This window comes from Stomoxys calcitrans, chromosome 5 (genome assembly GCF_963082655.1).
Source record: "Stomoxys calcitrans chromosome 5, idStoCalc2.1, whole genome shotgun sequence".
Taxonomy (NCBI): domain Eukaryota; kingdom Metazoa; phylum Arthropoda; class Insecta; order Diptera; family Muscidae; genus Stomoxys; species Stomoxys calcitrans.
In genome coordinates this window covers 58,387,012-58,517,039 of record NC_081556.1, presented here as the reverse complement: position 1 = coordinate 58,517,039, position 130,028 = coordinate 58,387,012, and the positions used below count along the sequence as shown (strand labels likewise).

Sequence of the window (130,028 nt, the reverse complement as noted above, 5' to 3'; positions counted from 1 at the left end):
AGCTAAATTTGCATTGGCGCAGCGACATGTCGCTACTACTTTGCTTAAAGAACTCAGTACCACTTCTACGGTGGTACTATTTTTTATGATGCGTTTTTGGGTCGTTCGGGAGAAAAGACGAAGTCAGTACTAGGCATGACATAATTAGAGTAGAGTACCGTAAACAGCTGAGTACAATTTTCAACGTGTTTTGGTTGTGTGTGTATTATAATTAAGAACTATAACACACACAAACAACGAAAATGAAATGAATATATCTTGGTACTAGGCTTAAGCAATCAGATGCGACCTCATACGATCTTTGGGTTGAGTTACATACCAAACGCCTTTTGCTGCGGACGAATTTTTAAAAATCAGCTTATTTATTTAATTTCCAAAGTTAATTTATGTAATTTCCAAAGATAATTTGGAAATTGGCTTTGATGTGGTTTAATATTATTTTAATAAAATAATTTCTCTAATTTACGGACTGCAAAACAGTTGTTGAACGGTAACCAACTTTAAATCATAAGATTTGCGCCATGAAACGCGTTCGAAGTTGAGAGTTGGTTAACTTATTCCGACAGATGCGTGCATGCATTTGTTGTGAAACTCACATACAAACCAACCTATTTTAATTTTTTCTGACATGCACGCATAAGTGCTGCGCGAGGTACTTTACTTTTGTTGTAAAGGGGAGGTTATGCGAACAGCTGAGTAAAATTTTTTATTTATGTTTTGATTTTGCAGTAAATCTAAATGTCAATGACTTCATAACACAGCTGCGATTTTTTTCTAAAATCTGAAAAAGACGTTCTATCTGATCCAATATTCCACACATAAGCAACAAAATAGTGTTATAATGATCAAAATACAACTTTAAAACACATTTGAAGAAAATATATTGTTAAACTACGTTAATTTCTAAAAACCACTTTGACATTTCATTTAACGGCATTTTCCACTCAAGATAGTTTCTTTGGGGGTAGATTTTTGTTGTTGTGCTAATGACGCTTCCTTTTAATAGTATCATGTGTTGCGAAGGCACCGAATGATATGGATTATCGAATGCTTTTATTCGACTTATTGGCTCAAGATTGAAATGGAAGATCATGGATATATAGCATGGATATTTTTTGTCGTATTATTGGCGGTACCCAAACGGATGGACAGGACGGGGCTAAGACGGCTATGCCAGGGACATATTGGGATAGTACCAGTATACCTGTGGGGTCAAAAGGCATACGGACCCCAGTATATATGATTCCAGCCATGGTATATGCCATCTGCCTGGCGATGCCCCATTATGATAAGTGCCCCTGGTTGACATCACCAATGGCCGACCATACACCGAAGAGACCAGACGTATTGACATATGGCTCATCTTTTCGGCAGGCGTTGGAAAGTGCTTTGTGTTGTTGCTTTGGCGATTATTGGGTGGATGAGCTATAGCGATAGCTTTGTGCTGGAATTATAGTTATGAAGACAGCACAGTATATTTTGTTGGAATTCATTTCGATTCGTTGTTGCTTAATGCCCATATTCATAAAACTTAAAAGAAGCGTTAGAGTTGGCTTATTTGACAGATTCCAGCAAAACTGTCTAATAAGCCTACTATGAAGCTGTTTTGGGTTCTGTGAATACGGGTGTGAGTCTATATGTTTTGCTTTATTCATATGTATGTAGGCCGGCATGACAGAGATGTCACCTCGAAGTATTGCTATTGGGCCGGTTGGAAGACAATACATCATTGGGCAGGTGCGTTTTGCCCACCCCATTTCATGAATCTGGCAGGGAATTGTTTCCCGTGCTTTGCCATGTCTGGTCCAGAAGACAATTATTTTGCTTGTAGATTTATATTTTTTTTCTGCCATAAACATGCATTTCGCTGCATAGCCACATTTACGATACGAAGTGGTTTTTGGTGGCGAGTATGTATGTATGTGTGTGCGTGCTCTATAAGCAAATGACTTGATTTTCTTTTGTACAATTTCTGGCCGGTATTTTTTTATTTGCCATGGGCCAGAAGGTGACCAGTAGGCTGATGTATGTTTTTTATTGTCAGTGGAATGGAATGTGCCTCAGTTTTTATGCGGTGAAAGAAATTAATTTTAATTTCTTTTTATCTTTTTTTTGATATTTGTGTGTCTGCTCTGTTGCTTGCTTTGTGTGGAATGGCGTGGTTTGTCTGACAGCAACATGTTAGGAAGTGGTCGGAGGCATCGAAGTTTTTACGATAAGCGGAGTTGCATAAAATAGTAGTCGTCCATTCATAAATCCCGGAGGACATGGGGAATGACGACAATGGGATGTAGGACTGGGGAAAAGCAACGGGTGAAAACTTTAAAACAAAAGAAAATCAAAACCTGGTTTCGAAGATAAAATGCAGATTAAAGAAATGGCGTATTGCGGCTTGGGTAGATTGAGTATAAATAGGGTAGAAGCGTCAAAGATTGCCATTTTTAAAAAAGTCAAATATTGCGACGGACGGATCTCTGGTGTTTAAATAAAAAAAAAAAGAAATAAAAAGTAAAGTAAATACGTGCAAATAGTGGAATGGTTAACATTTGGTAATATATTGTTGTTTTAGTCACAGATTTTTTTTTCATTGGGTCCAAGGAATTTAATTGAAGAATTCCAATTTTTGAAATAATTTTTCGCGCGCAATATTGAAATAAGAATTCGTGTGAGTATAGACAACGAAGTGAAAAACTTCACGTGAATTACCATGTTTTTAATTTGATAGGAAGCTATTGGCCTCCTGATCTATCAGGAGGCGGCAGTCCCTTTTTGGAATTTTGGTGCCCTATTTGGAGGTACATGGTCTTTGACACACGTTGCGCCCAGAATTGTGTTTTGACAACATCCATTCGTGCCAGAGTAAACACCCTCATATACCCAACCAACAGTAATATTCCCCCCAAATCCGTGGACATAAAGGTAGGAATCAAAAGTTGTAATCCCTGATAGCAATCTGTGGGTGTAAAGCACCAGCAACCTTTAGTCCGTCCGACCGTGTGGCCACTCTTGCCTTTTGTTGTCCAATTGGAACAGCGCTAATAACATCTCGTAATTGGAAGAATAACATAACCCCCAGTACTGGCTGTTAGATATGTTCGTGTGTGTGTGCCTGTAACTCATAGCAGAGCATTGTACTCGGTGAGACGTGTGTTTAACAGCCAAGTAAGAAGAAAGCCCGATTTTTAATTTAATGAATTTTGTGCTGATAACGTCATAATTGTCATTAAAGACATTATGAGATAAAAAGATTTTTATATTCCCAAAGAGAAAGAATTATTATGAACCTAAATAATCATTCATTTTTATATACATATTGACCCTATTTATGCAAATTTTTTTTTATAATATATTTATTTTTATGATTTATGTAGTGTCGTAGTTATAAGTTTAACCATCTTTTTATCCTTTCCTTACCTTTTTTTTTGTGTTTTTTTTATTAAATATTATTTGTTAGGGATACTACAAAGTGAATCGGAAGCCATGTGTTGTTGATAGGGGCATATTTACTAATGTTTAACCCCAGATTAGAATCTACTTAATAGAGCTCTTTTAGGTAGGAAAAGTAACGTAAATTTTTAAAACCAGTATTTGGGATGGTCCCAGGAACTTTGTAGGTCTCATGTTTTCTTCTGATTCGTTTTTTTTTATTTTTTTTATCATATTGACCAATTTTGACAATATTGATTATTTTTACCAAATTTTATTATAAAAGAAAGGAAAATATGAATAAATATGTGTTTTGATTTAAGGGTATTAATAACCTATATGTTTTGAGTTCTTGATTCATTGAGAGGCAATATGTGAAGGCATAATGGAGTGACTTGAGGCTTAGGAAAAGGGGTTCACGGAAAATCAGGATTTGGTATGAGTGAACCATGGTAGGGAGGGCTGAGTGGGAGGTCTGGTCATCAAGGACCTCATAATAATGCAGATATCCCTTTACGTAGCGTGTTTTTGTTTTGTCAGATGTGTTCATTTTTTTTTGTAAGCATACTTTTTTTTCTTTGTTATGCCTCAGGCTGGGTTTCGGCGGGTTAAGAACCTCCTGAGTATGGTTGAGCTGCCGGTTTGCCGGACCTAGTGCTATAAAGGGGACATAACAGTAATGGCGCCCAATCGAAAATTTGATACTTTTGTATTACAGATGATAGTGATAGGGACCGGAAGTAGAGTGGGTGTTGTCCTGAGGAACTTTCACTTTGTGATATTGGAAGTAGTGTATAATAAGGGTACGCAACATCGAAGTACCACGCAATAGCATACTAGTTGATTATAATAGCCCGGATCGAATCGAGTCGATACTAGATATGTCTAATAAGTGTTGCAGCCGGACTTTCCTATAAAGTCATTTGTTGTGCAATATTATGATTAGATTTATTTTAGTGGATAGACTGGATTTTAGGATATCTTAATGGGTCAAGTGCAATATCTTGTTCGTCTACGTGTAACAATGATTGTTTGTAAGGACCTGTGTTATATGTCGTAATTATACTTTTTATTTATACATATTGTTTGTGTTTGATTCTTTCCGAGGAAAGGAGGAATGTATTAGCCGTTGTAGAGACATGTTTTTTGCAAGTCAGATGTAATACGATACTCCACAATTCTTGTTTTGATTCGAATGGATACGAAACTGCCAGAATTTCGGAAGATCAATGCATGTTTGTTTTAGAATGTTAATTTAGATTTGTCTTGGATATCTGCATCAGAATTCCCCATAGGGGAACACTCTAATATATTTCTAGGTTGATTTGCCTCAGACTTTGGCACCTTGGTATATATTCCAAGCAGTCGACTTTTGACCGTCATGAATACAGGATTGGTCTACGAATCATAGCCTGGATCGGATTGTCAAGTTTAGGAGAGAAAGGGCAAATCGAACGATCTCGTCACTCCCATGTTTATATGCACCACATATTCCTCTCAAGATTTTTGTTTGTGTTATCAGAAATCGTGAAAAAGCTTCCAGGTGAAGTGGGTTGTCTTTAATTATCTTATTCAATAATTTTTTTTGTTTTCATGAATAATTAATATACGTATAGAACTTTGATTAAAGCAATTATATTTTTTTTGTATACTACTGTAGAAATATTTTTTTTTGTGATTAAATTATTTATAAATAAACAAATACTTTAATATATACCTAAAATAATCACTCAAAGAAGAAGTTATATAATAACATAAATAAATAGATTAACAATAAATAAATCAAATAGAATATTGGGGAACTTGTGGCAAAGGGAGATTTATACAGTAGATTGTAGGTTATGAATACACGGTCTCGAAGCCGGAGTAAGAGAAATCGCGGTCAGGCTTTTGACCCAAATACGTCAGTGGCTGAGATAGAATTGAAAAGGCAAAGAATGGCCGAACAGGGCACATCAGGCAACGCGAATGAGGGCCAAATACGGGATCTCTCGAATACCATAATTAATCAGCCAGTTACGGCACCTGCTGGAACATCGGAAAATAGGTTAAACGATAATAATCAGGGTATTGAGGGTACCGTAAAGGCTATAGTTAGCAATGAATTGATTGATATACGCAGGACAATGGAGACGTTGGCCAGGTCGATTAAGGATTTGTCTATGGTAGTAGGGCAACGACAAGCTCCACCTAGTGAGCGTGCCATTTCTGGCGTAGGTGACGGTGGATTTGTTAACGAGGCTTTAGTACAGAGGCCAATGGCAGATACGCATGATTCTGCGGTGGCCACGGATAGGCCCGGATCCGCCATGCACTCCACAAACAGCAGTAGCCACTATCCAAACTCCGCGATAAATGATCAAATAAGGATTAGAATTGACAAGTTTGGAATAAATTTTGACGGTAACGTACAAAGATTGACCGTAGAGGAATTTATTTTCCGTCTCGAGTGTCTGCAGGCCCAGTACGCGATTCCATGGGAAGAGGTTTTGAGAGATTTCCGCTTGTTAGTTTCTGGCCCTGCTCTGGAATGGTTTTGGCACTCGCAGAAGACCAAATATTTCCGAGATTGGTTCCAATTGAGAGAGGCATTATTGTGCCAGTATCGAACCACGAAATCAGCGTTTGAGGCCATGAGGGATTTGGTAGATCGGAAGCAGGCAGGAAACGAGACAGTAGACGGGTACTTTCACAGCATGGCCCAGCTACGCGCCAGATTGGTGCAGCCTATAGGCGACCTAGACATGGTGAACATTTTGAAGGTGAATGTCAGGGATAATATAAAGATGATTGTTTACCCAATGTCCATTTCCACTGTGGAGATGTTACGAACTGAATGTAAGGAGGCGGAAAGAAATTTCCCCCGTAGAGAGCACAGATCCATGCCAGTATCCCGCCCCGTTAGGCAGGTCAGTGAAGTTTTTGTAGACGGTTATGAGGGTTTTGAACCAGATTATCAGCAGGATACTTCCGAGGAAGTGGCAGCTATTCGAATTCAAAACCAAAGGCAACCGAAGCAACTAATTTGCTGGAATTGTAACGAGGCCGGACATGTTTTTATGGAGTGTACTTCATCGGTAAGGTCCCTATTTTGTTATAGGTGCGGGAAACCGAACACCATAACTCCAAAATGTCCGAATTGCCAGCAGGGAAACCACCGGAGGGGCGTGGAGAAGTCAGGGGAACCGCGTCCGTCGGAAAACCCTGCGAACTAGCTCCAGTCGAGATTATATCCCGCAAGGAACAGAGTGTGAAGGAGAGAAATCGAGATGATATGATAGTGGAGCAGGAGGTGAAATTGACAGCTGGAAATAGACATTACATACCTGTTGAGATTCGGCAACAAAATTATAATGAGGCTCGAGATCGGATAATGGGCCCGGATTACAGTCCAAAAGAATTATCTAACCGAATCATTAAGATACGTCAGAGGACGGCAGAACAACGAAGATGCAAGCGTCTTGTAGTAGAGTCGATTGAGCGAGCCACTCGAGAAGACGGTGATCCTAGAGCATATGCTATTATTGAAGTGAGGAACAGTTTGATAAAAGGATTATTAGATACTGGGGCTTCCGTCAGTATATTGGGACGAGGTTGCAGAGAAAGAGTTGAGGAATTGCAACTTGACATAAAACCTATGTTCAACAATGTTGCAACGGCGAGTGGCCACAATTATAGGATTCTAGGCAAGATTGTTTGCGACATCAGATACAAGGATGTCTCAAAGGAGATGAATTTATATCTTTGCCCAGATCTGGAGCAAGAACTGTACCTAGGTATTGACTTTTGGCGAGAGTTTAATCTTGCTCCAGAAATATTAGGGTGTGCCGAATTGGATGTCCATCGCATGGCTATGGATTTCGTTGAAGCGCGACAAGAGTGCAAATTGAGACCTCACGACCTGACAGAGGACCAGAAACGAAGATTAGATGAGGCTATAGACCAATTTGATACTTTTGAGCAGAAGGGCTTGGGGCGTACCCAGCTCGAGAAACATACCATAAAATTGATTGAAGGGGCGGAGCCCGTGAAAGACCGATATTATCCGATATCTCCGGCCGTGCAGAAGATAACGTACGAAGAAATCGATAACATGCTGCGCTTGAATGTTATCGAACCTAGCGAAAGTCCTTGGAGCAATCGGACTACCATAGTAAGAAAACCCGGAAAGAACCGTTTTTGCCTTGATGCGAGAAAATTGAATAAGTTGACGGAAAAGGACGCCTACCCGCTTCAAAATATCGACGGTATTTTGAGTAGGATAGATGAGACGTATTTTATCAGTAGCGTCGATTTAAAGTTCGCATTTTGGCAGATAGAATTGGATGAGGAGAGTAGAAAATACACGGCCTTTACAGTTGCTGGTCGACCTTTATACCAGTTCCGCGTCATGCCCTTTGGGCTATGTAATGCGGCGCAGAGACTATGCCGTTTAATGGACAAGGTCGTACCAAGCAAGCTGAAGGAGAACGTATTTGTATACTTAGATGATTTACTGGTAATATCGAGCGGTTTTGAGGAGCATATTCGCCTTTTGAAGGAGGTGGCTCAATGTTTGAGAAACGCTGGTTTGACAATAGGCCTAAAGAAGTCTCAGTTTTGCTTCAGGGAGTTAAAGTACCTTGGATTTATTATTGGTGATGGTATGCTCCGAACGGACCCCGATAAACTCGAGGCTATACGCAAGATTCCGATCCCGAAAAATCCAAGGGAGGTGCGTAGCTTTCTGGGTACTGCGGGCTGGTACCGCAGATTTATAAGGGATTTCGCGACTATATCAGCCCCTTTGACGGATACCCTTAAGAAAGCGAGGAGATTTACGATGACTGAGGAGGCGAGGTGTGCTTTTGAAGAATCGAAGAAGGCTCTAACGTCAGCGCCGGTTTTGCGGCATGCTGATTTTACACGAAGATTCTTCGTACAATGTGACGCCTCAGACTACGGTATAGGGGCTGTTCTGTTTCAGTTGAATGACCAAGGGGAGGAGCACCCGATTGCGTTTTACTCGCAGAAATTGAACCAATGCCAGCGCAATTACAGTGTGACGGAGAAGGAGTGCCTTGCTGCCGTTATGGCAATAAGGAAATTTAGACCATATGTGGAGTTGATGGACTTCACCGTCATAACTGATCACGCGAGTTTGCAATGGTTAATGGGTCTCAAGGATTTGAGCGGAAGACTCGCCCGTTGGTCATTACAGCTGCAAGCGTACCGTTTCGACATAGAACATCGCAGAGGAAAGGATAACGTCGTTGCCGATATGCTGTCGCGGGTACCCTGTATTGAGGAACTGGATCTCAACCAGGTCCTGGATTTTGAGACTACAGAATTTGAGAGCGAGGCCTATCAAGACCTGATTAGAACGGTGGAAACCAATGGCGATAGACTCCCGGATTTGAAGGTGAAGAACGGTATGGTCTTTAAGAGGGTTCGAGGAGAGTGCGACGAGGAACTCCAGGAATACGTTTGGAGACTGTGGATACCCGACGCCTTGACTCATGTACTCATTCAGAAAGCCCATGACGGACCTACGGCTGCTCATGGTGGAATGGCTAAGACCCTATACCGACTTCGACAGACTTTCTACTGGCCTAATATGTGCACTCAGGTGAGGCAGTACGTTAACAATTGTGCTACGTGTAAGGAGACCAAGTCGGTGAATCGTAGCACTCAACCTACGATTGGCAATGAGGTGAGAACGGAGAGGCCGTTTCAAAAATTGTATATGGACTTTTTGGGTAAATATCCCCGGTCCAGAAGCGGTAACGCCTATATTTTTATTGTGGTAGACCACTTTTCGAAATTTACCTTCCTGAAGGCGATGAGAGAGGCGACTGCTACGAACGTGGTTAAATTTCTGGTCGAGGAAATTTTTAGGAAATTCGGTGTCCCAGAAACCATACATAGTGACAACGGGGCCCAATTTGTGTCAAAACATTTCAGAGAAATGGTGAATTCGTATCAAATCAGACACATGCAGACAGCGCCGTACTCTCCTCAATCTAACGCCTCAGAACGGGTAAACCAATCCGTTCTGAATGCGATTAGGGCTTACTTGGAGAAGGATCATCGAGACTGGGACCTCTACTTGTCGGAGATAGAGTGTGCACTGAGGACCTCGGTACATACAGCGACGGGCGTGACCCCGTTCTTTTCGCTTTTCGGATACCATATGTATTCAAGCGGGTCCGATTATAATCTGGCCAGGAGATTAGGTTCACTGACGGAGCATGAACTGGTACATATGGATAAAGCGGACCGCATGGCCCTTATTCGCGGAAAAATCAAGGATAATATGCATAGGGCATTTGAAGCTAGCTCCAGGCGATACAATCGCAGAGCGCGAACGGTCAAATTTGTCCCCGGTCAGGAGATATATCGCCGCAATTATGCCTTGAGTGATTTTGGCAAAAATTTCAATGCTAAATTTGCAAGGAAATTTTCGAAGTGCAGAATAAGCGGTATGGTGGGCAATAATATGTACCAGTTGGAGGATCTCAAGGGCAAACCTCTCGGTGTCGCCCATGCCAAGGACCTTAAGGCCTAACTTTACTGTGATAACATCTTTACCGTACTAAGTGCAATATTATCTGTGATCTAGATTAAACCGCGTGCAATATGGGATCAAGTATATGTTCGAGTATTTGTCCTAATTGTCTGTGGTTGTCTCTAGGTTATAGGATATTGGGGTAGAGGTGCAATAAGGGTGTCGTTTACCTTGGTATATGACGGAGTCGATCCCAACTGTTTGTTGGAGGCGGTATTGTGATAAGCGAGATGTCTTTGGGTTTGAATCTGAAATGGGAAAAAAATGAAGGGACCACAAAGTAAACTCATTATCAGTGAAATTGTGGAGATACTTCCCTAATTCTGATCTAGGTGATAGTTGCCCGGCTAATGAGACGTCAGGGTGTGGGAGTTCCCCACGTTGAACGCCCGATAATTGCCGTTCGCACACCGTTCATTCCGGCGTCAACTTGAAATCCTCGGTGTTTTGTTGCGAAGGCACCGAATGATATGGATTATCGAATGCTTTTATTCGACTTATTGGCTCAAGATTGAAATGGAAGATCATGGATATATAGCATGGATATTTTTTGTCGTATTATTGGCGGTACCCAAACGGATGGACAGGACGGGGCTAAGACGGCTATGCCAGGGACATATTGGGATAGTACCAGTATACCTGTGGGGTCAAAAGGCATACGGACCCCAGTATATATGATTCCAGCCATGGTATATGCCATCTGCCTGGCGATGCCCCATTATGATAAGTGCCCCTGGTTGACATCACCAATGGCCGACCATACACCGAAGAGACCAGACGTATTGACATATGGCTCATCTTTTCGGCAGGCGTTGGAAAGTGCTTTGTGTTGTTGCTTTGGCGATTATTGGGTGGATGAGCTATAGCGATAGCTTTGTGCTGGAATTATAGTTATGAAGACAGCACAGTATATTTTGTTGGAATTCATTTCGATTCGTTGTTGCTTAATGCCCATATTCATAAAACTTAAAAGAAGCGTTAGAGTTGGCTTATTTGACAGATTCCAGCAAAACTGTCTAATAAGCCTACTATGAAGCTGTTTTGGGTTCTGTGAATACGGGTGTGAGTCTATATGTTTTGCTTTATTCATATGTATGTAGGCCGGCATGACAGAGATGTCACCTCGAAGTATTGCTATTGGGCCGGTTGGAAGACAATACATCATTGGGCAGGTGCGTTTTGCCCACCCCATTTCATGAATCTGGCAGGGAATTGTTTCCCGTGCTTTGCCATGTCTGGTCCAGAAGACAATTATTTTGCTTGTAGATTTATATTTTTTTTCTGCCATAAACATGCATTTCGCTGCATAGCCACATTTACGATACGAAGTGGTTTTTGGTGGCGAGTATGTATGTATGTGTGTGCGTGCTCTATAAGCAAATGACTTGATTTTCTTTTGTACAATTTCTGGCCGGTATTTTTTTATTTGCCATGGGCCAGAAGGTGACCAGTAGGCTGATGTATGTTTTTTATTGTCAGTGGAATGGAATGTGCCTCAGTTTTTATGCGGTGAAAGAAATTAATTTTAATTTCTTTTTATCTTTTTTTTGATATTTGTGTGTCTGCTCTGTTGCTTGCTTTGTGTGGAATGGCGTGGTTTGTCTGACAGCAACATGTTAGGAAGTGGTCGGAGGCATCGAAGTTTTTACGATAAGCGGAGTTGCATAAAATAGTAGTCGTCCATTCATAAATCCCGGAGGACATGGGGAATGACGACAATGGGATGTAGGACTGGGGAAAAGCAACGGGTGAAAACTTTAAAACAAAAGAAAATCAAAACCTGGTTTCGAAGATAAAATGCAGATTAAAGAAATGGCGTATTGCGGCTTGGGTAGATTGAGTATAAATAGGGTAGAAGCGTCAAAGATTGCCATTTTTAAAAAAGTCAAATATTGCGACGGACGGATCTCTGGTGTTTAAATAAAAAAAAAAAGAAATAAAAAGTAAAGTAAATACGTGCAAATAGTGGAATGGTTAACATTTGGTAATATATTGTTGTTTTAGTCACAGATTTTTTTTTCATTGGGTCCAAGGAATTTAATTGAAGAATTCCAATTTTTGAAATAATTTTTCGCGCGCAATATTGAAATAAGAATTCGTGTGAGTATAGACAACGAAGTGAAAAACTTCACGTGAATTACCATGTTTTTAATTTGATAGGAAGCTATTGGCCTCCTGATCTATCAGGAGGCGGCAGTCCCTTTTTGGAATTTTGGTGCCCTATTTGGAGGTACATGGTCTTTGACACACGTTGCGCCCAGAATTGTGTTTTGACAACATCCATTCGTGCCAGAGTAAACACCCTCATATACCCAACCAACAGTAATATTCCCCCCAAATCCGTGGACATAAAGGTAGGAATCAAAAGTTGTAATCCCTGATAGCAATCTGTGGGTGTAAAGCACCAGCAACCTTTAGTCCGTCCGACCGTGTGGCCACTCTTGCCTTTTGTTGTCCAATTGGAACAGCGCTAATAACATCTCGTAATTGGAAGAATAACATAACCCCCAGTACTGGCTGTTAGATATGTTCGTGTGTGTGTGCCTGTAACTCATAGCAGAGCATTGTACTCGGTGAGACGTGTGTTTAACAGCCAAGTAAGAAGAAAGCCCGATTTTTAATTTAATGAATTTTGTGCTGATAACGTCATAATTGTCATTAAAGACATTATGAGATAAAAAGATTTTTATATTCCCAAAGAGAAAGAATTATTATGAACCTAAATAATCATTCATTTTTATATACATATTGACCCTATTTATGCAAATTTTTTTTTATAATATATTTATTTTTATGATTTATGTAGTGTCGTAGTTATAAGTTTAACCATCTTTTTATCCTTTCCTTACCTTTTTTTTTGTGTTTTTTTTATTAAATATTATTTGTTAGGGATACTACAAAGTGAATCGGAAGCCATGTGTTGTTGATAGGGGCATATTTACTAATGTTTAACCCCAGATTAGAATCTACTTAATAGAGCTCTTTTAGGTAGGAAAAGTAACGTAAATTTTTAAAACCAGTATTTGGGATGGTCCCAGGAACTTTGTAGGTCTCATGTTTTCTTCTGATTCGTTTTTTTTTATTTTTTTTATCATATTGACCAATTTTGACAATATTGATTATTTTTACCAAATTTTATTATAAAAGAAAGGAAAATATGAATAAATATGTGTTTTGATTTAAGGGTATTAATAACCTATATGTTTTGAGTTCTTGATTCATTGAGAGGCAATATGTGAAGGCATAATGGAGTGACTTGAGGCTTAGGAAAAGGGGTTCACGGAAAATCAGGATTTGGTATGAGTGAACCATGGTAGGGAGGGCTGAGTGGGAGGTCTGGTCATCAAGGACCTCATAATAATGCAGATATCCCTTTACGTAGCGTGTTTTTGTTTTGTCAGATGTGTTCATTTTTTTTTGTAAGCATACTTTTTTTTCTTTGTTATGCCTCAGGCTGGGTTTCGGCGGGTTAAGAACCTCCTGAGTATGGTTGAGCTGCCGGTTTGCCGGACCTAGTGCTATAAAGGGGACATAACACATGCTTCACTTAATGTAATTTGTGCATTCTCTTGCAAAATAATAATACTATCTAATAAAATATTTCTGTTGAAAAAAAAAACAAAGAGAAATACGAAACTTTGGAAAATGTTCTCCTAACGATATGCAGATAAATATATTTTGTACAACTTTATTAGTTAACACAAATTTTATTAAAAAAATTTAAAAAATTTGGTAATCACTAATATACAAAAGGAAAAATAGACATATTTTAATTGGTGTATCCTTTTTTTGTACGGTGTAAATCAGCTGATTGCAAATATATTGGAATACATTGAATTCATTAAAAATTTATTTTATAAGTTAAAGGGGTTACATAAGCCTTTAGAAGTTATTCAACAGTTACGATGGTTATAATTCATTGGAGTTTGGAACGCTGTACCGGTTTATAAAAATAAAAAATATTTTTATGTTTAAAATTGGATGCTTGTGACAAGTAAAAATGTATATGTTCATTGTGATGCAGTTTTTTTAATTGATAAACAAATAAGTATGATAATATCTGGAACCGATTGTCAGAAAACCGATGAAATGACAATTTTCTTCTGCACCAGCACTTAAATAGCATAGGGTTGCCAAAGATTAATAAATAATCGCACTTTAGTTATTGACGGTTTTTGAATATGAAATCCTTAAGTGGGTTTAATGTACAATAACCACTCAATAACTATTGCTCACTTTAACTCTTCATTAGTAAATTTTTGTGAATACGGCTGTAAAAACGTTACAACGAAAACGAAAATCTTAGTTAGGAATTCTGTGCTACTTACAAAACCCTTAATTGTTTTCTATGCCACGCCCCTAAGTTGGTTTATGTCTGGTATTGTGTCCCCAGCTAAGTGCCGGTATCTTTTAGACACGAAAACTGGGCAATGACATAGGAAATGCTCCAACGTCTTATCATATTCCCCGCATGCCCTACTTGCCGCATCGATTTTGCATAAGTGATTATACGCCGAAAGCTTTACTGACCTCCTTCTTACTCTCTTTCAGAAATAGCCTCGTCTTCTCACGATCTGGGTCTTCCCATAGGATTTTTGCCGTCTTACCGACCGTTGCTCACGCCCTTAACTTGGATAGCGTCGACCCGAAAGGCTTCGGGTTAACCAAGTTTATTGACGGCAGTCCTCTGGCCTTCACTGCCACATCGTCTGCCCTTTTATTCCCCCTTACCCCGTTAGGGGTTAATCTCCTTCTTACATTGGTTGTTATTGCCCTTATTACGGTCCTGGTTGTTATTGCCCTTATGGCTATTTTACTGTCCGTAAAGATGTTCACATGTGACGTTCTCGCGTTAGCACCACACCACCTCACGCATTCCGTGATCGCTCGGATCTCCGCCTGTAGGACCGTATTATGGTCAGACAGTTTAAAACAGATCTCATTCCTTGGGTTCCCAAAGTAGACCCCCAGAGTCCACTCTGTCCTCTAGCTTTAATCCTTGATCTTCCAGATGGCAATACTAAGGTTCCATCAGTTCAAGACTGTGCAGCATCTCGCACTCGACTCAAGTGTCGTCTCAGGTATCCGATCGGAAACCTCTTCCCTTCCTTCCAGGTTTCCTATCGTCGCCTCGATTATATCGCTATAGTGGGCGTGGTCCTCATCGCTCCGCCTATGCCAAGACAACATGTTCTCCGAACTTGTTGTATGGTCCTTATGTTGCACTTTTTCTTCATAGCAGTCCACCAAACTACTGAAGCGTAAGTAAGTATTGGTCTAATCACGCTCCTGTAGAGCCTACATAGTGCCCAACATCTGAGAGCCTTTTCAGTACGCTCCTGAATGTGACACTTCCAATTAAGTTTCCTATCTAGGATAATTTCTAAGTATTTGACCTTGTTAGATATCGAAATCGTTTTAGTGAGCCGATTGCAACTGCGATATCCCTAGAAGCAGAAGTTACACAAACTTGACGACCAGGTGAGGTTCAACGGTAGCAACTAGAAGGCATCTTCTTCTTCTGTTCCCGTGGCATCACAATGGACGAAAACGTTTAAGCGAGTCTGATGGCAGACTGCCACTTAAAACTAACCTAACCTTACCCAACCTAACCTAACCTTGTCCTTTGGAACAAATTTAAAAAAAAATTGCCACGAAAAGAAGATTTTGGCTTAAATGATTGTTTTAAACGAAAAGTTATTAAACTTTTCGTTTAAAACAATCACAGAAATATTATCTTTTGAAAATATTACATTGCGATTCGGTATTAAAAAAAATTGCATTAACCCATTAAGGACGAAAAATATCCAAGAATAGAGCTGCCTTAGAAAAGTTCTAGCTCGAGTTAGGAAAGAGGTGTCGTAATGAAATTTTGATTGGCGTAAAGTAGACGACTGAAACCAGTTACAACAATTTTTCCCGTCTTGTTTTAGGAGAAATTGGCTTGTCGAAAGTCGGCAGGTGCTATATTATGCCAAAATCATTAAATCCATCATTTTTCGCTAAATGGTCATAATATATTAATAAAATGATTTTGTTGTAGGCGCTTAGGAAATAAAAAGATTTTTTATTTGTCAAACATTTTTAAAATTCAAAATATTTAAAAAAATTGCTACGACAATATAAATTCTCTAAATTATGAATATACAAAATTTCATCAAAATCTGACAACGGAATCGAGGGTCAGGCGTAATGGGTTAAAATTTTTTTATTTAAAAATATTTCTTAAAATTTGTCTATAGAAAAAATGTTACCTGAGGATACGCAATATTTCGTTAGAATTCAATAATCTAACGACACATCTTTAAATTTTTTGGAGCATCCCGAACTGACTATCGCCTGTACGGGGAATTGAAGCGTAAGAACTTAGTACATAATTTGCAAAGTGAAGCCATTGAGAGACCATTAAAATTTAACTTAAAAGGTAGCCGTGAAGCAATATTTTTTCAACTGTGGAACACTTGCGTCCATGTACAGCGTCGGTTTTATGTATCGGAACCGACCAGCCTTCCCAAAGGCTGGTCAAGAATCGCTACCCCCCTTCTACATGAAAGTGTGACTAAAACAACAAGAACACAATACCTAGATTTATGTAAAAATTTTATATCAATAAATGTAACTATATATCCAAGCTTTTGGTTTTATTTGCTTTTTTATAAATGTAATGAAAAAATTTTATAAACAGTAGAACAGGGTTCCATGGATGTAATTAATATTATTATTGAGATTCCATTACAGGATATTGTCGGGCTTTAAACCATTGTTTAATGCTATCTCTCTAAAGAATAGCATAGCAAAAATCATTCAAAAGTCAGCAAAAGTGTGTTGGTGCTAGAAGCATTTGTCTGGCTGTCCGTATCGCGATTTCAATTTCGACCGAGCGGACGATGTCAAATGGATCATCATCAGCGGACGATGTCAAATGGATCATGGTGCTTTACATACTATCCTTAGTAGGTTGTAAAGCATACATCTGAATTTGAACAGAGCTCTTAAAGACAACTTCATCCACAAGCGCAATAGGAAATAAATAAAATCTTACTTCTCTTATTCAAATTTAACTTATCCAACAATGCTAATAGCAACAAACACCAACATTTTTTGCAAAACTCTTTTGCTCTTCGCACTGCGATCACCCAACGGTTGTTGCTGCCAGTGCTGTTTTGTATCAGTATCGGAAAACTCTACGGACAATATCCGATTGTGGGACAAAATTTCAATAAAATGTTTTCTAAAGACAACATTTTAATATTTTTTTTTAATATAAAATTTCAATGATATTTTCTCCAAACATAAAATTTTTGGGAACTTTTCCCTAACAAATAATTTCAACGAGTTTTTTCTTAAGACACAATTTTAATGTTATTTTTTTAAAGAAATTTTCAATTCAGTAGTTATGGCGCCAAAACTTTGCAGCTATTTATCATAGCGGTATAAAACTTCGATACATTTGTAAAGAAGGACACGGGCTTGCAGTATATGTTATGTATGAAAGTGACTCGCTGCACTAACACAGATTGCTACATAGGGTGTCACATTTGACCACCTTTCAATTCTCCAACATTCTGAGGACTATAACTTTTAAACTAATGAATCGACTTACGTGATTTCTTTACAAAAGGGAAGATCAGCAAATGTTTAAGAAATTGTCCTTGTCATCTCAGCGATTTGTGTTTTTACCAAGCAAATATTATATTAAAGCAAAATACTTATTTCTAAAAATAATATATTAAAATTCCATATTATCAAAATACCTTCTCTTCAAATACCATTTATTTTAATTCCATATTGCCATTGGTTAGAGGGGAGTTTATCGGATGAGGCGTACCCCAAACACTTGGGCCCAAAATTGGTCATCATATTCGTTTTCTAATCCCAACTACCTTTCATTTGGTCGGTACATTTGTACTCCTTGGGAAGGGGCGGTACCCCAAATACATGGTCCCACATTTAGATATCAGATTCGTATTCTACTTGAAAATACCTTTCAGTTGAGTCCCATGTTGCCATGGTCGGTAAATATGTCCGATTTAGGAGTGTTTTGGAGTTGGGGTGGTCCCCAAACACTTGGTCCCACATTTGGTTATCAGATTCGTATTCTACTCTTAAATACCTTTCATTTGAGTCCCATATTGTTGTGATTGGTGTATATATATATATATATATATATATGTGGTAGGTTTTGGGGCGAGGCGTCCTCCCTAGATACCCCATCCGAAATTTGGATACCAAATTATTGTTTTTAGGTTACTATAAGAGAGCATACAAAATTTCGAGCACACTCATCTCCGAGATCTGGAGTTTCTGAAAATAAAGTTAAGGAGGAGGGTCCGCCACCCCTTCTGATATCAAAAAATGTAGTACCCTATTTTTACCACGGGATCATTATGCAGGTGAGAAAATTTCAAGCTTGTCAATAATTCAATAATTATTTATATTTTTATATTGTACTGGAGTATTTTGCAACATTTTTTTAAAAAAAATGTTATCAGCTGTTTATTTTCCTTTGTTTTGCCACGAATTCGCAAAATATACCATGGGACTGTGGTGAATTAGTAGTGTTGTTAAATGTATCTAAATAAATGAAAAAAAAAAAACATAGAAATGGATTATAAGTTTAGGTTGGGTTGAAAAGGGAGTGCAGACATTAATCCGCCCATGCCACTATGTGCATACACCTATGCCAGTAATCGGCTTGTTGTGCGCTCTAAAAACTATAATGTAAAGGAAATGCTCCAACGCCTCATCATCTTCCCCGCATGGCCTACAAATGCTATCACTTGCAGCACCGATTTTACATAAGTGAGCTCGTAGTCCTATGTGTCCCGTTATGATTCCAATAGCTATACTGACCTCTTTCTTGCTTCCTTTCAGTAATAGCCACGTCTTCTTACGATCTGGATCCCACCATAGGATTTTAGCCGTCCTACCGACCGTTTCGCTGTTTCACAATGTTGCATGCGCATTCGTCACCCACTCCTTTAATTCGAACTGCGTTGACCCGAAAGGGTTTATTGACGGCAGTCCTCTGGCCTTCGCCGCCAAATCGTTTGCCCTTTCATTTCCCCTTACTCCGTTATGGCCCGGCAAGCAAACGATGCGGATTTTGCCATCCTCAGAGAAGGCGTTAATCTCCTTCTTACACTGCAAGACTGCTCGAAACCTTACCGTCCTGGTTGTTATTGCCCTTATGGCAAATTTACTGTCGGTAAAGATGTTCACAATCGACGTCCTCGCGCTAGCGCAACACCACTTTACGCATTCCGTGATCGCCCGGATTTCCGCCTGCAGGACCGTATTATGGTCATGCAGTCTAAAACAGATCTCAGTCCCTGGGTTCTCAATGGAAACCCCCAGGCCCACTCTGTTCTCTAGCTTTGATCCATCCGTGTAACATGAACTTCCAGATGGCAACACTAGGGTTCCGTCAATCCAAGTCTGTGCTTCTGCCAGCAGTGCCTCGCACTCGACTTCAAGGTTCATCTGATCGGATACCTGAGATGAACCTTGTGATTTAATTCTTTAGATATTCAGCAGTGCTTACGTACAATGCATTGCTGAATCTTTAATATAAAAATCAATTTGTGTTTGTTTGTAGATTTGTTTGATTGTTTGTATGTTTGTGTGTTCCTTATAGACTCAGAAACGGCTGAACCGATTTTCTTGAAATTTTCACAGATGGCGCATAATAACCCCGAGGTGAATATAGGGTACTACATTTTTTGATATATGAAGGGGGGCCGACCCTCCCCCTTAACCTAATTTTCAGAAACGCCAGATCTCGGAGATGGGTGGTGCGATTAAAGTGAAATTTTGTGTGCTCTCATATAGTACCCTAAAAATAAAAATTTGGTATCCAAATTTCGGATGGGGTACATAGGGGGGCTGCCCCACCCTAAAACCTACCAAACACATATTAGGACCAATCACGACAATATGGGACTCAAATGAAAGGTATTTAGGATAAGAAAACGTATCTGATATCCAATTATCGGACCAAGTGCTAGGGGGAGCACCCCAACCCCCAAAACGCCCCCAAATCGGACATATTTACCAACCATGGCAATATGGGACTCAAATGAAAGGAATTTTCGAGTAGAATACGAATCTGATATCTAAATGTGGGACCACGTTTCTGAGGGTCCACCCCTTTCCCAAAACACCCCCAAACAGGACTTATTTACTGACCATGGGAATATGGGGCTTAAATAAAAGGTATTTGCATGTAGAATTGCCGATATCCAAATATGGGACCAAGTGTTTGGGGGCCGCCTTTCCCCAAAAACATCCCCCAAAGGGGACAAATTTACGACCATAGCAATATGGGGCTCAAATGAAAGGTCTTTGGGAGTATAGCACGAATTTGATATCAATATTCATAAGAGGGTTTTTAAAGTGGAACGCGAATCCGATATATATTTTCAATGCCAACCCACTGAGTGGCCGCCCATCCCCCAAAACACCCCCCAAGCCGGTCATGCTTGCCGACTATGGAAATATGGGGCTCAAATTAAAAGTATGTGGGAGTAGACTACGTTTCTGATATCAACATTAGGGGCCATCTGTCTAGCGGACGTCCCACCACCAACCCCCAAATAGGACGTATTTGACAATTTGGGTCTTAAAGAGAGTGGAACTAAATATTCATAGTTTTTAGGGCCAATACCTCAAACCGGACATATTTGCCGACTTTTGCAATAAGGAGTTTTAATGAGATTAGAAAACGTATTTGATATCCAATATTGAGGGCAATGGCAATATGGGGTTCAAATAAATGATATAAAGATAAATGAGAATAGAGTACGTTGCTGATATATTTTCCGGGCTTTATGTTTGGGGGACCACCTTCTAAAAAGGGCATATTTACCCACCATGTCAATGTGGAGCTTAAAAGAAAAGTGTTGGGGGGTAGAGCAAGAATTGATACCCAAAATACCCCACAAACAGCAATTTTTTAGTGACCATCGCAATATGGGGCTCAAATAAAGGTTTTTGGGAGTAGAATACAAATTTGACCATGTATTTAGGGCATCACCCCTTTCCCAACACACCCCCAAAGGAAAAAAAATTTCAACCATGCCAATATGTGGCTCAAATTAAAGGTATTTGAGATTAGAAAACGAATTTGATAACCAATTTTGGGGCCATGTGTTTGGGGGATGCCTCATCCTGTAAACTCCTCTTAAGCCAATGGCAATATTGGGTTTAAGTAAATGGTATTTGTGAGAAAAGCACGATGCTGGTCCCCTGGGGGACCGCCTCTCCCCTAAAACACCACTAAATCATCATGAGAATATCGGGCTGAAATAAAGTATTTTAAGAAAGGAGTTCACCTTACAATCAAACTTAAATTCGTAGACCAATAAAGATCATATGGGATTCAGATAAAGACACTTATATTGTTAAACTGTTTGTCAAGCGATATACAATTTTCGTAGCACGGTATTTCACTAAAAGATCTTTAATTGTCGAAAATAAATATTCCAAGGAAACTTTTGTTCCATATAAAGTAAAAGAAGGCGCAGCGGAGCGGGCCCGGGTCAGCTAGTATTATATAATTAAAAAAAAAAGTATTTCATATTTATAATGAAATCAGTGCAAAAACTATGCAGTTGGGACGCTGGGCCAGTAATCCGCCCCCGGAAAACTATAAGAAACAAAGCAATAGTAAAAACGGACACCCCCAACGTTAAAAACCCACGAGATGATTTGCGGATCCGCATCTGGAATGTCCGCACTCTTTGTAGATAAGGTGCAGTATACGCGCAGGCGGATGTATTAGAGAAGTACAAGGCAGATATTACCGCCTGGCAAGAAGTACGATGGACTGGGAATGGCGTCACTACAACGCCAAACGGTGACAAACTATACTATAGCTGCCATAACACGAGGCATGAATTTGACTGTGTATTTGTGGTTAGTCGGAGACTGAAACACCTTGTCTCCAGCTTTACTCGGGTGGATGAGAGGTATAAAATCCAAATTCTTCAACATCAGCCTTATTTGTGCCCATGCCCCGACGGAAGACAAAGACGAGCACACCAAGGATATTTTCTACGAGCGCCTAGACCGCTGCTCCGCCCATGATATTAAAATCTTTCTGGGAGATTTTAATGCGAAGATAGGGAAGGAAGACATTTTTGGTCCAACAGTCGGAAAGTTTAGCCTCCACGAGATAACGTCCAGTAATGGGTTGAGGCTGATAGATTTCGCCGCGGCAACAAACATGGTAGTAGGTAGCACCAGATTTTAACATAAAAATATTCACAAAGCCACATGGCTGTCACCCGATCAAAACACGAGAAACCAAATTGATTACGTTGTGATAGATGGAAGGCATACATCCAGCATGTTAGATGTACGATCGATCCGTGGAGGGAATATAGAGACGGATCATTACCTTGTTGCAGCAAAGGTTCGCATCTGTTTGAACATGGCGAGGAAAGTACGATCTGACACTGCACGGAAGCTGGACATTGAAAAGCTGCAAACATAACATATGGCAGCGGCATACTCCACTCGACTGACCCAACTGCTTGTTGAAAGCACTCCTTGTTCCGATGACATAATGGCGCAGTGGCAAACTATTGCCCACTCCATGGAAAATGCCGCTGAACTATTTAAGACCGGAGGCGACACGCTGATAAGGCGTATGCATCAGCTTATCTGCGCAATCTGGCTAGAAGAACGCATACCCGATGATTGGAACCTCAGCATACTATGTCCCGTACACAAGAAAGGAGACAAGGCGGAATGTGCCAACTAAAGAGGAATAAGTCTCCTGCCCATCGCATACAAGAAACTCTCGAGCGTACTGTGTGAAAGATTAGAACCTACAGTCAATGAGATAATTGGACCATATCAATGCGGCTTTAACCTGGTAAATTCACCCTGGACCAGATATTCACACTGAGCCAAATCCTGGTAAAGACCCGAGAAAACAGATCAACACCTACCACCTCTTTGTTGACTATAAAGCCGCTTTCGATACTCCTTTACATTCAAAGGTATTTCAAGCCATGTCAGAGTTTGGTATCCTGCAAAATTAATAAGACTCTGCAGGATGACACTTGCTGGTAGGCGTTACTCAGTAAGAATAGATAAGAATATCTCTGAACCATTTAATACCAAACGAGGTTTCAGACAAGGAGACATCCTATTGTGTTATCTCTTTAATATCCTGCTGGAGAAGATTATACGAAATGCAGATGTGAATAGATATGTCACACTAATCACAAGAGAACCAAGCTACTCGCCTATGCTGACGACATCGATATCTAGGTCGGTGACCGGTAGTAGTAACTGCTGCCTTTGAGAGAATCGAATGAGAGTCAGTGAAAATGGGTCTGGCAGTAAATGGAGATAAGACGAAATGGATAGTTACAGCTCCCAAAACACCTTGAACAACCGAGCAGATAAAGAAAATGAAGAAAGTTGGGAACAACAACTTTGAGATAGTCGGTAACTTGTTCTACCTCGGCACCGCCGTAACCGAAACGAATGACACCAGTTTTGAGATAAAGCTAAGAATAATACTGGCAAACAAATGCTAGTTTGGACTAAGTAAGCAGTTTAGAATCAAGGCCACCTCTCGACGGACGAAGATTACACTATACAAAACACTGATACTACCCGTGCTGTTATATGGTTCCGAAGCATGGGTACTTGTGAAAGCAGATGAGGCAGTGCTTGGAGTTTTTGAGAGAAAGATTCTTCGTAAAATATATGGACCAGTTTGCGTTAATGGAGAATATAGGCGATGTGTGAACCACGAGCTGTATGAGCTGTATGACGACGATAGCATAGTTACACGCATCAAAATACAACGGCTGCGTTGGCTAGGTCATGTTATCAGAATAGATGAAGAAGCTCCAGCAAAAAAGTCTGTTGAAGGCAAACATGGTGGTACACGCAAACCGGGAAGACCAAAAGCATGATGGAAAGATCAAGTGGTGGGGGACACCTCGAAACTTGGTGTCAGAGATTTTAGAAAGAGCGCAGAAGATCGAGGCGCTTGGAACGCTATTCTACGTTCGGCTAGTGGAACAAATATTCTGTCATAGCCAATTAAATTAAAGTAAGTAAGAAAATGTTATCAGCTGTTTATTTTCCTGAGTTTTGCCATGAATTCTCAAAATATACCACGGGAATGGGGTGAATGGGAGTGTTGTTAAATGTATCTAACTTAAATGTAAAAAAAAAAAAAACAGTAGAAATGGGTTATTAAGTTGTGATTTAATGCATTGTATGTAATATTTTTAAATAAATATTTAATATTTTTAATGAAATCAGCGCTATTATTCTCAATTCGCAGAGTCAAGTAAGACCGATTTATTATTAGTTATTTATAGTAAAAATTGAATCTGAATACTCTTCAGTAAAACCCAAACAAGCACTATTTCCGCGAGGCAGCGTACTCGGACCACTGTTATTTCTTATTTAAACATGTGACATGCCATTAACTCCAAAATCTTCTATATATAAGCATGTAGAAAACTGAAGAAATTGCCACAGTTAACTGGAAAAAAGCACTAGCAAATGTTGTAACTTGGTCACAATCCATATGCTTTTCACTAATAAAAACAATTTATATCCATCACCATTGTTCTTTAATGGGATCCAAATCCCATTTGCCAATATAGCAAAATATTTGGGCATAACTCTAGATACAAAAATTAGATGGAAAGAGCATGTTAAGAAAAATGTTCAAGAAATTAAACAAAAGATGAAACAACTAAACTGCATTTTATCTACAAAATCGAATGTCTCTATAAAAAATAAATTGTTAATGTAGAGCCAAATTATAAAATCTATATGGATATATGGTATTCAACTTTGGGGCTGTGCTAAACAAAATGAAATACGCAAGCTCCAAAAACTACAAAATAAAATCTTACGATCTATAGTTAAAGCACCATGGTACATCCGCAATTCCGATCTGCATCGAGATTTTGGTATTAATTTGGCCACTGAAGAGATACAAAAGCAAGTAATGACGTACGCTATTAACAAAAACATTGATATGAGCAACATATTCAATGAATACATCAGCTGTAATGGCAGGAGACTTCGAAGGACATGTCCTATGGATTTAGTCATTTAAGTCGTAAGAACAAAATTCTTTAGAGTGTAATTAATGAATTCTTACTCAGCAAAACCTTAATTATTATAATGTTTAAATGTAAATAGTAATATAATTGCTTGATGAGATTTTATCTCAGTCGTAATAAATAAAGTATAAAAAATTAATGACATTTTTTCTTAAGACATATTTTAATAAAATTTTTTTTCTAAAACTTTCAATGAAATTTTTTTGAAGACATAATTTAAATGATTTTTTTTTAAAGCTGGTTATGCATCTCAATCGAAATTTTTGGTTGCTGCCAAAACATTATTGTCACCACTGTGTAGAATACATGATGGCGACAAACATTGAATTTAAGCCGAATTTTAATCATCGTTTTTATTTGGAAATAACTTAATTTCATGTTGCGTGAACCTATCAAAACATAAATTTTCATTCGTAATTGCAAGAAAAAATTCTCCAATGCCTATTATGTCACCCTGTTGCAAATACAAATTTTGCCCATGAACATTCCACTAAGGAACAGGGGCAAACTTCTCACGTATCTATGAGTGCAAGTTTCGATTCAAGTTTAAGCCCAATGATAAGGGGCCTCCTTTTTGTAGCCCAGTCCGAACGGCGCGTCTCAGTGCAACACCTCTATGGGGAGAAGTTTTACATGGCATAGTACCTCACAAATGTCGCCAGCATTAGGAGGCGAAACCCACCGCTGAAAATTCTTTCTGATAGTCTCGCCAGGATTCGAACCCAGTTGTTCAGCATCATAGGCAAACATGCTAACCTCTGCTCTACATCGATTTATAATTTTGGCCGAATTTAAATCATTCTTGGCTAATAAAGTACATATGTGCTGTGATTAATAATTTTTATTTGCAAATACCTTTACCATGTTGCATGGATCTATTAAAACACACATTTTCATTCGTAGTTGCAAGAAAAAATCACCAATGCCTATTATGTCATCTGCGTACCTGCAAGCACAATTTTCGGTAACGAAAATTTCGTTTAGGATATGTCGATCCATTTCTTATGGCATCGAAAATTTGGCCAGAGGTGCATACTGGGCTTAAAAATAAAATTTTAATGAATTTTTTTCTTAAGACAAAATTTTAATGAAATTTTTTGTATTAACAAAAAAAATATCAATAGAACTTTTCTTAAGAGAAAATTTTAATGAAACTTTTCTAAAGGTAATACTTTAACGAAATTTTTTCTGAAGACAAAAATTTTTAAATTTTTTCATACAATATTTCAATGGCATTTTTCTAAATTTCAAAAAAATTTTAACTTAAAGCCAATAAGCAACTCTGTCGAAATTTTTGTTACCATAACAAATGCATTGAAAATTTCGCAGATCAAATAAATTTTTTTTTTGTGTAATTTCAGTACACAAGTAAAATTATAAAAAATTGGACCAAATGGTAAATTGGTGTTTCTCTCCATCTTTTAGTCTACACAACAATATTCCATTGGAGACATTAATGTCTTGGCTGTAACCGAAAATTGCATTTGAGTTGCGTTCTCCACTTTAAGCCGTTTTTTCAAAAACATTAAAAAAAATTTTACATTACCAACAAAAAAATTGCGCTTTTTTTTTTAATTTTTTGAAAATAGCGCCATAATCGAATTAGTTGGGAAAAAAAAATTCAAGAAACTCTCGATTTAATTCCTGAGTAATTTTTATTTTTTCATAATTTTTCAAAGGAAATTCAAAATTCTCAAGGCCTTGCAGCCTCGGGATTGACTTTTATGACGTTTTTTTCATCAAATTCGTATTCTACGCATTTCCTTTCATTTGAATACCATATTACTTATATTCGGCGACATTTCACTTAAGCCGAGCCCCAAAAACGGACTTTATGTTCCTAGGTCCAATTAAGTGGGGTGTGCAAAAAAAAATAATTTTTTGCCAATTTCCCCATAAACTGCACTTTTGCCGTACATATGTGCTTTGTTAGCCAAAAATGATTAAAATTCGGCCAAAATTAAAAATCGATGTTTGTCGCCATCTTGTATTCTGCACAACTATTTTTCAGTGGCGACATAAATGTGTTGGCTGCAACCGAAAATTTCACAAGACGTGCATACCCAGCTTTAAGACGAAATGTTTAATAAAAACAATGCTACAACAAAATTAGTACTAAAAATACATTTTCAATATAATTTTTAATAAAGAAATAAAGAAAATCTGATCTGAAATATTTTCTGAAGACAAAATTTTAATGAGATTTTTCTGAAGACAAAATTTTGATGAAATTTTTTCTAAAGACAAAATTTGAATGAAATTTTTCTAACATACAAAATTTTGCAAAACTTTTTATATGACATATCTATATGAGGAACAAAACACTATTTCCATATACGAAATATCGATTGAATAAAAAACAAAAAGGCCTCGATGTTGAATTAAAAATCAGCAAAATTAAATACTATTTTTTTTTTAATTTAGATTTTGTTTTGAAACATTGTCTTTTTTTTCTTTTGTCCAGAGTGGTATTCGAGACAATTTTCTTGACTCCGGCAAAATTTGCTCGACTCCAACTCTGCTACCCTGGTTTCCCCTCTGTACTAACACGAATTTATCTGAGCCACAAAAAGAATGGACTTCTTATCAAAATTATTCACTTCAATAAATGCAACAATAGTCACTCGTATGCGTCGATTCGATATTTCTTTGCTGCTGTCAACCTCTCTCCGCCATAAAAAATATACTGACTAGCAGTAGATATGACGGAATATCGATTTGTCTTACTCTCTTTGTGGAGGGAGCGTTAGTGAAAGGTTCTCAAAATTCTTTTCCTAAGCACTCTATTTTAGTTAGCGAACATTTTTCAACCGATGCGGTTGGTACATTGCCCGGAAGAATTATTGCAGTTGCTCCGTTACCTCAAACACCAAACGAGGGATATATTTGAATTCTCCACGGATCAGAATAAAACCAAACGAATAGCAACAGTCAAAGTTGCAAAACAAAGCGAGCAAAGTAATCAGTTCGCATTAAAATTAAATGTAAGTGCGAGTGATAAAGGGCGAAAATGAATTGAATTGGCGGATAAATACTGAAGTAGTTATATTTTACCGGTTATCAGTCGACATGTGCGTAGTGAGATCACGGTAAATGAGCAAATACTATCGATTAATAGTGATTTCATGAACCACTTCGTGTGCAAAATTGTAGTGTCTGATAGAGTTAAAAAAAATAATAATAAAAAAAGTGAAAGAAGAAATACCAAGAAATGTCAAGATCGTTTGCGATCCATTATCGATAACGGAAAACCTTGATGGCAATTTTTAATATGTTTTTGATTTTTAATCAATTGATGTGAGTGATAGGAGTGTGCAAACTGATTGCAGTGAAACGGAATGATATTATCAGTGTTGTTTAGAATTGTAAACAGCCAATCAAAAGTGAATAAGTGAATTATAACAACTATTTAATATGCATGTAAATACCAAAAAAATAACAAAAGGATTGTGTTTAGTAACTTTGGGCTAAATCTTTTAAACCCTCCACCAACCATCGCGGATCCTTCACCAAAACAATAATTCTTTTTGCATTTTTAAAAGAATTAAATATAGTTATAAACCATCTCTCTAGATATATAAAAGAGACACGTGACTGACTGATTGCTGACTGATCAACGGCCAGACGGCCTAACGCAGAACCATGAAATTTGGCACGTATGTTGGTTTTTGGTCAGAGGCACGGTTTAAGACAGGATTGGGCGAAATTCTTACATTTAGCTAATAAATCGAACAAAAAAGAACGACCATGGTGAATGTTTGCCCAGGGCGAAAGGAAGGGCCGAGATTTATGAGGAATTATTTGAGACCAAATCAAAGAACGAAAAAATAAGGGTTGGAGAAAAAACAAGTAAGAGCGTGCTAAGTTTGGCCGGGACGAATCTTATATACCCTCCACCAAGGATCGCAACTGTCGAGTTCTATGCGCGGTATCTCGTTTTAGGTAAACAAAGAATATTGAATAAGAACTGTTATGCTATTGGAGCTATATCAAGTCATAGTCCGATTCGGACCATAAATGAATGCTGAACATTATAGAAGTCATTGTGCGATATTGCGCCTTGTAGGGGCTCAAGAAGTTAAATAGGGAGATAGGTTTATATGGGAGCTGTATCAAGCTACTGATCGTTTCAGACCATATTAGCCACATATGTTGAAGGTCATGAGAGAAGCCGTTGTACAAAATTTCAGCCAAATCGGATGAGAATTGCTGAAGAAGTCAAGATCAAAGAATCGATTTGAATCAAGCACAGTTTTTGAAAGTGATATTAAAACACTACGTGCTAATTTACAGCCAAATCGGATAGGAATTGCGCACTCTAGACGCTCAAGAAATCAAGACCCCAGATAAGTTTGTATATTAGGTTATGGACCAATTTGAACCATCCACAGCACAGTTGTTGGAAGTCATAATAAAACACCTCATGCAAAATTTCATTTCAAATCATGCTTAGCACAGTTGTTGGAAGTGATATCAAAACACTTCGTGCAAAATTTCAGTTAAATCGGACGAGAATTGCGCCATCTAGAGGCTCAAGAAGTCAATACCCAAGATCGGTTTATATGGCAACTATATCAAAACATGGACCGATTTGAACCTTACTTAGCGCAGTTGTTGGAAGTGATACCAAAACACCACGTGCAAAATTTCAGTGAAATCAGACTAGAATTGGGCCTTCTAGAGGCTCAGGAAGTCAAGATCCAAGATCCGTTTATATGGCAGCTATATCAAAACATGGACCGATTTGGCCCATTTACAATCCCAACCGAACTACACTAATAAAAAGTATTTGTGGAAAATTTTAAGCAGCTAGCTTTACTCCTTCGAAAGTTAGCGTGTTTTCTACAAACAGACGGACTGACGGACGGACATGGCTAGATCGACTTAAAATGACATGACCATGAAGAATATATGGTGTCTCAGACGCATATTTCGAGGTTTTACAAACAGAATGACGAAATTCCTAAGGTGGAGGGTATAAAAAGTACCAAAAAGGTACGAAAACTGTGAACTTCACAGTTGGGTTAGATTGAAAATAGGGTGCGGATGCCGGTGCCAGTGTCTGTTAGCCGCTTCGTGTTAACCAAGTTTGTTGACGGCAGTCCTCTGGCCTTCACTGCCAAATCGTCTGCTTTTTCATTCTCCCTAACTCCGCTATGGCCCGGCACCCAAACGATGTGGATCGTACCATTCTCAGAGAAGGCGTAATCTCATTCTTACACTCCAAGACTGTTCGTCTACTGTCTACTGTCCGTAAGGATGTTCTCAATGTAGACCCCCAGGTCCAGGGTTCTGTCAATCCAAGACTGTGCCGCTGGCAGCAGTGCCTCGCACTCGACCTCAAGTGTCATCTGCGGTATCCGATTGGAAACCTTTTTCACTCCTTCCTGGTTTCCTGTCGTCGCCTCGATTATGCCCTAGTGTCCTCATCACTCCACCTATGCCATGACAACATGTTCTCTGAACCTGTTGTATCATCCAAATTTTACACTTTTTCTCCAGCGCAGTCCACCAAACAACTGAGGCGTAACTAAGTATTAGTCTAATCGCGCGCTCTTGTAGAGCCAGTGGACTATCCTCAAATAGATAGATAGGATAGAGCTAGAACTGCGAAATTTGGTTTAAAGACCTCTATAGCGAAATAATGAGTGTGGAAATAAAAAATAGTAAAGTAAACGGGAGAAAACGTACATTTAGTATAGCAATTGGTACCATTTGGCACTTGTAAAAACTTCTCCCCAAAAAGGTGTCGCACTGCGGCAACCCCCTCGGACATCGGCTATAGAAAGGAGGCCCCTTATTATTGAGCTTAAACTTGAATCGGACAGCACTCATTGATATATGATAAGTTTGCCCTGTTTCTTAATGGAATGTTTATGAGCAAATTTGCATTTTGATGACTGTTGCGAAGTAAAGTTACCAGAGGGAACAAATATGAAAAATCTTTCTCGAAATGGAAGTAAACGTGCGTTTAGTGCGCAATAGGTACCATTTGAAACTTTCTTTGCGGATACAGCTAAAGCTCTAAAATTTGGCACGTAGGTACAACTGGAGGCCACCGTAGCGCAAATGTTAGAATGTCCACCTATGACGCTGAACACCTGGTTCGAACCCTGGCGAGAACATCAGAACAAAATTTCAGAGGTGTTTGTTGTGTTGAGGTTTGTCTCTGTTCCTTAATGGAAAGTTCGAGTTTTTTTTCAATTCTATGATTCGTACAACCTTGGGAACCACATACTTCTTTATGGCTTTTGATGTTTATTTGAGGAAAGCAAACTCTTTTAACATATACACTCAGGTGGCTCTAAGTTTTCAATATTTTGAGTGTTTGTAAAATTATGTGGATCAAATTTATGTTTACAAGGATTGTGAAGTACTTTTGCAGAAAAATTAGAACCATTTTTGCCAGTCCTTTTTAATAGAAACATATTTTCTCAATTTAAATTAAATATTTCTTTTAGCGGAAAAAACCTCTTTCTACGTAAACATTATTGTTTTCGACATCATAACATAAGCTTAAGTTATTTTTTCCATACGCTATTTTGATACACGCTCCACCATAGGATTGTGGTATACTAATTTCGTCATTCCGTTCACAAAAAAGAAAGACCTAAATTAGACCGATTAACATGGTAATGACTAAAAAAAATCTTTTCAAACAAGGAGTTTATTGCTTTAATTATTTTTGAAAAAGAAATTCGGAATTTGTTGTATCAGGGCAAATGATTGGTAAAAAAGGCATGAGTTGAACATTCTTTTACTTGCACGAATTAAATTGTTATTTTATAGTAAAAATTGTGTATTGACCAAGATTATTTAGTGTTCCCTTTCTCATATATGTAATGCGAAAAGAAGTGCTTCTATCACATACAGACGCACAGTGGGCCAAATGGCAAAAAAATTGGAAATAAGTCTACAACTTTTTATCTGTTGATTTTAGCCATACAAAATGTTCTAGACATTTGTAGAGGAGGACATAGGCTTTCAGAAAAGTGCTGTTGTTGGTCCATATCTTTAATACAGGGTGAGCTACAGGGTGTCAAAGTTGACCACTTTTGACTTCTCCAAGCTTCTGGGGGCCATAACTTTTGATCTACTCAACCGATTTACATGATTTAGGACTCTAGAGAAAGAGCTTGACAAGATCTAAAAAACTTATGCATAAAGTACCATGCCATCGTGTACTGTTAAGGAGTTATGAATTGTTTAATTTTAAAATATGAAAATTTGGCCTTGGTTTTTTTCAGTGTTTTTTAAATAACTCCGTCAATTTTAAAGCTATAAACTTCATACTTCACACAAATTATGCCAGCATATGTGTGCATAAAATACAAAAGGAATCACGTGAATATCTTTGGCGGTTTAAAAATGGCATCGTTTTCAATATGAAAAATATTTTTTTTGTCAAAAAATTGCAAAATTTTTCAAAAAAGATACTCCCATTTCCTTTAAGTTTTCGCAAACTTTGGCCGTCAAAGCATTATCATTTCTTTCCATTTTCACAAAGTCGAGGTATTAAGAAAAGTTTTAAGTGCTAATTTGGCTAATTTCGATATCAAACAACACCGTTATCTTAAGACCAAAATGGCCAATTTTTTTACTAAACTTCAAAAGTTTCTCACTGGAAAAAAAGTTCCACGGGGATTTTTTCGCTTTTTTTGAACTTAAATGAAAGCTTAAAATGTTCCCAACATTTTAAGGTATGTCTCGCCATATCCTAGCCATAAATGAGATCGTAGCGATCAAAATACTGAAAAAAGTCAATTTTCAAGTAGTGCTATATTCATTGCTAAAAAACAAGTATTACGTCACATTTTATTGCAAAGATGTTAAATAAACTTTTATTTGGTAACACTTCTTCTACAAAACACAAAAAGAATCATGGAAATATCTCTATTCTATTCCATTTTATGGAACCGGCAATAAAAAAGTCAATTTTTCAAAAAAGTCGAATTTCCCAAATTTTGTTTTTGTTGTCCTAATTGCACATGACACACTATAGCCATATTTACGCAACATACCTTATCGTAAAGGAAATTTTCATACCTTTCCAACGATGTATAAAACATTTCTCAACTCGGATTCTATCTACTCTAAAATTCATTTACACTTCATTAAACTCTATATAAAAATGTCTATTTGTGAAATGGAACCTTATATGGGGCCTACACTAAAACATTGATAGATTTGCCCAGGGTTTACAATACAAATGTGTTAGAATAAAAAAAGGTCTCCTGCCAAAGTTTAAAAAAATTGGAATAAAAATATGTGTTTTAGAGCGAAAACACTTCGCATCGGCGTGCGTTTGTATAGTACCTACATCTATTTTTAATGTAAGCTGATGATTTTTGAATAAAAAGTAACCTAGAAATATACCTGCATATATATATATATTTGTGTTAAGATTTGATGCAGACAAATGTTACCTGTTTCGCTATGTCGAATTCCCAGGAAATCCACCGTATCAATGAATGTGAAAAAACCTACCCATAAAAAATTCATTGTCATTTTTTTTAACCAAATTCGAGTCCAGGTAAATAATTATAGAAGAGTAAGTAAAAAGAGGCACTTTGGACCCCTTTTTACGATTGCGTCTGATACCTGAAATGGGTCATTAATTGTGAATATATTGCATAAATATTTGAACAAAATCCAAATTTTCTTCATTATATTTTGTAGAGGCGTAAAGGACATTTATAAGTTATGGAAGTCATACTGAAGTATTCCACTCTTTCGAAAATTGTATGGGACATCAAAAATGATTCCAAATCATACACGGAGTCATTTAAGGAACTTGTTTACACTTTGGACCACATATATGGAATAAGGCTAAATAAAGACGCTTTAGACAAACTTGAAAAATTCTACAAATCATTTGAGAGAAGGTTGCCAGAATGTTCATTCGCAAAAATCAAGTTTTTCAAAATGTATGAGAAGTGGCTGAAATCGGATCTACTTATTGAAATTAAACCGCTGATTCCCGGCCGGCCTAGCAAAGCATACGACGAAGTTACGGAGAAAACCAAAAAGAAAAAACAAGAGGAACTATTGGCGGCACATCCGCCAAATTTAATAAAAGATACGTTCAAAACAGCATTGTTAAAAACACAACCAAAAAATGTTGGACGAATTGTCGATGTTTTACCATTAGCATCTCCGAAAAGGGTAAAGAGAATGGTAGAAAGTATTCCAACTCCAAAATCGACTACAGAATTCACGGAGGAAGATGCACTGGCCCTGATTTTGAACCTAGGCCTCTCAAGAAACAAATACTCAACAATGAGGAAGGCTCTTCGTGAAAAAGGATGGGGTTGTTTACCCTCAAAACATAAATTGTACAACACCAGGACGAAAATGGTGCCATCAAATATATACGTGGACGAATTAAAAGCAAGAGTGAAACTTGCTGATCTTGTTGAAAATACAGCTGTTAGAATTATTTCTAATTTTACTGAAGAACAGTTGAACACATGTAATAATTCCGAAGTGGTTTTGATCAGCAAATGGGGTTGTGATGGATCATCTGGATTTTCCGAATATAAGCAACAAACAGAAATAGATACCAACTTCGCATCAATTTTCATGGCATCATTAGTACCATTGAGAATGAGATTGTACAAGGACCAATCTTCATCATCGAAAGAAAATGCATTTCAAGATATATGGATAAATAGAACACCTGGGTCAAAATATTTATGTCGCCCAATTCGGTTTGAGTATACAAAGGAAGACCGGAACACAACACGATCTTTGGTGAACGAAATAAAGGAAGAAATTGCTGCATTACCCATGATTGTTATAAACCAATTGGGAAGAAATATAAAAGTTTCGTTTCAACTACAACTCACTATGATCGATGGAAAGGTGGCAAACGCATTAACTGGCGTTATGTCCAATTGGAGATGCAATATTTGTGGCAAGAAGAATGGGCAATTCGAGGACAAGTCTGATGAAAATTTAGTAAACGAAAATGCGCTCAATTTCGGTATTTCGCCCCTGCACTGTAGAATTCGATTCATGGAGTATTGTTTGCATTTATCGTATGACCTTAAATATCGGACTAGCCCTGGAAACCGCGATGTCTCTGCTAGAAACAACCAAGATCTTCACAAAATGAGGCAGGAAGAGAAGAATCGAATCCAGTTGGAGTTTAAACAAAAGGGACTTATAATAGATAAACCTCTTTACGGATACGGAAGCACAAATGATGGCAACTCGGCAAGGCGGTTTTTTGAGGACCCCGTATCGACATCTAAAATAACCGGTCTTGATGAACACTTGCTAAGACGATTCAAAGTGATTTTGGCTGTAATCAATAGCAAAAAGATGATAAATTCAACCAAATTTGAAGCTTATAGTAATGACACAAAAAACATTTTATCTGATTTATATTCGTGGAAAGCTTTAACACCGACAGTACATAAAGTCTTACATCATGGCAAGGAAATTGTGGAATACAACATACTTCCGTTAGGAGAACTTACAGAAGAAGCTCAGGAATCCCGTAATAGAGATGTTAAACAGTTCCGGCTTTTCAATACCCGAAAGAGCACCAAATTTAACCAAAATTATGATTTACTTCAATATTTATTGTTATCGTCTGATCCGGTACTATACAGCATCAGAACTAAATGGCTACCAAAAATATGTGACGATATAGATAAGGACGATCCCGATGCCATTCAAATTAAAGAGCTTTTAAATTTTGATACCTTAGATTATTTGGTAGAGAATAAAATCAAATAATACAAAACTAAAATGCTTTTTTATTTTGGGAGTAGCTAATATACATATAAACGCACGCCGATGCGAAGTGTTTTCGCTCTAAAACACATATTTTTATTCCAATTTTTTTAAACTTTGGCAGGAGACCTTTTTTTATTCTAACACATTTGTATTGTAAACCCTGGGCAAATCTATCAATGTTTTAGTGTAGGCCCCATATAAGGTTCCATTTCACAAATAGACATTTTTATATAGAGTTTAATGAAGTGTAAATGAATTTTAGAGTAGATAGAATCCGAGTTGAGAAATGTTTTATACATCGTTGGAAAGGTATGAAAATTTCCTTTACGATAAGGTATGTTGCGTAAATATGGCTATAGTGTGTCATGTGCAATTAGGACAACAAAAACAAAATTTGGGAAATTCGACTTTTTTGAAAAATTGACTTTTTTATTGCCGGTTCCATAAAATGGAATAGAATAGAGATATTTCCATGATTCTTTTTGTGTTTTGTAGAAGAAGTGTTACCAAATAAAAGTTTATTTAACATCTTTGCAATAAAATGTGACGTAATACTTGTTTTTTAGCAATGAATATAGCACTAATTGAAAATTGACTTTTTTCAGTATTTTGATCGCTACGATCTCATTTATGGCTAGGATATGGCGAGACATACCTTAAAATGTTGGGAACATTTTAAGCTTTCATTTAAGTTCAAAAAAAGCGAAAAAATCCCCGTGGAACTTTTTTTCCAGTGAGAAACTTTTGAAGTTTAGTAAAAAAATTGGCCATTTTGGTCTTAAGATAACGGTGTTGTTTGATATCGAAATTAGCCAAATTAGCACTTAAAACTTTTCTTAATACCTCGACTTTGTGAAAATGGAAAGAAATGATAATGCTTTGACGGCCAAAGTTTGCGAAAACTTAAAGGAAATGGGAGTATCTTTTTTGAAAAATTTTGCAATTTTTTGACAAAAAAAATATTTTTCATATTGAAAACGATGCCATTTTTAAACCGCCAAAGATATTCACGTGATTCCTTTTGTATTTTATGCACACATATGCTGGCATAATTTGTGTGAAGTATGAAGTTTATAGCTTTAAAATTGACGGAGTTATTTAAAAAACACTGAAAAAAACCAAGGCCAAATTTTCATATTTTAAAATTAAACAATTCATAACTCCTTAACAGTACACGATGGCATGGTACTTTATGCATAAGTTTTTTAGATCTTGTCAAGCTCTTTCTCTAGAGTCCTAAATCATGTAAATCGGTTGAGTAGATCAAAAGTTATGGCCCCCAGAAGCTTGGAGAAGTCAAAAGTGGTCAACTTTGACACCCTGTAGCTCACCCTGTATTAAAGATATGGACCAACAACAGCACTTTTCTGAAAGCCTATGTCCTCCTCTACAAATGTCTAGAACATTTTGTATGGCTAAAATCAACAGATAAAAAGTTGTAGACTTATTTCCAATTTTTTTGCCATTTGGCCCACTGTGAGACGCAAAGAAGCGTGGCTAGACAAAAAAATATCAAGAAAATTAGAAGTGTGTTTTTATCTCTACATAAAGAGTTATTTTTATACCCTCCACCATAGGATGGGGGTATACTAATTTCCTCATTCTGTTTGTAACACCTCGAAATATGCGTCTGAGACCCAAAAAGTATATATATTCTTGATCGTCATGTCATTTTAAGTCGATCTAGCCATGTCCGTCCATCCGTCTTGACTTCTTGAGCCAATAGAGCGCGTAATTCTCAACCGAGTTGGCTGAAATTTTGCATGACATTTTTTGGTATGACTTCCAATGACTAAGTATGATTCAAATAAAATGATTCAAAGTGGTTATCCCTTTACTAATGCTGGCTCCATTTGTGAGGTATCCTGCCATGTTAAAATTTATCTACCAACTGGTGTCGCTATACGGCACGCAGTTCGGACTCGGCATAAAAAAGGAGGCCCTTTATCATTGATCTTAAATTTTAATCGGGCCGCACTTTAATGGAATGTCCTTAATGGAATAAATGCAAAATTTTGCTCATGAACTCTAAGGAACTGGGGCAAATTTCTCACATATCACTGAGTGCTGTACGAATCAAATTTTTTCTGATGTTCTCGTAAGGATTCGAACCCAGACGTTCAGCGTCATAGGCGGACTTGTTAATCTCTGCGCTACGGTGGCCTCGCGAAAATAAATCCAATAGTATGTAAAACGCAAATAAAATTTACGAAAAAAGAAAAAAGGGTTTACAACAGTAAGAACGTAAATATCTCTTCGTACAAATAAATTTTAGTTTTTCGGTTCTAACACCTTTTATTTGAGGACTTACAAGAACACAATATGGGCATAATCAGCAATAGTTGGATTCAATATATATCAAGTTTCAATTCCAACAAAAAAGGAAGGATTTTAGATGGATTTTAATGAAGTTCGAAAGAGAATTGAAAGAAGTCGTTTAGGCAAAATAAAGATTGCATTTCGTAAAAAATTTCAAAAATGATTTATTCAAACATCTAAAAATTATATTTGCTTAATGTTTTGAGTTTGTTTGCGTAGAAATTTATGAAAATAAAAGCCATTTAAATTTCCAAAATTTGACAGTATCCAGATATCCAATAAAATAATAAAAACAATTTGAGATTAAATTAAAAATTTCAGAATATTTAAATCAAAGTACCAATGTTTTTAGCCGAAATGTTTAACAAGTAATTCAAAAGCCTATATCTTAGTACTATTAAACTAAGACATCCGCTTAAACAAGCACATTTTGAAGTTCTTCGGAGGATCTAATTCGCCTACTAATAGTTTTTTGGCAATCAATATAAAGTTAGGCTTCACAGATGGGTCAGTTTCTGGAAGCAGGCGTAATTGCTGTGGTGAAAGGTTCAAAAACACAGATTCTTTTAAAGGTACGTTTTTAGCTTGCACTGGATTATTTTCTTTTATATTTGCAAATTGGCCTATGAACATTCCATTAGGGAACACCCTGCAAATATTTTTCATAATTTTGGAAGAGCGTTCGTGCGTAGAGTAAAACAATCTTCTAGAAGATTCGCCTTCCGTATGAGTTGTGAAACACTCTTCTATAATATCATTGGGCAATCCATTGCGTGTGCGCAAGTTTGCGTTACAATCGTCCCTATGATTAATAGTCGTCTCAATATGGAACTCCTTACGTTATAATCGTCCAGAAGATTTGTTTATTAATCGCCAGAGTTAACTTTTCGCGACTGCTTTTATGTTATTACCTGTGTAGAACTTGTATTGAATTGTGTTATTCGATGTTCTGTTTCAAGCGAGCAACTTCACAACACCAAACAGAATTTATACTAGTGGCTTATGACGATTTGTACTAAGTATGATTAGTAATACGATCAGTTTTTATTAAGTTACTAGCTGGCCCGGTGTGCTTTGCTGCACCATTAAGCCGCTATTACACGGCATGTATATGTCTTTTTGTATTCACATGTAATTTAAAATATTTGTCAAAATTGTCGATTTACATGTATTCTATTTTCGTATGACATAACCAAAAAATGTAAGGAAATCTAATTTTTTATGCGTAAAAATTTGTTGTGAGAAAGGTGGTTAAACCATAAAACTATTTAATTTTGTCCTTCGATTGACAACAGGACAGAAATCTGTACGAAAGTTGGAAAATTTATCCGAATTCTGTCTGTATTCTTAACGAAAATTATATTTAGTGGTTGACACGACTTTGGAACGAAATATCGAATGGAAATCTGGTGTTTCTGCCGATGTTTGGAATTTCGGAAGGGAAATTCGAGTTGCTGTCAAAAGTTCCGACCGAATATGTTGAGTCTTAACGAATACGGAGGTGTTTTTCGAATTCGGAACGATTTCGGTAAGATCTTGTCGGAAGAGTTCAAAATTTGTACCGAAATGTCTGACATCCGAAATTTGGTTCACTGGAACTGTGCATGTACATGTGCTAAGTTTGGCATGTCACCGTGTAATAGAGCCTTTAAGAGGTTGCGCCCCCTTTTGACATAGTCGAAATTTTTTTACATTTCGTTGGAGTCCCATATTGTCTCGTTCGGTGTACATGTCGATTAAGAGCATCATTTTCGGGTACGGCAACCCGCCTGGGAAAAGACCACAAATTTGTGAATAAGTTTCGCATTCTACTCTCAAAGGCTTGCATAAAACCATTCATTGGTGACAGTTTTTGCTGAACTCGTGAACGCTGAACTAACATGATGTTGTATTTGAAGACTACTGAAGATAGAGTAATACGAACAAGTTGCTGGCGAGTTAATACCCAGCAAACCAAATGTAGGATGTCCGACACGTCTGAAATATTATCACTCATTTCGCTACATTTGAAGATATATTTTGGTTATGATTTTATTTTGTTTGCCTATTCATGATTCTCTCCTGCAAAAAAAATTCCCTTTTCGAATTGCAAATTTTGCCCATGAACATTCCACTTAGAAGTTGGGGCAAACTTCTCACCTACCAATTAGTGCAGTCCCATTCAAGTTTTAAGCTCAATGATAAGTGCCTCCTTTTTATAGTCGAGTCCGCACGGCGTGCCGCAATGCGACACCTCTTTGGAGGAAAGTTTTACATGGCATAGTACCTCACAAATGTTGACAGTATTAGGAGGGGAAAACCACCGATGAAAATTTTTTCTGACGTTCTCGCCAGGAATCGAACCCATATGGCGGGCATGCTAACCTCTGCTCTACGGTGGCCTCCCTTTCCGAATTAACCAAAGTTATTCTTCAGATTTCGTTCCGATTTCTCTCCGAAACTCGGACATTTCGTTCCGAAACCATGTCAACCACTTCATATGACTTTCGTAACGATTTCGGATCCGAAGTCGGATGTAGCATCCGAAGTTCGTACAGATTTCGTACTGATTGGTTTGCCGGGTAATTAAAAAAAAAAAACACGAGTAAGTGCTTGGAAGTATTTTTATCTCAAATTCATCGCCGTTACAGTGAGATATGGGAAATTACTCGGTGTACACTGAGTCATATGAAAGCAATGTTAAAAGATGAACTGATCACATAAATCGTTTGCAAACTGTTTGTTTTCTAATATAAAAATACTAGTCGTGTGTGTGTGTGTTTCCCCATGCTTTTGCCAAATTAAACACGTTGCTTTCGTACGAATTTCGTACTACGAAAGTAGACGTTAAGAAAAATAATTTATCTGAAGCAAAATGTACCCGACTACATGCATTGTACAACGTGCACTCAGTGAAATCCTTAGCAATATTTCTTTTTACTGAAGTACTCTTTTTTGCATTCACTAATCTCGCTGTCTTGGTATCTTGTTACGAGTTTATGTTTTACTCAGTTCCCAATTGTTTCATACAATGTTTAAATTTTAAACGAAGAGTTCATTTCTTAGGTGGGTTTTGGGGTAGGGCGTCCCCCACGGTTACTTAACCCCAAAGTTTTAAAAAAATGTTGTGTTCTGTTTTACTGTACGGTGGCTTATAAAATTTAGCTTAAATCGATGCAACCATCTCCAAGATATAGCGTTTTTGAAAATTGTGGCTAGGGAGAGGGTCTACGCCCCTCACGGATATCACAAAATGATGTACCCTATTTTCACCTGGCATGCCATACTCTACCATCTGTGAAAACATAATGAAAATCGGTTTTGCCCCAGTTCCTTAATGGAATGTTCATGGGCAAATTTGCATTTGTATATGTAATAGTGTCTGTCCTTTTGCCTTTTCGTTGCTGCATAAAAAAGTAAAACGCATAAAGTTCGGCGGGACGAATCTTATGTACCCTCCACCATGGACCGCTTGGGACTAGTTCTTTTGAAGACTTTTTTCAAATATACGGGAGCCATATTAAGTTTTAGACCGATATGGACCGTACTGTCATGGCATTATGAAGTCATACAATCATACTCGTACCACATTCATAATTTCAGCGAAATCGTAAAGTAATTGGGCCCTCTAGAAACCATATGGGGGGATCGGTTTATATAGGAGCTATATCAGGTTATAGACTGATTTGGACTATGCTTGGCATGGTTATTCAAAGTCATAGCAAAACGTAAAGTGCAAAATTTCCGCCAAATCGGGTAAAAATAATGCCCTCTAGAAACTCAAGAAATCAAATCGGGGAGATCGGTTTATATGGGAGCTATTTTAGGTTATCAACCGGTTTCGACCATACTTGGCACGGCTGAAAGAAGTTAATGCAAAACGTAACGTGCAAAATTTCAGCCAAATCTAGTTATAGTTAAATCGGGAGATTGGTTTACATGGCAGCAATATCGGGTCATCATCTGATTTCGACCAAACCAAACTTGCACTAATAACAAGTAATTGTGCTTAATTTCAAACACCTAGCTTTACTCCTTCGAAAGTGAGCGTACTTTCGACAGGCAGGCAGTCAGACAGAGGATGGACATAGCTAAATAGCCTTAGAATAGCAATGGCTAAATAGACTTAGAATGGGTCTAAGATCATTACTTCGATGAATTACAAACGGAATGACGGTGTTAGTAAACCTGATTAATTTTTGGAAGTTGTATATGGTGAATAACAACATTCCTATTTTTTCAATATTCCCATTCATCAAGATAGTCAGTCATAAGTTTTTTACAAAATTAAACTTGTGTGATACATTCACATGCACAAATGCATATGAATTCTAAGTACTTGGTTTGTTCTCAAAAAAGAATGGTAAAATGATAAGATTTGAATGGGTGTATTGCACACATTTATTAATAATCATATAAACAATGGACAAAAACAAGTTTTAAGTTTTTAAGTCTATTCATTGATGCCAAGTTTCCAGGAAAAACAGAATACAGTATCACAAATTAAAAGGTTTCCACAAATTTATTTACATTTTTTCCCAATAATAAGGACATGAAATGAATCGGATGCAAAACAGAAGTGTATGTTTATGTTTATAAACATTTTAGGGTTAGGATAACCAAAAATTACACGATTTATTATATTTCACAAATGATATATAACTTTGTACGAGTAAAATAAAAATATATAAAACCAATTCATGATTCTTTTTTTGTTTAAATGTTCCGTATAATTCTGAAACCGGCAGAATCAATAGCTGAGATAGAATCATGCTTGGATAACCATTGCGGAGTAGTGGGTTCAATTCCCAACAGAGGCCTGGTCTGTCGCTACTCTAGATCTTACTCACTACTTAAATTGGCTGTGACAGAACATTTGTCCCATTAGCCGAACGTATAATAACGTTCAAGCGCCTCGATCATCTGCTCTCCTCTAAAATCTCTGAGATCAATTTCGAGGTGTCTCCCACCATTTGATCTTTCCATCGGGCTCTTGGTCGTCCCGGTTTGCGTCTACCACCGTGATTGCCTTCAAAAGGCTTCTTTGCTGGGGATTCTTCATCCAATCTGACAACATGACCTAGCCAACGGAACCGTTGTATTTTGATGCGCTTAACTACGTCGAGAACTACATTTTTCTCTCAAACACTCCAAGTGCTACCTCATCTACTTTTGTAAGTACCCATGCTTCGGAGCCATACAACAGCACGGGTAGAATCTCTTGTATAGTGTTATTTTCATCTTTCTCTTGTATAGTGTAATTTTTATCTGTCGAGAGGTGGCTTTGGTCCTCATATGCTTGCTTAATACAATGTAGGATCTTTTAGCCAATATTAACCTTCTTTTTATTAGAACTTATTTGTTTCGGTTACGGTGGTTCCTAGGTAGATAAAGTTTATGACTATCTCAAAGTTGTAGTTCCCAATATTCTCATTTTCTTAATACAGGGTTTACAGAGCTTTAAGGGAGTTGATATCATCCACAATATTTTCTCCATTTACTGCCAAACCCACATTCGTCGATTCTCTTTCGATAATTTCAAAGGCTGCAATTGCTACTTCCGGTGACCTATTCATGATATCGATGTCGTTGGCATAGGCGAGTAGCATATGTTCCCTCTTGAGTAGTGTGTCATGCCTATTCACACCTGCTTCTCGTATAATCTCAGTCATAGATAATGATGCTACGAAGTGCATTTTGGAAATAAATTTAGAATATTTGAAGCAGTTGAGTTTTATCCATTTATCCATCGGTGTGTTCATTTTGCCTCGTTTGTTAGAAATGCTCCAACATTTTGGAAACAGCGAGAAAAGCAACTCTTGCCCTACACACCTGCAAAGAAGTCTTTTCTAATTACAGTTTTTATGGACGAATATATTCCAACCTCTTGAATGCACAGAGGAAAATTAAAATTTTTCTCGGCACATTTATTGAACTTCACTTTTATAAAACAATTTGTAAGATTTGTTAGGATCGGTTAAAATTTCTGAGCCTAATGTGTTCCGGGATACCATATGACATACAAGTCCGTACGTATTAATTTGAGACCTTATTGAAATCCTATCAAGTGCCACGAAGCTTCAGACAAGCACCATTGGGGTTGACGAGTATTTTCAGTATTATCACCCACTTGCAATTTTTTCATTGTTGACGTTCTTTTTCGTCGTTTAGATAAGACCAAATCAAGTGGCATGAAATCAGGTGTAAAGCTGATAATTATTTGTCAACAAACGAATGTCGATTACGGGGTTCCAATGCTGATAGCCATATAAAAACAGCAACAATATTTATGAAATTAGGGTTTTTCAGCGAATAGTGGTTCAAACTGTATAAACCGAATGTGTACTACGTCCACCATTTAATAATTGATATTCTGGAAAACTGTTTGTAAATTAAGATATCAGATGTATCCCACACTTCCAACTACCTCTTATTTGAGTCCAATACTATATTGATCGGTAGGACAGACCCACGTGAGTCCATTGTGTTCCCTCGGTTCAGCCGGTTTAGCGATTTTAACGACTTTGATATAAAATTTAAAACCTGTTGTCGAAAATAGTAGTAAAAATATACCCTCCACTATGGATCGCATTTGTCAAGTTCTTTAAATGACGTTTTCAAATATATATGAGCTATATAAAGTTATTGACCGATATGGACCCCATTTGTCATGGCTGTTAGAAGTCATAGAAAAACGACATCTCCAAAATTCAAGGCAAATCGATTAATAATTGCACCCTCCAGAGGCTCAGGAAGTCAAATTGGGAGATTGGTTTAGATGACTGCTATATCAGGTTATCAATCGATTAAGATCATACTAAAAACAGTTATTGCAAGTCATACCAAAACGATATATGCAACCAAATTGGAAAGGAATTGCGCCCTCCCTCTAGAAGCCCAAGAAGTCTAATCGGGATAGCGGTTTATATGGCGGCTATATCCTACTTGGCACAGTTGTAGGAAGTCATACCAAAACGATGCATAGAAAAAATATAGACCTAAATTTGACCGATTAAACATGGTATTGACTTATAAAAACCTTTCCAAACAATGTGTTAATTGCTTTAATTATTTTTGATATTAAAGCAATTAACTCCCACCATAGGATGGGGGTATACTAATCTAGTCATTTTGTTTGTAACACCTTGAAATAATCGTTTAAGACCCTATAAAGTATATATATTATAGATCGTCTCGACATTCTGAGTCGATCTAGCCATGTCCGTCCGTGTGCTATTATGACTTCTAACAACTATGCTAAGTAAGGTCTTAATCGCTCAATAACCTGATGTAGCTCCCATATAAACCGATCTCCCGATTTGACTTCTAGAGCCCTTGGAAGCCACAATTTTTGTCCGATTTGGCTGAAATTTTTTCTTTTATGACTTCCACTAACTGTGACAGAAGTTTGCTATGTAGAATAAAATTATGCCCTACAACATAATTTATTTTGTATAAACACTATGAGGCAGCGCAATAACACTGCTAAAACGATGAAAAAAAGAGTTACCCACTTTCAACTTCTCTGGGAAGACCAAGCCCGACCTCCCGCAATGGAGACTCCAGACAGTGTCCTGCGGAGGGAGACAAAGGCGAAACAGGAACAAAGGAAGCGCGACGGGCCTCTGAGACTTCATGGAGGACTGTGATTTCTACAGCCATCACGGAAGGGGAAGGTGGTCGCTCAGAAAGGTAAGGAGGCGCCCTCTTACGCCAGAGTGGCATGGAAGCACAACAGAGATGAGATGACTTATGCAGTCATCTATATCGGCAGTGCATCCGGTAGGAATCAGCAGATCACCAGTCCAAAGTGGAGGATCCGGTAAACGAACGGGTTTTCGAACATGTGTTGAACTCTGAACTACCAAATTATGAGCTGCGAGTATAGAGGGGATATCTTAATGCTGCGCTTTGCGCCAGTAGAATGTATTGATACCCTCAAAAATCTTGTTGGAAGTATCCTCAACCCCTGGGGCTCAAAGCTTGAATAGATGGGAAAGATAAACATCCCCCAGCTAACAAAGGCGACGGTCTTCATCAAGGGTGGGGGTAGCATTTTCGCGACAGAACGCATGATGGAAGTCTTAAACAAGCAACACCAAGGTTTTATCGCGGAGAAATATAAGATTTTCCACAGGGAGCAGAAGGAGAAGGAACTCTCCTCGTTGTGGGCTTTGATGAAGTCTCTGTGGCAGAAAACTCAATGCAGCCTAACGAACAGGGAGCCGACCATCACCAACTCCCAAGAAGCCCATTTACATTTACAAGATTTGGAAGACTAGGATAGCAAAGATCCTAATATTGTAAAGCCAGGCAGTGCAGGGACGTGGAATGCAAAATTTGTATATTGGTAACACCGCAACCTTTGTTAATAGGATTATGTGACAATGTGTTCGGAAAATCTAAACGATGAGGTTCAGGATTGGGAGGTCTTCATGGCCATCGCTACATTAGGTTTAGAATAGCACGGCCAGCTCCGAATATGTTGAAAACCAACTGGACAAAGTTCTGAAGACCACTCCTATGGATGACCACCATAAATAACCTATTTTTGATGCTGACTGAGATGGCAGATTGCATACTACTGGCCTATACCTTGGGGTCTCAATGTGAACAGAGAAGACTGAATTTTGCCTGTTCACCAGGGTCTTCCTCTGTGGTGGGATTTCGATATCTGACAAGGTCAAATACTTCATAGTTATCTTGAACTGGAACAGTCAAATTCAGGAGCGTAGTGAAAAGGCTCACAAATGTTGGGCACTATGTAGACAGACCGTAGGCTCTAGTCCGAGGATAGTCCACTGGCTCTACAGGAGCGTGATAAGACCAATACTTTCTTTCTCCGGGTCGCCCCGGTAGTTGAATTGGTAGCGTGGTCGGATAACCAATGCGTGGTCGTGGGGTCGATTCCCTCCAGGGCTTGTCGCTGTTGTGGTATCAAATAACCTAAAACTATCTAAGTGAGTCTGTTTGGAAATAGTTTGATACTCTTACCAAACCTTACTGACTTACGCCTTAGTAGTTTGGTGGAGTGCGTTGATGAAAAACTGCAACGCATGGATAATACAACAGGTTCAGAGAACTTGTTGTCTTGACATAGATCCTAGCGGATACTGAAGTCTATGGTAGATATCTGGCCCATAGACATACAGATTAAGTGAGGCAGCCATTGCGGCTATGAGACTTAAGGCCCCCATCGCCTTGGTTAGAGAATAGGAGCAAATCACACCATCGCTGTATAATCGAGGCGACGATAGGAGACATGAAAGAGGTTTCCAATCGGATACAATAACAACCAGGACGGTAAGATCACGAACAGTCTTGGAGTCAGAGAAGGAGATTAACGCCTTCTCTGTGTATGGCAAAATCTGTATCGTTGGGGTGCCGGGCTGAGTAAGGGGAAATGAAAGAGCGGGCGATTTGTCAGTGAGGGCCAGAGGACTCCCGTCAATCAAAGCCTTTCGGGTGGTCGCAGTCCGAGTCTAGGTCGTGGGCGTCGAACGTAAAAATCCTATGGGGAGATCCGGTTGATGAGAAGACGAGGCTATTACTGAAAGGAAGTAATAAGGAGGTCATTATAGCTTTCGATATCATAACGGGCCACATAGGACTACGACCTCACTTATGCAAAATCGGTGCGGCAAGTAATATCATGTGAAGGGCATATGGGAAGATGATGAGACGTTGGTTAATTTTTTAAGTCATTGCCCCGCTTTCGCGGCTAACAGACACCGTCACTTAGGTGGGGCACAATACCAGACATGAACCAACTTAAGGGCGCGGTATGGAAACAATAAGGGATTTTGTAAGTACCTCGGAATTCCTGACTTCGATTTTCTTTTGTGAGGTTACTTTTTATTATTTAGAACTTATAACAAGGCTTATGTGTATATCCATAGCGGCATGGGGCGGATTAATATCGGCACCCTCTTTTCAACCTAACCTAACCTATGCTACAGATGAAATTACTTTTGTGGCAGGGGAGTCACTATTATTGCGAATACAAATACGTATGTATTATTTTTATACCCTCCACCATAGGATTCGGGTATACTAATTTCGTCATTCTGTTTGTAACACCTCAAAATATGCATCTAAGACCCCATAAAGTATGTATATTCTTGATCGTCATGTCATTTTAAGTCGATCTAGCCATATCTGTCCCTCTGTCTGTCGAAAACACGCTAACTTTCGAAGGAGTAAAGCTACCCGCTTGACAATTTGCACAAATACTTTTTATTAGTGTAGGTCGGTTGACATTGTAAATGGGCCAAATCGGTCCATGTTTTGATATAGCTGCCATATAAACAGATCTTGGGTCTTGACTTCTTGGGCCTCTAAAGGGCGCAATTCTCATCCGATTTGGCTGAAATTTTGCTCGAGATGTTTTGTTATGACTTGCAAAAACTGTGCTTAGTATGGCGCAAATCGGTACATAACCTGATATAGCTGCCATACAAACGGATCTGGATTTTGATTTTCTAAGCCTTTAGAGGGCGCAATACTCATCCGATTTGGCTGAAATTTTGTACAACGGCTTCTCATATTACGTTCAACATACGTATTTAATATGGTCTGAATTGATCTATAGCTTCATACAGCTCCCATATAAACCGATATCCCGACTTTGCTCCTTGAGCACCTACAAGGCGCAATTCTTATCCGAATGGACTGAAATATTACACAATGACTTCTATAATGTTCAGCATTCAATTTGTTTATGGTCCGAATCTGACTATAACTTAATATATTGTAGCTCCAATAGCATAACAGTTCTTATTCATTATTCTTTGTTTGCCTAAAAGGAGATACTGCGCAAGAACTCGACAAATGCGATCCATGGTGGAGGGTATATAAGATTCGGCAATGCCGAACTTAGCACGCTCTTACTTGTTTTATATTTTTAATATTAATTATGTCACTAACAATTCAATGTTATTATTTTGTTTGTATCTTTTTCTTTCAACTGCTGTAATTGAATTTTGTAATATACAATAGTTTAATCGGTCTGGAATTTGTAGAAATTTGATCTATAACTGTGACGACGTTTGTAGGCATAATGGGCTCACTCGCCTACAGATGTGATTAATCAAAAAGAATTATTTTTAATTTTGTGTAGTACCCAATTGACTTATAATAGAGTTTGGTTATTATCATTTCACCGAGCGTTAGCTGCTTAAAATCAACAACAACGATCCTCACGTTAAAAGCGGTCACAATGTCCCGTAATCGTGCAAAATAAATTAAAAATGCGAATGGCTATGCGATAAGATTTCAGTTTGCAAAAAAATTATTCATGCCAATAGAGAAATGACTGGCCCTGTTAATGGCAAAGAGGCCGTCGATAATGATCGAATTTTATGACGATTTATGTATAGCCAACGTTCCTACTAGCACTGCGTGGATGATGGCTGCCAATGTTTGGGTAATGACAGAAGAAAATGTTAGCTGGATTTCTATTAATTACTGTTAGGTTAGGTTTACGATAAGGGGCAGTCTGCCATCAGACGTTATCGTCCATTGTGATAAGTAATTAATGTTAGGATTGATAAATTTAATGTATCGAAGTTTGAGAGACTACCTTTACTATCGTTTAGATGTTCAACAATTTGAAACTGTTTCCTTCAAAGTTTAACAATTTTGAATATAAAATCCGCAAACAGTGTTTGCTGATATCAGCAAACTTGTTTTTCTGGGTGCAATGAATTTTATATATAAAAATCAATTTGTGTTTGTCTGTTTGTGTCTTTCTTATAGACTCAGAAATGACTGAACTGATTTTCTTGAAATTTTCACAGATGGTGATCCCGTGGTGAAAATAGGGTACTAAATTTTTTGATACCTGAAGGGGGGCGGACCCTCCCCCTTACCCTAATTTTCATAAACGCCAGATCTCGGAGATGGTTGGTGCGATTTAAACGAAATTTTGTGTGCTCTCATATAGTGCTCTAAAAATAAAAAATTTGTATCCAAACTTTGGATGGGGTACCTAAGGGGGCGCCCCACCCTAAAACCTACTAAACATATATTTAGACCAATCACGACAAAATGGGACTCAAATGAATGGTATTTAGGATAGAAACCGTATCTGATATCCAATTGTCGTATCAAGTGCTGGGGGACCACCCCAACCCCCAAAACACCCCTAAATCGGACATATTTACCGACCATGGCAATATGGGAACCAAATGAAAGGTATTTGCGAGTAGAATACAAATCTTATATCCAAATGTGGGACCACGTTTCTGGGGGTCCACCCCTTCCCCAAAGCACCACCCAAACAGGACTTATTTACTGACCATGGGAATATGGGGGTTTAATAAAAGGTATTTGAATGTAGAATACGAATCTGATATCCAAATATGGGACCAAGTGTTTGGGGGGCCGCCTCTCACCAAAACCATCCGCCAAAGTGGACAAATTTACGACCATAGCAATATGGGGCTCAAATGAAAGGTCTTTATGAGTAAAGCACGAATCTGATATCAATATTAGGGAAAAGTGTCTATGGGGCCACCCCACCCCCACAACACCACCCAAATAAGAAGTTATTGCTGACTATTGCAATATGGGGCTCGAGTAAGAGGGGTTTTCGAGTAGAACACGAATCCGATATATACTTTCAAGGCCAACTCACTGAGTGGCCGCCCATCCCCCAAAACACCCCCCCAAGCCGGTCATGTTTGCCGACTATGGAAATATGGGGCTCAAATTAAAGGTATTTGGGAGTAGATCACGTATCTGATATCAACATTAGGGACCCACTGTCTAGGGAACGTCGCCCCACCATAACAATCCCCAAATAGGACGTATTTGCACACCAATAAGCATTTTAAATGAGATTAGAAAACGAATTTGATATCCAATTTTGAGGCCAATGGCAATATGGGATTCAAATAAATGATATATAGATATATCAGAATAAAGCACGTTGCTGTTTGGGGGACCACCCCAAAATACCCCTTAATCGGGCATATTTACCGACCAAGTCAATGTGGAGCTTAAATGAAAGGTATTGGGGGGTAGAGCAAGAATTGATACCCTTTCGGGACCAATTTTTTGGTCTTGCTGTTTTTGGGGTATTACCAAAATACCCCATAAACAGCAATTTTTTACTGACCATCGCAATATGGGGCTCAAATAAAGGTATTTTGGAGTAGAATACGAATTTGATATCCAAATGTAGGACCATGTATAGAGGGCATCACCCATTCCCCAAAACAACGCCCAAAGCGTCGACCATGCCAATATGTGGCTCAAATGAAAGGTATTTGAGATTAGAAAATGAATTTGATAACCTATTTTGGAGCAATGTGTTTGGGGGACGCCTCATCGTGTAAACTCCCCTAAACCGATGGCAATATGGGGTTTCAATAAATGGTATTTGAAAGAAGAGCACGATGCTGATAATTTTCAGTGCCAAGTGTCTGGTGGACCACCTCACCCCTAAAACACCCCTAAATTAGATATCATGAGAATATCGGGCTGAAATGAAGGATTTTAAGAATGGAGTACACCTTACATCCAAACTTAAATTCGTAGATCAATAACGATCATATGGGATTCAGATAAAGGCATTTATATTGTTAAACTGTTAGTCAAGCGATATACTATTTTCGTAGCATGGTATTTCACTAGAAGCTCTTTAATTGTCGAAATAAATATTCCAAGGAAATTTTCGTTCCCTATAAAATAAAAAAAGAGCGCAGTGGAGCGGGCCCGGGTCAGCTAGTTTTCTAAATAGTTGGATAAGAAATACTTCCCGTAGGTGCTTAAGAAGTAAAATCGAGCTATAGATGTTTAGATGTTGGAGTTCGTAGTAGCAATCATAGCACAAAATTTCAGCCAACACGGATAATAATTGCGCGCACTAAAGGCTCAAGAATGGCGGTCGGGAAAATGGTTTATATAGGAGCTTTATTTAAGGATTTTCTTTTCCGGGAAATATTTTTCAATCTCGGCATTTCCCGGGGATTCCCATTCCTTACAAATTTTTATTATTTCCTTGTTCCGGGCAACGAATTCACAACACGAAACATCTTCAGTTTGGTCTATAATTTATCCATAAATTCAAATTATTGAATTGTATATTCTGATAATACAATTCAATAAGTTAAGAAAGTTCATCGTGTTCAGCGAGGAAGCTCATTTTTGGCTCAATGAGTAAGTAAATAAGCAGAATTTTCGATTTTGGAGTGAAGATCAGCCAGAAGCATTGCAAGAGCTACCAATGCATCCAGAAAAAGTCACAGTATGGTGCGGTTTATGGGCTGGTGGCATCGTTGGATAGTACTTCTTCAAAGATGATGCTAATCGTAACGTAACAGTGTATGGTGAGCGCTATCGCGCTATATTTACCCAAAATGCACGAGATTGACTTGCATGACATGAGATTTTAACAAGACTTATGAGACTTATTGAGAGGCGAGTTCGGTGAACATTTTATTTCACTTTCGGGTCGGGACAATTGGCCGCCTAGATCGTGCGCTTTAACGCCTTTAGACTATTTTTTGTGCGGCTATATTAAAGATCATGCCTATACTGACAAGCCCGATTTAATTGACGCATTGGGAGACAACATCGAAGCATTTATTCGAGAGATACTGGCCGAAATGTTCGAAGGAGTATGCCAAAATTGGACTAAGCGGACGGATCATTTGGAGCGCAGTCTCGGTTAACATTTGTATGAAGTAATCTTCAAATATTAAATTATATGGACTGTACTATCGATTCAAATAAAGATTTTATGCATTTTTCTGAATTTCATACAAATTAACACCGTTATTCACAAAACTTAATGCAGCTTTAAAGAATGTTTATTGGCAATTCTATAAAGAAAATAAAAAGTTGAAACAAATTCAATGAATTTGCTTTTCAAGTTCCGCATATGAACATGTTCGATTAAAATGAAAAAAAAAAACTACAAAGGATTAGGGCGACTCTTGTTGTACCGTATAATTGTAACAATTTTTTCTAGAATCGAAACCACAATTAGAAAATTTTTGTCGATTGTGATACCAAAATTACGGTAGAGGAATTTAACTCACGACTCCCGTGAGTTTTTGGTGCCTTAACGCTTAAGTTTTCATTAGATATGGTAAAAATATGGTAAATGTGTTTTTCAATAACAATGCACAGTGGCAAATCGAAAAATCTTGGAAATATTTCTGCTACTTTTGAACGGATATAGATACGGATACTGTTGAGGTTTTTTTCCAAAAAGTATGCAAAATTTGGGGACCTTAGTGGGTCCAGAGGCGGGTTTGAAAGTTTGCCACCTCGAGTATGTTAAATTTTTTATTGCTAGCCAAACAGTCATTTATCATTTACAGATCGGCTTAATTTTGTATACCCTCCACCATAGAATGGGAGTATACTAATTTCGTCATTCTGTTTGTAACACCTCGAAATATGCGTCTGAGTCCCCATAAAGAATATATATTCTTGATCGTCTTGTCATTTTAAGTCTTTCTAGCCATGTCCGTTCGTCTGTCCGCGCGTCCACTGTCGAAAGCACGCTAACTTTCGAAGGAGTTAAGCTAGCCGCTTGAAATTTTGCACAAACACTTTTTATTAGTGTAGGTCGGTTGGTCCATGTTTTGATATAGCTGCAATATAAACCGATCTTGGATGTTGACTTCTTGAGCCTCTAGATGGCGCAATTTTTGTCCGATTTGAAATTTGAAATTTTGTACGTAGTGTTTTGGTATAACTTCCAATAACTACGTTAAATATGATTCAAATCGGTTCATAAATTGGTGTAGCTGTCATATAAACCGATCTTGGATCTTGATTTCTTGAGCTAATAGAACGCGCAATTCTCATCCGATTTGGCTGAAATTTTGCATGAGGTGTTTTGTTATGGCTTCCAATAACTGTCCTAAGTAGGGCGCAAATCGGTACATAACCTGATATAGCTGCCATATAAACCGATCTGGGATCTTGACGATTGGAAAAAATGTTGTACAACGGCTTCTCTCATACGTGTCTTATATGGTCTGAATCGATCAATAGCTTGATACAGCTCCCATAAAAACGGATCTCCCGATTTTGCTTTCTGAGCTCTTATCCGAATGAACTGAAATATTACACAATAGCATATTCTTATTCAATATTCTTTTTTTGCTAAAAAAAAAACTGCGCATAAAATTCAACAAATGCGATCCATGGTGGAGGGTATATAAGATTCGGCCCGCCGAGCTTAGCACGCTCTTACTTGTTTTAAGAATATAGCTCGTAAAACTCTGCAAAAAACATGCGTAAATGCCTAGTATATCTCTAACGGTTAATGAGTTATCGGACTTAAAACTATTTTTTTCTGAAAAATTTTGTCATGGTATCTTTGATATTTTTGAAATTGTGAGAGTGTTTGTTCACCGATTGGAAATTTTTTGACATCGCTAGAAAGGTTACAAGATTTAAAAAAAAAATATTTAAAAAATTGCAAATTGTTCCTTTATATTAGAAGTTAGTCGCTTCAGAATCTAAAATTTCCGAAAAAAATTAATTTCGCATTTTTTTGCAAAAAAATACATCATTATTTCCTAATATCTATTCTTCCAGAATTGATGCAGAAGTCCCGATTTGACGAACATATATATATGTTAAGTCCCACAATTGACAATTTTTAGACAAAAACATTTTTTCGCCACATATTTCTCAAATGACACAGCACCGATTTCAAAGTTCTTAACACTTTCAGGTAGCTCCTCATGTCTACAAACCAACTGCGAAAGATGTCTATATCCATTTTATAAAGGTACGAGAAACAGCAAGTTCACTAAAATGGCTCATTTTGGCGAGGTTTGTACCTTATTTTGGCCATTTGGGACTCTTTTTATAACATATTGGTACATTTATTATTATACCCTCCACCATAGGATGGGGGGGGGGGGGGGGGGTATACTAATTTCGTCATTCCGTTTGTAATACCTCGAAATATGCATCTAAGACCCCATAATAAATTATATATATTCTTGATCGCCATGATATTTTAAGTCGATTTAACCATGTCCGCCCGTCCGTCTGTCGACAGCACGCTAACTTTCGATGGAGTTAAGCTTGGCGCTTGAAATTTTGCACAAATATTTCCCATAAGTGTAGGTCGGTTGGGATTGTAAATGGGCCATATAGGTCCATATTTTGAGATAGCTGCCATATAAACCGATCTTGGTTCTTGACTTGAGCTTCTGGAGGGTGCAATTTTTGTCCGATTTGGCAAAAACGCAGTGTTTTGGTATTACTTCCAACAACTATGCCAAGTATGACCTAAATCGGATGATAACCTGATATAGCTGCCACATACACCTACCTTGGGACTTGACATCTAAAGCTTCTAGAGGGAGCAATTTTTATCCGATTTGGCAGAAATTTTGCATGAAGTGTTCTGGTATGACTCCCAACAACTGTGCCAAGTACAGTGTAAATCAGTCCGAAATCCCGCTTAGACTTCTTGAGCCTCTAGAGGGCTTAATTCCTATCGAATTTGGATGAAATTTTGCATGACGTTTTTCGTTATGACTTTCTACAACTGTGCTAAGTAAGGTTGAAACCGGTGGATAACCTGAAATAGGTGTCATATAAACCGATCTTGACTTCTTGAACTTCTAGATGGCGCAATTCTTATCAGATTCAGCCGAAATTTTGCATGAAGTGTTTTATTTTGATTTCCAACAACTTTGCTAAGTATGGTCTAAACCAATTCATATCCTGATATAGCCGCCATATAAACCAATCTTTTAGAGCGCGCAATTCTTATTCAATATGGTTGAAATTTTGCATATGTCGTTTTGGTATGACTTTCAACAACTGTTCAAAGTATGGTCTAAATCGGTATATAGCCTGATATAGCCAATGGTCATAAATAAACCCTGTTTGGGGGTGCTTTGGGGAAGGGATGGACCACCAGAAACTTGGTCCCACATTTGGATATCAGATTCGTATTGCATTTGCAAATACCTTTCACTTAAGTCCCATATTGCCATGGCTATTATGATGCCGATAGCTTTACTTCATCCTTCTTACTTCTTTTCAGTAATAGTTTCTTCTTCTAACGATCCGGATATCCCTATAGGATTTCAGTCGTCCTACCGACCGTTTCGCTGTTTCGTCGCCCATGGCCTTAACTCGCATGGTTCCGACCCGAGAGGATTCGGGTTAACAAAGTTAATTGACGGCAGTACTCTTTCATTTTCTCTTACTCTACTGTGGCTCGGCACCCAAACGATGCGGATTATGGCATCCTCAGCGAAGGTGTTAATTTCCTTCTTAAGCTCCAAAGCTGTTCGTTTCCTTACCATCCTGGTTGCTATTGCCCTGATTGCCAGTTTTCTGTCCGTAATGATTTTCACACTCGACGTCCTAGCGTGAACACCACATCACCTCACACATTCCGTGATCGCCCGGATCTTCAAGTGTCAAAGTGTCATCTCAGGTATTCGATCGGGTTCACTTAAGAAATTTGTACATTCACTTGAAAAATTTGCTGAAATCGTTCCTATAAAGGAATTTGTACTATTTATTTACAATTTTGCAATTTGGATTTGTGATTAGGTCAAAGATCCAACTAAAGTAGTTATAAACTTTATAAAGCAATTATTTGGGAATTTATTTTTAAATCCCAAATAAACCCGATTTCGTGGCTGAATAATCGATAAAAGTACCAAAATATGCAACTGTTTTCAAAAATTGTATATGGATGTGTGTAATATTCACATCCATGTATACGCATATACGCTTCAAACTTGGGTTTGCAAACTTTCGTTTAGTAAATGTAATGCAAATTTCGTTAACTAAATGAAACGTTTCATTAATTTCATAAAACTAATTTCATTAACTTGTGCCGCAAATATTAAATTTGTTGCTTAAAGATTTTAAATGCCTGGTATTATTTACAATTACTTTAATTTTCTCATTTTTAACGACTTTTTTAATAAATAAATGAAATCCGTTTCATACATTTAATGAAGCCAAAAATCTTTAACTTTTAAATAACATAAGTTTTCATTGCATGTATGCAACATTTCATTATGTTAATGCAACTTTTCATTGCATCAATGAAAAAAAATCAATGAAACAAACCCGTTCATTGATGCAATGAAACTTTTTTCTTCAATGTATAAATACCACGTTTGCATTCTACAATGTCCTCCAATTTGTTGCGTTTGGAATTCACCCTTTCTATTTGTTCACATCCTAGTTTTTCTGCCTTTCACTATTTCAAATGCAATGCAAATTTTGCCCATGGACATTCCACTGAGGAACAGGGGCAAATTTCTCACATATTAATGAGTGCAGATAAGGGGCCTCCTTTTTATAGCCGAGTCCAAACGGCGTGCCGCTATGCGACACCTCTTTGGAGAGAAGTTTTACATGGCATAGTACCTCACAAATGTTGCCAGCATTAGGAGGGGAAAATCACCGCTGACTAGGTTATTAAGTTTTTTCAAAAAAAAAAAAAAACTGTGTTGTATAGTAAGCAACTAAACCGTGTTTTTCACTCAGCAATTTTTTTTTAAATCGGAATAAAATTTTGGATTTTGTGCCCATATCGGACAAAAATATAAATATGTGCTATACCGATATGGACCGATGTAGTATAAATGAGCACAGTTAAAGAAATTGTTTTAAATCGGAATACAATTGTAGATACTGTGCTCATATCGGACAAAACTATATATGGACTTATATCTAAATCAGACCCGATTTGCTCCAAATCAAACGCGTTTGAAGAGGATACTGACAGTATAGTATGTGCAAAATTTCTTTCAAGTCAAAGCAAAACTGTGGGTTTTGATGTCGCATAGACGAAAATTGGACAAAAACTGATATATATATAGCTTCGATTTTCATGGGTTATAGTAAGAGGGTCAACAACATTTTCTATATTTTTATTAAATTCTGTTCTTGGCAAGAACTCTTACTAAAAATTTTACACCGAAATATCAATGTTCACTATTCTTCACCTTTTCCCATACAAGTTGTTGTTGTAGCAGTGTGTTGTACACTGAGGCGGCAGCCCTTGCCGATGAAAGACTTCATCGGGTCAATCCGGTACGTACAACCGGCCTTGGGATTGTTTTCTTAAAAGTGCCACCACTGTGTGATGGACTCATCATTGGGTCTCTATGACACTGAACGCATGGGTTTGAATCTTGGCAAAAGGTTCCTTATCATTGATCTTAAACTCGACCAGCACTCAGTGTTATGTGAGAAGTTTGCACCTGTCACTGCACTGCCTAATGGTTTAAATGTTGAGAAAGTCAGTCAGTCGACTCCCTGTTCGTTAGACTGCATTGAATCTCCTGTCGCTGTACTGCGTGATGTTTTAGTATTAGGAGAAAGTCGGTGATGTTCTCGCTATCGGCCCCGCGCTCGGTAAGCAGTATTGAGTCTCTTGTCACTGCACTGCCTGATGTCTATATGAGGATCGTCGCCTAACCCAGTCTTACTCATAATGAAAAAGACTGTCGTGGTCCCGTATAACTCCATACCCTAAGTCTTAGCCAAACTTGGTAATGGTGGGTTGACCAAGGCCACCACAAGGAAAGTTCCTTCCTCCTTATCATTACTGTGGAAGACCTACCATTTCTCCGCAACCAAACCTTGGTTTTGTCTGGTTAAGAATTTCACCATGCTTTCGGTCGTAAATTTGCTGTCCCATTCCTTGATGAAGACCGTCGCCTTTGTGAGCTATTCCTATTGAGTGTGGATACTTCTAACGAGCTTTTTGACGGTATCATTACATTCTGCTGACGCAAAGCGCAGCGTTAAAATGATACGGTGCTGATTGCATACGCCAGCTCATATTTGATGTGGGTCTTGCAAGGGCGGCTCCTTACCTTTTTCTGCGACCTTATTCCCCTTCCTTGGTGGCTGTGGCGTCCTTTTGGAAGTCGCAGTCCTCCTGGATACTCAGGGGCTTTGACCGCTTCCTCCGTTCCTGTTCCGACTTTATTTCCCTCCATAGGATACTGTCTGGAGTCTCCATTGAGGGAGGTCTTCCCTTATATATTTCAGGAAGCCCCACGTTCGACAGCGAAGGGAACTAAGCAAATTGGTTTAGGCGTCTAATATGGGCATTTTTCTTAACATCAGAAGGTACAAGTTAGCCATTGTTCAAAACTGAGCCGGATCCAAGGGATGGCTTGTTTGTGCATCACAGCCGCATAAATGATGCACTGAAATTCATGCAATACCTTTTACCTCTGGACATTCTGAGAAGTTTTCCCCATTCCCTCAATGGAATGTTCATGGACAAATTTGCATTTACATTGTGACTAGACAAGTTACTGTGATCACTGCTGTGAGGCTAAGGGAGCAATTTTATCCTTGATTCAATGCCCGATGTTCTATGTATTAAACATTGCCTGAGCCGCTATTCGATAAAATTCCTGATAGAACCGATAGAAACTACAATACACCTGGTAATAGAAGGTTCGTGAACACGGATCATTTGAGCTGTACTCTGAAGAACTGGGACTGCTCATGTCGATAACTATACCAGATTTTTGTTTTAATTTTGCTTACATGTTGATGGCTCTGCATATGTATAACACTCTCCCTTGAACCGGTCGCTGTTATGGATAAAGCACCTTTGTTTTTACATTAAATAGCGAATTTTTGTCTTATCAAGAAGTATTAAACGAATGAACGACAATTAAATATCTAATAAAATTATCATTGGTTCATTATGCGATAACTAAATATCCACACATATAAACCCATAACCGGAAGATTTATTCATAAATTTATTTTAGGATATTTTGTTATTTATTATATTTATTAGCTCTTATCGATGAATTTCGCCATAATTAACATTTATAGGCTTGTGTTGAACAAACGTATGTTGATTTGTGCGACCGTTATCGAATTAAACACTGATTACACAATCACTTTTCCTTAAATGTTTTGTTCCCACTACTTTGGAATAAAGACGTAAACAATATGTTATTGTCTCTGAAGGAGTGGTCGCGTATGCTTACGGAGGCTGACCTTGTATTTTGTGATTTGCGAAGGCATTCGGCTGATCGGCTCATAAATGACTATTCAGCAAGCATTTCAAAATTAGAATGCTCGAGCTGAACAAATTTCAAGCCCCATGAATCAGCCCCTGGAACTTCTAGGGTCGCCAAATTTTGCATACTTATTGGAAAACACCTCAAAATTGAATATGTGAAGTTTGATGTACATATCTCTAGGAGAATCCCTCAATGCCAAGACGTACACATTGGCAGCATGCATTTACATCGAGGGGACGTTAAACAATGTGCAGACCGACACACTGATCCAATCCTTAGACCAGTAATGGGTTGAGCGGGTCCTTAGAGACTGGATAAACCATATGTTATGGAACATGTGGGTAAATGATGGGTGCATTGACATACATATAAGAGTGAAAGTGGAACAGGGCACGCCACAGGGGGATAATTTGTCGCCACTCCTTTGGGTGACCACCATAAATAACCTATTACGGATGCTGACTGAAGAGGGGTTTGAACCCATCTGCTACGCAGACCATGTTCATTTACTTCTAAAGGATAAAGATCCGAATCAGCATTTGCAGAAGTGCCGAAAGGGTCTGGTAGATGGCATATGATTGCCCAGACCTAGGAGTCTCAATGTTAGCCCAAAGAAGACTGAAATCTGCCTGTTAATGAGGAAGACGAAGGTAGACCAATTTGACGGACCACTTTTCCCTAATAGAACGATTTTCATATCTGATAATGTCAAATACTTAGCAGTGATCTTGGGGAGGATCGGAGAATATGTTGTCTTAGCATAGGCGGGAAGATGAGGACCATTCCCATAAGGGCACTGAAGACTTTTCTCGAAATCTAACCTGCAATTAAGGCAGCCACTGCGGCTAAAAGACTTAAGGCGATGGGAAAATGGATAGAGAATAGGAGCAAGTCAAACCATCGTGGTATAGTCGAGGAGTCGTTAGGAAACCTGGAAGGAAGAGGTTTCCGATCAGACATCTGAGACGAGACTTGAGACAATACGTGAGGTCGAGTGCGAGGAATTGAATATGTGAAGTTTGGTGTACATATATCTATAGGAGAATACCTCATTGCCAAGACGTACACATTGGCAGCATGCATTTACATCGAGGGGACGTTAAACAATGTGCAGACCGACACACTGATCCAATCCTTAGACCAGTAATGGGTTGAGCGGGTCCTTAGAGACTGTATAAACCATATGCTATGGAACATGTGGGTAAATGATGGGTGCATTGACATACATATAAGAGTGAAAGTGGAACAGGGCACGCCACAGGGGGATAATTTGTCGCCACTCCTTTGGGTGACCACCATAAATAACCTATTACGGATGCTGACTGAAGAGGGGTTTGAACCCATCTGCTACGCAGACCATGTTCATTTACTTCTAAAGGATAAAGATCCGAATCAGCATTTGCAGAAGTGCCGAAAGGGTCTGGTAGATGGCATATGATTGCCCAGACCTAGGAGTCTCAATGTTAGCCCAAAGAAGACTGAAATCTGCCTGTTAATAAGGAAGACGAAGGTAGACCAATTTGACGGACCACTTTTCCCTAATAGAACGATTTTCATATCTGATAATGTCAAATACTTAGCAGTGATCTTGGGGAGGATCGGAGAATATGTTGTCTTAGCATAGGCGGGAAGATGAGGACCATTCCCATAAGGGCACTGAAGACTTTTCTCGAAATCTAACCTGCAATTAAGGCAGCCACTGCGGCTAAAAGACTTAAGGCGATGGGAAAATGGATAGAGAATAGGAGCAAGTCAAACCATCGTGGTATAGTCGAGGAGTCGTTAGGAAACCTGGAAGGAAGAGGTTTCCGATCAGACATCTGAGACGAGACTTGAGACAATACGTGAGGTCGAGTGCGAGGAACTGAATATGTGAAGTTTGGTGTACATATATCTATAGGAGAATACCTCATTGCCAAGACGTACACATTGGCAGCATGCATTTACATCGAGGGGACGTTAAACAATGTGCAGACCGACACACTGATCCAATCCTTAGACCAGTAATGGGTTGAGCGGGTCCTTAGAGACTGTATAAACCATATGCTATGGAACATGTGGGTAAATGATGGGTGCATTGACATACATATAAGAGTGAAAGTGGAACAGGGCACGCCACAGGGGGATAATTTGTCGCCACTCCTTTGGGTGACCACCATAAATAACCTATTACGGATGCTGACTGAAGAGGGGTTTGAACCCATCTGCTACGCAGACCATGTTCATTTACTTCTAAAGGATAAAGATCCGAATCAGCATTTGCAGAAGTGCCGAAAGGGTCTGGTAGATGGCATATGATTGCCCAGACCTAGGAGTCTCAATGTTAGCCCAAAGAAGACTGAAATCTGCCTGTTAATAAGGAAGACGAAGGTAGACCAATTTGACGGACCACTTTTCCCTAATAGAACGATTTTCATATCTGATAATGTCAAATACTTAGCAGTGATCTTGGGGAGGATCGGAGAATATGTTGTCTTAGCATAGGCGGGAAGATGAGGACCATTCCCATAAGGGCACTGAAGACTTTTCTCGAAATCTAACCTGCAATTAAGGCAGCCACTGCGGCTAAAAGACTTAAGGCGATGGGAAAATGGATAGAGAATAGGAGCAAGTCAAACCATAGTATAGTCGAGGAGTCGTTAGGAAACCTGGAAGGAAGAGGTTTCCGATCAGACATCTGAGACGAGACTTGAGACAATACGTGAGGTCGAGTGCGAGGAACTGCTGCCAGCGGCGCAGCCTTGGATTAAGGGATCCTTGGTGTTCCCATCTGCAAATTTATCCTACACTAATGGATTAAAGATAGAGCACAGAATGGGCCTGGTGGGCCACAGTCCACCCAGGGACTGAGATTTGTTTTCGACGGCCTGACCTTATGGTCATGGTACAGTCCTGCAGGCGGAGATACGGACGATCATTGAATGCGTGTGGTGTTAACGCGTGGACATCATGTGTGAACATCTTTACGGACAGTAAACTGGCCATCAAGGCAATAACAATCAGGACGGTTAAGACACGAACGGTTTTGCAGTATAAGAAAGTGATTAGAGCCTTCTCAGAGGCTGGCACGATCCGCTTTGTATGGGTTGCGGGCCACAGCGGAGTAAGGGGGAATGAAATAACAGACTATTTGACAGTTAAGCCCATATAACTGCCGCATAAACTTGGTTTTCCCGAAGACGATGAACGTGCATGTACCACCATGGAACAACAAAACGGTCGATAGGATGACGACTTTCCATTGCTATATGCATGCTGTTGCCGAGACAATTCATCTCCTGGAATCTTTACTTGTTTTTGGAATGAAAATGACCTCTGTGTCTCTCCATACCACAGGTATATACGACATGCTGATCTAAGCCAGGGAGTCAGTCTGTCGGACACAGGTTGTCATTCCACCGGTGATACATCATCAGGGCCGGGCGACTTAAAGGATTCGAAATTTGTTTATCGCCCAAAGGATTTTCGACTCAGACACGGTTTACCCAACAATCTTCAATGAATTGCAATTCAGTTACAACCTCTTCTGGGGTTACGTTGTCCATCCGAGAGTCTCCCGGGAAATGTGTATCAACAAGTAGTTTTAATGTTTCTTAACTAGGCATTGTCGGTACATTCTCAGACTTATGAATTTATTGTAGTAATAATAATAGGTTTGAAGGCTAGTAGCTTCTGTAGCTAAATGCCTCGGATGTACCCTCCACGAAGCTGCAGGATTCCACTTAGGAAATGTTCTGAGCCTTTCTCACCTCACTTTTAGCTCAGCCGAATTACACGTTGGAGTAATTCGGTGGGATGCGATCTTACCCAAACCTCATCGTATCTTTATGACAACTATTTCATGTGCGTACACTTATTATAGAGAAAAAAAAAGTTAAGCAAAATATGAGGGAGAGCGAAAAACAATAGAGAGGGGATATCTTTAGCCCAAGTCATGCGAAGATGTAACTGCATGGTTCGCCTTCCCACCCTGTCTACCATAATTATCCGGAACAGGAATAAAAATTCCACGTTTGATTGGTAAACCCGTAATCGCTACCCTACTTCACAAATCAGTAACAGATACGGGCACTTAGGTGGGGACACAATACCAGACATGAACAAACTTTGGGGCGTGGCATGGAAAAGAAAAAAAAGGATTTTGTAAGTAGCATTGAATTTTTAACTTAGATTTTCTTTTTCGAGGTTGCTTTTTTAGTATTTAGAGCGCATAGGTGGATTAAATCCGCACCCTCTCTTCAACCTAATCCAACCTAACTATAAAATTATTTAAATAGGACTTACCTTAAGTGGATATTTATCTGCTGGAAAAAGCTTTGCTTGTAATTTAAAAAATATTAGCTACAGTTTTGATTTATCAAGTAAAATATCTAAAATTACAACAACAAAAAAATAACTTGTTGAAGTAACTAAAAAATAATAAAAATTATTAGCTGATAGCCTTTGTAGCTATTGCTAATTTGTTCTATACTATTAAGTTTATATTTTCTATGAGTTCAATAAATATATAAATAATTAAAAATAATTTAAATAGGATTTACCTGAAATGACGCTTCCTGCTTTTAGTTGCATTCGGTGAACCAGAAATCTTGAAAAAAGTTGGATGTTTTTTGATAAAAGGCGTTCTTTGCAGCTGCAGTCATCCAACGCTTCCCAGCCATATATCCTTATTCCTGGTTATAAAGTTCGGTTTATTTTCTTTCCTTTATTACAAATCGCCACATTGAAACTTACAAAATATTCGATAAGCAGCTCACTCCTTTCATTTATATCCTTGTTTCTCTATATCTTGTAATGTGCATTAGCATCACTTTTTACAACGAAACTCTTTTTTCTTGAAGTAGCGCTTTAACCAGCAACTTAAGGTTCGAAGTAGGCATCTCTGAAACGTGTGCCAAGTATAGAGAAGCCAGCCAGTAATGCAATGCAAATTTGTCCATGAACATTCCATTAAGGAACAAAGCCAGCCAGTAATAAGACTTATTAATTTCCAACTGCTACTGAATCTTTAAGCGACGGATGAAGAAAACCATTTAGACTACTCTTTGCAAGAATACATGTTCCCATTCTGCGTACCCATGAGTAGTTTAAATTCAGCAATTCTTAGTCCGCGAACCACTCCTCTACACCCCATGGTTCTGCAGAAACCGGACCATAGTCCGGATTAAAATTTTCCGCCACTGTTGCGTTAGCCTCGTTGCTGTGAAACTCCTTACGCATCTAGGGGCAGTGGAGAATGCAGTGAAAGCACTCTTCCTCAGTACACTGGACCCTTGCGATGTGGACGATTTCCCGTTAGATGCTCTACTATGCTGCTATTGAAGTTCCATTTGAGTTCCGTCCAATGCAACCGACTGACACATTCACACAGGGCTTGTCGGGTCCCGTCTCGACGCCTTTCCTTTCTGTTTTGATCGTGACAGGGTGATTTACCGTCTCCTGCAATCCACCAGACTTTAGAGATGTGGTCGATAGTTCCTCAGACAAGTGTTCAGCGACAACTTCTGAGTCATCTCCTGTGTTCGTCAAGAGCTGCTGCATATCAGTCGCATGTTGAAGTCTCAGTGGCAGACAACATACTACGGCCTTTAACACCACAAGCTACGGGTCTCTAGATGTACCGCTCTACTGGAAACAAAGGTAAACCATCGACCCAGTGTATAATACTATCGTAGCTATCCTTGAGTGGTTATAAATATATTTGCGTATTATTTGCCTATTTCGAAGTGCAGATATATTCTTGCAGAACAAAATAACAACCCGTTCGCCAGAATCAACGGTTCAAATCATACTCAAATGATAACCCTCTATTTAGTATATACATATTTGTTTTCACGGTACATACGATATAAGTACGACCTACCACAATGTATGGCGCTTGAAGCCTCCACACCAAATACGGTTGAAAAGCTACTAATCAAAGACGTTCCCCTAACATGAAATAAACTTACTTAAAGTTCGGCAGAGCCCGGTCGGGATTCGAACCTGGACACACGGAGCAACAGCAAGTGCCACTGCCGTTGTCTAGCGTTCGAAGCCATCATTACAACTTCCAAAATTTACATGTTTATGCCATGTAAACAAAAACACATGTCGTGCTTACATCGTAGACACGGTTTTGCGGTATGTTCGATATAAGTACAAGCTATCGCGATGTTTGGTATGGTACGGCTTGAAGCCTGCACACCTAATATATGGTTGAAAAGTCTTCTACCCAAGGACGAACGCTTTGTGTATTGTGATCTCTGGTTTTCCGTTTCCATTGCAAAAAAAACTCCGTTCATTGAGCTCGTCTCGAATGAGAAACCAACGAAAAAATAATTAATTCTGAAAAATTATTACTTGTTAATCAATAGGTAGAGATGGGTTACTACCGGGTAAAATTGGATGAAAAATGACCAATTTATTGCCTCAAGACGTTAGGTCTTGAAATCGGTCAGAAGGTTAGGTTTTTATACAAAGAATACGAAATCAAGGTAGATACCCAAGATATCTGCAAAATTATAAATACCCAGCTTTTATATATAAATGGGAAAATACCCGGCTATTTACCCAATTTACAGGGTAAATACCCAGATATTTACACAATTTACCAGGTAAATACCTTTTGGGTATTTACCCATCGCCCATCTCTATTAATAAGTAAATTTTTCCAACGTTTAAAGGAAAGAGGAAGAAAATAAAAGTTCAATTTAAAGATTTGAGTTATTAATTTCCAATAATACTTAGCCCGAAGCTAATATATGCATGTAAATTCTGTAATAGTTTACAGTTTAAAAGTTTTAAGACTTAAAAATTTCGTATTTACCTTTTTCTTCTTGCAGATTAATTTAGTATGTAATCGTTGACATGGCTAATAAGTTCAATCTAAGAAGGCGTTGGAAACCACCATTCCTTTCACAAGCTATTGATATAATTGTTTTAGCTTGTCTACTAAGTCTTGTCAATGGTGAGGGCAGCGGCGAAGATATATCCGGTAAGCATAGATATGTATGTATGTATGTATTTAAAATGATTTATTTATGTAATTCCTTATTTATAATACAAATGATATACTCGATTTTAATTTTATTGTAATAAATCATAATAAGAAAAAAAATTTAGGTTGTGTGTCTGTGTGATTGGCAGCAATTATCTATTTGAATATAAAGGATTTCAAAAATAAACAAGCTTATGTTCTCATTCATATTCAGTAGCTAAAGTGATCAGTACTTTTGAAATTTTAGTATATATTGGTAAACACGACATTGAGCAATGTTGTTCAAAATTTCAAAAAATTCGGTAGTTGTTAGTAGCGTTTCCCGAAATATGGCACTCCATGGAATGAAAATATTGGACATCTCCCAAGATTGTATGTATTTTCCATTTCATGTCCTATTTTGTCCTATTTTGCAGACTCTAACTCATTAAAATCATTGGAATATGATGATTTTGTAAGGAGTGCGAGAGCAGCTAGATTTCATGACATGGGTTATAATATACCGCCCTACTTTGCAGACTCTAACTAGGCTCATTTTGTTGGTACGATCGTGAAAGCCAGAGGTGGTTTCCTATTTTAAATGGTTGTTCTTTTCGCACTGACAATGTTGACGTTTGCACACTTTGTAGTGCAGTGCGAAAAGAACAACCATTTAAAATAGGAAACCACCTCTGGCTTTCACGATCGTACCAACAAAATGAGCCTAGTTAGAGTCTGCAAAGTAGGGCGGTATATTATAACCCATGTCATGAAATCTAGCTGCTCTCGCACTCCTTACAAAATCATCATATTCCAATGATTTTAATGATTCCAGCAAAAAAGTATGTAGAGACTGTTGGTCCCATCTCCACTGTTCAAATTCTAAAGAGATGCCAATTTGCTCACATTATGTCGACCAATGCGAATACCAAAAAGTACCCAATCGCACAGTCCAATGATTTTAATGATTCAAGCAAAAAAGTATGTAGAGACTGTTGGTCCCATCTCCACTGTTCAAATTCTAAAGAGATGCCAATTTGCTCACATTATGTCGACCAATGCGAATACCAAAAAGTACCCAATCGTCTACCGCAAGTAGACGTGGTAATCTACCAACGTCAAGGGCAAAAACCTTTCTAATGTAGCACAAATGTAGATGGAAAGTTCTACATATAATGATGGAATGCCTGTCTGAAGGAATGCCTGTGGAGCCAGCATGTAATTGGGAGTATTCTTTGGTAAAAATAACATATTTAAGAAGAACCTAAGCAACTTCTCAACCTGCTCGAAACGTTGACAACGCCAAATCTTTGCGCTGTAAAATAGTATAGACTTCGCAGCAGAGTTGAATATCTTCATCTTATTCGAAAGATTTCTCTTCGGATTATAGACATAGCTCGGCCAGTTAGCGTTTATAGCCGTTTTTGCTAAAGCGAGCTTCAAATCTAGATGCTTAGATGTGGATAGGTTAAATGTTATGTTAACACCAAGGTACTTATACTCATTTACAAGATCAATAGTCGGATCTACGTACTACCAACTCGTGTCTCTCCCAATTTTCGAACCTTTCCTAAACATAATTATCTTTGATTTACTGAGATTGATTTCCAGACCCCATTAACTGCATTAAGAAAAGAGAACATCTATCATGCTCTGTTATTCGAACGTTGAATCTGATAAAAGGACAATATCGTCCGCATGCATTAAAAGCTGGCAATGGCAAACATTCTGGAAAGTCGTTCAAGTAAAAACAAAATAAAACTGAACTCAAAGGGTAACCCTGTTTAAAGCCCTTAGTGACATAAAAAGATTCAGAGAGTTTGGAGCCATCCCACACTTGGGAGGTCGTACCCTCATATAGACTCCATAACACACTGACCATCTTGGTCGATAAGCCAGTCCTGCTCAGTTTTAAAAAATAAAAGATTACGAGGGATCTTGTCGAAAGCTGCAGAGAAATCTACAAAGAAAGCCTACGTTTTCTTCCCCAAGTGAGAGTTTAAATGTACAATAGACATTAAATTGAATTAATTATCTGGACTGGAATAACCTTTTCGGAAATCTGCCTGATACTCATTTATGACGTCATTCGCCTGTAGCCAGCTCGTCATCCGATTAAGTAATATCCCAGTGAACAACTTATAGATTGTGTCTAGTAGCGACAGACCTCTGTATATATGTATTGGTATTAAATTCGCATCACCCTTTTTGAATAATGGTACCAATATTACTTTACTATAATTGGCTATGACAGAAAACTATCCGAACGTAGAATAGCGTTTTTCAATCTTCTGCGCTCATTCTAAAATCTCTGACACCAAGTTTCGAGGTGTCTCCTACCACATGACCTTTCCATCGGGCTCCTGGTCTTCCCGGTTTGCGTGTACCAAAGACTTCTTTGCTGGAGATTCTTCATCCATTCGGACAACATGACCTAGTCAACGCAGCCGTTGTATTTGATGCGTGTAACTATGCTATCGTCATCATACAGCTCGTGGTTCATGCGTGGCGCATATTCTTCATTAAAGCAAACTGGTCCATATATTTTACGAAGAATCTTTCTCTCAAATACTCCAAGCACTTCCTCATCTGCTTTCACAAGTACCCATGCCTCAGAACCATATAACAGCGCGGGTAGTATCAGTGTCTTGTATAGTGTAATCTTCGTCTGTCGAGAGGTGGCCTTGTTTCTAAACTGCTTACTTAGTCCAAAGTAGCATCTGTTTGCCAGTATTATTCTTCGCTTAATCTCAAAAATGGTGTCATTCCTTTCGATAACGGCGGTGCCGAGGTAGATCACGTTACAGACTATCTCAAGAGATGGTAGGTGTTGATTTGTCTTTCTCGGGTCTTTTCCAGGATTTGGCGCAGTGTGAATATTTGGTTCAGGGTGGGTTTCCCACGTCCAATTATCTCATTGACTGTAGGTTTTGACCTTTCACATAGTATGCTCGTATCCTTTCTTTTGTGCATCTTTTCTCCTTTCTTGTGTACGGGACATAGTATGCTGGGGTTCCAATCATCGGGTATGCGTTATTCTGGCCATATTGCGCAGATAAGCTGATGCATACGCCTTATCAGTGGGTTGCCTCCGGTCTTAATTAGTTTAGCGGATAACCCGTCGGCTCCTGCTGCCTTGTTGTTCTGCAGTCGGGTCACTGCTACTTGGACCTCATTCTGACTAGGAGGTAAACATTCTATACCATCATGATTGATTGGTTCTGCGGTATCCTCTTCGCCGCCAATGTCGGACACTAGCAGTTGGTTTAAATGTTCTTTCCATATCCTCAGCATGATATCTGCGTCAGTTACCAAATTTCCTTCTTTGTCTCTGCAGGAGGATGTGCCTGCACCAAAGCTATCGGTTTAATTCTTTGGTAGAATTTCGACGCTCTTGGTCGTACCATGTGTTTCTTGGGTGAGGCTTCCAGTACCCAAGTACGGGTTTCGCGGCATTTTCCATGTAGTGGGCAATAGTTTGTCACTGCGCCATTATATCATCGAAACAAGGAATGCTTTCATCAAGCAGTTGGGTCAGTCGAGTAGAGTATGCCGCTGCCACTGTTGTGTTTCTCATCGCCATGTTCAAACGGGTGCGAACCTTTGCTGCAACAAGGAATGATGCTACCAATATAGAATTAAAAAAAAGATGTGGGAATAGCACTATGCAGGAAAATTTGATTAAAAAGAAGCAGAATCTCATTTGGGCATTTTTGTAAACTTCATAATTGATTCTATATCCCTCACACCAGGCGATCTCTCGGTTCAAGGACACGGTAGCCAGAAGGGATGTAAGGTAGTCTCGTAAGTCTGTTAGGTCTCTGCACATTGCGATCCTCAGAAACACTTTTTTTCTCGTACATAGTCTCCTGTACCTCGACCTGCATTCTATATGAGGCACTTGTCCTTTAAACATGAACTGAACTATCTGCGGCAGTGTTTTAGTTATTAAATACACTGAAAATCTCTTTCTAAACCGGTCTAGCCATGTCTGACTGCCGTGTTTCCTTTCCGTGTCGTTACTTCGTTTGCCCTCTTTCTGTAACTAACTGCTGGTCCACTTGTTATCTATTCATTACGAAATTCCTCACACATCACTTTTTTACCTCAAAGACAAACGCTTTGAATTTTGATGAAAATAGGTTCAGATTAAGAAGAACTTTCTTTGAATCATTTGCAACCTTGAAGCAAGAAGTTTTTTTGTTTGCATTACAGATTCTGTGGAAATTAACGTAGAAAGAACACCCTTTAGTTTGGCATTTTCTGTTGTGGATACCGACAACTTTAAATTGCAGAATGTTACCTGCAGAAATAAGAATAATTTGGAGATAGTGGGCAATGAGCATAATATATGGTAAATATAAATGTTATTGTAATTTAAGGTAAATACGACGCTTTGAGACTTTTCTATTTTGCAGTGAAAATCTGGACCCTTGTTCTACATATTTCTCAGTGCTATTCATAAAAGACCTCAAGAATGAAGATCAACCTATATTGGAAAAATCACAAGATGAGAAAACAGATTATGCAGGTAAGGGTGTAATTCATTTCAAAATCATAACTCTTTTTAACAAATTTGATTTGGTGGCAAATATGAGCAATAAGAGTGTTTGCATACTGAAAAATTTGCACAAATTTTTACTGAAAGTCTCTCATTTGCCAGTTGGGAGAGCGTATGACCGAAAATATTTGGAGAGTTTGGAAATGAGAGCAGCAATTTCTTACTCTCCTGCAGATTTTTACTGGCACATCGTTACTGAAAAAGTACCCGAACACACCTTATATAACGAAGACATCGGTAAACAAAAACTAGCTAATTGAGTATTATCATATATTTCAATCTATATGTCATTAAATGGCACCCATCTGTCGGTTAGTCGATAAAATAAGCAATTTATCGATAAAATAAGCAATAAGCATAAAACAAATTCTGTCAACAAGAAAAATATCGTTACGGTAAAATATAACAAGGAGGCCACCGTAGCGCAGAGGTTAGCGTGTCCGCCTATGTCGCTAAACGCCTGGCTTCGAATCCTGGCGAGACCATCACAAATAATTTTCAGCGGGGGTTTTCCCCTCCTAAGTTGGCAACATTTGTGGGGTACTATGCCATGTAAAACTTCTCTCCAAAGTGGTGTCGCACTGCGGCACGCCATTCGGACTCGGATATAAAAAGGAAGCATCTTATCATTGAGCTTAAACTTGAATCAGACAGCACTCATTGATATGTGAGAAGGCCCCAATTCAGCAAAATATAACAAATGAATTTAAAACCGACTCTTGTATTATTTACTGTGGAAAATTAAGCTTTTAACGAAAACAACAGGAACAAGTAAAAAGGCGTTAAGATCGGCCAGGCCGAACTTTGTACACCCACCACCTCGAATATATATATCAATCACCTTTAGTCATAATACGGTGAATAATGCATAAGGGTCTAAAAAAACTTATTGTACCGAATTCATCGATTATAAATTCACCTTTTATGTGCCTAAAACTTTAAATCGGTAGATCGGTATAATGGCAGCTACATTTAAATCTGGACCGATCTGGGCGATATTAAATAGGGATGTCAAGGAGCATAATACAACTCGCTATACCAAATTAAAACCTCAAATCAAGAGATCGGTCTATATAGCAGCTATATATAGTAATCTGAAGCGATCTGGGTCAAATTAAACAAGGATGTCGAGGGGCCTAACATATCTCACTGTCCCAAATTTCAGCGAAATCGCACACAAAATTCTCCTTTAATGGGCCCAATACCTTTAATCGAGAGATCGGTCTATATGAACGCTATCTAAATCTGGACCGATCTGGGCCGCATTTAACAAGGATGTCGAAGGCCCTAACACAACTCACTGTTCCAAATTTCAGCAAAATCGTATAATAAATGTGGATTACATGAGCCCAAGACCTTAAAGTGGCAGATCGGTCTATATGTGGCTATATCAAGATATAGTCCATCTTCGAATTTAATCTACCTATGGACAAAAAAAAAAGGATCTGTGCAAGGTTTCAGCTCAATGTCTCTATTTGTAAAGACTGTAGCGTGATTTCAACAGACAGACGGATGAACGGATGGACATAGCCAAATCGTCTTAGATTTTTACGACGATCAAGATATATATTTTAAAGGATAGCAAATGGATATTACGGTGTGTTTCCTCCTTCTGGACATTATTCTAAATATTCCGCTTACTATAACTTATAATTCTTTCATTTAAGGCAGTATTACCGACAAGACTGCGAGCAATATTATTGTAGGATATATGAACCCTCTCTTTAAAAAAAAACGTTAAAAACTCAGTTGACCTAAAGCCAGAAATCAAAAAAAAAAAAATTAAAGTAAGTTTTAAGGTTAAAGCATTACTTTTTCTAAGTTGTTGACAGATTCGAAGGCAAATTTGACCATAAGTCACTGAACAACAAAAGTAATATATGATACACATCGTGAAAAGCATTTCGTGAAAACCTCTGTATGAACTTATAAAATTATTTGTAACTTATTTTTCTTGAAATTATGTCGCACTTTTTTCGAGTTTGTGTATGAAAGTAACATTTAACTTCATTTTACACAAATGATCTCAAAAAAAGAAATATTCTCATTAAAGTTCACCAGAAGTTCCGAAAAAGACATGGAGAATTAAAAATTTGTAAGGAAATTAAAATATAAATTACCGCATTTCATGCGAAAATTATTTTCTGACAATATAACTGTTTTATCTTAACATGTTTTCGAATTTAGCCAAAATCTCGAATTTAGCCAAATTGACAATTTGCTCCTAAAATGGAATATTATTTTAGGAGCAAATTGTCAAAAAAAAAAATATTCCACATCAAATTTAACTATGAGCCACCAAAGATTTGAAATCTGTCAATACAATATAATACTTATAGGTTAGGTTAAAGTGGCAATCTGTCATCAGACTCACTTAAACGTTTTCGTCCATTGTGATACCACAGGAACAGGAGAAGGAAGATACCTTTTAGCTCCTACCGTTGAACCATGTTCACATCCGATAAATCAGACAGGTTCTCAAAGAAGTGGAACTCCTTTTGGCAGCCAGTGCGGGACACACACACAATAGATGTTCCATAGTCTCTTCTTCCTTGACGTCCTCACACAAGCACCCCCAACAATATATGTATAAAAAATGTACCATTAATTTTGATAAATTTCGTATTTTTCTGAATTTATTGTAAAGAGTCCCCAAATTCTTCACTATAAGAGGATAATGAAAGAAATGTTCCAAATCCAATTTCATTAGGAGTACCCAAGGAAAGACGTTTGTGGGTTAAATATATCGCTATTTCTAGTTTATTAATGCAACAATTACTACTACTATTATATTTTTGTCATTTTTGTTGTTCAGTGACTTATTAAGGAACATTTTTGTCTTTGATATCTTCCTCGTAAAATGATCTTTTATTGGCGCATCAACTTAGAAAATGTAATACTTCAACCCTAAAATATACTTTTCATTATACCCTCCATCATAGGATGGGGGTATACTAATTTTGTCATTCTGTTTGTAAAACCTCAAAATATGCGTCTGAGACCGCATAAAGTATATATATTCTTGATAGTCATATCTTTTTAAGTCGATCTAGCCATGTGCGTCCGTCCGTCCGTCTGTCTGTCGAAAGCACGCTAACTTTCGAAGGAGTTAAGCTACCCGCTTGACAATTTGCACAAATACTTTTCATTAGTGTAGGTCGGTAGGGATTGTAAATGGGCCAAATCGGTCCATGTTTTGATATAGCTGCCATGTAAACCGATCTTGTGTCTTGACTTCTTGAGCCTCTAGAGGACGCAATTCTCGTCCGATTTAACTGAAATTTTGCACGTGATTTTTTGGTATCACTTCCGACAACTGCGCTGCGTATGGTTTAAATCGGTTAATGTTTTGTTATGGGTGCTATATAAACCGATCTTGGGTCTTGATTTCTTGAACCTCTAGAGGGCGCAATTCTCCGATTTGACTGAAACCTTGCACATAGTGTTTTGGTATCACTTCCAATAACTGTGTTAAGTATGATTCAAATCGGTTCATAATCTGGTATAGCTGTCATATAAACCGATCTTGGATCTGGACTTCTTGAGCCAATAGAATGCGCAATTCCCATCCGATTTGGCTGAAATTTTGCATGAAATGTTTTGTTATGACTTCCAATAACTAAGTATGGGGCAAATCGGTACATAGCTGTCATATAAACCGATCTGGGATCTTGACTTCTTAAGCCTCAAGAGGCCGCAATTCTCATCCGATTAGGAAGAAAATTTATACAACAGCTTTTCTCATTACCTTCAACATACGTGTCTAATACGGTCTGAATCGATCAATAGCTTGATACAGCTCCCATATAAACCAATTTCCCGATTTTGCTTCTTGAGCCCCTACAAGGCGCAATTATTATCCGAATCAACTGAAATATTACACAATAGCATATTCTCATTCAATATTCTTTGTTTGCCTAAAAAGAGATACTGCGCATAGGACTCGACAAATGCGATCCATGGTGGAGGGTATATAAGATTCGTCCCGGCCGAACTTAGCACACTCTCACTTGTTTTTATTGATTTCTGGCTTTTAGTCTATGATATGAAGTGATGTGATATTTTTGTAGAATATATTGATCAGCCACATATTCATTTCAAATGAGTTTTTAATGTTTTTTTTGTAAAAGAGACCATAAAGACCCCTTTAGTGAGCCGGCTGCTGGTTGAAATATTCTTCAATAATATTGCTCTGTATCTTGTTAGTAATATAATATTGTAAGCGGAATTTTTAGAAAAATGTCCGGAAGGGGGACACTTAATCCTTTTGTTTGGTTACTTTTCGATGAAAACTTTCAAAACGCCGATACACATGCATTTTAGCATTTTTTTATAGCCTCCACCATAGGATGGGGGGGTATACTAATTTCGTCATTCGAAATATTCGTCTGAGACCGCATAAAGTATATATATTCTTAATCGTCGCGACATTTTATGTCGATCTAGCCATGTCCGTCCGTCTGTCCGTCCCTCCGTCCGTCTGTCTGTCGAAAGCACGCTAACTTCCGAAGGTGTAGAACTAGCCGCTTGAAATTTTGCACAAATACTTCTTATTAGTGTAGGTCGGTTGGTATTGTAAATGGGCCATATCGGAACATGTTTTGATATAGCTGCCATATAAACCGATCTTGGGTCTTGACTTCTTGAACCGCTAGAAGGCGCAAATCTTATCCGATTGGAATGAAATTTTGCGCGACGTGTTTTGTTATGATATCCAACAATTGTGCCAAGTATGGTTTAAATCGGTGTATAACCTGATATAGCTGCCATATAAACCGATCTTGGGTCTTGACTTCTTGAACCTCTAGAAGGCGCTAATCTTATCCGATTGGAATGAAATTTTGCACGACGTATTTTGTTATGATATTCAACAATTGTGCCAAGTATGATTCAAATCGGTTCATAATCTGGTATAGCTGTCATATAAACCGATCTTGTGTCTTGACTTCTTGAGCCTCTAGAGGGCGCAATTATCGTCCGATTTAACTAAAATTTTGCACGTAGTGTTTTGGTATTACTTTCAACAGCTGTGCTAAGTATGATTCAAATCGGTTCATAATCTGGTATAGCTGTCATATAAACCGATCTTGGATCTTGACGTCTTGACGTCTTGAGCCAAGTGATGGCGCAATTCTCATCCGATTTGGCTGAAATTTTGCATGAGGTGTTTTGTTATGATTTCCAATAACTGTGCTAAGTATGGCGTAAATCGGTATAGAACCTGATATAGCTGCCATATAAACCGATCTGGGATCTTGACAATTCGAACCTCTATAGGGCGCAATTCTCATCCGATTTGGCTGATTTTGTACAAGGCCTTCTCTCATGACCTTGAACATACGTGTTTAGTATGGTCTGAATCGATCAATAGCTTGATACAGCTCCCATATAAACCTATCTCCCGATTTTGCTTCTTGAGCCCCTACAAGGCGCAATTCTTATCCGAATGAACTGAAATATTACACAATGACTTCTACAATGTCAATCAGCATTCAATTATGGTCCGAATCGGACTATAACTTGATATAGCTCCAATAGGATAACAGTTCTTATTCAAAATTTTATGTTTGTCTAAAAAGAGATACCGCGCATAGAACTCGACAAATGCGATCAATGGTGGAGGGTATATAAGATTCGGCCCGGCCGAACTTAGCACGCTCTTACTTGTTTTCATTGTTACCGATGTCCTCTACAGAGAACCTGAATATAAGGGTCCACTGTTAATTTCTCATATGTTTTTTGTTTGAGTGTATTTAGTCAGTTTAATTTTGATTTTGTGTGCCGCTGTCGGCTAAAAACCACATTTTTGTTTTTTCTTAAAATAGATTTGATTATATTGCTAATATATAAACGGTGATTGTTTTCTGGAAAGGAGAGGTGTTGCTTATGTGAGTGTAGTTTGTTCCGAAATAGTCATGTCCTTCTTAGTGGACATCGGTAGTCAATGGTTGTAAAATCTTTGCAGTTGCTTAACTAGTTTATATACCGTTATATACCGATATAGACCAAACTCGGCATGTAAGTTAAAAGCCATAACAATTTTAGCCAAATCGGACAGCACCTGCGCCCTCTAGGGATTCAAGACGACAAATCGTTTGATCGCCATGTATGGGAGCTATAACGGGGTACAAAAAGAATTGGACCAATATTTGCATGTAAGTTCAAAGTGATAGTAGAAGTCAGCGTTAAAAATTTCAGCGGAATCAAATGAAAATTGCGCCCTCTAGGAGCTTAAGAAGTCATATCGGTTGATCGGTATATATGGGAGCTATATCCAAATATGAACCGCTATGGCCCTTTTTCAATCCTCAACGACCTACATCGAAATGAAGTAGCTGTGCAAAATTTTGAATCCAATTGCTTTATTAAAATGCATGCATTGGCAATTTTTGGTTGGATTAATTCCGTTGATTACCAATGTCCTTTCAGGAGGTCATTTTGCTACAAACAAGCCATCTAACATATGTATATTCACGAAGAAAGCATTTTTGTGCTTCTTAGCATTCCAGACAACTAGTTGCGAAGAGAAAATAGTTTTATCATTGCTACTTTTAGTTTGGTAGTGAAAGGGTTAACTGAATCGCTCTTTTACGTTACTTTTTCTACCCTCCACCAGAGGGTGGGGGTATACTAACTTCGTTAAACTGTTTGAAACTCTTGGAAATATTCGTCTAAGACCCCATAAAGTATATATATTCTTGATCGACATGATATTTTAAGTCGATTTAGCCATGCCCGTCCGTCTGTCCATCCGTCCGTCTGTCGAAAGCACGCTAAAATACTTCTTATTAGTGTAGGTCAGTTGGGATTGTAAATGGGCTATACCGGTCCATGTTTTGATATAGCTACCATATAAACCGATCTTGGATCTTGAGCCTTTAGAGGGCGCAATACTTCTCCGACTTGGCTGAAATTTTGCACGATGTGCTTTGTTATGACTTCCAGCAACCTGTTATAGCTGTCATATAAATCGATCTGGGGTCTTGACTTCTTGAGCCTCTAGAGGGCGCAATTCTTATCCGATTTGACTGAAATTTTACATAACGTGTTTCGTTATGGCTTCCAACAACTGTGCCTAATATGGTTCAAATTGCTCCATAGCCTGTTATAGCTGTCATATAAACCGAACTGGGGTCTTGACTTGATTTGGCTGAAATTTTGAACAACGACTTTTTCCATAACAACATTCAACATACTTGTCAAATATGGTCCGAATCGGTCTAAAGCCTGATACAGCTCCCGTATAAACCGAACTCCCTATTTTACTTCTTGAGCCTCTAGAGGACGCAATTCCTATCCGATTTGGCTGAAATTTGGCATGACGTGTTTCGTTATGACTTCCAATAACTGTATTTGGTATGGTTTAAATCAGTCCATAACCTGATATAGCTGTCATATAAACCGATCTGGGATCTTAACTTCTTGGATCTCTAGAGGGCGCAATTAGTATCCGATTTGAATGAAATGTTGTACAACAGTTTCTCCCATGACCTTCAATATACGTGTCAAATCTTATCCAATTTGGCTGAAATTTGGAACAACGGCTTTTCACATAACCTTCAACATACGTGTCAAATATGGTCTGAATCGGTCTATGGCCTGAAACAGCACCCATATAAATGGTTCTCCCTATTTTACTTGAGCCCCTAAAGGGTGCAATTCTTACTCGAATTGGCTGAAATTTTACACAATGACTTCTGCTATAGCCTCCAACATTCAATTCAATTGTGGTCCGAATCAGCCCATAACATGATATAGCTTCAATAGCATAGCAATCTTTCATACTTTGTTTGCCTGAAAAACAGATACCGGGGAAAGAACTCGACAAATGCAATCCATGGTGGTGGGAATATCAGATTCGGCCCGGCCGAACTTAGCACGCTTTTACTTGTTTTCATTTTATCTATTTATTGATATGAACTTAATTTTACAAATTAACTTTTTCAGAACCATCAACAACTATTACGGAAATAGTTAACTACACGGAATCTATAAATATGACATGGAGCACCGAACATCGAACCTGTGTCCAAAACTTTCAAATAGAGGCTAAATCTGCCGACAATTCCCAAACACTGAGATGGACTGTGACAAACGAAATAACTTTTCTGGAAATGGAAGGATTGTATCCATGTCAGGATTACACCATACAATTGAAGACGTACAACATCAGCAACGTCCTAATTTCAAATAACACGAGGGCGTCTAGAACTGAGTACAAAGGTAACATTCGGTGTATTGCAATATCGGCCAATAACACTGTAATTACTATTGTGTGAGGAAATAATATTAGAATTTCATATTCAAAAAAGAAAACACAATAGAGTCTGCAGAAGTCGTAGTTGATACTTTATTATCCAAAACATTTCAAAATTTGTAGGCATTCGAATTGCTTTTCTCTTTTCATTTTTTTAGTTTTTGTAATATTTTCTATGTTTTTAATAACTTTTCGAGTGCATAAATCACAATTAGTAAGATTAAGATTACCTTACCTTACCGCAGGTTCAGACTTATTAATGTTTAAGGTAGTCAAAAGCCAACTAATTTTTAAATTTTTTCGAAATGAATGACATTTAATAAGGTTTCTTTTTGGTAGGAGTTTTTAATGCTTTTAAAACTTTTTGTAAACAGTGCCAATTGCCATGTAAAAGTTTTCCCAACCAGAGGTGATATTTTTAATCACCATGTATTTGAGCAGATGTCACTTTTGAAGTTTTTATTCGTTGACATTTGGCAAGTTGACTCTACGCTACGCATCTGGGGCTCAGAATACTCAAGAGTTGTTGTTGAGAAACCTCTCCATCCTCAATGTGTGGCTGCTTGTTGCGGTTTATTGTCCGACGCATTCATTGGACTGTACTTTTTCGAAAAGTAGGATGAATCAACAGTTACGGTAAATAGATTGCGCTCTCGAGATATGATTAATCATTTTTTTATGGTCGGAATTGGATGGTATTGATCTGGACAACGTTCACTTTTAACAAAACGGCGCTAAGTGTCACACAAGCAACGAAACCATCACTCTTTAAAGGGAAAAGTTTCCGGGCCGTGTTATCTCTGGAAGGGGTGATCACAACAGGCCACCGAGAACTTGTGGTTTAACATTTTGCGACTTCTTACTTCGAGGCCATGTGGAAGATAAGGTGTAGAGTCGATTCAAGACCTCAAATATAGAATTCTTGAGGCTATCGAGGACATGGGACAGCCACTTTGCGATTTAGTTATGGAAGTTTTATGAAAAGGATATGGTCCTAAAAGCGTGGTCTTGATGGCCATTTGAATGGTGTTCAGCAGATCACGAAGGACCTGTATGACTCTCTAGTGTCAGCATGTCCTAAAGCCAAACGAAACGGCAAACAACGACCGACATTGTAAACTTCAAACTAGTTGGTCTAAGGAAGGGCTGCAGAAAACTCTTCAATAAGCTGAAAGACAAACAGAAAAACTAACCTAGTATGAATTCTGGAGCTCCGTGGATACATCTGAGGCCTCTAGGGCAAGGAAATCCTATCCTCGAAACTTATTTCGGTAGAGTATATTCAGAACTCAGAGAAGGTACCGACATTGTCTAGTGAATAAACATTAGAACTACTCGTTGATACACATTTCCCTGGAGACACCAACGGATACCAGAAGAGGTTGTCACTGAATTGCATTCGTCAGAGGTTGTTGCAAAAATTGTGTCTGAGTCGAAAATCCATTGGGCGGTAAACAGATTCAACTGCCAAGCCCAGATTATGTTTCACCGATTGAATTACAAGCTGAGTCCGATAGATCGTCTCCTTAGTTTATTTTAATTCCAAAAGCAGGTAAACCTTACCACACAAAGGCGAAAGATTTTCGTCCTTTTAGTCTGTCATCCTTAATGCTGAAAACTCCAGAGAGGTTGGAAGAAACATATCCTGGGGAAAAAAATATCTGGATATCACTTCTCTCGGCAACAGCATGCATTAAGCAAGGGCAATTACACTGAAACAGCCTTTCAAGACATAGTCGCCTACATAGAGGGCTACCTTGCTGCTATGGAATATACAATGGTAGAATTTTTTTGAAATTGAAGATGCTTTCAATAATGTAAAACCGACGTAGATCATGAAGGAGTTGGTGTTTTTAGGCATCAACTCTACCATTAGGAATAAAAATTTATTTCTTGTTTACTTACTAAGGCGTGCATTACGGTGTGCTTGGAATCTGTAAATCTACAAAGATGGGTTGGAAATCTGTATGAGGTATACGGTCGCCTCTACTTTTCAGCTAGAGATACAAGTTACCCACAGTGGCACCTGTGTCCTCGGGATGAGAGGATCTTCCATTTACTGAAAGCGCAAAATACCTGGGTGTTTTGCTGGACAGGAAATTGAAATCAAACATTTTGAAAACGGCAAGAATCGCAACTCTTCCGTATACACCTGTAAAAGTTGGGGGTTCGAACCGCGTGGCATGCACTGGGTATATAATGCAGTTGTTTCACCTATAATGCTATATAGTGTTGTATTATGATGGACGGTACTTCAAAAGTCCACCAAGTGTTAAAGCTTGGTTTATTTTGGCATCAGAGCAGCTCTGAGGATGATTCCATTGGATGCACTGAATTTAAGGTTACACCTAATGCATCTGCACATTGTAGCTAGACTATTTGATGCGACCACTGATATGGGGCTAAGGGACCTTTTTCATTGGTTATGCGGTGGTTAACGACGATTGGCATAAATATCTCCGCCAGGCAGCCATTAAATCTCTGAGGAAAATAATTCTGAATACAAGAACCGTCATCGACTCTCACAGATCTCTCAACAAGATGACTGAACTGACATATGAGATATCCCAGGGAACTATAGAGCAGACGAGCTTGCACTTGTTCACAAAGTGCGGGTTGTGAATGCTTTAAGATAATGTGGCACAACCTAGACTTAAAATGGTCCACCGCTTTGTTATCGCTGGCTAGAACATACGACTCAGTCATTGTGTCTGTCACGACAGGTCACTGTCTGATCGGAAAATATGCCGACAGTTTAAAAGTTGCCAGTAACGATTTCTGCAGAGGATATGAGAAAGTCATTGAATTGGAGACTATAGAACATTTGCTGTGTGACAGGTAGAAGAAGTTACATTTTAGGTTCTCATTTCTTTCAGAACTTGTCTGAATTAGCGGATGTGTACATTCGCAAATTGTTGGTCTTTTTAAAGCGAACTGGGTGGTTCAACGGTAGGAACTAGAAGGCATCTTCCTTCTCCTGTCCCTGTGGTATCACAATGGACGAAAAGTTCAAAGTGAGTCTGCTGGCAGTCTGCTACTTAAGCAAAATCCAACGCAACACCCACACTGTTAATGGTCCATTTATCCATGAATCCCCAGAATCCTATTTTCCTCCGATTCGTCTTAAGCTCCAATACTCACGCTGAAAAATGGTATATTAATTGATATAGCACCCACATAAATCTTTTCCCCGAATTGACTTCTTGAGTCCCTAAAATGTAAATTTTTATCCAAGTTAGTTCTAAGCCAAATGCGTTGCAAGTAGGTTCACAAGTGTTTATAGTAGCAATGTGCACGTGAGCAAACTACTCACGCTCCCAAGAAAAAAATTTTACTCACACACTTTCGTGTCTGTCTTTTTTATGTCGGCTCACGTTCACGCACGCTTACGATACAAAAATTTTAATCACGAAAACAATCACAACTTACGCGACACTCATTACTTTAAACAAACACTATATGCAAAATTGCAGCTAAATCAGATAATAAATGCGCCCTATAGAGGCGTGAAGTCAAGGGAGATCGATTCATACATATTTATATTTATAAAGGGTGATTTTTTTGAGGTTAGGATTTTCATGCATTAGTATTTGACAGATCACGTGGGATTTCAGACATGGTGTCAAAGAGAAAGATGCTCAGTATGCTTTGACATTTCATCATGAATAGACTTACTAACGAGCAACGCTTGCAAATCATTGAATTTTATTACCAAAATCAGTGTTCGGTTCGAAATGTGTTCATTCACCGTTCAGCGATGAGGCTCATTTCTGGTTGAATGGCTACGTAAATAAGCAAAATTGCCGCATTTGGAGTGAAGAGCAACCAGAAGCCGTTCAAGAACTGCCCATGCATCCCGAAAAATGCACTGTTTGGTGTGGTTTGTACGCTGGTGGAATCATTGGACCGTATTTTTTCAAAGATGCTGTTGGACGCAACGTTACGGTGAATGAACACATTTCGAACCGAACACTGATTTTGGTAATAAAATTCAATGATTTGCAAGCGTTGCTCGTTAGTAAGTCTATTCATGATGAAATGTCAAAGCATACTGAGCATCTTTCTCTTTGACACCATGTCTGAAATCCCACGTGATCTGTCAAATACTAATGCATGAAAATCCTAACCTCAAAAAATCACCCTTTAGCTTAACGTGGACCGAATTGGTCGATTTACAATCCCGTCCGAACTTCATCGTTCGATAGGCGGTGGTACGCACATGAATATATCGACTTGGAATGTCGGCATAAAATCTTGGTGGGCCTTAGATCGACATATCGATGGCTTACAATATTCTTTAAATAGAAAGCATTAAACAATGGTCTAAAGGACAATATCCTACCATGGAATCTCTATTTTTAAAAACTTAAAAGAAAATAAATTATTTTTATTTCCTAAGCCACATTTAGAACAAAAAAAATAATTTAAAATAAAAAAATAAATAAATGGGAGGCCACCGTAGCGCAGAGGTTAGCATGTCCGCCTATGACGCTGAACGCCTGGGTTCGAATCCTGGCGAGACCATCAGAAAAAAAATGTTCAGCGGTGGTTTTCCCCTCCTAATGCTGGCAACATTTGTGAGGTACTATGCCATGTAATACTTCTCTCCAAAGAGGTGTCGCACTGCGGACTCGGTTATAAAAAGGAGGCCCCTTATCATTGAGCTTAAACTTGAATTAGACTGCACTCATTGATATGTGAGAAGTTTGCCCCTGTTCCTTAGTGGAATGTTCATGGGCAAAATTTGTATTTTTTGTTTGTAACGCCTCGAAATATTCGTCTAAGACCCTATAAGGTACATACATTCTTGATCGTATCGACGGTTGAAATCGGTCTATAGGCTGATATAGCTCTCATACAAACCAATCTGCCGGTTTGACTTGTACGGTTCCGAGACGCTTTAATTTTTACTGATTTGACAGAAGTTTGGTATTTTGTATAAATTTTTAGCAAAGTCCATGGTGATGGGTTCCCAAGGTTCGGTCCGGCCGGGCTTAGCACGCTTTTACTTGTTTGGATTATGGCATTCATTACCGATTGATTAGATTCGAAACTTAGAATAGAAATGTGCGAGTTTTTGCTTGCAGAAATTTACCTATCGTAAATAACCAATTTTCTTCCATTTTCAAGAAATTTGTAAAAAATAAAACTATAATTATTACAATTCACATTTTTGGTCCCTTAATTTTGACAAAAGTCAACCTTGTGATTTGGCAAAGCAACAAACACGACCAAACCAGAAATTGTATCACTGAAACTTAATACAGCAGGATATATTTTTAAGGAAAATCTTCATACTTTATCCAAATTTACATTGTACTTCGGCTGTAGTTCTCCTTGTGTAGTTCTCCTTGTGCCTGCCCGAAAAAACAAACACCAATGAAGCACCATTGCCTGTGTTAGAGGTTTCGTAAGCCACATATTTTTTAGTCCTCTTTGACGTAAAACAACAATGTATTGTGTAAAAACAGTTTAAAAACAATGGCGTATTGTTTAAAACGTGTTTTTATTTTTTTTTACTAACAATAACTTTTTTACAATTTCTGTTTGTTTCTCTTTCGAGATGAGCTCAATGATCGGTGATTTTCTTTGCAAATGGAAAAGGAAAGCCAGAGATCGCAACACACGCCAACCACAATGGGATGCGTTTCGTCTTTGGTTAGAAGACTTTTCAACCATATTAGGTGTGACGGCTTCAAGAGCCGTATGTTGCATTTGTATCGTATTTATTGCGAAAACGCCTCTATGTTACAATTACCACATTAACCACGCTCGACAACCTTGTCTATTAGCTGTGCTTTTCTCAATGTGAAAAGTACAGCGTGTAATGGTAGATTTTTTGTCTACAACAAATTGCACTACTCCCATTATACGCACATGATTTTGTGCATTTGTTGGGAGTTGTATTGATGACTTCGAACTTTAGACAACGGCTCGCGCTGCTGCTCCGTGTGCCCAGGTTCGAATCCCGGCCGGCCTCTGTCGAATTTGTTATTTTTTCATTTTCCCTTTTTTTAACAACCACCATTTGCTTTTTTTACCTTTGGGATGGCAAAATATGGTCGGCGGATTGATTTTTCTTCCCCGAAATCTTAGTCATAATCAATTTGTACATACGATTCGGAATTAATCTTTGAACAAATACTCGCTGGTGTCATTCGTTTCGGTATATAAAGGTACTGACTATCTCAAAGTTATGATTCCCAATTTTCTCCATTTTCTTTGTCTGCTCGGTTGTACAAGGTGTTTTGGGATTTGAAACCATCCATTTCGTCTTATCTCCATTTACTGCCAGACCCATTTTCACTGACTCTCTTTCGATTTTTTCAAAGGCTGCAGTTGCTAGAAATTCTTTCCTATCCTTACTGAGGAACGCGTATCAGCAAGTGTCATCCTGCAGAGTCTTATTAATTTTGCAGGGATACCAAATTCAGATATGGCTTGAAATACCTTTGAACGTAAAGCAATATCGACGGCGGCTTTGTAGTCAACAAAGAGATGGTAGGTGTTAGTTTGTCCTTCTCGGGTCTTTTCCAGGATTTGGCGCAGTGTGAATATCTGGTCTAGGGTGGATTTACCTGGTCTAAAGCCGCATTGATAGGGCCCGATTATCTCATTGACTTTAGGTTTTAATCTTTCACACAGTACGCTCGAGAGTTTCTTGTATGCGATGGGGAGGAGACTTATTCCTCTGTAGTTGGCACATTGCGTCTTGTCTCCTTTCTTGTGTACGGGACATAGTATGCTGAGGTTCCAATCATCGGGTATGCGTTCTTCTGGCCAGATTGCGCAGATAAGCTGATGCATACGCCTTATCAGTGTGTTGCCTCCGGTCTTAAATAGTTCAGCGGGTAACCCGTCGGCTCCTTCTGCCTTCTTGTTATTTAGTCGGGTCACTGCTACTTGGACCTCATTCTGACTAGGAGGTAAACATTCTATACCATCATGATTGATTGGTTCTGCGGTATCCTCTTCGCCGCCAACGTCGGACAATAGCAGTTGGTTAAAATGTTCTTTCCATATCCTCAGCATGTTATCTGTGTCAGTTACCAGATTTCCTTCTGTGTCTCTGCAGGAGGATGTGCCTGCACCAAAGCCATCGTTTTGATGTTTAATTCTTTGGTAGAATTTCCGGACTTCATTCCGACTCCTGTACATCTCAATTCGCTCACACTCACGTCTTTCCATTTCCTTTTTCTTTCTGCGAAATAGACGTTTCTCCTCTCTCCTTTTCTCCCGATACATCTCCTTCATCTGGCGCGTTGCTACTGATTGCAGGGTTGCTCTATACGCCGCATTCTTGGCTTCAGTAGCATCTCGACACTCTTGGTCGTACCATGGGTTTTTTGGAGGAGGCTTCCGGTACCCAAGTACGGATTTCGGGGCATTTTCCATGGAGTGGGCAATAGTATGCCACTGCGCCATTATATCATCGGAACAAGTAGTGCTTTCATCAAGCAGTTGGGTCAGTCGAGTGGAGTATGCCGCTGTTATTTGTTGTGTTTGCAGCTTTTCAATGTCCAGCTTCCGTGCAGTGTCAGATCGTACTTTCCTCGCCATGTTCAAACGAGTGCGAATCTTTGCTGCAGCAAGGTAATGATCCGAATCTATATTCGCTCCACGGATCGATCGTACATCTAACACGCTGGATGTATGCCTTCCATCTATCAGGACGTGATCAATTTGGTTTCTCGTGTTTTGATCGGGTGACAGCCATGTAGCTTTGTGAATATTTTGTGAATTTTTGAAATCTGGTGCTACTAACTACCATGTTTTTTGCCGCGGCGAAAAATCTATCAGCCTCAACCCATTACTGGACGTTATCTCGTAGAGGCTAAACTTTCCGACTGTTGGACCACAAATGTCTTCCTTCCCCTATCTTCGCATTAAAATCTCCCAGAACGATTTTAATATCATGGGCGGGGCAGCGGTCATATTCTCTCTCTCGAGGCGCTCGTAGAAAATATCCTTGGTCTGCTCGTCTTTGTCTTCCGTCGGGGCATGGGCACAAATAAGGCTGATGTTGAAGAATTTGGCTTTTATGCGGATTGTGGCTAGCCTCTCATCCACCGGAGTAAAGCTGGAGACAAGGTGTTTCAGTCTCCGACTAACCACAAATCCACAGCCAAATTCATGCCTCATGTTATGGCAGCCATAGAATAGTTCGTCACCGTTCGATATTCCCAGTTCATCGCAATTCCTGTAAGGCGGTAATATCTTCCTTGTAGTTCTCTATTATAAACGCCAGCGCGTATACTGCACCTTCTCTATAAAGAGTGCGGACATTCCAGGAGCAGATCCGAAAATCATGGTCCTTTTTGCGTTTGCGTGGGTCGTCAACGTTGGGGTGGTCCATTTTTACTATTCCTTTGTTTCTCATAGTAGTTCTCAGTTTTCCGGGGCGGGTTACTGGCCCAGCGCCCCAACCGCATGGGTTTTGTAGGATTGCACACGTATCCCTCGTTGTGGCGAGCCGCTTGCTCCAAGATCCGACGCTCGCCACCCCTAACCTGGGAACAGACGCTGATGTTGGCCATTGGTTATTTGAAGGCGCCAATAACTCGCCTTGGTATCAACTGTGCAAAGTATGGTTGAAATCGGTTCATAACCTGATATAGCTGCCATATATACCGATCTTGGGTCTTGACTTCCTCAGTTTTTAGAGGGCGCAATTCCTATCCGATTTGGCTGAAATTTTGTACAACGGCTTCTTCTATGATGTTCAATATACGTGTCCAATATGGTCTGAATCGATCTATAGCTTCATACAGCTCCCATATAAACCGATATCCCGACTTTGCTCCTTGAGCACCTACAAGGCGCAATTCTTAACCGAATGGACTGAAATATTACACAATGACTTCTACAATATTCAGCATTCAATTTATTTATGGTCCAAATCTGACTACAACTGACTTATTCATTATTCTTTGTTTGCCTAAAAAGAGATACCGCGCAAAGATCTCGACAAATGCTATCCGCTCTTACTTGTTTTAAATTTGAGCTTGTTGGTACCTGTGAAAGCAGATGAGGCGCTTGGAGTATTTGAGAGAAAGATTCTTCGTGAAATATATCGACCAGTTTGCGTTAACGGAGAATATAGGCGACGTATGAACCACGAGCTGTATGACGACGATAGCATAGCTACACGCATCAAAATACAACTGCTGCGTTGGCTAGGTCATGTTGTCAGAGTGGATGAAGAAGCTACAGCTAAAAAGTCTTTTGAAGGTAAACACGGTCGTACACGCAAACCGGGAAGACCAAAACCCCGATGGAAAGATCAGGTGGTGGGAGATACCTCGAAACTTGGTGTCAGAGATTTTAGAATGAGCACATTAGATCGAGACCCTTGGAACGCTATTCTAGGTTCGGCTAGTGGAACCAATGTTCCGTCATAGCCAATTAAAGTAAAGTAATATGTGATTATGTTGCCTAAGCTGCACTGAATAATGTTCACGGGTAGTTTTTATTTCTGCGTATGTAAAGAGAGCTCACACTTACCAACACAGCGTAAGCAGCAGAGAGAATTGCACTCTCTTTGCCCATCTATGCTCTACGCCAACAGAAATTTGTAATTAATATTTAAATTTAGCAGACACTGCTTGTTGAAAACAGCAGAATTATTACCAATTTTTCTTTTGGAGTAAATATTATTTTCTTAAATTCAGAACCGGGAACTGCCAAGCTTAATGTTACCGAACACACAAATGCGCAGACGAAAGTTTCATGGGAGTTAGAACCGCCGACTACATGTGTAAAATTCTATTATCTGAAATGGAAGTTGCTCGACTGTACAATAGGCGAAACGAATGTAATCGATGACTCACTTGAACCACTTACAGGCAGAAGTAAGTATGAGATGCCAATATCTCCTGTGTAACTGATATTATAAATTAATTTGTATTTTAGTTTCCCAATGCGAATGGTTCGCGAATATAACAGATCCATCGGCAAAGGACTATGTGATTAATGATCTACAAGGATGCGAGCCCTATGACATAGAGCTGTATATAAATCATGTGGATGAAGCCAAAACAAATCAGACATTTGTATCCCCGGAAAAAGGTGGGTGTATGAAGCAACTGTTCTATTGGTGTTTTGTAGCCAACGAAAGTGGATTCCTGATCCAATTAAAAGTTTGTTATACCCCCTACCATATGATAGGGGTATATTAAACTTGACATTCGATTTGAAAATATTCGAAATATTGAAATATAAAGTATATATATTCTTGATCGTGATAATATTTTAAGTCGATCTAGCATGTCCGCCTGTCCGTCCGTCTTTCTCTCCCTCTATCCGTCCGTCCATCCGCGGATGGCACCTAAACGAATAAAATAATTCGCTTGAAATTTTGCTCGGATAGTTTTTATCGGTACACGTTAAGATATAGTTTTCATAACTACTAGTCTCCCAATTTGATTTCTTGATCCCCTAGAATGCGCCATTCTTATTTATGTGATTTCTTCTTCTTGGGAGGCCACCGTATGGCAGAGGTTAGCATGTCCGCTGTTACGCTGAACTCCTAGATTCGAATCCTGACGAGAACATCAGAAACATTTTTCAGCAGTGGTTTTCCTTTTTTTGTGCGCTTTAAATATTACAAAGTAACCTCGTAAAAGTCACGGAATTCCCACGTGCTACTTACAAAATCCTTAATTGTTTTCCATACCACGCCCCTAAGTTGGTTCATGTCTGGTATCCTCACCTGAATCTCTACCTAAATACCATTGTTTGTTAGCATCGAAAGTCGGGCACTGACACAGGAAATGCTCAAACGTCTCATCATTTCTCTCCGCATGCTTTCACTTGCCGCACCGATTTTGAATAAGTGAGCTCATAGTCCTATATGACCCGCTATAATAGCGAAGGCTATACTGACCTCCGATTTTCAAGAGGAGGGTCTCAGTGAGGAGTCAGGTGGCACTGGCTCTTAATTAAATACTGAGTGCCAATGATACTCGAGATGACAAGTCGAGTTATTGGCGCCTACAAATAACCAATGGCCAACATCAGCGTCTGTTCTCAAGTTAGGGGCGGCTGGCGGCGAGCGTCGGATCTTGGAGCAAGCGGCTCGCCACAACGAGGGATACGTGTGCAATCCCACAAAACCCATTCGGTTGGGGCGCTGGGCCAGTAACCCGCCCCCGGAAAACTGAGAACTACTATGAGATACAAAGGAATAGTAAAAGCAGACCCCTCAACGTTGACGACCCATGCAAACGAAAAAAGGATCATGATTTGCGGATCTGCACCTGGAATGTACGCACTCTTGATAGAGAAGGTGCAGTATACGCTGGCGGATGTATTAGAGAAGTACAATGCAGATATTACCGCCTTAAAGGAATTGTGATGGACTGGGAATGGCGTCACTACAACACCAAACGGTGACGAACTATACTATAGCTGCCATAACATGAGGCATGGATTTGGCTGTGGATTTGTGGTTAGTCGGAGACTGAAACACCTTGTCTCCAGCTTTACTCCGGTGGATGAGAGGCTAGCCACAATCCGCATAAAAGCCAAATTCTTCAACATCAGCCTTATTTGTGCCCATGCCCCGACGGAAGACAAAGACGAGCAAACCAAGGATATTTTCTACGAGGGCCTAGAGAGAGCATATGACCGCTGCTTCGCCCATGATATTAAAATCGTTCTGGGTGATTTTAATGCGCAAATGGGGAAGGAAGACATTTTTGGTCCAACAGTCGGAAAGTTTAGCCTCCACGAGATAACATCCAGTAATGGGTTGAGGCTGATAGATTTCGCCGCGGCAAAAAACATGGTAGTTAGTAGCACCAGATTTCAAAAATTTCACAAAATATTCACAAAGCTACATGGCTGTCACCCGATCAAAACACGAGAAACCAAATTGATCACGTCCTGATAGATGGAAGGCATACATCCAGCGTGTTAGATGTACGATCGATCCGTGGAGCGAATATAGATTCGGATCATTACCTTGCTGCAGCAAAGATTCGCACTCGTTTGAACATGGCGAGGAAAGTACGATCTGACACTGCACGGAAGCTGGACATTGAAAAGCTGCAAACACAACAAATGGCAGCGGCATACTCCACTCGACTGACCCAACTGCTTGATGAAAGCACTATTTGTTCCGATGATATAATGGCGCAGTGGCAAACAGAAAAGGAGACAGCCCAACGAGTGATCTCTTTAATATCCTGCTGGAGAAGATTATACGAGTTGCAGATGTGAATAGATATGGCACACTAATCACAAGAGAACACATGCTACTCGCCTATGCCGACGACATCAATATCAAAGGTCGGTCACCGGAAGTAGTAACTGCAACCTTTGAAAGAATCGAAAGAGAGTGAGTGAGAATGGGTCTGGCAGTAAATGAGGATAAGACGAAATGGATGATTTCAACTCCCAAAACGCCTTCCACAATCGAGCAGATAAAGAAAATGGAGAAAGTTGGGAACCAAAACTTTGAGACAGTCAGTAACTTTATCTACCTCGGCACCGCCGTAACCGAAACGAATGACACCAGTTTTGAGATTAATCGAAGAATTATACTGGCAAACAGATGCTACTTTGGACTAAGTAGGCAGATTAGAAACAAGGCCACCTGTCGACAGACGAAAATTACACTATACAAGACACTGACACTACCCGTGCTGTTATATGGTTCTGAAGCATGGGTACTTGTGAAAGCAGATGAGGCAGTTCTTGGAGTATTTGAGAGATGATTCTTCGTAAAATGTATGGACCAGTTTGCGTTAACGGAGAATATATGCGACGTATGAACCACGAGCTGTATGAGCTGTATGGCGACGATAGCATAGTTACACTCATCAAAATACAACGGCTAGGTCATGTTGTCAGAATGGATAAAGAAGCTCCAGCAAAGAAGTCTTTTGAAGGCAAACACGGTGGTACACACAAACCGGGAAGACCAAAAGCCCGATGTAAAGATCAAGTTGTGGGAGACACCTCGAAACTTAGTGTCAGGAATTTTAGAATGAGCGCAGAAGATCGAGGCGCTTGGAACGCTATTCTACGTTCGGCTAGTGGAACAAATATTCTGTCATAGCCAATTAAAGTAAGTGACAACCACACAGGCTGGAACATTGAGCTCCAATTTGTGTGTTGTTCATTGCAGTCACGAGAAGCTTAGCTGCGAGCTACCGAGCGTTCCCACAGGTTGCGGATAGTGAAATGCTTCGTACGGAGTAGCTGCAATGGCAGTCTCGGACAATCAGCGATATCGAGCGGAGAGTTTCCGTAAGAGGTCGGGCGGCAACGGCTCTTACACAAATACTGAGTGCCTATGATACTCGATATGACAAGGCGAGTTATTGGTGCCTTTAAATAACCAATAGCCACCCTATTCCCGCGGCGATCGGTCCTTTGGACCTTCCTCATCTACAGGAGCTTGACGAGGATCGCCACCTCCTCATGAAAATGTGGCTACAACAATAACAACTAGTATTTTACCATGAAGTATTGTAGTAACATGTACAGGTCAATGAAATGAAAACTAATGCTTCCTGTATGATAATCCATTTCCATACTTACTCTGAAGTTAGTTGAAGCGATAAATTAAGGAGATCCAGTTTGATACTTTCATTTCATGTGCCGCATTAAGGATGGCACTATGTTCGATCACTAAAAATTTTCAATGGTAACTCTTATAGAATTTTATCATTAGTAATGAGAGAATGTCCTACTGAATGAAATCAACAAGTTTTTTGCTTCAATGTCTGTAATTTGAAGAAAAGCAATCGCGAAAAAGCCAAAGCCTTACAGCCTGCCTGTTGTTTAATCCATATTATTCCTATGCGATCCCATTTAAGTTGCCGCAAATGTAACGTTTCTTTTTGTTTCAGTTCCTGGAGTGATTACAATAAATTCAACCGACACTGAGAGTACTACGGTTAATCTCGTTTGGAATGCGCCCTTATTGAATCCAAAATGTGTAGATTATTATTACGTGGACATAAGAGGACCGGATAATTCGTCGTACAATATCTCTGGTACAGATGCGATTATTGATAGCCTGCAGCCATGTGGACAATATAATTACACTATAATACCACAGTCTCTCAATGGAACTCGAGGGGCAGCCTTAAGTGACATTTTCAATACAAAAGAAGGAAGTAAGTGGCTTTAAATAGACATTAACTGGCAAATGTACGATTTGAAAACACTTTGCCATTTTTCACCTTTTTCAACAGAGCCATCTGCGGTTAGTAATCAAAGAGTGAAGGCGGGGCCCTTTTCACTAGATATAGCATGGGATCCTCCTACGTTTGCCGATTTGTGCGTTACCGGTTATCGCCTATCGGGCTGGGACGATGAGGACAATGTGGTTGCTGCTTTTGATAAGAACACCGAGAATACCAGTATCACCATTGAGGGTCTGAAGGCCTGTGTCACATATACCGTGCAAATAATACCCACTACAAAGTCCATGAATGATGGTGATTTTTTACACATTGAATGTGAAACTCAATCCAAGGCCTCGGAGGCACCCGATGTAGATGTTTTGGCCACTTATCCAGATCGGTTTGCTATCAGTGCCCGAGAATCGGATAAAAATAATAAGTGTGAGACTATTTTTGCAAGAATTGTATGCGAAGCACGTATTGATGCTCCAATTAAGGTTGGATTTTTTAGATGCACAAAGTCATATGCCGTTAACAAATAAATTATCTCATTTATCTTTTAGAAAGCAGAAAAATATGTCAAAGGTCAACTAGTAATTCTCTTCAACACCGACATTGGTCCTTTGTCACCTTACACAGAGTACTTTTGTAATGCAGCCCTCTATAACATAGGCGGTTGGTCACCCAACAAAATATTTGTGAAGAAAACCGAGCCTTATTGTAAGTATATGTGGTGGTGATTTCAACTGGGTTTTGCTATTAGGTTTTAAGTATAATGATTTTGTGCAAGAAAATCGATTATCCGGTTTGCTAGGAACCCAGCTTAGCACAAAAAATCAAAAACTGAGGTTTTTCTTAAATTTCATTTGTTATGTATTTTTGTCCATCAATGCCATACAGAGTTTCTATGATTTCATATAAATTGGCATATACATATGTAGATAGTATTTTAAAAGCATACAATTGCCAATTAGGTATTTCTACAAATCAATGTTTGATTTAATTTTTTTCATAATAAAAACAAGTAAAAGCAAATCTTATATACCTTCCACCATGGATAGCATTTGTCGAGTTCTTTTCCCGGTATCTCTTTTTAGACAAACATATGATAAAAGGAAAGAATTGCTATGATATTGGAGCTATGATATCAAGCTATCGTTCGATTCGGACTATAATTGAAATAAATGGTGGAGACCATAGTAGAAGTCGTTGTGTAAGCAGTCGTTATACAAAAGAGCAGTCGTTATACAAAATTTTAGCCAAATTGGATAATAATTGCGACCTCTAAAGGTTCAAGAAGTCAAGATCCCAGATCGGTTTATATGGCAGCCATATCAGGTTATGGACCAATTACAAACATATCTGGTACTGTTGTTGGAAATCATAACAAAACACTTCTTGCAAAATTTCGGACAAATCGGAAAGAATAGCGCTCTCTAGTGACTCAAGAAGTCAAGCTATATCAGGTTATGGATATGATTTGAACCATACTTAGCATAGTTGTTAGAAGTCATAACAAAACACCTAATGCAAAATTTCAGTCAAATCGGATAGGAATTGCACCCTCTAGAGGCTGAAAAAGTCAAGACCTCAGATCGGTTTATATGACAGCTATATCACGTTATGGACCACCTTTAAGACAGTTATTGGAAATCATAACAAAACACCTCATGCAAAATTTCAGCCAAATCGGATAAGAATTGCGCCCTGTAGTGACTCAAAAATCAAGATCCAAGATCGGTTTATATGACAGCTATATCAAAACATGGACCGATATAGCTAATTTATAATCCCAACCGACCCACACTAATAAGAAGTATTCGTGCAAAATTTCAGACCGTTAGCTTTACTCCTTCGAAAGTTAGCTTGCCATCGACAGACAAACAGACGGACGGACATGACTAGATCGACTTAAAATTAAATGACGATTAAGAATATATATACATTATGGGGTCTCAGAGGAATATTTCAAGGAGTTACAAACAGAATGACGAAATTAGTATATCATGGGTCAATATTAGGTTTCCACACTAAAAAATCAATATGAGTGAGTCCTTAAACAAAAGAAATTGGTGCGGATGAGAGAGGAATTACCATAAAGATGCACAACGAAGGAAAATATTTTAGGAGAAGCCACTCTTGTATCCCGTATGTCATTAAAAATTTCCAAACCACCGGTTTTGTATTGTCCAGTTCTGTATTGTTCAAGCCACGCACTTTGCAAATTTGCAAATTTCGCCCATGAACATTCCACTAAGGAACAGCGGCAAACTTCCCACATATCAACGAGTGCAGTCCGATTGAAGTTTAAGCTTAACGAAAAGGGGCCTCCTTTTTATAGTCAAGTCCGAACAGTGTGCCGCAATGCGACACCTCTTTGGAAAGAAGGTTTATAAGGCATAGTACCTCACAAATGTTGCCAGCATTAGGAGGGGAATTCGAACCCAGGCGTTCAGCGTCATAGGCGGACATGCTAACCTCTGCGCTACGGTGGCCTCCCAAGCCACGCACTTAGAGCCCATATTAGCTGACCAAATGCGAGAAAGAAGTAGCGTTGGTTCCATGTAAGAAAATTCCGAAATAAGGTCATCCAATATAAGGAAATCCTTAAGGGAAACATTAGGAAAGGATAAGTAGCACAGCCGTGTGGAGTGTGAGAAACCGTCTATATCTAACATCGACCAAAAGCGAATGAACTTTGCCAATGAGTATGTAAAAAATCACTCCACAATTTTGGGAGAAGGTCCTTAAAAAAAGTACTTGCGGTGGAAGAGAACAGCTAGTGTGAAAGATGTCAAACTTGTGCTAGTGTCATGCTTACAAAGTAGACACGTTTTCACTGTACATTCGATATAAGTACAACCTATCAATGTATAGCCGTTGAAGCCTCCACACCTAATATGGTTGAAAAGTCTCCTAACCAAAACGAAACGCGTCCCATAGAAGTTGGTGTGTAGTGATCTCTTGCTTTCCTTTTCTATTGAAAATTAAAAACCGCGAAGGTTTTTAATCCTATGTAACAGGATGCTAACTAAATTTCCCATTAACATTCCACTTAGGAACAGGTGATACTTCTCTCATATCAATGAGTGCAGTCCGATTAAAGTTTAAGCTCAATGATAAGGGGCCTCCTTTTTTATGCCGAGTCTGAACGGTGAACCGCATAGGATACCTCTCAAATGATAACCACCGCTAAAAATGTGTCTCAAGTTCACGTGGGAATTAGAACCCAGGCGTTTGGCGTCATAGGCGGACATGCAACCTCTGCGCCACGGTGGCCTCTAAATAACAGGATAATGATCCTAAGCTTTACGTGAAGAAAGTAGAGATGTCTTTACTTATCAACTACCAACTGAAATCACCCTGAACCTTATAGACATTTTGAGTCCTCTTCTCATTTTGAGTCGATTTAGCCATCCGTCCTTCTGTCTATCAAAAGCACGCTAACTTTCGAAGGAGTAAAGGTAGGCTTTGAAATTTTGAACCAATACTTCCTATTAGCGTAGGTCTGTTGCGATTGTAAATGGCCTGTATCGGTCGATGTTTTGATATAGCTGCTATATAAACCGATCTCGGATCTTGATTTCTTAAGCCGCTAGAGTGTACAATTTTTATCCAATTTGCTGTAATTTAGTATGAGGTATTTTGTTCTGACCAAATCTTCAGATGTGAATTCTTGAACCTCTAGAAGGTTCAAGATTGCCTGAAATTTAGCACAAAAAATGTTGCTGTAGATTCTAACAACCAAGTAAAGTCTAAATAGGTTTATAACCAGATATAGCTCCCATTTAAACCGATCGACCGATTTAACTTTTAGAGGGGTGCAATTATTTGACTGAAATTTTAAACGTGGTTTTTTGTGACTTCTAGTATTCATGACAAGTACGGTCCATCTGTATATGTAAATCTATCTTCTATATATTTGAAAAAGTCATTCAGAGAAGGTGTCAAATGTTATCCATGGTGGGGAGTATGTAAGATTCGGTGCGACCGAACTTAAAGCGGTTTTACTTCTTTGACACGATATTTTTAATGTACGAATACTTTTTCTGCTAATAATTTAATTATAATATAGTTTCCAATATATTGGGTTGCCCAAAAAGTAATTGCGGATTTTTTAAAAGAAAGTAAATGCATTTTTGATAAAACTTAGAATGAACTTTAATCAAATATACTTTTTGTACACTTTTTTCTAAAGCATGCTAAAAATAACAGCTGATAACTGACAGAGGAAAGAATGCAATTACAGAGTCAGAAGCTGTGAAAAAATGTGTCAACGCCGACTATATGAAAAATCCGCAATTACTTTTTGGGCAACCCAATATAAAGAAAATCGTGTACACCCTCCCAGAATTACCTTATAACAAGTAAAAAGGCGTTAAGTTCGGACGGGTCGAACTTTTGATACCCACCACCTCGGGTATATAAGTCAAAATCCGGAGACCAAATACTAATAAATACAAGTCATTGTTCAATTGTGTATAACAAAATTTTGATTAGTAGCTATATCTAAAAATAAACCGATCTGAACCATATACGACACGGATGTCGAAAAGCCCAACAAAAGTCACCGGAGGCCACCGTGGAGCAGAGGTTAGCATGTCCGCCTATGACGCTCAACGCCTGGGTTTGAAACCTGGCGGGACCATCAGAAAAATTTTTAGCGGTGGTTTTCCCATCCTAATGATGGCAACATTTGTGAGGTACTATGCCATGTTAAACTTCTCTCCAAAGAGGTGTCGCACTGCGGACCGCTGTTCGGAATCGGCTATAAAAAGGAGCTTAACTTGAATCGGACTGCACTCATTGATCTGTGAGAAGTTTGCTCCTGTTCCTTAGTAAGGAATGTTAAGGGGCAAAATTTGCATTTGCAAGTCACCGTGTCAAATTTCAGTGAAATCGGATTATAAATGCGCCTTTTATGGGGTCAAGAGATATCGGTCTATATGGAAGCTATATTCAAATCTGGACCGATTTGGGCCAAGTTGCAAAAAAATGTCCAAGAGCCTAACACAACTCACTGTCCCAAACTACGACGACATCGGACAGTAAATGCTCCTTTTATCGAGATATCGGTCTATATGGCAGCTATATGCAAATCTTGATCGATCTAGGTCAAATTGCAAAAATATTTCGAGGGGCTTAACTTAACTCACTGTCCCAAATTTCGGCGACATCGGACAATAAATGCGTCTTTTATGGGCCCAAAACATTAAATCGAGAGACAGGTCCATGTGGCAGCTATATCCAAATCTGGACTGATTTGGGCCAAATTGAAGAAGGATGTCGAAGGGACTAACACAACTCACTGTCCTAAATTTTGGCAAAATCGGACAATAAATGCGCCTTTTATGGGCGCAAGACCTTTAATCGGCGGATCGGTCTATATGGTAGATATATCCAAATCTGAACCGATCTAGGCCATATTGAAGAAGGATGTCGAAGGGTCTAACACAACTAACTGTCCCGAATTTCATCGAAATCGGATAATAAATGTGGCTTTTATGGGTCTATGACCCTAAATCGGCGGATCGGTCTATATTGGGGCTATATCAAGATATAGTCCGATAAAGCCCATCTTCGAACTTAACTTGCTTATGAACAAAAAAGCATCTGTGCAAAGTTTCAGCTCAATATCTCTATTTTTAAAGACTGTAGCGTGATTTCAACAGACAGACAGACGGACATGGCTAGATCGTCTTAGATTTTTACGCTGATCAAGAATAATATACATTATAGGGTCGGAAATGGATATTTCGATGTGTTGCAAACGGAATGACAAAATGAATTTATAATAAATTTGTTAATTCTTTAATTAAACATGTGGCTTGTGTGGAAATTTCTGCACTACTATTGTTATCAATAAATGCTATTGCTTGAGCTAATGTGGGGTTATATGGGTCTTTTGAGTTTCCTTCGTCTGATTCTTCTGATTCTCTGATATATAGGCAACACATACTATAGCATAGGAAAACAGAGAATCACAGAGATAGAGGGAAAAAAGGTAAATGGAGGGAGTATTATTGAAGCATGGGTAATAGTTTATCTCTATAAATAGAGGTAATAGAGGTCCAAAACCAATAGCACAACATGCTGGTTAACAGATGTAACCGGTTGACAGAGGCCCGGATAATCGAGGTTCAACTGTAATTTGTTCCGTAATGTATTGAATATGAAATTGTGTACCCTACACCGCTCCAACTATATCGCTGAACGCCTAGGTACGAATCCTCGTTAGATCATTGACAAAAGTTTTCAGCGGGGGTTATCCATTACTCTAAGCCATTTAAAAACTCCTCAAAGAGGTGTTGCTCTGCAGCACGTTTTTCGGACTGTGCTATAAGAAGGAGGTCCTTTATATTTGAGCTTTGAAACTTGAATCGGACAGGACGCAATTATGTTTATTAAGAAAACATATGAATAATATCAAAAAGATCAGTGTGAACATAGCGCTTCAACAAGCTCTCTCCATCGAGCTCTATCGTTGGCTAAAACGTATGACCAAGACTTCCTTACTACCATTGCCTATAAGTAAGTTCTGTTTGGAGGCAGGGCCAACGCCCATACTAAACTACAAGTAAAGATTGTTGAAGCCTATTACATTTTGTATACTTCGCCCAGACATGTATATCCCGAATTGGCAAAATTGTTCGCAAATGGGCTTAATGATGCCTTTGTTAATGTCCCACAGATCCCAGGTGATCCCAATTTCTATGGCTTCAATATCCCTCCCTCTCTCGATGACGACTCTGGTTTTGGCTTCAGCTGTATTGGTCCCACCGATGTCCTTGAGTGTGTCGCGACTGTAAAGTCTAACGCTGTCGGATCTGATGGCATTGATCCTAGATTTGTAAGACTCTTGCTCCCCCTTATTATTCCTCATGTAACCTATGTTTTCAATAGGATTTTGACCACGAGTTACTTTCCATTAGCGTGGAAACATGCCAAAGTCATCCCACTGCCTAAAAATTCCAAGGAATATAGACCAATTGCAATTCTTTGTTACTTGTCAAAGGTCTTTGAGAAATTGTTATATGTGAGGCAGTCCGGGTTTCGAACTAACCACAGCTGCGTAACTGCCTTGGCAGAGGTCACTGAGAGGATCAGGGTCAATATGGAGAATGACAAGATAAATTTCCTTATTCTTCTTGACCATTCTAAGGCATTTGACACTGTGGACCATTCCTTGTTATGTGATAAGATGAGACATCTTTACAATTTTTCATCTACGTTCGCTCGTCTTATTTTGTCGTACCTGTCACACCGCACTCAGTCCGTCAGTTATAAGTCTTCTGTATCGTCACCTCTGCTTGTTTTAAAAGGTGTTCCTCAGGGATCAATTCTGGGTCCTCTTCTCTTTTTTCATTGTACAATAACGACTTGGCGAGTCAATTGTCTTATTGTGAGGTACATATGTACGCTGACGATGTACAAATATATATCGACAGTCCGAGGGATGAGAACATACGTCTGCTTAATCATGATCTGTCAAGAGTCAGCACGTGGGCGAAAACCAATGGCCTGTGTCGTTGGTTAGGGATATTCAAAATTGCGTGCTCTTTGGGCCACTCAGTCGGTTACTCCGCTGCGGGTTAGGTCTCTCTTGGCATGGACTTATCTTGTTCCTGGCATTCTCTATGGCTGTGAGTTGTTTGCTAATTGCGACTCGTAAAGTAGACGTAAGCTAAACACCTTTTTTAATATCGTTACTCGTTATGTATTTGGCTTGAGACGGTGCGATTCCATCCCTGAATACTCTTTATACCTGTATGGCGTCTCCTTACAGCACTTGTTGTACCAGAAATCGCTTACTTTCCTGCATAAACTGATCTACACGCAGGCACCACAGTATCTGTATGGATTTATTGGTTTCGCCAGATCTATTAGAGGTAAAAAAATTATTTGCTAATGTATATATTATTACAAATATAATATATAATACAAATATAAATACATTCGAAAATTTGCTAATGTATATATTATTATTTCATATTAATTTATTTACATTTGTTTTTCGCTAAAAATCCTCAGAGATTAAAAAATTTCTATATCTCATTGCTTATGTTAGATGTACATAAATGGGTCCAAGAGCCATCAAATTCCCCATTCAATACAGACGTAATTCCATTCATATCGATGTTGGATTTTCCCCTATATACCTAATCCTGAATTCTCCTAGAATTGGACATCTTACCCTAAAATGATACAAAGTTTCGACTTTCTCGGTATTACACAGATAGAGCATTTTTGTAATTTTCATTTTCGTAGCCATAATCTTTTCGACCTAGAAAATCACATCGACCTTAAAAATTGTTCTTCGTTTTTTCATATATGTGGGTTTTTCTTGCAGTATGGTTTAGACTGTCGTAGAAGCTTGATTCGCCGTTTCTCGCTCGACTTATCATTTCTTGTCTGCTTATTTGCTTAAGTTCGTCGAATAGTTGCATACCCTATTTAGATAGTGAATCTATATGGCTTAAAAGGGTGTGTTGCTTTTATCAGCAGACTTATTTCTATGAGTGTTTAATACTACAACTAGTGATATGAATTGAGACTAACGTGTTTTTTCTTATATAACTGTGAGTGCTGCAGCTTGTGCCTTAAGACACAATTGAGATTTTCGGGTTATATTAGCTTCTGTGTACAAGATTTGGCATCTTGTGATGGTCAAGCCCCATTTGTTTGCAATTTGCTGAATAAGATCCCTATGCATTCCATTAAGGAACAGGAGCAAACTTTTCACTTATTAATGATAGTTGTTTTGTTTAAAGTCACAAATGTCGCTAGCATTAGGAGGAGATGGTTAGGTTAGGTAAGTGTGACAGTCCTTTACAGACTCACTTAGACAATTTTAAGTTGATTGTGATGCCACAGTAGCTACAGACCAAGGCTTCTGGCGGGAATCGAACCCACGACCCCTGTACTGGTAATCCAAGCACGCGACCAACCCGGCTACCGGAGCGTCTCAAGTTAGGAGGGGATAACATCCGCAAAAACAAGTCTAATGGTATGGTAACCTTAGCTCTATGGTGGCCTCTGCACAGGTGTCTTTTAACACTATCCCTTAAGACACAAAAAGAATTTATATTACAACAGAGGTAACCTAGCATAACATTTCTTCAAAAGTTTAGCTGCACGCAAAAAAAAAAAACGTTTGGAAAATAACGTTGGGAATAACTTTGTGACAAACAAATCTGTTTTATTGGAAAAGTACTATCTTTATAGAAACTATGCCATATTTTCCCCCACCACACTGTGGGACCAAAGCTAGGGTTGTGAGTCAACAAATCACAGCAGCAAGTTAGACCTTCCAAATTCCATACAGATGTTTATAATGGACCTAGAACGAAATGTGACAAATTTGTTTCACTTCGGTTCAGATATAGATATAGCTTCCACATATATCATTTTTCCGATATGGACTTTTAAAGCCGTAATAGCCATAATTTGGTCCTATCTTTACAAAATTTTGTATGAGAAGTTCTATTTAAAGTCCCAATATGTGTGCCAAATTTTATCAAAATCGGTTCAGATTTAGATAAATAGCTCCCATATAATGGGTGATTTTTTAAGAGCTATAGGAAAGTTTTTCAAAAAAAAAAAAACCTATCCAATTCAGAAAAATTAATGAAATCTTAATTTGAATCGATAGTACGGTCCACATAATTTAATATTTGAAGATGAGCATGAAATAACAAATGTTGACCATGACTGCGTCTCAAATGGTCGATCCGCTTAGTCCAATTTTTGCGTACTCTTTCCAACATTTCGGCCGGTATCTCACGAATAATTGCTTCAATGTTGTCTTCCAATGCTTCAATTGAAGCGTGATTTTCTGTATAGACATGAGCTTTAACATAGCCCCACAAAAAATAGCCTAAAGGCATTAAATCACACGATCTAGGCAGACAATTGACCAGCCCCGAACGTGAAATAAAACGTTCTCCGAACTCACCTCTCAATAAAGATGAACCCATTATTTTTCTTCCATTTCCAATGTAGTTCCTGATAAACCGGAGAATGTCCTTGTTAGATCAAGCACCAACCATTCCCTACATGTGATGTGGAGTGCGCCCAAGTATCCCAATGGCAACATAAATTTGTACATAACCTACTTTCAACGTGTTGAAGCTGCATACTACATTCCTAAGGAATGCAGCGCACCAAATCCCGATTTGAAGGCACAAGAGATATCATTACTGGAAATGTCCTTCAACGAATTACAGCCTTATACGAAATACAGCATTCAAGTGGCAGCTAAAAATGAATTTGGAATAAGTGAATGCACTTCGCCCACTATGATCACCACCAAACCATGGAGTAAGAAATTACGCGATTACTATTTCATACGTTTATGTTTTGCGTAACCCCCAAATAATTTTCTATTTTGTTTTAATCTAAAGTCTCAGATCCAGTAACAGATCTAAGATCAATACCCGAAGGTCCATCAGATACAGAGTTGGAATACAAGGCAAATGTCGTGCTTACTTGGAAGTCACCGTGTAAATCCAATGGTGATATTGATCACTTCCTAGTTAACTTCAATGGCATTCGCACAGGATTTGATGATCACTCTTTTCAACGCAAAGTTGAACCTTATTTCATTGAAAAAGGTCTCATAACTTATAACGAAACGGAACTGAAACCGGAATATAGTTACTTGGCGAATGTGTCGGTGAAAACGAAAGGTGTAGAGACTTATAGCGATTACACTTCGATTGCCTTTGAATCACCGGCGGGAAGTGAGTATTCAAAAAAAAAAAATACTACAACGATACCTTAATCTTAAATATAAAAAATTTAGTTCCTCGAAGTATGGACTCTGAAGCATTGCAACAGTCGCGTGTGGAGGCCTACCAAAGTAGTAATCCATCAAAGATAGCCGTTGTTAGATTCCCAGCAGACATACTTACATCAGATTATGGCACCATATTGTACGTGGCATTGCTGCTTTCGCAAAAGGTATGTAGCTATTAAATATCTACATTCAGTAAAATATCTCTAAAGTCACACCAGAAACGAGTAATTAAACAGTTAACGAATTGATTCAAATCGATTTGATAGAAGCTTTATGTCTTGCTCATTAAGCAATAACGGCATATTATGGGCAATATATTTTGAAAATAAGCTTGCTTGCTGCCAACGACTATACAAAACATATGAAATGGATTTGTTTGCTGTTCAAAAATAATTTTGCATTCTGTAAAATAGCGAAATTCTTTTCTAAAATCGATTTATACAACGTTATTGAGAACTTCCATTGAAATTAAGGATGCCAATGACATAAATAAGCTGATTTTTAGCAAGTCGTATGCAGCAAAAGGTTCATGGTATGTTACTCACACAAAGGGACGCATGTGGGCGCCTAGTATGTAACTCCACCTTTGCTGCCAAATCTACGAATTTATAAACAATTGTTAATCAATTATCGGAATTAATATGAAAAGTGTTGTACAATAGATAAGAGCAATGGACATACGGGCGTATGCTTTTTAATTTCACTCAATTTCACAACAATAAGTATACGCAGGGGGTTGCTTACATACATCACAACTGTCGATGTTTTTGTAATCAAAGTACAGGCCGCATTTTCATCCAATGTTCATGAAATTTTCCACATATCACTTTTTGTTAAGATTAGGCTTCCACATCTGTGCATACACCGCCCGATGTACTCGAATGAGAACGATCAGAGATGGCCTGTTGGAAACTATCTTCTCATATATAAAATTCAATTTGTGTTTGTTTGATTGTCGGTTTGTTTGTTTGTTCCGTATGGAATCAAGGTTGTAATTTTTTGATATCGGGAAGGGGGCGGACCCTTCCCTTACCCCAAAAGTACAACCCAAAAATAAAAGTGGACCGATCGGGACAATATGGGATTCATATGAAAGGTATTCAAGAGTAGATTATGAATTTCATAATAAAAGTAGGGTCAAAGTACCTGGGGTGCCGCCCCAACCCCAAAATCGCTTAAAATAGGTTTATTTGGCGATCATGACAATATGGGGCTCAGATGAAAGGTATTCGGGAGTATATTACGAATACGGTCAGGAAGAAAGAATAGGCTTTAAAATTTATTGATAACGGAAGGGGGCGGACCCTCCACCGTTACCCCAAAAACACCACCCAAAATCAAAAGAGGACCAATAAGGACAATATGTGTATCAAATGAAAAGTATGTGGGAATAGATAACGAATCTGACATACAAATTCATGTCGAAGTATAGAGTGTCACCCCACCCCCACAAAAACGCCCAAAATGCGCACAATAGCCAATCACGGATATATGGGACTCGGTTTGTTTGTTCCGTATAGACTGAAAAATGGCAGAACCAATTTTCTCAAAATTATCGCATATTTCTCAAAATTATCGCATATTCCTTCCAAACCATATAGGTTGGTTTGGAAGGAAACATAGGCTATATATTTTTCGGTATCGGAAGGGAAACGGACCCTCCCCCTAATGCCAAAAACACAACCCAAAATCAAAATTGGACCGATCGGGACAATATAGGTATCAAATGAAAGGTATTGGAGAGTAGAATACGGATAGGGTATTAAAATTTCAGTCTAAGTACCCACTGGGCAGCCCTAAACCCAAAACTGCACCAAACAGATATCTTGGACGTTCCTATGGGGCTTAAATAAAAGGTATTAGGGAGTAGATTTCGAATTTGGCATACAAAATCAGATCGAAGTATAGGGGGTCATGCCACCTCTCAATAAGGCCATTAGACCCATTATGACTATATTATACTTGGCTGATAAGCCTCCGTCCCCTTACAGCAAGAACGCCACCCGTATCCGAAAGTGGTCCGTTGGGCACAATAAGGGTATCAAATGAAAGGTATTGGAGACCATAACACGAATATAGTATTAAAATTTAGGTTAAAGTTATCAGCGTAGAAAGTTAAAGAAGGCGCAGCGAAACGGGCCAGGTTCGGCTAGTTTCGTAAATAACATACATAAATTTCCTACATAAATAGAAAAGTTGAAAACGTCGTAAACCTAGCAAAAAAAAAAATGTTTGACAGAATTAAAAATTTGTTTTAAAATTTTTGTATTTATAGTAACAGCCACTCCCACGCATAGGTTAGAAAGTGAGCGTCTGAGTTCGAACGCCGGTGAGAACATCAAGAAAACCTTTATCTGTTGTTACTACCTCACCAGCGCTGACTATAGAATATTTAAAGGATAAATTTGTTTATCCTAAAAACAATATCATAAAGCGAAAAATTTTAAATGAAATCAAATCAAATTTAAACAAGTAGCGGGGCATTTTCCGGGATAATGACGTTATCCATTGAAAAACCTGCCAAATTTTTCTCAAAATTGAATGAGATTTCGATCGGTTAATTGGCGATACTGGCAGACTCCATTTGATTGATCCCATTGCTTAAAAAGCACTCCATAGAATCCCAAAGAAAGCACTCCAATGATAAAGCATGCAAACCAATGCCCACTTGATGCAAAAGGCCGCAAAACCCGTACTTGGGTACCAAAACAAAAAGTCTCCTCTAAGAAAACCAAAGTACGACTTGGAATGCGGCATAAAAAGTAATCTTGCAGTAACTGAGTAACGCACGAAACCTAAACGGGGAATCAAAAGAAAGGGATAGAAACTTCTATTCCGCGAAAAAGGAAAGAGAAATGAGAAGACGTAAGTGTAAGCGAAACACTAAGTGCAGGAGTCAGAAAGAAGTCTGAAAATTCTACAAAAGGATTAAACATCAAACCGATAGTTTTGGCACAAGCACATTCTCCCGAATAGAAAAAGAAGAAGATATGGTAACATATATATATACATAGCTTATGTGGTTAGCATATGGATTCCCTGGTGACGATATAATTTAGAATTTAGACGATATAGTTAGAATTAGGTCATCGAAGCAACCCGGATTAAGAACAAAAAGCCGCAGGAGGGCCAAAAGGGTCTTGAAGATGGCATACGACTGGTCGAGAACTAGGGGGTCTCAATGTTAACCCAGAGAGGTGTGAAATCTGGCTGTTCACGAGATGACGAAGGTGAGCCCATTTGATGCACCTCGTTTCCTCACTAGAATGATTTCGATATCTAACATGGTCAAATACTTAGGAGTGATCATGAACAGGAAACTGTCATATTCAGGAGAGTACTAAGAAGGCTCATAGATGTTTGGCCTGAATCCGATGGTAATCCATTGGCTCTACAGGAGCGTGATTAGACCAATACTTACTTACACCTCAGTAGTTTGGTGCGCTACGATGATGAAAAAGTGCAGCGTAAGGATAATACAACAGATTCAGAGAACATGTGGTCTTGGCATAGGTGGAGTGTTGGTCCTCAAGCCCACTAGGGCACCGAGGAAGCCCACTAGGGCACTGGGGACTATTCTAGATATCCGACCCATAGACATACAGATTAAGTATGGGTAGCCACAACGGGGTGGGAGAATGGACAGAAGATAGGAGCAGGTCATTTCTTCGCAGTATAATCGAGGCAACAAGAGGGCAACTGGATGGATTGGAAGAGGTTTCCGATTGTATTCCTGAGATGACACTTGAGATCGAGTGCGAGACACTGCTGCCAGAGGCCCAGTCTTCGATAGACGGAACTCGGAAATTGCCATCGGGAATATCATATTTCACGGATAGATCAAAGCTAGAGGGCAAAGTAGGCCTGGGGGTCTACATTGGGAACCCAGGGATTGAGATCTGCTTTCGACTGCCTGACCTTAATATGATCATGCATGCGGAGATCCGGGCGATGACGGAATGCATGAGATGGTGTGGTGTTAGCGCGAGGAAGTCGAGGGCAGGGCAATAACAACCAGATCACGAACAGTCTTGGTGTGTAAGAAGGAGATTAATGCACTCCCTGAGTATGGCAAGATCTGCATCGTTTGGGTGCCGGGCCATAGCGGAGTAAGGGGGAATGAAAGAGCATACGATTTAGAAGGTCAGAGGACTGCCGTCAATAAACTTGTTTAACCGGACATGGGCGTGGGATTCGAACATGAATGTACCAAAAAAATCCTATGGGGAGATTTGAATCGTGAGAAGACGAAGATATTACTGAAAGAAAGTAAGAAGGAGGTCAGGATAGGTTTCGGTATCATAACGAGACACATAGTGATAATATGTGCATGTGAGAAAGATGCTGAGTCTTTGGAGTATTTTCTATGTCATTGCCCGGCTTTCTCTGTTAACAGACACCGGCATTTAGGTGGGAACACAATATCAGACATGAACCGATATAGGGGCGTGGTATGAAGAACTGTTAGGGATTTTGTAAGTAAAACGGAATTCCTGACGTAGATTTTTTTTCGAGATTACTTTTATTTAGTATTTTTTATTTAGAGCGCCCAAGAAGCCGACTTACGCTTTGGTGTACGTTCATAGTGTTATGGGCCGGATAAATATCCGCACCTTCTTTTCAACCTAACCTAACCTAAGATCGGAGGCAACACCCTGATAAGACATATGTATCAACCTCTTACCTTAGATGTTTGAAGTCATAATAAAACACTAAGTAGAAAATTGCAGCAATTTCGGCTTTCAGGGATCAAGATGTCAATTTGAGTATTTGGTGCATATACGAGCTATATAAGATTAAAGACCGGTTCAAGAAGTTAAATCAAAAGACCACCTTCTGTAAGAGCTATAACCAAATCTGAACCGTTATGGCCCATTTGCAATCTCCAATGACTTACATCAATAAAAATGATTTCAATGATTTCAGATAGTATGGATAGATCGACTTAGAATGTCAAGACGATGCAGAATATAGCATATACTTTGTTTGGTGGCAGATCAATATTTTGAAGTTTTACACACGGAATGCCCGGCCGATACGGGATGACTATGAGCACCACATAGGCTGGAACTTTGAGCTCCGACTTGTGTGGTGTCCATTGTTATCACGGGAAGCTTAGCTGAAAGCTACCGGGCGCGTCCACAGGTTGCGGATGGTGGAAAGCTCCGTTTTTATGCGGAGTAGCTGCAAATGCGGCCGCGGGCAGTCAGCAATTTTCGAGATGAGAGTCTCAGTGAGGAGTCAGGTGGTTAGTCGGAGACTGAAACACCTTATGTCCAGCTTTACACCGGTGGATGAGAGGCTAGCCACAATCCGCATAAAAGCCAAATTCTTCAACATCAGCCTTATTTGTGCCCATGCCCCGACGGAAGACAAAGACGAGCAGACCAAGGATATTTTCTACGAGCGCCTAGAGAGAGCATATGACCGCTGCTCCGCCCATGATATTAAAATCGTTCTGGGTTATTTTAATGCGCAAATGGGGAAGGAAGCCATTTTTGGTCCAACAGTCGGAAAGTTTAGCCTCCACGAGATAACGTCCAGTAATGGGTTGAGGCTGATAGATTTCGCCGCGGCAAAAAACATGGTAGTTAGTAGCACCAGATTTCAACATAAAAATAATCACAAAGCCACATGGCTGTCACCCGATCAAAATACGAGAAACCAAATTGACCACGTTGTGACAGATGGATGGCATTCATCCAGCGTGTTAGATGTACGATCGATCCGTGGAGCGAATATAGATTCGGATCATTACCTTGCTGCAGCAAAGATTCGCACTCGTTTGAACATGGCGAGGAAAGTACGATCTGACACTGCACGGAAGCTGGACATTGAAAAGCTGCAAACACAACAAATAACAGCGGCATACTCCACTCGACTGACCCAACTGCTTGATGAAAGCACTACTTGTTCCGATGATATAATGGCGCAGTGGCATACTATTGCCCACTCCATGGAAAATGCCGCGAAATCCGTACTTGGGTACCGGAAGCCTCCTCCAAAAAACCCATGGCACGACCAAGAGTGTCGAGATGCTACTGAAGCCAAGAATGCGGCGTATAGAGCAACCCTGCAATCAGTAGCAACGCGCCAGATGAAGGAGATGTATCGGGTGAAAAGGAGAGAGGAGAAACGCCTGTTTCGCAGAAAGAAGAAGGAAATGGAAAGAAGTGAGTGTGAGCGAATTGAGATGTACAGGAGTCAGAATGAAGTCCGGAAATTCTACCAAAGAATTAAACATCAAACCAATGGCTTTGGTGCAGGCACATCCTCCTGCAGAGACAAAGAAGGAAATCTGGTGACTGACACAGATAACATGCTGTGGATATGGAAAGAACATTTTACCCAACTGCTAGTGTCCGAGTAGCAGTAACCCGACTAAAGAACAACAAGGCAGCAGGAGCCGACGGATTACCCGCTGAACTATTTAAGACCGGAGGCGACTCGCTGATAAGCCATATGTATCAGCTTATCTGGCTAGTCGAACGCATACCCGATGATTGGAACCTCAGCATACTATGTTCCGCACACAAGAAAGGAGACAAGACGCAATGTGCCAACTACAGAGGAATAAGTCTCCTATCCATCCCATACAAGATACTCTCGAGCGTACTGTGTGAAAGATTAAAATCTAAAGTCAATGAGATAATTGGGGCCTATCAATGCGTCTTTAGACCAGGTAAATCCACCCTAGACCAGATATTCACACTGCGCCAAATCCTGGAAAAGACCCAAGAAGGAAAAATCAACACCTACCATCTGTTTGTTGACTACAAAGCCGCCTTCGATACTGCTTTACCTTCAAAGGTATTTCAAGCCATGTCTGAGTTTGGTATCCTGCAAAATTAATAAGACTCTGCAGAATGACACTTGCTGATACGCGTTCCTCAGTAAGGATAGGAAAGAAACTCTCCGAACCATTTAATACCAAACGTGGTTTCAAACAAGGAGACAGCCTAACGAGTGATCTCTTTAATATCCTGTTAGAGAAGATTATACGAGATGCAGATGCGAATGGATATGGCACACTAATCATTAGAAAACCCATGCTACTCGCCTATGCCGACGACATCGATATCATAGGTCGGTCACCGGAAACTTGTGAAAGCAAATGAGGCAGTTCTTGGAGTATTTGAGAGAAAGATTCTTCGTAAAATATATGGACCAGTTTGCGTTAACGGAGAATATAGGCGACGTATGAACCACAAGCTGTATGAGCTGTATGACGACGAGAGCATAGTTACACGCATCAAAATACAAAGGCTGCATTCACTAGGTCATGTTGTCAGAATGGATGAAGAAGCTCCAGCAAAGAAGTCTTTTGAAGGCAAACACGGTGGTACATGCAAACCGAGAAGACCAAAAGCCCGATGGAAAGATCAAGTTGTGGGAGACACCTCGAAACTTGGTGTCAGAGATTTTAGAATGAGCGCAGAAGAAGCTATTCTACGTTCGGCTAGTGGAAGAAATATTCTGTCATAGCCAATTAAAGAAAAATAAGTAAAAGGAATGACTAGATAGAAAAACAAATCAACTCTTGCCAAATTTTCGTTGACATTGCATACGAAAACCCTATACCTTCCAGGGCGTTTCATTGTAAGCAGTAATTCCCAACTTTGAGATGGTAGTAAAAGTAGATCTGGTAGTAAATGAGGTATAAAACAAAATTGGTGATGTCAACACGCCCTGTAAATCCAGGCAGCTTAGACTAGTTTAGAGTGCCAGCCTGTATTCTAAACAGACACAATTAGACCTTTTTAGTTTACTGTGATTCCACAGTAGCGATAGAACAGGCCCGCTCTGGTAATTCGAGCACGCTACCAAATCGGCTACCGGGGCGACCTAAATCCAGGCAAACAGAGTGGCTATTTTATTTATATCGATACAGCATTGATGAAGAATTTCGCATCGTGTGAATCAACATTTTAATATGAACCAGAATCAGAAGGGGAAGACTCCGGTAGAAAGATCAAGTAGAGAAATATATCTAGAAACCAGGTGTCAGAAATTGAAGAAGAATTGAACAAGAAAGAGGCGCTTAGAAATTTTTTCTACGTTCGGCTAGAGGATCGAACCGACTAAAGCAGCCAACTTTGTAATTAAGTACTTAAGCAGTCAAACCGGCAGAGTGGATTACAAAGCAGTTATATTACATTTTTGACATATACTGATAGTAAAGTATGGGGACCGGTCATATGCCACAACAATTTTTTGGGCATTATGTCTACTTTAGAGAATGTCATAAAGCGCATTTTTTCGGGCGTTTTGACCTTCTAACCTAAAGGCGGACATAACGCCCAATAACAAGAACACAGAAAGTCTAAATAAATCGGTGGTTGTGTATTCTCATAAAAATAAAATAAAAACCAAAAGTCACCAAAGCATCCCTGTATTATGTGAAAACAATACCGCCTAGTATGAATAAAATATAAAATGGTATGTACCGTTTGGAATAAGATGCATTACCAAACATTTATTGTTTTTGCTCTTTTTGGTTTTAATACCAACCACAGATTGTTTTAATACCATTCTCGTTAACACTTAAACAATCTGTTACAGCGAAAACAGACACGTCTTAACTTCAAAAAATTGATTTAGGAATGAAAAAATTATTTCTACGTTAATATGAAAATTAAGGCCTGGTTAAGCTCTCGTAAATGTAGTGTAAATATAGAACAAATGTATCGCAAATGCGATGAGGCAATTATGCTTACTACAAAACGTAGCATTTGACATTTCAAACAAAACAATTTTTTTAACAAAATAGACTTGAAGGTGAGGGAGGGTCTGACGTCGGCGAACTTCTGGCAAAACTCAAGTGCAGATCGTATAAGACGGCCCTCCATGTAGTGATGCGAGATGTTGAGACGTTTCTCCAACTGAAGGAGTACGCGGTGGCGTCCGTCGTGAATATAGAGAGGGCATTTTAGAACAAGGAAATGGGTCGACAGTCACCGCCCTGAGCTGCATTGGAAAACAAAATACGACCAGGGCTCCCTTCTGGACACTATGGATGCGGTGGGCAGACTGAGAAATGTTTCAGAAGACAGGGACCGGATTCGGACTATACTACGACACATAAAACACTTCAGACAGAGCTATGTGCCATAACGAGGGATTTACAGTTTTCGAAATCAGTTGTTATTGCTGATGTTGTATGTGTAGCTAGCATTCCTCTTCAAGCTCCAAAAGTGAGCAAGCTAGAGTGAACACTACGGCCATTGGTTCTTTGAAGACGCCAATAGATTACAGAATTACAGCTACTCCGTATTCGAAGCATTCCACTATCCGCAAACTATGGACACGACCGGTAGCTCTCAGCAGAGTAATGACATGAACACGAAACAAAATGAAGCACAGAGTTTCAACTGATGTGGTGCTAATAATATCACGTGCCGGGTCGAATCCCTGAATAGGCCCCATTTTCACGACAAAGTGCTAGCATGGATTAGCGGATACGACAACGCCGTATTGGCGCTTACCCCCTACTCTCTTCTAGTAATTTCTTGTTAGCGCATATTTCTCACTTTCTCATTTACTTTTTATAACAAGTCAGACTGGCCACATTTTCATGGTGGGCTACCCATTCAACCTTAATTAATTATAATAGAGAAATCATAGAATAGCAGTTTTCCAAACATAAATTTTTATTTTTAAAATTTCTACGAACTTCAAATTTTATCAGCTGATACGAAAACGGAACGTAAAATTTTGTTTTTACTGAACTCTACTTTCCGTTTACGGTCGACAGATGTTTGGTAATCGTTTGCATGTGTTTTCACAAAGCAAAACAAAACACCTGACACGTTTTCCTACATTTGGGGTATGTTTATGAGAGCATAACCAGGACTTTAGATACAGAACCAATGCATGCTATGTTAAAATTATGTTATGTTCAAAGTGTAAAAGAAAATAAGACGGTTGTTCAAGGTGTTTTGGGAGCTAAAGCCATCCATTTCGTCTTATCTCAATTTACTGCCAGACCCATTTTCACTGACTCTCTTTCGATTATTGCAAATGCTGCAGTTACTACTTCCGGTGACCGACCTATGATATCGATGTCGTCGGCATAGGCGAGTAGCATGGGTTCTCTTGCGATAAGTGTGCCATATCTATTCACATCTGCATCTCGTACAATCTTTTCCAACAGGATATTATAGAGATCACACGATAGGCTGTCTCCTTGTCTGAAACTTCATTAGGTATTAGATAGTTCCGAGAAATTCTTTCCTATTCTTACTGAGTAACGCGTATCAGCAAGTGTCATCCTGCAGAGTCTTATTAATATTGCAGGGATACCAAACTCAGACATGGCTTGAAATACCTTTGAACGTAAAGGAGTATCGAAGGCGGCTTTGCAGACAACAAAGAGATGGTAGGTGTTGATTTGTCCGTCTCGGGTCTTTTCCAGGATTTGGCGCAATTTATCCCAATTATCCCATTATCTCATTGACTTTAGGTTTTAATCTTTCACACAGTACGCTCGAGAGTATCTTGTATGCGATGGGGAGGAGACTTATTCCTCTGTAGTTGGAACATTGCGTCTTGTCTCCTTTCTTGTGTACGGGACATAGTATGCTGAGATTCCTATCATCGGATATGCGTTCTTCTAGCCAGATTGCGCAGATAAGCTATTGCATACGCCTTATCAGCGTGTCGCCTCCGGTCTTAAATAGTTCGGCGGGTAAGCCGTCGGCCCCTGCTGCCTTGTTGTTCTTTAGTCGAGTCACTGTTACTTGGACCTCATTCTGACTAGGGGGTAAACATTCTATACCACCATCATTGATTGGTTCTGCGGTATCCTTTTCGCCGCCAACGTCGGACACTAGCAATTGGGTAAAATGTTCTTTCCATATCCTCAGCATGTTATCTGTGTCAGTTACCAGATTTCCTTCTTTGTCTCTGGACTTCTCAATTCGCTCACACTCACGTCTATCCATTTCCTTTTTCTTTCTGCGGAAAAGACGTTTCTCCTCTCAGCTTTTCCTCCGATTCCTCTACTTCATCTGGCGCGTTGTTACAGTTTGCAGGGTTGCTCTATATGCCGCATTATTGGCTTTAGTAGCATCTCGACACTCTCGTACCATGGGTTTCTTGGAGGAGGCTTCCGGTACCCAAGTTCGGGTTTCGCGGCATTTTCCATGGAGTGGGCAATAGTTTGCCTCTGCACCATTATATCATCGGAACAAGGAGTGCTTTCATCAAGCAGTTGGGTCAGTCGAGTGGAGTATGCCGCTGTTATTTGTTGTGTTTGCAGCTTTTCAATGTCCAGCTTCCGTGCAGTGTCAAATCGTCTTTCCTCGCCATGTTCAAACGAGTGCGAACCTTTGCTGCAACGAGGTAATGATCCGAATCTATATTCGCTTCACGAATCGATCGTACATCTAACACGCTGGATGAATGCCATCCATCTATAACAACGTGATCAATTTGGTTCCTCGTGTTTTGATCGCCAAATTCATGCCTCGTGTTATGGCAGCTATAGTATAGTTCGTCACCGTTTGGTGTTGTGGCGATGGACATTCCCAGTCCATCGCACTTTCTGTAAGCCGGTAATATCTGCCTTGTACTTCTCTAATACATCCACCAGCGCGTATAGTGCACCTTCTCTAAAAAGAGTGCGGACATTCCAGGTGCAGATCCGCAAATCATGGTCCTGTTTTCGTTTGCGTGCTCGTCAACGTTGGGGGGTCCGTTTTTACTATTCCTTTGTTTCTCAAAGTAGTTTTCATAGTTTTTCGGTGGCGGGTTACTGGCCCAGCGCCCCAACCGCATGGGATTTGTGGGATTGCATATGTATCCTTCGTTGTGGCGTGCCGCTTGCTCCAAGATCCAACGCTCGCCTCCAGCCGCCCCTAACCTGTGAACAGACGCTGATGTTTGCCATTGGTTATTTGAAGTAGCCAATAACTCGCCTTGTCATCTCGAGTATCATTGGCACTGAGTATTTTATTAAGAGCCAGTGCCATCTGACTCCTCAATGAGACTCTCCTCTCGAAAATCGCTGACTGCCCGCGGCCGCATTTGCAGCTACTCCACATAAAAACGGAGCTTTCCACCATCCGCAACCTGTGGACGCGCCCGGTAGCTTTTTCCGTGATAACGATGGGCACCACACAAGTCGGAGCTCAAAGTTCCAGCCTATGCGGTGCTCATAGTTAACACGTGTCGGCCGAACACACACACACAACCAAAACTCGTTGACAGTTAGTGCATTTCGCGAGAAAAAATTGTACTCAGCTGTTTACGGTACACTACCTGGTAATTATGTCATGTTTTGACCTGCTACTATCCATTTTAGTTTCTGTTTTTAAAGAGAATTCGTCCAAAGTACTTGACAAATGGGGTGGGGGAGGGGAATGAAACTTAACACTCTTTTACCTGTTTTCGATATCATCTGTGATTCATACAATTAATACAAAAATTATGTTACAACTTGACCACCTACCTCGATTCGTTTTATTAAGCAATTGATTCTACATATATAGATTCCCAGAAGTGGCATTTGTATGAACACACCAACACTCGCTGATGATCTCTCTCATGTTCTCATAGAAACTCACTTTGCTAAAAAAACAACATTAAATAAAATTTTATTAATTCAAAACAAACATTTTATAAAGTCCAGGAAGTTTTAAATGCAAGGCGCCGTCAATTCCTGATAGTCTCCTTCTTCTGGTATTGTATTAATACCAAATGGTATTACAATTAATGTAAATAAAATGATACCAGCAGGTATCTGCAAAGTACCGCCTTTTTTCAATCAGGGTACTTAACATTGAAGTTTAAAAGCAACTCATGTAAAATTTTAGCGAAATTGTGTAATAATTATGGACTCTAGAGGTATAAAAATTTTAAATGGGTAATCGGTTTAGTGGGAGCTATGTATATCTAAACATGTTTTGACTGGGCTCATTTATTGTACAATCGTCCATTCTTCATTTGTTAACAATCGGGAGCAGAAAGTTATATTCGTTCAGAAGATGTAGTCCTTTCGACAGACGGACATCGCTAGATACTTTATTGGGTCTTAGATCCACATTTTGGGGAGTAAAAAATATCCGCTTATTGCAATGCATAGTTACGATTCATTGATAACAGTACATTTATACAACATATAAATTATTAAAATTGTAGTGTTGGAAAATCTTTTACACATGCGTTTTTACATACATTGCATTTTTCTAACACCTACTTTTTAGAACTGCAATCAAGAGCCAGAACTGAAATTTGGTGCCATGGATACGACTATGAGTTGGCCGAACGTTAAATCATGGGGAGAGGTGTACGGAAACAAGAACACTGACTGCATTGAACAATATCAAACAACGCCAGTGCGTTGGAAGCCAACAGATACCAATAGCCGATCATCGAATGAAATTGAATTCGTCATTGGCACTGATGATTGCGTGGGAACGTCAAGGATTTGCAATGGACCTTTGAAGCCTGGTAAAGTAGCAATTTTCTTTTGAGCAAATCGTATTGCGGAACTCAAACATTTTTTTCCAGACACTGAGTACGATTTAGTCATCCGCTTGTTTACAAAGTCCGGTTATAACGATGCAGCATTATTAGATTTTAGAACTGAGGCTCTAATAGAGCTGACTATAATTTTGGCAGGCGTCTCCAGCTGTTTATTATTGGCATTCATAGCAGGATTCATTTACCTATGGATTACCAAACGTATTAAATGGTGGGTACCAAGCATAAGCACGAGCACATCGCTGCAAACTCCTTACAATTGGATTCAAATTCAAAATCTTTTAACACAGGCAACGTGAATCTGGTCATGGCATCGAGGATTCTTTCGGTGATATTTCCTCCAAAAAATTCGCCATATTTTACCGTGAACTTTCGAAACCCGAAAAGATAGCTCGAGAATTTAAAGAGCTTAAAGCTGTGGCTCTAGATCTTAGTTATTCGGCTTCCGAAATGGGTTACAATAAAAATCGTTACGCAGATATTTTCCCATGTAAGTATAACTCGACTAGATCTATTTGTAATCATTTCTTAAGCAAGAAGAATACATTAGAATACATAAGAATACATTAAAAATATCTTTTTCCAATGGCATTAGTGCAAATATAGAACATTAGCTGTGTGTGTCTGTGTGTCGGCACTGGCAGTTAGAAAGACTTTCCCCTTAGGTTTTAACTTTTTTGAGAACTTGTCTGATTTAGCGGATGTGAACATTCGCAAGTTGTTAGGTTTTTTATCAAAGCGATCTGGATGTTTCAAGGATAGGAACTAGAAGCATCTTCCCACTCCTGTTCCTGTGGTATCACAATGGACCACGTCTAAGTGAGTCTGATGGCAGACTACCGCTTAAACCGAAGCTAACCTAAGACACTGTTCGACTTGCTGCAATGTGGTAGATTAATTAAATTTGTGTTCCTTAATTAAGTTATATCGACGAACAATTTTGATGCCAGCCGCATTGGAGTACGGGGGAATGAGAGTACAGATTACTTGACTATAAGGTCCAGAGGACTGTTATCAATAAACTTGATGAATGAAAAGTCTTTCAGAGCGACGTAGTCCGAGTTAAAGAAGTGGGCGACGAGCACGCATTGGAACGATTGGAATGACGACGAAAATCCTATAAGCATCAGGGTCGTGAGAGACGAGGCTATTAGAGAGCAAGTAGGAAAGAGGTCAGCATGGATTTCGGTATCATTACGGGACACATATGCTTAAAAAAAGCGTCAAATTACAGCGTGTGTAGAACATGTGAGGAAGATGATGACATGTGATGATGATGATGCAAATGCCCGGATTTCACAGTTAACAGACTACGACACGCGACTGCGAATACGATACCAAACTTGAATCAGGTTAGAGGCATAGAATGGAAAACGATTAAGGTTTGCACGGAATTCCATACATAATTTTCTTCGCCGTTAAATAGAAAAAAATTAAAAACTAGGTTCAATTAAGAAATTTGTCCATTCAATTAAAAAATTTATGAAATCGGACCTATAAAGAATTTGCCTACAATTTGGTTTTATGACAGCGATGAATAGCCCATTACGGTGGCGTTGATGGATTTAATGGCTCGTTTATCTGTTTTCCCTTTATAAAATCAGCTGACGAGAGCCTTAAATCCGGTTTTAATGAGCAGTGTAAACGGGGTTCTACACTTGGCAGAAAAGTATTCATGCACAGGCATATTTATTTTGATGTTCCCTAAAACAACTCCTGAGAAAGATTTTTCCGTATTTATGGCCTTTTCGAGATTTAAGTGCCAGTGTTCCAGTGTTTTTTTGCAGATTTTACCATACCAAAATAAATCCCATTTTTGCAGGATTTATTTTTAAATCCCAATTAAACCCGATTTCTTGTCTGAATAATAATAATAAAAGTATCAAAATATGCAACTGTTTTAAAGAATTGTGTATGGTTGTGTTATTTGCACAACCTACAGGTCTATAAAAGCGGTGGGGTTTGGGAATCAGGAGACAACTCAGCAGTGGTTGCTGAACACTTACCTGAGGAACTATCGACAACAACGCTAAAGTCTGGCGGATTGCAGGAGACTGAGAATCCCCCTGCCACAATCGAGACAGAAGGCATCGAAACGGGACCCGACAAACCCTGTGTGGGTGGGTCATCCAGTTGGATTGGGCTCAAGGTGTGCGCTAGCGGGGAGTCACGGAACTCAAAGAGTACTTCGACAGCGGCATCTACTAAAGCATGTAAGGAGGAATAGTCCACACCGCATGTGTGCTGAGGAAGAGCGGATCCATAGCTTTCTCACCTACCCTAGATGCGTACGGAAACTCATCATGACAAGATCTAACGAATCTTGCGAGAATGAACTCCTGTTGGAATCAAAAGACGAGGCTAACACAACAGTGGTGGAAGTTCTGAATCCTGACTATGGTCCAATTTCTACAGATAAATCTCCACCATTGTAAGGCCGCTATGGCGGCACTAAAGGTCCTCCTGATGGCAGGGGGATTTGACGTGGTTCTTATCCAGGAACCATGGGTGTGTGGAGGAATGGTTCGTGGACTAAGAACTCCGGGAATTAAACTACTCAAGGGTACGGGGAATGAGAGACGCAGAGCCTGTATTCTTGCAAAGAGTAGTCTAAATGTTTTTCTTCTTCCGTCGCTAAGCACTGAAGATTTAGTAGTAGCCAGTCTTGAAATAAACAAGTCTCATTACTGGCTGGCTACCCTATATATGGCACAGAGATGCCGCCTTCAAACCTTAAGTCGCTGGTAGAAACCGCCCTGAATGACTCGCTTGTGTCACCATGTCCTAGTGCCAAGCCAAGTGGCAAATAGCGGACCCCAGAGCTGGTTGGTCTAAGCAAGGGCAGCAGAAAACTCTTCAACAGAGCAAAAGCCACAAGAGCACCATACGATTAGGACATCAATAAGGCTGAGCTATGAAAATATAACCGCGAGCTGAGAAAAGCTCAGAACAAATCCTGGGTGGAGTTCTGCAATTCCGTGGAGGATACATCTGAGGCCTCTAGACTAAGGAAGATTCTGTCCTCGAGACCTATAACGGTGGGGTATATACAGAAGTCAGAGAATGTTTGGACAATGTCTAGTGAGAAAATACTAGAACTACTCGTTGATACACATTTCCCGGGAAATTCTCCAACGGACAACGTGGCGCCAGAAGAGGTTGTCACTGCTATGCATTCGTAGGAGGCTATTGGGGAAATTGTGTCTGCGCTGAAAATCCTTTGGACGATAAGAAGTTTCGACTCCTTTCAGTCGCCAGGACCTGATGATGTATCACCAGTTTAACTGCAAGCTGTGTCTGATAGACTGGTTCCCTGGCTTAGGGAGATATACTCTGTTTGTATTAGAATTTCATATTACCTGTGGGATGGAGGGACGCGAAGGTCATTTTCATTCCGAAAACAGGAAAGATTTTCGTCCTATTTGTCTGTCATCTTTAATGCTGAAGACTCTTGAGAGGTTGATAGAAACATATCTTAGGGTTACGATTCCTGGAGATCGCCTGTTGCGGTAGCAGCACGCATATAGTAAAGACAAATACACTAAAACAGCCCTTCACGTCTTAGTCGGCTACATAGAGAGTTTTTGCGCTGTCGAGGAATATACAATGATAGCATTTCTTGACATTGAAGGTGATTTCAATAATGTAAAACCGACGTCAATCGTGAAGGAGTTGGAGTTTCGAAGCATCAACTCTACCGTAAGAAAGTTTATTAATAACTTGCTTACAAAAAGACGCATTACGGCAGGCTTGGGACCTGTGGATCTAAAATTTCCCAGCACTATAAGAGATATACTTCAGGAAGCTCTACGTGCAACACCGAAAATCTCTGAAAATTGTGGCTAGGCAAATTGCTGCGACCACTGCTGTGAGGCTAAGGAGCTTTCACATTGATCATGCGGCGGCTATGGATGCTGTATCATCATTGATACAATGCTCGATATTCCAGGTAGTGTGAATTACACAATGTTTGATCCGTTTTTTGATAAAAAGTACTGTAACACTATTCTTGATAGATCCGATTGAAAATACAACATAGACATCTACACGGATCGTTCCAGACTAGACAATCAGGTGGGTTATGGGGTGTACTCTGATGTAATCTTCCCTTCACATCGGGAAGGTTGTTCGACTACTATAGTGCGGAGATTCTTCCAATTAAAGAAGTGATGACGTGGCTAAGATGTAATGTCATAACGACGATTGGCATAATGGCATAAATATCTTTTGAGACAATCAGACAGCCATTAAATCTTTGTGGAACATATTTCTGAATTCAAAAACCTTTCTCAGCTGCCGTAAATCTCTCAGCGAGATAGCTGAACAGTTACAAATTCACCTTCTCTGGGAGCGACACTAAACTAAGTCCTCAGGATAAAGATCGAAAGGCAACGAACGACAGATGATCACAAAGTGCGGGTTGTGATCACTCCAAATTTGTGTGATCTGAAAACATGCTAACAGACTTAAGGTAGTAAATAACGATTTTTGCAGAAGTTGTGTTATAGTCGAGGTAAAGGATTCAATAGAATATCTGTGGTGTATGTCCCACACAGTGGAAACAGATGGAGAGTCCCATTTCTTTAAAGAATTATCGAATGAAAAATTCGAAAATGTATGAGACATCTTAACAGTAGGAACAAGAATGCATCTTCCTCCCCTTGTTGCTGATGCATTATAATGGACTAAAAATTACTCGCTAAAATAATAATAATAAAAGTCTCTGCGCTCGTGGGCGAACTTGCTTTACATCTGTGTGTCTCTCTTAAAAAGCTGACAGTAGCACCTTAAAAATACTTACCGTTACTTATATTGCAGATGATAAAAATCGTGTGATACTGGACATCGATGCTGATGGTTCCGACTATATTAATGCTTCATTTATTGATGTGAGTATGGCTTGCGTTTTCTACGATTAAATAAAAGAATGAAATCTTGTCTTAAACAGGGTTATCGAAGACGAAAAGAATATATTGCAACGCAGGGTCCGAAACCTGAAAGCACCACCGATTTTTGGCGCATGGTCTTACAGCATAATGTCCGAGTTATTGTTATGGTAACGCAGTTTCGAGAAGGCGATGTGGTAAGCATGAATTTTCTGTTCAATCTGTCCGTGGTTGAATATTTTTCTTTGTTTCTTTCTATTCTCGTTTCAGACTAAATGTCACGAATATTATCCTTTCAAGTCTAAAGGCATTAACGTCATTGAGAAGAAAAAGGAAAGCCTTGATCTCTATGACCGCACCGAGCTATCGGTGGTTCATGAAATGTTCGGTCTCAAACAGAGGGTGGTTCATTTCTATTTCAAGAAATGGCCAGATCATGGCTGTCCCACCGATCCAATGAATTTGATAACATTTGTGCGAAAAGTTAAAGCGGAGAAAATTCCAAGTTATTCACCCATCGTGGTACATTGCAGCGCTGGCGTTGGTCGTACCGGCACTTTCATAGGCCTAGACATTATAATGCAGCGACTGAAAAATGAATCAAAAATTAACATCTATGAGACGGTAAAGAAGTTGCGTTTTCAGCGCATGAAAATGGTGCAGAGTCTGGTCCAATACACTTTTCTGTATACCTGTACTTATGAGTTGGTCAAACACAAAGTTAGCGGCAAAATTCTAAAAGGTGATTCCAAACAAACGACCATTGTCGAAAGCGACCCAGAGACCATCGGAAATACTTTGCGTAATGCAAATCAAAGCTCACGCAACGCTTCGGATATGAATTCCCTTAGTAATCACCGGCAAAATACGATTGAACGATCAGTGGACTGCCAAAACAACAACGAGAGTTTTATGTGAAATTCTAGTAGCAGTGAAATTATAGACAATTAAGACTTTTTCGTGATAAAATGTACAGACATTCATATATAGCCTCAACAAAAAAAGTGCAATTTGTTTAGATTTACACACATATGTATATAATACAAAATATTTATTCATGCTCTATGTTATCAAAATTTCTAAATAATAATATAACCCAATAGTTTTTGAATTTTTTTTTTTCAAGAAATTCATCTGGACGACTTCCAAGTGAGGCATTTTAAATGATTGCTGATATCATATAGGTTAAGGTACATACGACTAACAACCTCGGTTTCACTCGGAAACCTTAGATCATTTATGTTCAGGCAACAAGAGAGAATGGAAGCGATGACATAATTACATGGTAGTGTACCGTTAGCAGCTGAATACAATTTTTTCTCGCGAAGTGCACTATCTGTCAACGAGTTTTGATTGTGTGTGTGTGTATTATGGTTAAGAACCATGGCCCACACAAACAAAAAAAAATGACGCGAAAAAGTAATATATCCAAAATCAGAGTTGCACTAATCACTGAACGAGAAAAGGAGGGAAATTATTGCACAAGCAAAAACGAAGGGATCCAGAAAAATCAGACGAGTTCTCTTAAGGCTGGTACTACGTTTTTTTTCTGGGAAACAATTTCCAAAAATCGTTCTTTCAGTGGTTTGACAAGGTTACCACGTTTGCCAAAATGTTGCCATTTACATATAAATATTAATATGGCACCAACCAATTTATCAGCTGCTTACGTGCACCGGAACACAAATGTGAGTGTGTGGACCGTTCTCAAATTCATGTATGTCGTTATACCCTCCAAACATTTTCTATCGTGCGAGTCACTAAATCTGCACTCAAGGAAGTTGAAAACAATCTCAGGCGATATCATTTTTTACTCTAATTAGTGTCTCGGTACGGGAGAAAACGTGCCACTTGGCGATATATACCCATGAGTGACTAAATAGGCACTAAAAAAAGTGTAAAATTCGATTACCAACGTCATTTATAAAAATAAATTTTTATTTGCCAAATGTTTTTTTTTTACCTTTTAGAGTGAGGCTTATTTTTATTTCTCTTTCAAATTTATTTCTTTTCCAAATCAGGATTAATAATCGAAGATTTTATTTGCAATGATTTTCCCTGACTGGGATTTGAACAGCCAACCTTACGATTGTGAGGCGTATACTATCCCTCTGTGCTACCGGCCTTTCTTCATTACAGAAGGCTAAGTTAACATACATTCTCTTGTTTGGGATTTTTTGAGTTAGCGTCCAAAACAACAACAAAAAATCTATTTTTAAATTTGCAGCAATAACAGTTGATTATGAGAAACTAATTAGCGAAACATGAATGATAGAATTCCGACACTAATGTATTTTGTTGTTGTAAACCTTGAAATCTCTACAAACTATCATCCAAAAGGACCTAAAAAGTGACTATTCTGGGAGGGAGTGAGAAAGTCACTTCCAAATGTTTGGAGGGTAGTTTCAACCAAAACCCACCCTTCGATAAATAACTAGCTAAGCCCGGCCCGCTCTGGTGCGCCCGATAAGCTATGTTGAGAAGAGTAATTTCGGCCTAATTTCAGTTGAAAATTATTCAAATTTTCCTGTGGCTTTTTCTACACACAAATACCTCTTATTTAAACCGCACATTGCAATGGTCAGTAAAAGACCTGCTTGGGGTGTAGTGGACCCCCCGAGAGTTTGGTCCCAAAAGTGAAAGTCAATTTCTTGCCTTTCTTTGAAGATCCATATTGCCATGGTCGGTAAATATGTCCGATTTGAGGGGTTTTTTTTGGGGTGGAGTGACCCACAAATCACTTAGTCCCACAATTGGATTTCAAATTCGTTTTCTACTCTCAAATATCTTTAATTTGAGTCCCATTTTGTAGTGATTGATCTACATATAAATCCGTTTGGCAAGTTTTGGTACCAAATTATTGTTTTTAGGTTACTGTAAGTGTGCAAACAAAATTTCGCTTAAATCGCCTCACCCATCTCCGAGATCTGGCGTTTTTGAAAATTATTGTTAAGGCCCGTCTTAGAGTGGAAAAGTTAAAAAATAATACCGCAAACAACCACAACGAAGTCATAACGAAGATAAATGCTGTATGATCAATTGTGACCACTCTGCCCTCTTACTGTTCATGTTGACTTCTCCAAATTAGCGCCATTTACTGGCTATTTTAAATTCAATCGACTAAATCCATTTGAAAACAGCCAGTAAATGGCGCTAGCATAAATTTAAGTGCTACTACTCGCTTGGAGTGGCTGAACGCCTATACCATTGATCATCATCTGGCAGTTGTCTATAAATGACTACTAATTAAATAGTCATCATTTAATCTTTTTTTAAATCAAATTGCCATATTAAACGATTTTCTGCGGTAAATGTGACAATATGTTCGGAAAATCTAATCGATGAGGTTCAGGATTGCAGAGTCTCTATGGAGCATTCCTTCTCAGACCATCGCAATATTAGGTTTAAAATAGCACTGTCAGCGACGAATCCGATAAGCTTCCGGAATAAGATTAAAACCAACGGGGATATTCGCATCATTGGGAAAGAAGACAGAGCACTCCGTAAAAAAGCGGAAGTTTTTTGGGATGTGCATTACAACCGGCTCAAGGAATAAAATAAGATTACCAGATCGACAAAACGTGCCTTCTGGCAGCTTTTCTGCGACCAGGTCCATAGCGTTAATGACGCCGCCAAGATGAAAAAGTTTTTTTCAAAAACCCATGTCCTAACTGAAACGTTAGTCGATGGCATGGGAGTGAGAGCAGAAACAACGGAGGACATGTTGAGACTTTTGATGAGAACGCATTTTCCACAGGATACGATGGGAATCACGGAGACACCGGAATCTTGGAATTATGAGGTTGATCGAAGGCTTGTCATAACGGAATTTATGGCCAAGGAAGCCTTGAGTAGCTTTAAACCACTTAAGTCACCCGGAACTGATGGTATATTTCTACAAAAGGAGACCGACTATCTATCCACTATTTTCACAGCGTGCCTAGGACTTGCATATACCAAGCCTGGCAAGGCAAGTTATTCGACACCAAAGGCCTATAAGCCTTACGTCCTTCCTACTCAAAACCATGGAACGCATTGTGGATACCATGATAATGAGTAGGAAATCCAGCGAACTGCTTGAATATAAACAGCATGCCTATTTCAAGGAAGGTCGGTGGAGAATGCCCCGCACGAGGTGCATAAAATAGTAGAATCCTTCGATGCCAAGACGTACACATTGGCGGTTTGCATTGACATCGAAGGGGTGTTTAATAATATGCGGACAGACACATTGATCCAATCCTTAGACTAGTACCAGGTCCTTAGAGACTGAATATACCATACGTTAAGGAACAGGTGGATAAATTAAGGGTCCCATGATGTTAACCGCAAGTCCGGCCCTGTATTGCATAAATGCACTTGCACTTGCGCTGCACTCAGGTTTTTGTTGTTTAAAGCGAGTGCATATTTTGGACCTGCAAGCAGTGCAATTATAAACACAACTAATAAACATACATACTCCCTCGTACATCTAAGCACTTGCGAGTCTATTTGTAGTTACATAGGCTGGTCAATTCTATTGTTTGTATGTTTAAAATAAATCTTTTTGTACATAAACCTTTTTTATGGTCAATGCATTCTGTTACTTTTGAGATAATTTTTGCATACATTGAATTTTTGAACTATTCGTAGAAAAGAAGCAGTCGAATAAAGTGAAGTTCATATCGGAGCTTTTGTACATTAAAACTTTAAAAAGTCGCTTTTTTATTTTTTTTTTTCAACAATAGCCTGTAAAAAAGATTACAGGCTCAAAACATTGGTGACCCCGACGTGATTAAGTTTTGCAATCACAAAAAGTTTAATATAAAAAATTATCAAAATATATCGTTTGGAAAGTGGAACAGTGAAAAATGCCTATAACTGATCAAGGTATCGATATCATTAATGGGGAAGTTGCTGAGAATGTTTTGCCGTTCGGAACTAAAATATCAGCGATGGAGAAGCAGTTGGAGACATAAATCAAAAGCCTAACAAGCGAGCAGCTGGCCCAATATGATTTGGCCGATTTGTCCGTCCGTCTCGACTTTGTGGACCAAATAAACGCATCATTTGAAGACGCTCAATCAGCATTGGAGGAAATATTAACCGCCTGAGGTTCACAACTCTATACTTGGATGCGAAGGCTAAATTGACCAGGCGATTGAATGTTATTCAAAGGTCAGAATCAAACCCTAGGTCTTCAACGATGCGTCAATTTTCTATTGATGGTGGTTCGTTTGGTGAAAATTCATCGGTCATGCGTAAAACTAGGCTTCCAGAAATTCAGTTGCCCAAATTCAGTGGAGGTTATGCAGATTGGCCGAACTTCTTCTCCTTGTTTACCACGGTTGTCGACAGCAGCACGGATCTCAGTGTTTTAGAGAAGTTTCATCATCTTCGTTCTAGCCTTACTGGTATCGCTCTAGACACTCTTCATTGGAGCAGACCGAGAAAAACTATGCGGAAGCGGTAAAATTATTGAAAAATAGATTCGATAATAAATTATTACATTTTCAGAGTCACATTAAAGAATTATTTTCCCTGAAACCTGTCGAAAATAGTTCTGCTGTAGGCCTTAGACATCTTAGTGACAAAATGAATTCGCATTTACGTGCTTTGATGACCATTACCTCCAAAGGCCAAATAGCGGATATATTTGGCAACATCAAAAATGGACAGGACCACACAGATTAAGTGGGAAGAGAGCTTGGTGGCAAATGAATTGCCCAGTAGGAGTTCCATGTCACTATTTTTAGACCAAAGGTGTCGTATGCTCGAAAATTTGGACCATTCTGTCACAAACATGGATTCAACACACCAGAACACCAAGAAACAAAACCCCAAAAATCGTCATGTGCATGTGGCTGCAGAAGCCAAATCGCCATCGTGTGTTTTTTGTGACTCAGTGGACCATTTTATTGTAAATTGTCCACAGTTTTCTAACCTCTCTCCCTCTCTTCGGTTCAAAAAAGCAAAAAGGCTCAAATTATGTCTGAATTGTCTCCGTAAGGGGCATTCCTTGAAAACAGGTTTCTCAGGCTGCTGTCGGCAATGTTCATCGAAACACCATACTATGTTGCATATGGAGCAACCATCTACGCCACATCCTTCAACATCATCGCAACCTGTGGAACCATCGAGCACTCAAGCAGTGCTGACGTCATCCACCGACATCTCATCTGGGCCGTCCTCATCTTCAAGTGGTAGCGTTTTGCTTGCGACTGCCATCATCCTTGCCAAAAATAGATTTGGTGAATTCATTCCATGCCGAGCGATTTTGGACTCTGCGTCGCAACTTAACTTAAATGCCAATCGCCTTGTTAAGCGTCTTAGCTTGGATTGCAATCGGGTTTCAGCCATCATTTGTGGCATTGGGGATGGAAGTGTTGTTGTACACAAATCTGTTGATCTGGTAGTAAAATCTAGAATTGGGGAGTTTTCTACAACATTCGCTGCCATGGTTGTACCCACAATCACAGACTATCAACCCGGCATAACTTTGGAAACTTCGAATTGGAATATTCCCAAAAATATTCAGCTTGCAGATCCATCATTTGATAAGGCTGATCGCATAGATATCTTGATTGTTGCTGAACTATTCTTCGATTTGATGTCAGTTGGGCAAATTAAGATTGCCGCCAACTTACCAGTCTTGCAAAAAACCTTACTAGGATGGGTAGTTGCTGGAGGAAGTTTTCGTTCACGGCAATCTTGTTCGCTTGCCGTTATTTATACCGATTTGAAGGAAGAAGAAGCACAACGTTCAACAATTATTAAAGGATTTTGGGAAATTGAAACCAACTTTGAGCCCATTATTGAA

The 130,028-nt window shown here is 39.1% G+C and overlaps 1 protein-coding gene across 2 annotated transcripts; it reads left to right on the top strand.

Moving 5' to 3' along the window:
* Positions 1-27,892: 27,892 nt before the first annotated feature.
* On the top strand, positions 27,893-124,303 carry LOC106091412 (phosphatidylinositol phosphatase PTPRQ). 2 transcript variants are annotated; one of them, XM_059370007.1, is made up of 19 exons: positions 27,893-28,067; positions 66,971-67,122; positions 71,320-71,458; positions 71,523-71,635; positions 79,613-79,888; positions 89,594-89,773; positions 89,835-89,990; positions 93,782-94,051; positions 94,130-94,557; positions 94,624-94,780; positions 104,063-104,380; positions 104,464-104,802; positions 104,865-105,022; positions 118,064-118,310; positions 118,371-118,554; positions 118,634-118,833; positions 123,162-123,232; positions 123,292-123,426; positions 123,500-124,303. In XM_059370007.1, exons 2-19 carry the CDS (start codon positions 66,996-66,998, stop codon positions 124,145-124,147), a joined length of 4,146 nt encoding a protein of 1,381 aa, XP_059225990.1. In that variant the 5' UTR covers positions 27,893-28,067; positions 66,971-66,995; the 3' UTR covers positions 124,148-124,303. The 2 variants fall into 2 exon arrangements, with proteins under 2 accessions (XP_059225990.1, XP_059225991.1); XM_059370008.1 differs by lacking the exon at positions 27,893-28,067 and adding an exon at positions 28,411-28,503.
* The last annotated feature ends 5,725 nt before the right edge of the window (positions 124,304-130,028 follow it).

Excerpts from the sequence above, each read along its gene's own strand:
- LOC106091412 (XM_059370007.1), top strand. The coding sequence starts at position 66,996 with ATGGCTAATAAGTTCAATCTAAGAAGGCGTTGGAAACCACCATTCCTT. Across the intron at positions 71,459-71,522 it reads GGCAATGAGCATAATATATG|TGAAAATCTGGACCCTTGTT; the intron begins GTAAATATAAAT and ends TCTATTTTGCAG. Across the intron at positions 94,781-104,062 it reads GAAGAAAACCGAGCCTTATT|TTCCTGATAAACCGGAGAAT; the intron begins GTAAGTATATGT and ends TTTCCAATGTAG.